The 144,179-nt window shown below is 42.9% G+C and overlaps 1 protein-coding gene across 2 annotated transcripts; it reads left to right on the forward strand.

Moving 5' to 3' along the window:
• Positions 1–54,121: 54,121 nt before the first annotated feature.
• LOC123375048 (zona pellucida sperm-binding protein 3-like) lies at positions 54,122–107,622 on the forward strand. 2 transcript variants are annotated; one of them, XM_045025623.1, is made up of 5 exons: positions 54,122–54,320; positions 75,947–76,049; positions 77,162–77,290; positions 77,462–77,592; positions 107,516–107,622. In XM_045025623.1, the coding sequence occupies exons 1-4, from the start codon at positions 54,255–54,257 to the stop codon at positions 77,563–77,565; spliced, it is 402 nt and encodes a 133-aa protein (XP_044881558.1). In that variant the 5' UTR covers positions 54,122–54,254; the 3' UTR covers positions 77,566–77,592; positions 107,516–107,622. The 2 variants fall into 2 exon arrangements, with proteins under 2 accessions (XP_044881558.1, XP_044881557.1); XM_045025622.1 differs by lacking the exon at positions 107,516–107,622 and adding an exon at positions 95,348–95,464.
• The last annotated feature ends 36,557 nt before the right edge of the window (positions 107,623–144,179 follow it).

Below are 144,179 nucleotides of genomic sequence, written 5' to 3' on the forward strand. Positions count from 1 at the left end.
CTTTAGGCCCCATTATAGGAGGTCAAAAGGCCAAATACCCCCAAAGGCCTGAGAACTCAGTTTATGCCAGGACAAATGCCCATCAGCTGATACTTTGAGAAACAGGAAGAAAAAAAGATAAAAGCATTTACTTGTTTTCTAGGTGCTAGAACATGCAATGATGATTATAAAGAGGACAGTGTTTAGTCTTCATTTCATTCTCTTTCCTCCTAAATCCACAGCTGTTCCTGAGGCTCACAGCCTTCTTCTCTTCAAAATTCATATGCCTCTCCCCTCCCAGGAAAAGAATGTACCTTAAATAGTACTTGTGAAGTCCTTGGCAAAAGGCTTCTTCCCAGAAGTCCCCTGCCTTTATAGTGTATCAGGACATTACCAAAATCCATATCTGCCAGAGCATTTCAGGATCGCTCCTACCTTCAGGAAAATAAAGCAAGAGGCTTAAGAATATTGTACTCGCATACTCAGAGGAGGCTGCCAATATAAAGAGAGAGAGGGAGAGATCTTCTGGGTGCTGTGCTGGTGCTGAAAAATGAGGCATTATCTCCAGTTTCTTCTCATGGATAACTGAATAGAAAGAAAGAAGCAGCATACATTAGTCAGTGGCAAAGCATAATTCCTTCAGACAAGGATGATTAAGAAATGAACCAACAGTTGGGCACTATAGTCTGTCTGATCTTTCCACAGCAACATACATGCTGCCAAGCGGGAAGTATATTAATAGCTTGAGTGCTAGGCTTTCTGAGGCATTGGCCACAGCTCATAAGAATCCTATATTGATTGGCATGTAGCTGGGAACTTTCTATGAAACATGGCTGTATGTCCCTTTTTATCCCCAGCAGACCCTTCTAAACTAGAGATGAAACAATATGGAGCACTGTTGCCCCATCCCTGCCACTCCAATGTAGCAGAACCACTCCGGTTGTGCTGCATAGGAGGTAAGGCCATTTCAGGGAAGGTACTCAAGGGGATTCTATACTTCCACATACAGCAGAACTGGAATTCACATGTAAATCTTAGCACAGAGCGGAGTTTGGAGAAGGGCCTGAATGGATTTTGACTATCGAGACAATAATTATGGAATCCAGCAGCTGCAAAGCCACAGGGTCAACTCATTGCATGAGTCAGCACAGAAACTTAGTCTGTTGCCCTGCATAGACACTGTCCATCTACTCTGGTTTATTTCCCAGATCGCAGTCCAGAACAGCTTCTGATTTGATTGCTTTTAAAAACAAGCAAACAAAAATATCTAATTTTCCATCTTTAGTGTTTTTTATTCCTTTACTAGTCAGTGTCAGAGCAAATTACCTCAAATCCCTGTGAATAATGTTCCTGACTTTGTAATGCCAGCTCTCATTTGCACAGACACTTCCTTATCTAATTTCTCATTTTGTGTTGGAGAAGTGGAACAATTTCTGTGTCTAGTTTATAATTGCCATCATTCAACTTAGTCTAAAACAACCTGTGTGACAATAATCATAAGTACAGGACCCGACTGGACTCTCACTGACACTGGTGCAAGTCAGGAATTCCACCAGTGAAGTCAACTGAGTTACACAGATATAAACATGGTCTGAAAAAAGAATCAGACACAGTGTCTCATTTGCTGCTGTCTATATATCACACCAGAAGGATGTCGTGTCACATAATAATGAAGAGAGGGTTGGGTCTGCAGAAGACCATTGTGATAAGAATTTGGATCTTGGCAAACACTAATGTATGTGTTGAGTGGGATCACATGTCTTGATACAAAGTCAAACAATCTGTTAGTCAAGAGGGGTAACCCCATTTCCCCCCCCCCCAAAACTATGCAGCAACTGAAAGGTTCTGGAAAATAGCTTCTGAACGGAAGCTGAAGAAATATTAGGCTAGAGCGTGCTGAGAAGAATGTGAGCACCTGTGAGGTCAGAATGATAGCGCCAGTCACATGACAGTGGCTATCCAATTGACAATTGTCACACTGTGTCTGCACCTACATTCTAATTTTAACAGATATGACCATATAGTTAAAATGGCCTCTGATTCTTAGAGAAGGGCATACAAGCACCTATGACTAGAAACTCTGTTATTCCTTACTGGCACTGGACACAGGAAAAGGAGGAGTGAAGATGGCTTTAAGTCACCTTTGTGACTTCTGAATTCTGTTCTGGGCTGGGGGAAGGCGGCCTCTCCACCCTGTGGTACAACTTTGAGCAGCTCCAAGGCTACTCTAAAATGCACACACGCATGCTGCAGTCAAAGACCTGCAGCACCAAGCCTCAGGGCCAGTTGACTCTGCCTCATGAGGGGGGGCAGGCTGTGGGGCTAAAAATAACAGTGTAGACATTCTAGTTCAGGCTGGAGCCTAGGCTCTGAAACCCAGCAAGGTGTGTGGGGGTAGGGGTGGCTTGGAGCCCAAGCTTAGCCCAAGTGGGAACAATCGACCCTGCTGTTTTAAGCACCCAGCCCGAGCCCTGGTCAATTGATTGGCGTTCTGAGACTTGGTGTTGTAGATTTTTCTTTGCAGTGTGGATATACCCAGAGAGCCTTTTTAGCAGTGCAGAATATTCAGGCACACTACTCCAGACACATAGCCTCTGGTTCCCTCCCTCTGGTCGTTTCCCCACACCCAGCACATTCACTAGTTTGGAGCTTGCATGGGGACTTGCATAAGCTATTACACTGGCAGGAGCATTGTGTAGTAGCTCCCTTATAATCTGTAGGTGGTATTTCCAGACTAGGGTTGTGGGATAATGTGCTGGGAAGTTTATACTGCACTTGCCAATGCGTTACCCATTCTGTGGAGGGGTTTTCCAGGTGTCAATCTGGCACATTGTCTATAGCTGAATTTTTTTGAGTGAAGTTATTTTGTGATCTTGTAGTGGGGTGCTTACCCCGCTCCTGCCCTGAAGGGCTTAAAACAGCCCTGGGAGAAGGCTGTGGCAGGGAAAGCAGCTACTAGGCTGATTGGGGAAGCAGCCGCAGCTGGGCCACGCCCCAATCAGGCCTCAGCTGGCCCTATATAAGAGGCTGGGAGCCAGGGGCTCAACAGTCTTTCTGTATTCAGAGAGAGAGAAGGGCTAGGCTGCAGGGAGGTTAACCAGATATCTGGAGTGGAGCAGGACTGGAGGAAGGCCAATGGAGTCAGGGAGCTCCGGCCTTGGAAAGCCCCAGGTGGCAGGCCTGATAAGGCCTATTAGGTACTGGGTCGCAGAGGAAAACCCCTTTGCCTTTGATGAGTGCCTTGCTTGCAGTCTGCCCCAGTGAATGGGGGCTAGATGGAGACTGTGCAGTAGCCAAGACTGAGGTGAAGTGGGGATAGTGGGTGAGGGTTCCCCTGGGAGGGGGAGACCCAGAACTGTGGTGGTACTGCCAGGGGCAGCACCCAGTTAAAGGGGCACCGGGGTCCTGGGAGGGACATGGTAGCCCAGCGGTAGCGGATCACTGGCTGGCAGAGGGCGCACCAGAGGGCTGGTGAGCTAATTCCCAAGGACAACCGGCAGGAGGCACCGCAGCGTGTGTCCACTCGCTGACAGATCTGAATACTGTGCTTTCAAGTGAGGTCCATAACTCAAAGAGTTTTCCCAGTATTTGCTCTGCAATAAAACTTATTTGCCCATTTCTACTATTAGGGCTCAAACAAACATGTCTGATGAGATGAAGCAGCATCAGGCTGAAAAACAGAAACAGAACAATAAACCTGTCACCTACAAAAAGTAATATGTGAATCCACTCATAAGATCGAATGCATACAAACAGAAAAGAACTCAGAGCCAGGGCCAGTAGTCAGTGGGGCACTGGCAAAAACAGATAAGGAGCTTGGATAAAAAAATGAGAAGTATGTGATTGACTGGATAAATAATACTGATACCAACACAGCAAAGAGTTATGAGAAATGCATAGAACAAAGCTGACCAGACTTGAATGGTGATGGATCTGTTGAGTAGCTGTATTATGAAGGGAAAGAGTTGCCAGGAACAAAGAAATCACACCTGCATCAAATCATCTTAAGATAGATTTAAATCACACATCAAAGCGGTTTCATTTGAGTGCAACATGCTTTCCTACATTCAGACTGATTTATGAGACAGCCAGGTACACACTGTAATAGCTAAAACAGCCGAGACACCACAACATAGTGAAGGATGCTTGAGGTAAATAGGAGATTGATGACAGGCTTATTGTTAACTAGCGCCAAAGTAACGCTACCAAGGAAGTAAATTACTGTTTTTCCCAGACTAATCAATGCTTTCCTGTCATCAGTAATTATGTACCCTGTACTTTAAAATATGCTGTAACGAGCAAACAGAAGCTAGAATAATAAGTTCATAGATGTGTACGATCAAAAGCATTAGCAGCGCTCTCCACAATTCATATGCATTTCAACAAATTCAGCATGTCTCATATGTCGAACTAGCACAAGACCCCTTTCTGCCATGCTATTTACCAAACATACTGCACCATCTCTGCAAATGTTTCCATAAATTAAACTCAGTTAAATTGGGCTGTTGGATAATGAACCAAATATCAGATATCAGCAATGTTTTGGTGTCAGAGGAGCTGGAATTATGATTTAATAGATCAAATAAATAATTTACATCATCTTACTCAGGTTTTCAGATTCCTGAGACTGAAACCTGACAAATGCCAATCTATTAATTTTACTGGAGCTGAAGGGAACAAATGGCAGATTCCCCTCACACTACTAAATTGAAGCTTTGAGCACATTAGCTGCATTGCAGGCCAGATTTGCCAGAAAGTTCAGCTCCAACAATGAAGGCCAGATTTCCAAAATAGCTCATTTCTAGAGCTGGTCCAAATGTTTTGATTAAACTTTTTTTCTGTAGAAAATTGTCATTTCAACAAAACCGAAAATGCTTGGATGAAATGCTTGCCAGGAAGGTTTCTCAGGTTCAGGGTGGAATTTCTGGTCTAAAAAAGAGACAGCGGCTCTACAGCCAGTGTCTACGGCAGTGGTTCTCAACCAAGGGTCCGGGGCTCCCTGGGGGAACCGTGAGCAGGTTTCAGGGGGGGGTCTGTCAAAATAAACTAGAGAGCGGGGCCAACGTTTGACTAGCTGGCCGCAGGGCAAAAAGCTGAAGCCTGAGCCCTGCCACCCAGGGCTAAAGCCGAAGCCTAAGCCCCTCTTCCCGGGGTTGAAGCTGAAGCCTGAGCAACTTAGTTTCATGGGGCTGCCTGTGGTGTCAGACCCCGGGCCATTGCCCTGATTGCTACTCCATAGTGTTGGTCCTGGCTTTTAATCTACTGGATATGCAGGAAAAACAGTTGTGGCAAAGATGAGCCGAGGAGCTTTTATAGCATGTTGTGGGAGGCCACAGAAAGAAAAAGGTTGAGAACCCCTGGTCTAGGGTGCTTAGCTGGGCTGTGAGAGACCCAGGTTCAAGGCCCTGTACCAAATCAGGCAGAGCAAGGACTTGAATCTGAGCATCCCACAGCCCAGGTGTGTGTCTTAACCAGCTGGGTGTTCTGGGGTTAGGGGTCACATTCTTCCTTTTGTTTTTCACAGAAGGGTTTTTTCATTTTGCATTGGAATGAAAACAAATTTTGAAACATGGACATTTTTTGCTACATGGAATCGTTGTTTTCCAGCCAGCCGTACTCATTTCTCATTTAAGCCCCTAAGTAGCCGGACAGTTTTTCAAAAGATCTCAGAACATTGGGTTCTGAGCTGTTTTGAAAATCTGACCATCGAGGTTACAATGGGATCTGCTGGGTGCTAAGCTCTTTTGAAAATCTGGACCCAACTGTAGCTTCTGAGAACAGGAAAATCTGGCCCAAGGGTTATTGCAATAGCTGAGATGAGTTGTAGCAGACACGTGAAACAGGCCTGAGATATTCTGAGGCATCGGCTGGGGCATGCAGTGCCATTTTTACCTGCAACTAATTTGACTTGAACCAAATGCAGTAACTTAACCTGAAATTTGGAAATTAAACCAAAAATACAGTAATAAAAGCATCAGGTGCACCCCCCGTGTATATACAATACCCAGTATATATAAAATACTGGAAATAGACTCGTTTGGGTCTCTTAGGACGAATCAGATTGCCACTTTAACTTGTAGACAGAGATCTGGTTTGCAACTCAACAGATCTTTTCCTTAACTGAGCAAATTACCTGCACTGGGAGCCAGATTTGCCAGAAAGTTCAGCTTCCACAATCAAGGCCAGATTTCCAAAATAGCTCATTTCTAGAGCTGGTCAAAACTTTTTGACCAGGAAAAGTTTTTGGGAGCATCCTGAAGATGCTAAGGAACCCTCTCATTATTGCTCTTCCATTTCTTCTTAGCAGAGGGTCTGAAATTATTACTGAGCCTTAGCACTGCTGTTCATGTCAGAAATAATGAGTGTCCTTTTGTTTTTAGTTTTAATCTCTAAAATTAGTCTATTCCATACTACTTTGATCTTTGTATAAATGACACGTCATTTTAGGTACAGGAACTGATATGATGATTCTTACCATTTAACTGGAAAATAAACAGCCTACTCTCTACAATGTTCTTTCGTGAGAAAGAAAATATCCCATGGGATACTTTGACTGCAACCAAGAAAGTTGCTTTAATATCTAATTTGTGACTTCTAGTTGTCCTACTTATATTCAATAGGTCAATTCCAAATAGTTTCACATTGCCTGGAATGCCACTCATGGAATATTATCAGGTCTGTAAGCTTCGCCATTTGCCTTCTCTCAGCACTTTTATTAACAATATTTCATTGTTTAGGAGAATGAAACACTTGTAATTTTCTTTTATTAGTATTTTCAATAAATACAACTCAGTGCATGGGTACAAAATCCACACATGACAAAATTGTGTTCTTGAGACAATTCTCTGTCTCCATTCATGGACTAGAGAAGCCCTTTGCTATTTAAATCCCTCTGAACTTTAAAGAACTTCTGCAGTAAAGTATCTCTCAGAAGAATTCTTCATTGCCCCTTCCCAGTGAATATTGCTCTAACTGACTGTGGGAGCCAGGAGTGCTGTATTACATGGTGGAGGGAGTTATAATTCTATGGCACTGACAATAACAATAAATTCCTGTAGAGGAGGAAGCACTGGCAGACCTGTAGCATAATGAGGAAAAAGCACACAAGCACAATCCTTCTACAGGCATCACAGATGGACAATGACTCCAGGAACCATTATGGCATTCTCGTTCCAAATCTGATCAGCTGCCTCAATCCTGAATCACAGCTAAATTAGGGCAGATGTCAGTTTAAGGGCTTGATCTGATAATGTGTTGAGCACCCATTGGTCAACCCTTATTCATATGAATAGCCCCCACTAACATCTATAGGTGCACTTGCCTAGGTAAACATTCACTTAATAAGGGTTCCACAACTGGATCCTGAGAGAAGTAATGATCAGCTAGATTTTTATTGGGAGTGGAAGGCTCCTCACCAGAGCTGTGGAGCCCCCTTGCAGGATCAGGTCCAGTGAAAATCTGTTCCGATACATCTTGGCATCTCAGATCAATAGTTCTTAATAGAGTAAATTGATAGCTTTGAGTCTACAGAAACTCAATAATTGAATGTGAAAATGTATAGGATGAGTATCAAAGTTATAATGTGAACTGCTGGAGTGGAATATTTATCTGAAGCCAAAATCCTAGGACTCAACATCAACAGAGTAACTTGATTGTTCCTGTTAAAAGAGAGACATGAATTCAAAAGCCCATTTTTAAATGTGAAAAGGACTAAATGGCTGTCTGAAGGATTTATTCTCCTGTTCCAGGAACTACTATGAAACATTAAGAGGAGGCACTCCAAACAACTGCCCATTCCAATGAAAAGGAGGAGTTATATCAGCACTTCCTAAAACTTTTTCAGTGTCTCAAATGAAGTGACACAAATAAAGGAGTGAGGGAAGCTGTCAGTTTGATCTGAGTATAAGTATTGTGGAAGACACTCTCCTTCTGACAAAGAGGTCTTTGCTTTACAGAGTTCAAAGATACTTTATAGTCTCTTTTTTATCTGTGACAACATTCATCTTTGATTTTGATCTCATGCTAGTTTTTTACCAGTATAACTCAGCCGAGAGCAATGAAGTTACTCTTGAATTATACCAGTATATGAGAGTGCAGAATCAGGCTCATCGACTCATTATTGGACATGCTCTGTGTACTTGAAAAGGAAGAATGTTGCTTAATCTGTATTTGTAGCTGTTGGACTCAAAATCCTGAACTTGGACATGAGCGAGAGAGAGGTTGGCAAAAAACAGCAATAAACAATGCAATTGCTGGGATGGGGAGGCAGAAAGTAGCAGAGGCAGCAGTGATGAAGTTTATTGGGTACTGAAGAATCCCTCCCAGTTTTTCAATAGCACAGACTTTCCCTAGTGTACAGAATGGCACTTGCCATAGTGCTGCACTCAATTCCTCCTCCTTACTCGCATGTAGGTCAGGCTGTCTGTTTCTGCTCAGGCTTTACTATGCTTCCTCTTGACAGCTGCACTAGCTAACTCACACTCCTCTCCTTCCTTCTCAGCTCTCATACATTGCTTGAGGGTTGTCTCAGGCAGCCTGTGGAGCACAACAGCAGAGGAGGTGGGAGAGAAGCACAGATATCAAGAGGGAGTTAGCTCTCAGCTAGTGCTGGATGAATACAAAATAGGTTTCCCCCTTTTGTTTTTGCTTTCCACAAAATAATTGAACAGTTGAGTTTTACTTGCGCAAGTGCTGGCAGAAAACCTAATTGAAGCTTACATGCTCACAATAGAAAAGAGAGATTTATATGCGAAGGGAACAGAGGTAGGGGAGAGGGTTCCCAGAACTCCGGGCCAGAGTCCTAGCAAGAGGCAGTCTCATGTAACCCTCATTTGGCAGGCTGCATCCTTCACAGATAAGGACGTGCATGGAATTATTTTGTATGAATGTGCTGAGAGAACATTTCATTTAAACTCTGCAACCTGTCACAGTTCAGGGCAACTGCACCTGTATTTCCCCTCAGCAGTCCAGCCAGGACACCTACTCTTAGACTTCCAGCTTCCTAGCCATTGTCCTGCTCAGGTCGAAACTGTATCTCTCTCCCTTCTGACTGGGGTACCTCTATGCTGAACAGTTCCCTGCTTTTTTAGCGTGTTGTTCCCAGCCTAAGCAGACCAGCTTGTTTTCTCTTCAGAGATTAATAACAGTGTAACTACCCACAGATAAGCTATTGCACAGTTCTTCCAAGCAAGCCTCTTTTATTCTTAAGGTAAAAGCATTACAAATGAAATACATTAAAAACAATAAGAGCCATCACACATGCTAATAATCTTACCAGATATCACCCCTCCAACATGGGGTCTGGCAGGATCAGTCCTTGAGCATCTGACCCTGGGGCTTCCCCATGGTTTCAAGTTCATCACGCTCTTTGCTCCAAACAAAAATACTCATTTATCCAGTTTGATTCTTTAAAGTGACCCCAAAAAGGTAATCACCCAGACAGTGGGTCCCTGCTCAAAGTGCAGCTTCAAAAAGATGGATTGGGGGTGGGTGCATTTCCGTCAGTCCCCCACCCACCAATTATTTCCTAGGAAATACACTTCACACATATGTCCCCCAAACATCCTTTGAAGTCCCTATTATCTTCAAAAGATTGCATTAATCATGTCCTTCCTCCTAAAGAAGTTCCATACAGTCCCACAATGGTACATAAACATTTACATGTTCAATACAATTGAATCCCAAACTGCTTAAACTTAATTCAATATGGTTTGTCCAGGATATTGCAGGATTGTCACCAGCCAATCAACACATCTTGGAATAGTTTAATTGTTATTGTAGTCATGCCTAAGAAGTCTCCACGGCCTAGAAAGGAAAGGTTTAACATCTTCTAAAATCTCAAATCTGGCTTCCATGTTCCCCTTCCCTAAACTGCTGCTTCGCCTTGAGAAAGTCAAGTGGTTTCTTCAAACCCAACTCCTAAATAGAAGAGTTATGCTTAGGTTTGGCAGAATTTTATTTTTTATATATCATTTTGACTGATAATATTGACGCTTATTTTTAAGCACTTATTCCCATTTGTATTGGTTTAAATTTTCACAGTTGTGCAAAATAATGGGTTTTAAGCATTTTTTTTTATTTTTCTGATTTAAATTTTCACAGTTGTGGGACATTATGTGGGACTCAAACACTAATTATGTAATTACTGTAGATGTTGAGATTCCAAAAGTTAAAGTTTTATAACTGTTAAAACATAAATTTTAAACATCACATGTCAAACTATACAAAGTAAACCTCCTTAAATCAAAATCTAAAGTTCTCAAGCAGCATTTTTCTTACTTTGTCTATCTGTAAATTTTGATTATTGATGGAAATATTTTTTCATCTGTTTGTGTCTGTACAGTTAAATCAAGGTTTACCAACATATACCCATAAAAATCTAATCCTTCCAAGACTAGTTATCCGCATCATATAAGAGAACAGACACTATCATGTGACTTATTTGACCAATCACAACTAACTAATAAATATCACATTTTAAATGTAGAGAATTAAATAGTTTCACGCAGCTGTTCACAATTGTCTGAATTAGCTGGGGGTTCGTTCAAGCTTGGTATTGAGTGAGGAAAAGACAGGCAGGACCAGGGTAACACTGAAAAGCCAAGTGGCTGCGTTTATTTAGGGGATAATTACAACTTGGGCTGGGGGAGTAGGCAACTTTGGCTGGGATGGTATCAAAAGTACAAACACACCCCAAAACACAGTAATAATACACTTTATACTGCTCACCACACCACACCAAATAGGCAGACACACCAATCACACAGATAGGAATCGGGTTCGTCAGGGCGGTGCCCAGTGCAAACACAGAAAAGAGACCCACGGGCCACTGCCTCAGCCACCCTTGCTTTCACACAGAGGGTAAACCCAGAGTGTGGTGCGGCTGCAGCTGGGCAGATTCCACTCACTCAGACCGCGGGGACTGGACCCCCTTGGTCACCTACCCTCTAAGTAGAGGCAGCTCCCAAGTTAAACACACACACACACTGGACACAGACAGAGCAGTGATTCAAACACATAAAGCAGTTGGCAATTAACAATTTAATAACAACTAGAACTATTATACAAGCTAGCTAAGCAATTGTGCAATTCTGAGCTCACTAATACAATCCTGATATCCTGAGTAGATATTTGGTACCAAGTTAGGGAGGGGAAAAGTAAGAGGCTAAATAAGCTAACTGTCAGATATCAAAAAGCAAATACCGCACTCCAGGCGCAGCTGACCAGCAGAACAGACACCAGAAGCATGACGAGCTGACAGGGATCGGGTCCAAACGACAACGAATCCAAACGATACGACACGAGTGCACTTTACCGGGAGGAGACCCTGGCCGAACGAGTGATCAGGTCCTTCAGCTAACACGCGGATGCTCCACACAAATTTTGGGGGGAAACCTAGTTTTATAGAAGGGTCTCACTCCCTCGTGTCAGCATCTGATTGGCTCCCTGGTCCCTCCTCCCTTCAGGTTTCGAGCTGTTGCCACCCCACGTCGGAAGGCTTTGCACACGGCACACTGGAGTTGACGAGTAAACAAACCTGACCCTTAGATGACTGGGTCCAAAAAAGAGCGGGAAAATGAGTCGCTGGGCAGAATTAAGTCTCTGTATACAGTACTCTGGAGTTGCTAGGCAGAACTAGCCTGACCTCCAGACGACCGACCCAAAAAAACAGGTTGCTGGGCAGAATCAGGCCTTCATACATAGAACTAGCCTGACCTTTAGATGGCCCAGCAACAGAAAAAGAAAAAAAACAAAAAACACAGGAGAGCACAACTGACTTGGTTGTGGATTCCACCTACTACAGCAGTTTTTACCAGAGGTTTTTGCCCTCTCATATACAACAAGAACCTGGTCCAAAATGGAGGCTGCCTTGTCCTTTTAGCAGGACAAGATGGCCGTGGACCGACAATTGGCCATACAGAGCCATAACTATGAATCGGATTGCGACAACAATCAACATATCAAGAGGAAAAAATCATGCCAAAAGTCTGAGTAAATTCAAGTGACAGATAAATTGAAGGACATTCCAATAGACTGAGACATTAAACAACCTGTTAAGGAGGCTGAATTCATCAAGTAAATTATTCATTGCACATTGTTCTCTCAGTTCTGTCAGCCTCCCCTGTCTTGTTACTGGTCTAGAAATTATAAAGGAAGACGACAAATGTTGGGGCCCCAAGAACCTCAGTCATGAGTCCTCCCAAGAAAGATCCCATTACAGTTTGGAGAAACACCCCTGGTTGGCTTCATATGGAAAACATCATGGTTCTGGTCACCAGTAAGAGAAGGTTAGAATGGCTTGCGGAAGGAGGAAAAATGTTACTACCTGCCTAACTGGTCTGGGCCCAGCATGAGTCCACTTGATCGAAAACCAGCAAGAAACTTTCTTCCTCCAACTACTTTGGAAATCCTTTCATACAGGTTGTACTCACTTGTTCAGGCTGGCCTCAAGTTACCCTTATCCCCAAAAGGGGAGAAGCTGTGCACTTTACAGGGAACCTTCTTTGACAAGGTTTTGTGTCTTGTCATGAATGAAAATAAGCTCCGGATTTGATATAACATAATCAAAAGTAATTACAGTGGATGAGCACTTTTTCCATATTAATGTCTAAGACATATTAGACTATTAATAGCACAGAGAAATCAATCTTGATTTCCCCACTAAATATTAACAGAGAGTCCTGTGGCACCTTATAGACTAACAGATGTATTGGAGCATAATCTTTTGTGGGTGAATACCCACTTCGTCAGACGCATGTCATGTGTCTGACGAAGTGAGTGTTCACTCACAAAAGCTTATGCTCCAATACATCTGTTAGTCTATAAGGTGCCACAGGACTCTTTGTTGCTTTTTACAGATCCAGACTAACACGGCTACCCCTCTGATACATGCCACTAAATATTTTTACTCTGGGAATCCCACAAGGTGTATTTTAGGCCCAATAATATTTTTCATGTATTTTATATTTCATATCTTTCATATCTATGATCAATAAACTGTACACTCAGTATAGGTAGCTGGAAACTTAAGTTTATCTTCATGCCGATAATACCTTTTCATATTCTGTAGAGATTTCTTGTCCTGTTATGAATAAATTGCAACACAATTTTAATAATATTCAAGACTTGTATCTGCTAATACATGCAAAGAAAGCAAATTGTACGTCCAAGTCCTCAAATATGGCCAAGCTCTGCCCAGTGCAGGAGAGGTGATGTAAAGCAAAAGTGTCTTTATGCCACTTTTGCGCTCCCCCAGCATCACCAGAGTTGCCATGGACCAATTCAACCCCTGCCTGGTATTAATCACTGCTGACAGATCTGAAAGAATCAGTGTGAACACTTGAACTTCGTGTATCACCAGAAGGAGATTATTAGACCTATCCATGACTGAAAGATTATTAATTGAGGTCAAGGGAAAGGTGTGTGTCACAGTTACAGGGCTAGCTGCACCTCCTACCCCTGGTTGCGCTCTCCTGACTGCACACCCTTATACCTTTCCTGGGGTGGAATCACACGATTGTGTCACTCTTAGACCAACCTTTAGTCTACTGTACCCTGTGGATCAGCCATGCTTACCCCCAGCAGATCTATCTGGGCTCAGTACTTATGGTTCTTCCTTTTGGAAGTCTCAGTGGATTACAATGATCCAGAACTGCCTTCTTAAAACAAAGTATTGTTTAATCATAACAGTAAGAATAAGGCATATGAGAAAAATGGTTTAAAAACAAAAAAGTCTACATGTGTCTATCTTACCTAGAATCTAACCGTGCTCTTAAAGGGGACCCCAGCAGTTCTAACTTTCCCCAGGCCTCTTGTAGCCAACTCTGAGTTCTCCGCCTCAGAAAAATTGTTTCTGTCCTTGCGGGAGTGTATGTCTCTTTAAACCCTTCTGGATTCTTTGATCCCCCCACCTCCCAACAGGGACTGAGTAATTTCTGGAGAAACCTGTCTGACAGGCCCAGCAGTGAACCAAGCTGGGCATCAAAGTAAACAGTGCTTACATTATCCCTCAAGTGTTTGCTGAGAATTGTACATTAGGATCCGACTCCACTTCCTGGGAGCATTTCCTGATAGCCGTGCTATTGAATTAACTCAATACATGCATGCTCCCATTTAATTAATTACTGTGTTTATTATGATGTGTAAAGATAAATGTTAATTGTTCAAACAATAGGCAACTGCCCTACACTATTGTTATCACACAGTTCAAACTGACACTCATATAAATATCATTTCATATAAATATCACATAGTAACATAATAGAGTGCTCTCGGTCCTCCACAAAGAAATAGGATCCAGAACAAATATCCCTATCCCAGATAAAATGCCCTAATCCTTCTGACACCATATTTCCCAGCAGCATGATCCAGTCATCGTTGAACTCAATGGAAAGATTTCAACTGACCAGTGAGAGTTGGATCAGGACCAAAATGCCTGGGAGGAGAGATGGGATTTGCAGTGTGTACTGTGTTACTATAATATTCATTTATCAGACTTGGTGTGTCAAAGCATCAACTTACCTTCAGAATTCACTCCAGTTCTTCTGATCCATGCTTCACTTATGATCGACTGTAGTTATTATCCTGGTTGTTCCAAAAGTCTCATTAGCAGATAAAGATCTTTGAATTTTCTGCACTGACATTCTAGACATAGATTGATCACGTTTTGATATAGACATGTTGCTATTATTAAAGACCTGTCTGGTAGTGTAATGAGTTTTTCTATCTTATGTCTGACTGATCTTATATAATTGGTTTTGTGAATAGTAAGATGTTGCGACTTAGAGGCCATTTCTCCCGTGCTGCCATTGTAAATTAGAAAGTGTTCTGAGTTTTTACTTGTCAAATTACTTTTTTTATTAATTATTTATTATTATGGAACACATTTCATTTCCTAGAGGTCACTTGCATTGGGGTGAATCAGAAAGCAATTAATGTGTTTTTAAAAATTAAAAAGAAATTAAATTACTATTACAATATTAGAAAAAAAATATCTAAAATGGCTGAGTTTGAGCCATTGGATGCCAGGTTTGAGCTTTGAAGGAATTTTTGAGCAATAAGGGCCTGATTTAAAACCTACGACTCCCCATTGGTTTATAATGGAAGACTTGACACAACCTTGAAGATTTAGTGCAATCATTACTTCAAGAATCCACACAGGACTACCCACATCAGACTAAGTGGGAAATAGATATCTTTCAAAATGCAGGCAACTAAGGTGACTAGACATTCCATTTTTGTTTGAAAGAGACACCATATTGTTTGTGGCAAGTGTTTTATGCCAAGGGCAATACTATTTTTAAGCATCTACTGCAGTTACTCTGACTTCTGTCCTCTTAATACTGCCATAATTTACAAGCTATAAATGATGTCTGGCTTACAGCTAGAATTGCTTTTTAAAATATTGTGGCATTCTACAACAATAGTCTGAAACACTGTCACTTACAGTAGTACCTATAATGAATCATAGAATATCAGGGTTGGAAGGGAACTCAGGAGGTCATCTAGTCCAACCCCCTGCTCAAAGCAGAACCAATCACCAACCAAATCATCCAAGACAGGGCTTTGTCAAGCCTGACCTTTAAAACCTCTAAGGATGGAGATTCCACCACCTCCTTAAGTAACCCATTCCAGTGCTTCACCACCCTCTTAGTGAAAAAGTTTTTCCTAATATCCAACCTAAACCTCTCCCACTGCAACTTGAGACCATTACTCCTTGTTCTGTCAGTGGTTTGGTTTGGATCATTACTGTAGAATATTGCTGTAATTTTTTCTCCATAAGAGGATGCCTTTCTGTTACATAGGTATTTATTGTTACTACTAAATGCAATCAAACAGCAATTTATTTGAATCTTCTTTTGAATCATGCCTTTTGGAACAGATTATTTGTATTCAGTAGATTTCATTCAGCCATTGTCGTCACTATGAAGATAAGAAAGTAAAGTAAAAAACAAAGAGAAGATGGTGAAGCTCTAAAGAATTCAACTCATTTGAACAAGAAATTCAGAGTAACAAATTGTGAGGTATGCGAGTGCACTAGGGAACTTTTAGTGCACTGTAGCCATGTCTACCCCAGATATTACTGTGCAGAAAGCTAGTGTGCTGTAGATTCACACCCTGGCTTGCCACACTCTGATGTCCAACGTAGACATGATCTTAATAGGAGAAGGATTTGAGAGAGCTAGAATGGGGCTTTGCCATAAGCCATGAGCAAAGGGAAGTACATAATTGTTCTACCCCAACCGCAAACCAGGAACTCACAGAATAACAGTCTGTTCCAGGTTCTCCCCTTGCTTGGACGGGGGGAAAATAATCTACACCAGTCCTGTCCCAGGGGTACATTACTCCCCCCCCCCCCCGCTATAGCTCAGCACATTGGAAGCAGAACCAAGGATTCATCCCTCTCTTGCCCTTGTCACCCATTTCCTGCCTATCTGCACAGGAGAGACAATAGTGGCCACAAAGGAAATTCTCACTCCCACACGCTTCACTCAGTACAGGTAATGCAAGATTGTAAAGATACATTTTTCACCTCCTTAAATCCACAGCATGGGCACAATATGTGCCCATGTTGATTTTTAAGTGTCCTAACCAGCACACCCATGCTGGGGGACCTGCTCCCTGAAAGGCAGTCATCTGGCATTTGAAACATTTACATTCCTTATTCACATGTGTTATTCTCAAGGCAGAATTAAAGAACCTTTTGAGTCCAATCTGAATATTTATTCCAAAAAACATGAGCTCTGAGAAACCTTGCAGCCAAATTTGCATATTTCATTTGAACAATAAGCTTAAGGGCAGCTTTTTAAAAATGTCAGGAGTTTATCTTGTGCAATCCTCTGCATTTTTTTTCCAAATCTGTTACATCCAGCAAGGCTTTATGGCTTTGTTTGTATCTTATTAAAAATAACCAACAACATCCAAATTCTTGGTGTTGTCCTGCAAGCATAGTGAGCCCTCTGAGAGAGGCTGAGTGACTTCGACTCCCATTGACTTTGCTGGGAGTTGAGGGTACTTAGGACTTGTTAGGAGCTGATGAGAACCTTGCAGGATTCAGCCCTCAGTAAATTTAAACTTAATTCTAAATTGGTGCATGGTGCATTTTGTTTAGCTCCCTGATATTGTTGCGGGGGTAGAAGTTGGGAAACTGAGTCACAACTCCACCCCGTTTGGGCTTAATCAATTTTCGCCTTTATTTACAGAATTTCAGACAGAAGTATTGTCACTTATAGTGGCTGGATGTACATTTATGCCAGACAACTAACAACAGACAAGACAGAATTGGTGAATAAGCCCAAGTCACCACATTCCAGGTCATTGGGAAGTCGTTTCACCTTCCAGGATAGTCACTGCTTTGTTTGATCCCCCCGTGGGGTCCTTAAGTCCAATCCTTCAGTTTCTGGTCCAGAGTTCCTCCATTTTGGGCCCATTTTCACTTGGGTCTTTTATACATTTCTACATTACAGATTACTTACTGTTTATCCAATTGGCTTTTAACACATTAATCTGTTGGGTTTAAGTAACCCAAACATTATGCATGTGCAAGCTTCTGCATTTCTTCTAGTTTTGCAGTTTCTGGTTTGTCTCATTTTATGTCACCTTGCCCTGGCTCTTCCCAGAAAAAGAGCTTTTTGTTGTTACAGGTTTGTGTGTTTTTTATCTCATAACTTCCAGCACAATGTTACCTTGGGTTCTGCCAGCATTAGCTTCGTTTTAAGCAGGCTGGCAATGCAATGGAAGAGGAATTAGCAAAACCTCACTTATGCCAGCAAGGCCTTGGCCTAAGTGTTACCTCATCTGTGCTCTTGCACTGTACATAATTACAAATCATTAAAACATAGCTAACAAAGATCTTAATCTTAACATTTAACAATTCCTCATTTTATATTTCAGTGTTATAAATCAGTTCGTTATTCCCTGAATCAATTTGGGAGTTAGGAGAGCACGCTATGATTCTTTAATGTCAATATTTCTTATCTTCTTTAAACATGGGTATTTCATTCAAAGTGCCATTTTGTTTGTGAATATTTACAAAGAAACTTCATTAGATATTTTCCTGTGAATGCATTTTGAGGAATGTCTCAGTTTTAGGACCTTAATATTTAGTTGGCAGCCCAACAGGTAGGGTGGGCTTTTTTAAAGTCAGAATGCAGTCTGTTGTGGCTGTCAAAGGCTGTACTTAGATCTTACATGGAAGGCCTGCCTTTCTCAAGTCCTTAGGGCATGTCCATACTGCCCTGCGTATTGGACTACGGGGGTGTGAATTGCAGGGTGCACTGAAGTGCTGGACTGGAATTCCCCCCAGGTGGCTGCTGCAGAAACAAAGTAAAAGGTGGGGCAGGGATTGTCTCTTCCTATGTGTTTATAGGATGCTTAGGACAATGGGGCACTGATATTAGTTAGGGCTTGTAGGTACTACCATAATAATAATTACATTCCAGTTTAAATGAGGGATAGCTCAGTGGTTTGAGCATTGGCCTGCTAAATCCAGGGTTGTGAGTTCAATCCTTGAAGAGGCCACTTAGGGATCTGGGGCAAAAATTGGTCCTGCTCGTGAAGGTAGGGGGCTGGACTAGATGACCTTTCAAGGTCCCTTCCAGTTCTAGGAGATTGATATATCTCCAATTATTACCTATCAGAAGGTATTAGATGATTTTCTTTAACCTGCCTTAAGAAATTTCATATTGCACTTAAACCCAGCTGAAGTTGTATAGCTGAAAAAAGCACCTTCAAAACAGACCCTGAAGCACTGTTTTAATAGCATCAGAAGACCGGGGTCAACCAAAAATGAGTCAGGACAGTAGCTGAATTCGTAGTATGGACAATTTCCCTAGGAAAATGCACAGAACCAGCCTCTAAACTCACAGTCCACTGAAGATATACAGCCTGAGCTAGCCAGGATCAGCTAGGCTAGTGGCTCATTGGGAAACACCGCACATATTCATTCAATTGACACAGACCCCTGAGTGGGGGCTCGAAGTGCTACTGATCGATAAATAGTAAAATGAAATGAGACTAATGATCTGTGCCTGACAAATGACATGTGCCAAATGCTGCATGAGTTCAAGCTATGTAATATTTCTCAGTGACCAAAGTATGACTGGATCTCCAAACCTCTTGACTCACCACCTATGGTTAAACCACTGGATCACATAGTGTTTCAGTTCCCCATAATCGCATGCACACACACACCACACCCCTTTCTAGCCCTCAAACAGCTTGTTTAAAATTCACAAGTTTGTATGTTTGTGCAGAAGTGATTTTTCACAAGCATTCAAAGACTCCGACAAAATTTCCATGCAACGTATTATAGAAAAAATGTCAAAATTTCATATAATTGCTCCAGTTTTGCAGAAGCTTCATGATCTCAGAAACAGGCATAGAACTTAGAAGAATTTACCAAATAGATGCTGGGCATGGATCATAAAATCAGAACAGTAAAAATAATACCCTGGGCTATGAATCCTAAACCACAGCTGAAATAGGCTTCATGTGATTAATTTGCCAGACAGTTGAGTTTGGGTTTACTGAAGTCTATCTAGGAAAGCTGAGGAAGAAAGCTGCAATGCTAGGGTCTGGGATATGGTAAAATTCAGAGTAAGATCAATCATAGCTTGAGGCTGAGAGAGGTCCCTGGAGAAATCATTTGCTTTTGTAATATTTTACTCTCCTGCAGATTTATACACCTAGCACATAGCCAAAATTAACCAAATACAGCAAATGCAGCTAAAAGACCCCACCACAGAGACCTCACTCTAAATGGTAGGTACTTTTGATATGTGACTCAAACCCGGTCCAGTTGAAATCAATGGTAGCTGAGGTACTCAAAGAGCTGTAAGTGCATCTGGTGTTTTGAAAACCTCAACTACATGCAAATAGCTGGACTCCGCCATCTTGAGATATCATCTGTGACAGAGTATCAAGACACTGGTAGCACCTAATAATTCCAACTGAGATCATGGCCTTGTGCTAGGCACTTTACAAACTCATAGTGGAAGAGAGACCCTGCTTCAAACAGCGGACAATCTTAAAGAGGTAGATGGACAAAGGGTCGGAGAAGGGAAGTAATAGAGCCCCATTTTACAGACAAGGAATTGTGGCACAGAGAGATTAAGTGCTTTGCCCGGGATCACACAAGTCGTCTATGGTAGGGCCAGGAATCAAACCTGTATTTCCTGTCTCCGTTCCTTAACCCCAAAACCCTCTCTGTCTTTCTCTCGCTCTCTCTTTAGAAGCACTATTGCTAGAGGTAACTAAAAGTATAAGGACCCTGGCCTACAGCTCAAGTAATAAAGGCAGTAAGAGGAAGATATTGCTAGATGGGTATTTTAATAACAGCCCTAGTTTGTAGTCTGAAGCAAACCAATTATGATGTAGGAATCCTGGAGGATTACAAGACTCCTTGTACTAATCTGGGGGAAAGAATCACTTTACTAATTAATTAAAACTTTGGTTTTTAATATAAAATGCTGCTTAAAAGATCCTTAGCATTGGGTAGCTGCGGTATAGGAAAATCAATGTACAGTTCTTGCACATGGTTCATTAAACCTGAGGCTGCACTCAAATTATTTTTTCAAATAAAATGTCCATTACAACACTACATGTTAACTTAGCCAGTGAAGTGATGTATTAAGACCTGTAATAACAGCTCTGCTGCAGAGTGACAGTAATTGCCTGTACTGCAATAAAAGTGCAGAAATAATCCCAGGCATAACACATTAAGGAAGTCTTTAGCATTGTGAAACAAAATTACTCTGTAATGTTTGCAAGCCTTATATATTTGGATGCATGTTCTTTGTGATGCACTAAGCCTTTTCCTCCACACACCAAGGAGACACTTTTTCATTCAGCAAAAAAGTGGGGAAAATTTTGTTCTTCAAAAGGTCCTCACATCTGCTCCATTAAGAGACAGGTGAAGCAGGGTGCCTGGTGTATTCTTGAGCATCCTGACCTCCAGAATGCCCTCCTAGTCTGTGCTTATTTCACAGCAGTGCAGGCCCAAACCCAGAGCACTGGATGTGCATAGGTTTACAGTGTGTTGTACTGTGCACTTTACAACAAAACAGGGTCGAACACTGGTTCCCATCTTCCCACAAAGCTCAACCAAACAATCTTTGTCTATAGTACCGATACTGAGAATCTTCCCCACATGCCTCATACGTGAGGCTTAAAGCTAGTGGATCTGTGTAATCTGAAAATACACTATCCCATCTTCATGCTACCTGCACTCCCTTTACAACTCCTACACCTGCCACAGAGCTCAGCTCCATGGCACATAAGGAGTGAAATGCAACCACTGCCTTGTGACTTCTTTCTGTGCAGTGGAATCTCTCCAGTTAAGCCATTTCAATCTTTCCACATGCCCATGGCCAGGGAAGCAGCATTTGTCCCACAAAACATTACTAGCTGTATTTCCAACAGGCCTTCCTAACAGTACCCACAATGCTTACAATTCTGCATTTGTATGTACAAAGGAGCATTTTCCTGTTGTCCACCTCTTATACCACAGTGCCCATCACCATGTGTCTTGCTGCCTTGGCTTTCTGCTTTTTCAGAATTCAGTCTATTAATTATCCAGCCCAGCTAGATAAATGCTATTCCTTAGCCACTCTCTGTTTGCATCATGCTTTGTTTGTTTCCTTCTTTGTTTTACACTATACAAATCTTTAATTTGCTGAAAAATCCTTTGATATCTGTAGCATCCATCTTCCCCTCAGGTTTCTGTAGGGTGTCATAAAGCTCTCAAGGAGCCACTCTCTGCTCATCTTAAATCAAATGAGTGAGCAGGGTGATCTGATGATGTCACCTGGTACAAAGTACCACCTTGGACACTGCTGTTATGTTTCCATTGGAAACCAAGAGTTCCTGCCTTATGTAAATCCTACTTAAGGCAAGGAAATAAGGCAAACAGGACTCTCCTCTGTTGCCTGCCCAGGAAGGAAGATTGCTAAAAACACCTGAAGGGAAAGGCAGGGTTGAGTCCAGGCTGACACAGGTGTAAAGAGAAATACAGAAATTCTGCAACTTGCCTAAAACAACATTTAGGGTGAGAAATTACATTCTGTAATCTGTTTCTTGAGTGTATTAGTTTAGTTTGCGTGTTTTATTTTAGTTGCTCAGTAATCCGCTTTGTTCTGTTTGTTATCCCTTATAATCACTTAAAATTTACCTTTGGTAGTTAATAAACTTACTTCTTGTTCATTTCAAAACCCAGTTTGTGCAATTCATATCGGAGGGGAGGGGGCAAAAAGCTGTAATGATCTCTTTACGCACTGAGGGAGAAGGCGATTTTTATGAGCTTGTGCTGTGTAGATTTTTCTATACCGCGCAAGACAATATTATTTTGGGTTTACTCCCCAAAGGGGTGTGAATCTCCAAGCTGATTCCTCCCACACAGAGCTGATCCCAGTGTCTCTGTGTCCATTTGCAGCTGGGTGGAATGGGCGGAACCAGTGGAACCCCAGCACATCAGGTGGCATCCCGGAGGGGTGGTCCAACCCGTCACAGATGAGCCAGTGTTACACGTGATTTAGCTGCAAACCCAAAAATTTACACTTATACATGTCCATCCACCTAGCTGTTGAATAACAATTCAAGTTGCATTTTCACATGTTTTCTTTGTTTGGGTGTTTTAAATGATGGAGTTTTCTCCACCCTTTTATGAAGATTGTTTAATTCTTTCTCAAGAATGAGTTGCTTACTTTAGAGAGGATTTTTATAATTTGACTCAAATGTAATATTAGTGTCCCTCATTTCTCTAATCCCCCATAGCAGGGGAGGATCAACTCTTAAATGTTCTGTATTACATCCTATACATTTTAGCTAAAATTTTAAAATCTTTTTATTACGCTAGATTTTCTAAAAATCATCACATTTCATAGATATTTTGAGTATTATTAACCAAATTATACTTCTTTGATTGTCTCTGACTGATCCATAGAAATAGCGGAGTCCTCTGTCTTAACTGTCGACCATGAAAATGTTACTTAGAATGAAACACATCAGTTCTGAAATTCATGTGATGCCTAGAGAAATAAGGTGAAAAACCCTCCTTTACCCATGTTGATTACAATAACGTGAGCAAATTTGGTGGAATAAAATAAGTAACCTGAAGATTTGTGCAAAATGCAAACTGAGCATTTTCTGAGGTTTGGAAAAATTGATGAAACACTTGCTTTCAATGTATGATTGCACTCAAAGAGTATGGTCAAAATCAAGCTTGCAACAGTGCCACTCAGAGCATCAGATAAAGACGCTGTATCAGAGGCAAAATAATAGCATCCTACATTGCTGTTTGTGAGGTGCACAAGTACTGGTACTACAGTGATAGGTGCTATAGAAAACCATGCCTTTTCCTATGGCAAAGATAGGGTCCAACTGCAGAACAGAGGTCTGATTCTGATTCCAGGACAGAAGAAGAATATTTGTGGAAAGGAGCTTTTGCAAAGGGGATTTGAGGTTCAAGCACATATCTAGTCTAGACAAGCCTTCAAACTTTGGAATGCATCAGAATTGAACCTTTTTAGCACTGCCCAGGACTGCTCACAGCCGGACAAATTAGGGCCACAGTCCAGTGCACACTTACTTTACGAATGGGAGTAGTCATTCTGATGCCAAAAAGGGGAATATAGGCTTAAGGCCTTGGTTTAACTGTTCATTTATTATCCTGATATCTGAAGAAATGTTCTATCTAAGCTTCTGTTTCAAAAGGGTGTTAATTAAAATCTTCATCACTTTTTCATTGAAAATGAGCAGCTACTTTGGATATGCTTGAGCTCAACCTGAACCTTCATTTAAAAAGGGATAATAACATGAGAGAGAATTCTGAACCAGTTGCCTATTTGAATATGGTGGGCAGGACAGAAATCAAGAGAACACATAATTGGAGTGGAATTGGAAAATGCTTGGAGACTGGCTTGGATACGACCTCAGTAAATTCTGAGCACTTCAGTTGTGGGAGGAGAGCTTGCATGGCAGCTTTTTCGCTGTGCCATAACTTTCATTTCAGATAAATGAGAATTCCTCATATCTGATTAAAAAACAATCCCTCCGCCATCACGGCCTGTTTGTGCTTTAATGAACAACCATCTGTTCTTCTTATTGTCTTTCCTCTTGACTATTTGTGACCCTTGCTTGTAAAGGGTCATGTCATATCAAAAATCCCTTGTGGCAAGGACCTTATCTTTACTTGTTTGCCTTACATGTTTCTGGTAGCTCAAAAATAGTTAAGAATGCCACCATATTATGGGGAGGAAGCAATCTCAAGGAATTGATAGACTGACCCCAATCCTCCAGCTGGATTGATTATTTATTCCTGTGACACAGCTCCTACATCAAGCCAAAGATTGGTATCGGGGTATGCCCAGGACTCCCTTACCCCCAGCTGATCCCTAGCTGATGGAATGACCCTTTGGCAAACAGGTATATGTTAGAACCGCCCCTTTGACTCTTCTAATTCACACCTGGAACCTGCCCAGCCGCAGGATGCCACTAAGATTGGGAGATATAAAGAAGTGTGTGAGTCTATGACCAGTAAACTAAGATGTGAGATGGTTTGTAAATGAAGGAGCAGTTTGCTAACTGCACACAGGCAGGGTTGAAGCAGGCATAAGTACCTTAATGATTTTAGTTAAGAAGAAAATATTTTATGAATCTACTGCCTCATATATTTGAAGCAAAAATCAGTAGGAAAAAATGGTGAGAGAAAGCAAAATTATGGGTAGGAATGTATTTGATCTGCAGGGGGTGGTAGAGATACTTTTACATCAACAAAAACTGAAGTGATCAGAAACATTAAGAGCCTCAGTACAGAAGTCTCACAAGGCAGACTTGTGATCTCTGGAGAAAGAACCTTCCTAGGACTATGGAACTCACTGCCTCATACAATAAGAATAATCATGCAGCTTGCTGCCTTCAGGCCAAATGCGCGCACGCACACACACACACACACACACACCCTCTCCCTGCTTCCTGCCAACAAAGAGGAAGAGAAACACATAACTGTTCCTGGAGCAAGAGTGAGATTAAAAGAGCAACAGTAAGTTTGGGGAAATCACTTGAGATAGAGAATTTTTGCCTGGGCAGTTCCAACCAAAAGGAAAAATAAAAATAGAAGAGTGTGCTACTGCTAATTCCTTTCTCGCTGTCAGGACCAAGCGAATACAGCTCAGAATTCATGCTCACATGAGATGTATTAGTGAAAGAAAATGTATGCAAAGATAATACACCGTTTGCACATTTCTCAGAAAAACAAGAGACCTGAGCAAGTAAAGGGGAAAAAAAACAAAACAGTGACATACTTCTCCTCATCCTAGCCCTAAATAAATTACACACATCACTAGATCAGCAACAAGAACGAGGTATGAGTGACATACCATCCTGCCTATTTGTGGAGCATTTCCATTCAGAGTTCACACCTAGATGTGGCCTGATCGTCATGATATATGAGCTCTTGGACAAAACTAGGTGCAAGAATGTGCAAAGATACAACCAAGTCTCCAGGAGACAAGCTCATTTTACCCCAACCCTTGCACAGGTGGTCAAGAGAAGGGCTACAGTGGAAAGCACTGAAAAATAAGCTCTTAATTAAATGAATGCTGCTCCTTAATTCAACTTGATACAAAGTGTAGAGATATGGATATAGATACCAGAAAGTCAAAGTCTCTTGGATCATTCACAAACTCTTTGGTGGATGTCTTCACAGATGAAGTGGGGAGATGCCAGCATTTACCCTGCCTGCTCTCGTTCCATGTAGGGAAGAGAGGCAGTGTCATACAACTTTGCACCTTTATTCATTCTTCTTCAGCCATCCAGTGCGTTAGAGGCTACTTTCTACCAAATTCATGAGACTCGCTTCTGTTGAAGTTAGTGCCCAACTCTGAACTAATTCTCCTGACCCTATGGTCACTTACACCACCACCACTACCACCCAAAAAAACCTTCACAGAATGCATATCTCAGTTGCCTTGGAGACAGTTGTAGAGATTCTACAGTGTACATCTGGAGACCACTTGCATCCAAGAATACCTGACGAGAAATAAGTAAAACTTTAATTTCATGCTGGGATGATACTGGAAGCCAGCACCAGGGATTCTAAGCAAGATACTACATGCTACAAAAAAATGAAAGAAATTAGCACACGAATAAGAAATGCAATGGCTAATTGGTTCAAGGACTTTCAATAATACATCTCCATTTTCTTCAGTCAATTTAAAAGAAATGTTCTAATTTATTCCTCATTCTTATGAAACAAGAGTTGTAACAGAGCTGTTTAAAAAAATCAATGCAATTATTATAACTAAAATTGCTATGTTCAATATAGATGTTTCTGTTAATCTGAAATTTGTCCTATATTTATATCTAGTGGGACTGTATGTACAGCACCATTTATATCATAATATCTGTTTTCATGTCAGTATTTTGCAGAGCAACAGAATTACAACTCGAAGAGCATTCGGAAGAACAGTAATAGTGTCTATTAACAACTTTGCTGTCAATGTTTGTGGAAAAGTTCATGATTTTTAACATAAATAATACAGTCAAAGAGAGTGATCTCCTCATACATTCCAAATCCAAACTATACACCAAATCATGGCCTTGGGTCAGCAAAGTACTTACACATAGGCCTAACTTTAAGCTGTCTGTCCCTTTGATTTTACTTATATGTTTAAGATTAGGCATATAGCTAAGTACTTTTCTGAAATGGGGCCTGTCATGAATAGTTAGTAAAGGGTTAAAGCATAGTACCTGGTGGGCATCTGACCTGAGGACCAATCAGGGAAGAGAATTTGAAACTCCTAGGAGGGAACTTTTCCCTCTGTTTGGGGGGGTCTTTGTCTTTGGCCGTTTGGAGTTCAAGAGACCAGACGAGTTAATCAAGTCCCTACAAGTTCCACCTTTCTGAACTAATTTCTTCTAGTCAAGATAGTGAGTATTAGAAAGATACTTTGTGTCCTTATCTAATAATCCTATGTTTGCAATTCTGTGTGTTTGTTATTGATTATTCTTAATTCTGCTTGTACTGGTTGTACGAGAAAGAGGGGATTCTCTCCAGAACTTAGCAAGGTTATACCCTATGAGTGCCCAGCTTGGATTCATAGAGATTCTGTATTTTCTTTTGTTCTCTTAATAAATTCTTTCTTTTCTTTGGACTTGGTTAATTCCTTCCCTTGGGGAAATTCAGGGGAAGGGGAGGGGGAAGTGGGCTGCTTCCCTGTGTGTAGAGATTCAAGGCGTTTGAATCCAGGCAACTCTGTCTCCAGAGCAGGCTGGAGAGAGGGAAGAGGGGGGGAGGTTCCTCCTCTGTGAATTGATCTGTGTTCCCAAGGGGGGAAACAGGGGTGTCCCGGCCCACGGAATTGACCGGGTGGTGGCAGCCGAAGGGGAGACCTACCCTAGGATTTTGGGGTGGGGGGAAGACATGCGGGTCCTCACTTTGAAACCGCCCAGTTTCAAGTGAGGGTAGACTCTGACATGGTGGCAGCGGAGTTTCGAACCCATTGTTACAAGGAGTTTTTTTCAGCTAGGCTACGCTGAAGGGAGCTATTCTCTTCTTCTATAGCAGGAAAGCAACCTGACAGAAGAGGGAGTTTACAGTTTCAGCCAGGTTGGCTGGAGGAAATTAAGTTTCCAGCAGGCTTTGTTGGGAAACAGATTTTCTTTCTTGAAGCAGTTTTCAGGGTTAGGAGTTTTTTTTTCTCTGCTGGCTATGCTGAGGAAAAACTCTTCCCTAGAGGTGTGTCCTTCCTTTGTGATATCAGGTATCACTCAGGATTCCTAAGGTGGGGGGAAGTGCTCGACAAAGTACATTCCCATCCAACAGGAAAAACAGGTTTGGGGGGGGAAGAGACAAACCCTCCAGCCAGGTTTTTTTTTTTTTTTTCTCTCCCTGTGTCTTTTGAAAGGATCAGAAGACAGGAGAACACAAATCCCTGAGGAATAGACCAGATTTTTCTCAGGGGTATTGTTAGCAGCAGCCTTTCAGCTGGGCTGCTGAGTACAGCAACTCAGAGCAGAGGGAGACAGAGGAATTTTTTTTTTACTCTTTCCCTCTTTCTCAGTACAAAGCAGTAACATTACACAAACCACAGTTTGCTATACAGAGGATTGCTTTATCTTTCTGTACTCAAGTTATCATAGCCAGGGTTAGGGACTGTCAAACACCACAAACAGTTCACGGACTGCAGAGGGGTGTGGCCAGCGCCAGGACACAGACACAATGAGTGCCAAGGCCGCATCTAAACTGGAAACAAGACACAAAGAACTGCAATTACAAGACATGGAATTACAATTAAAACTCAAGGAGATTGAAATGAAAGAAAAAGCCAAACAGGCTGATCACAAGAGAGAAATGGAGATAATACAAGCCAAAGAGGCTGAGCACAGAAGACAATTAGAGTTAAAAGACAAAGAACTGGAAATCCAGAGACAGGCTCTGGAATTAGAAAAAACTAAACAGCAAACTCCACCCAATCCAACCCCTCTTCAACCTAATGATCAACCTTCTCGGAGAAAATTTCCCGCCTACAGGGCAGGTGAAGATGTTGAGGCCTTCTTAGAAAACTTTGAAAGGGCCTGTCTGGGATACCGTCTTCCTGAAACAGAATACATGATAGAGCTGAGGCCACAGCTCTGCGGACAATTAGCCCTGGTGGCAGCTGAAATGCCTAAGGGCCAAATGAACGACTTTCAACTATTTCTAACCAAGGCCAGACTCAGAATGGGCATCACCCCTGATCACGCCCGTCAGCGTTTCAGAAACCAGAAATGGACACCGGAGGAGTCATTTCCAAAACACGCCTCCTACATTGAAAAGCATTTTTCTTCCTGGTTAGCAGGAGCCAATGTTCAAACCATGGACGAGCTAACCCTCCTGATGATGATGGAGCAGTTCTTGGATGGTGTTCCTGAGAACATTAGACGCTACATCCAAGATGGTAAACCAAAAACTCTCACTGAGGCAGGAGAGATTGGAGCCAGATGGATGGCATCGGTAGACAACACGACAGCTACTGCCAAGGGGAGCGAATCCAACAGGGTACACAGCGACACTAAACCCTACCGTCGCGGACCAATCAAACCCACACCTACAACCCACGGACAGTCACACTCTACCTCTTCTTCTACCTCACCAGTCTCCAGTAGACCAACACAAACGGTGACCCATCAAGTGGGCGATGTTTTCAATGCAATGAATTGGGGCATATCAGAGCCAAATGCCCAAAGAACCTAAACCGAGTGCAACTCCTTGCACCTTCACACAAGGAAAGCCGGACATAGATGTATCTCAAATACCCTTAGAACATAGGGAAACTTTGAGAGTGGACGAAAAGGAGATCATCGCATGGAGAGACACTGCAGCACATGTGTCAGCTATCCACCGAACCTTCGTGGACCCAAATTCATCAACCAGAAAACCAAAGTGACAATTCGACCCTTCATGTCAAAACCTGTAACATTACCTACAGTGCGTTTACCTGTCCAGTACAAGGGCTGGTCAGGGAAGTGGACTTTTGCTGTCTATGACAACCATCCGATTCCCATGCTACTGGGGAACGACTTGGCCCGACACATTGAACAGCAAAAACCAGAGGGAGTGGTTACACGCAGCCAAGCCAGACGAGCTGCCGGACCCATCCCTGTTCCTGAGCCATCCACCGGGACCCCGTCTGTGTTACCAGAGACCCAGACAGAGGTGGTGGAACCGGATCCCAGGCCAACACCGACAGCAGCCATAGTTCATCCAGTCCCAGAACCGGAACTGGAAGGGCACCCAGCGCCAGCACTGGCGCCAGCTATTACAACTCCACCGCCAGAGGGCGACAACGGGCCTGAACTGGAAAAACCAGCAGACAACCCTACCCAAGAGGCTCAGCCGGAGCCTGAAATGACGCCTTGTGCACCAGCGGAGAGCGGTTCACAGTCAACGGAAACAACCTCATCACCTACATCGCTCCCAGAGGAACTGGTGTCTCCCGCCTCAAGGGAACAGTTCCAAGCAGAGCAGGAAGCCGATGACAGCCTCAAGAAAGCATGGGCGGCGGCACGCAGCAACCACCGCCTCTCAGCTCTACTACCCGATCCCGGTTCGTTGTGGAGAAAGGACTGTTATACAAGGAATTTCTTTCTGGTGGACACCAGGAGGGCTGGCATCCTCAAAAACGGTTGCTCGTTCCGACCAAGTACCGGGAAAAGCTCTTAAGCTTAGCCCATGATCACCCTAGTGGCCATTCTGGGGTGAAACGAAGCAAAGACAGGTTGGGAAGGTCCTTTGACTGGGAGGGGATGGGCAAGGCGGTAGCCACTTACGTCCGGTCTTGTAAGGTATGCCAAACGGTAGGAAAACCCCAAGACCAGATCAAGGCCCTCTCCAACCACTTCCCATAATGGAGGTCCCATTTCAGCGAGTAGCTGTGGATATTATGGGTCCTTTCCCAAAAAAGACCCCCAGAGGAAAACAGTACATACTGACTTTTGTGGACTTTGCTACCAGATGGCCGGAAGCAGTAGCTCTAGGCAACACCAGGGCTAACACTGTGTGCCAGGCCTTAACTGACATTTTTACCAGGGTGGGTTGGCCCTCTGAAATTCTTACAGATTCGGGAACAAATTTCCTATCAGGGACCATGAAAGACCTGTGGGAAACTCATGGGTGCATCACTTGGTTGCCACCCCATCACAAACTAATGGCCTAGTGGAAAGGTTCAATGGAACTTTGGGGGCCATGATCCGCAAATTCGTCAATGAACACTCCAATAATTGGGATCTAGTGTTACAGCAGTTGCTGTTTGCCTACAGGGCTGTTCCACATCCCAGTTTAGGATTCTCACCATTCGAGCTGGTGTATGGCCATGAGGTTAAGGGGCCATTACAGCTGGTAAAGCAGCAATGGGAGGGGTTTACACCTCCTCCAGGGACTAACATTCTGGACTTTGTAAGCAACCTTCAAAACACCCTCCGAGACTCTTGGGCCCTTGCTCGAGAGAACTTAAGAGATGCTCAAGCGGAGCAAAAGGTCTGGTATGATCGACATGCCAAGGAGCGGTCCTTCAAGGTAGGAGACCAGGTCATGGTCTTGAAGGCGCAACAGGCCCATAAGATGGAGGCGTCCTGGGAAGGACCATACATGGTCCAGGAGCGCCTGGGAGCTGTTAACTACCTCATAACATTCCCTGATTCCTCTTTAAAGCCTAAAGTGTTTCATGTTAACTCTCTAAAGCCCTTTTATCCCAGAGAATTACAGGTCTGTCACTTTACAGTTCAGGAAGGAGATGACACCGAGTGGCCTGAAGGTGTCTACTACGAAGGTAAAAGAAATGGTGGTGTGGAAGAGGTGACCCTCTCCACAACCCTACAACGTCTACAGCGGCAACAGATCAAGGGACTGTGCACTGACTTCGACCCCTTGTTCTCAGCCATCCCAGGACGGACTGAGCAAACCTACCACTCCATTGACACAGGTAATGCTCACCCGATTAGAACACCACCCTACCGGGTGTCACCTCATGCCAAAGTTGCTATTAAACAGGAGATTGACAACATGTTGGAGATGGGTATCATCCGCCCTTCTACCAGTGCATGGGCATCTCCAGTGGTTCTGGTTCCCAAACCAGATGGGGAAATACGCTTTTGTGTGGACTACCGTAAGCTAAATGCTGTAACTCGTCCAGACAACTATCCGATGCCACGCACTGATGAGCTATTGGAAAAGTTGGGACGTGCCCAGTTCATCTCTACCATTGATTTAACCAAGGAATACTGGCAGGTACCACTAGATGAACCCGCCAGGGAAAAATCTGCCTTCATCACCCATGCAGGGGTGTATGAGTTTACTGTGCTTCCGTTCGGACTGCGGAATGCACCTGCCACCTTCCAAAGGCTGGTGGATGGTCTACTAGCAGGATTGGAAGACTGTGCAGTTGCATACCTCGATGATGTGGCCATTTTTTCTGATTCATGGCCCGAACACCTAGAACATTTGAAAATGGTTTTAGAGCGCATCAGGCAGGCAGGACTAACTGTTAAGGCCAAAAAGTGTCAAATAGGCCAAAACAGAGTGACTTACCTAGGACACCAGGTGGGTCAAGGAACCATCAACCCCCTACAGGCCAAGGTGGAGGCTATCCAACAGTGGCCTGTCCCAAGGTCAAAGAAACAGGTCCAATCCTTCTTAGGTTTGGCCGGATATTACAGGCGATTTGTACCACACTACAGCCAAATCGCTGCCCCACTAACTGATCTGACCAGGAAAACCCAGCCAAATGCAGTTAAGTGGACTGATGAGTGTCAGAAAGCCTTTACCCAGCTTAAGGCGATGCTCATGTCGGACCCTGTATTAAGGGCCCCAGACTTTGACAAACCCTTCCTAGTTACCACCGATGCATCTGAACGTGGGGTAGGAGCGGTACTAATGCAGGAAGGACCGGATCACAACTTCCATCCTGTCGTGTTTCTCAGCAAGAAACTGTCTGACAGGGAAAGCCACTGGTCCATCAGTGAAAAAGAATGTTACGCCATTGTGTATGCCCTGGAAAAGCTACGCCCATACATTTGGGGCCGGCAGTTCCAGCTACAAACTGACCATGCTGCGCTAAAGTGGCTTCACACCAACAAGGGAAACAACAAGAAACTTCTCCGCTGGAGCTTAGCTCTCCAAGACTTTGACTTTGACATTCAACACATTTCAGGAGCTTCCAACAAAGTTGCTGATGCACTCGCTCGTGAAAGTTTCCCAGAATCAAGTGGCTAAAAACTGTTCTTAATATGTTTTCATGCTTAGTAGTCGATGTAATAGTGCATGTGTTTTATTACTCTGGTTGTTTTACAGTTCTAGGAGGAAATCGCCGCCAGTGGATCCCACTGTGACGATTTGGGGGGCGTGTCATGAATAGTTAGTAAAGGGTTAAAGCATAGTACCTGGTGGGCATCTGACCTGAGGACCAATCAGGGAAGAGAATTTGAAACTCCTAGGAGGGAACTTTTCCCTCTGTTTGGGGGGGTCTTTGTCTTTGGCCGTTTGGAGTTCAAGAGACCAGACGAGTTAATCAAGTCCCTACAAGTTCCACCTTTCTGAACTAATTTCTTCTAGTCAAGATAGTGAGTATTAGAAAGATACTTTGTGTCCTTATCTAATAATCCTATGTTTGCAATTCTGTGTGTTTGTTATTGATTATTCTTAATTCTGCTTGTACTGGTTGTACCGAGAAAGAGAGAGGATTCTCTCCAGAACTTAGCAAGGTTATACCCTATGAGTGCCCAGCTTGGATTCATAGAGATTCTGTATTTTCTTTTGTTCTCTTAATAAATTCTTTCTTTTCTTTGGACTTGGTTAATTCCTTCCCTTGGGGAAATTCAGGGGAAGGGGAGGGGGAAGTGGGCTGCTTCCCTGTGTGTAGAGATTCAAGGCGTTTGAATCCAGGCAACTCTGTCTCCAGAGCAGGCTGGAGAGAGGGAAGAGGGGGGGAGGTTCCTCCTCTGTGAATTGATCTGTGTTCCCAAGGGGGGAAACAGGGGTGTCCCGGCCCACGGAATTGACCGGGTGGTGGCAGCCGAAGGGGAGACCTACCCTAGGATTTTGGGGTGGGGGGAAGACATGCGGGTCCTCACTTTGAAACCGCCCAGTTTCAAGTGAGGGTAGACTCTGACAGGGCCTGTAGCTGTAAACCCAATGGTTATACATCAGACTCCTGAGTGAATACCAAGGTGAATCAGGAGAGGTTCCATTGATATTTATAGGTACCTTCACTGGGTGAAAATATCTGTTACTGACTCACTCTTTAATCTAGCGGACAAAGCTCCAGTGGCTGGAAGTTGAAGCTAGACACACTCAAACTGCAAGTAAGGTGCCTATTTTTAATAACGAGGGAAGAAATTACCAAAGAAAGTGTCAGATTCACCATCACATGAACTCTTTAAATCAAGGCAGGAAGTCTTTCTAAAAGATCTGTTCCAGTTCAGCCACAAATTATTGGGCTTGATGCATGACTTTCTGAGTGAAATTCAATGGTTTTTGTTATGCAGGAAACCATAGAATCATAGACATGTAGAGTGGAAGGGACCTGGAGAGGTCATCTAGACCAACACCCTGAGCTGAGGCAGGACCAGGTAAACCAAGACTACCCCTGACAGATGTTTGTCTAGTCGGTTCTTAAAAACCTGCAGTGGGATGGGATGGGGGGGGGGGATTCCACAACCTCCCTTCTCCAGAAATTAACTATCCATATAGTTACAAAGTTTTCCCTAACCTAAATCTAACCTAAATCTCCCTTGCTGCAGATTAAGCAGATTACTTCCTGTCCTACCTTCAGAGAACATGGAGAGCAAATGATCGCCATCCTCTTTATAAAAACTGTTGTGAATTTCCACACTCAGTCTTGTTTTCGCAAGACTGAACATGCCCAGTTTTTTCTTTTAACCTTTCCTCATAGGTAAGATTTCCTAAGCCTTTTATCATTTTAGTTGCTCTCCTCCGGACTCTCTCCAATTTGTCCACATCCTTCCTAAAGTGTGGCGCCCAGAATTGGATACAGTACCCCAGATGAGGCCTCACCACTGCTGAGTACAGTGCGACAATTACATCCTGTGTCTTACCTGTGACTCTATTGTTAATACCCTCCAGAATATTAGTCTTTTTAGCAACTGAATCACATTGTTGACTCATATTCAATTTGTGATGCACTATAACCCCCAGAACCTTTTCAGCCCTACTACTTAAACAAAAATCTAGACCCCATTCCATTCCCAGAAATTACTAGACATTTTGTGTTTCGCCATATTAATTTTCCAACAGATGTCTGGGTAGTTAAAATCCCAGGTCTTGTGTTTTGGATATTTCTATTATTTATTCTAGAAATGCCTCATCCACCTTCTCCTCCTGAGTGGTGGTTTATAGTATTCCAGTCATGAGATCTATCCCACAAAGTCTTTCTGATGCCAATTAAGTCATAATTTAGCTTATGCACTAAACCTTCATATCAATCCTTTCTGGCCTTAAAAATCTATTAATCTATCAAATTATGGGGCAGTGGGAGGCACGGGAATGTGTCAAGGGAGGTGCAAGCTGTGCGTTTTTTTGTTTTTTGTTGTGTTTTTTTAAGGGCTCTGGCTGGGGCTCATGCAGAAAGGCTGCGCACACCTGAGTGGCAGGGATAAAAAAGACAACCGGAGCCCTGCTGCCCAGGCTCGCCTTTCTCCCCCGCTTCAATTCCTCACCATGAGGCAGCCCGGGCTCAGGCTCTCCTTCCCCCCCCCGCTCCACACCAATCCCTCACCCAGAGGTGGCGAGGCTCCAGCTGTCAGCCCCAGGGGGGCAGCGGCAGAATAGAAGTAAGGGTGGCAATGGGGCACTAAGGCCTGGTCTACACTGGGGGGGAGGTCGATCTAAGATATGCAACTTCAGCTACGAGAATAATGTAACTGAAGTCGATGTATCTTAAATCAACTTAGAGTGACTTACTTCGTGTCCTCATGGTGCAGGATCAAGGGCCGCCGCTCCCCCGTCGACTTTGCTTCTGCCTCTCACCGAGCTGCAGCTCAGCAGTCGACAGGAGAGGATTGGGGATCAATTTATCGTGGCTACACTACACACAATAAATCAATCCCCAATAGATTGATCGCTACCCGCACTGCATCCTACTCATATACTTACCATGCTTAGCAATTGATATTCCCTGTATAGAATAACTTGTGGGCTATTCGTTATAATGATACATTATAAGATATTTAATAAATGCTTTTTTCTAAACCTAAATATTTTAAGCTATGTATTGAAATGATTTACCTGTGAGTTATAATGGAGTTATCTTACTTAATGAAGCAGGTGTTTGTCTGGGCTTTACCAGCTGTTAAAGCAGCAAGGAGAAAGTAAATTTAATTTCTAAATGGATTTTAGCTCCCTTACCTCCTCCTAAAATACAGGAGTTAAAACACGTATCTTTAGACTGCAGGGTTAGTGACATCTTATTTATTCTCTACATGCTATATTTTTCCCAACTATATTTTTTCAGCACAACATTCCTTCTTTTAAATGGTATAAAATGTGTGCTCTTCAAGTGTGTATAATTAAACTGATCAACTGCTGATACATCTTTCAAGCTGACAGATGTATTGAGGGAGTTTGACTGGTCAAGGTGACTTGCTTCTTTCAAGTGAGTAATGTTTAAATTGATAAAGTAACCAAAAAGATCTAGTGAAAGGGAGAGACTATTATATAACATTCAAAGCAATACAGATAATAGTCCCTAAAATGTTTCCCTAGCAAACCCAGTCTTATCTATTACAAGCAATAGCATGTTTTTCACAGTGTAACGCACAAGGCTGTTCCCAATATGAGTACTTTCCAAGCAACTCATCCCAGACGAGGGTTGGTTTACAGGTTAGGATATTCACAAGTACTCAGATCGCTGTTGTGTATTCATGAAAAGGCTATACATCCAAACAGTTTCATATATGTTAGCACAAACAATCATTCGCACAAAAATTCATATGGAAATACATATTTTCAGTTCCCTAAATAAGGGGTAATGTTTGTTTGTAGACAAATACCCATTTTCCTTTGTTTCTTTTTCTCCAGGGTAGGCATTTGTGATACCTGTTTGTATCTTTCACTCTAGACTTCTATTATACAGAGTTGGATTATGGTCACCTTACTCATGAGCTGCTCTACCTTACACCATGAGCTGCTCTACTAAAAATCAGTGGAACTATTACAGAATAAGGTACTATTCAATGTCAGTAAGGCTTTCACAATCTTCCCCATAGCTTTTTTTAATGTTAATCTTTAAATTAATTAGAGCTGGATAATAAATTTCATACAAGAAGGTTTGGCCAAGTCGTGATGAAATTGCCATTAAAGTCATGAATTTGAGTGCAGATGGCAACTGTGGCCTTTTTAAGCTGGTGATAGAAACAAAAAATGCAGCATGTGAACAGCGACTATACAGTACAATGTTAGCTCATTTGTAAATGGATTGAAGTAGTGAAAAGATGATGAAAACTGATTTATCACTGAGAAGATAATCAGCACATCTAACTTTGCATAAGAAGAGATCACCAAAGTTCTCAGTTACAAGCATAGGAATTGCCTGACCAGTGATCCATCCATTCCAGTATCCTGCCTTCAACAAGGGCCTGTACTAGATGTTGCAGAAGAAGATGGAAGAAATTCCACAGTAGGATGTTATAACTGCCCCTAGGAAATGTTTCATCCTTACCCTCTAAGAATTAGTGATTGGCTTATGCCATGAAATATGAGGGTTTACATTCCTTCCAAAATTCTTGTTTAATTTTTTTTAATATTCAGTATTATAACTCTATTTCTGGAACCAACACAGCTACAGTATATTAGAGAGACAAGGTAATATCTTTTATTGGACCAACTTCAGTTGGTGTGTGTGTGTGAGAGAGAGAAAAGCTTTTGAACTCTGTGTAAACTGATTTACACTAGCTTAGCATCAGGCCCATGGAATTCCAGTTTAAGTCATATTTAAGGCAACAGGCTTACTGGCAGCTAGTATTATATAATATGTACATTCTGTTTATGAAAGGCCATACTGAGTGTTGGTGTAGAACGAAGTATGGTGCATCACATGTTTTGAAGCTTTACAGCATTTTAGGGTTTCATTTCTGTTCTGTTCTCAGTTTGTTAACCTCCAGCTTGCTAGTGATGACACACACAGCTCATCTTCCTCCTAGCATCCAAAGGAGAGGAATGCTGCAGCTCAGGTTGCCAGGTGTCTGGTTTTCAACTGGAACACCTGGTCAAAAAGGGACCCTAGCAGCTCCGTTCAGCGGAGCTGCGGGTCTAAGGCAGGCTAGTCTCTACCTGTCCTGTCACTGCTCTGCGCCCAGGAAGCAGCCAGCAGGTCCACCTCCTATGTGGAGGTCCCACAGGGCTCCGCGTGCTGCCCCCACCCTGAGCACCAGCTCCGCACTCCTATTGGCTGGCAACCATGGCCAATAGGAGCTGGGGAGGAGCGTGGTGCCTGTGGACAAGAGCAGCACGTGGAGTCTCCTGCCCCCTTCTCCCTTCCCTCACCTGGGAGCCGGACCTTCTGGCTGCTTCTGGGGCACAGCGTGGAGCCAGGACAGGCAGGGAACCTGCCTTAGCCCTGCTGCACCACTGACCAGGAGCTACCTGAGGTAAGTCTGAGCCCCAACCCAGAGCTCCTATCCCCTGCCCCAGCTCTGAGCCTCCCCAAACCTGGAGCCCTCTTCTGCACCCCAAACCCTCATCCCTAGCCCCACCCCAGAGCCCGCACTCCCAGCTGGAGCCCTCACCCCCTTCACCCCAACCCCCTTCCCCAGCCCCATCCTACATCCCAAACCCTTTATCCCTGGCCCCACCCTAGAGTCTGCACCCCCCACCCATACCCTGTCCCGCACCCCAGCACCCTGCCCCAGCCCAATGAAAGTGAGTGGAGGTGGGGAAGAGTGAGTGACAGAGAGCGGGGGGATGGAGCGAGTCGGGGCGAGTCAGAGAAGGGGTGGGGCATGGGCAGGGCCTTGGAGAAGGGGCGGGGCAGACAGCAGGGCAGGGGTGTTTGTTTTTGTGTGATTAGAAAGTTGGCAACCCTATCAATGTAGGCCATGGTGATGGAAACCAGCAACTTTCAGGTCTTGGTTACTCAGGGCCTAGATTTCTAACTACATGTAATGGTAATTGTAAATTTCTGGCAGCTCAGTAGATGCTTCCAAAGGAAAACTGTCCTCAGGCTGCACTGTGGGTGCCTTGGAAATCCTAGGGTAAAAGGAGCTATGAAAAGTGCAAAGAATTTAACTTCTAAATTTTACAAAATCTCTTACTTGGATGGGCAACAGGAACCTGCCTACTGCAGCCTGGCCCTTTGCACCTCAGGGGCATTCACTCCCTGAGGCAGGGTAAGCAATGTGTGCCACTTTGTCCTCATGCAAGGATTCCACTGTGGAAGGGGAGCTTTAGATCTCAATGGGAACTCCATTAGTAGAGACAAATGAGGGGACATGATGAAGCACAGCATCACCCAACCACCCTGGCCACACCTCCCCCCATGCCAGTACTTTTGGCATGCACTGGGCAGCTATAGGCCAGCTAGCAAGGGGATGGTGTGGGCACCTTGTACCACTATAATTTCTTCCTAAAGCCTACTTTCTGCACCCACTCCTCCTCCCCGCCCCCCAAAAGAATTTAGCACTGTGACTAAAACCTGCAAGTTGACCGTTTGCAATCACATGTTAATTGTGTTAGTTCTAAGGTAAGTGAACAGTACATTGCCCCTGTAAGATAAAGACTCTGTGCCATTGCCAGAGATCTGTCTGCTGGGTTGCAGTAAAGCATTTGGGTCTCTAGTGTGTGTGACAGTGAAGTTCCATGGACTTGAATATGTAGGCAGTAGAGTCGATCGGGAATTTTTTCTATTAAATAGGTTTACATCAGAAAACGCTGATTCCTCAAAACCAAAATGTTTCCTCGAAGTGTATTAGTGGGGTGACCGTATGTCCTGTGAGGGAGGCTCATGCAAGCATCTCGGGCCAGCCCCACACAGGGGTCGGGGGAGGGCTCAGGCTAGCCCCACGCAGTGTCCCATTTTCCTTTTGGGAAGCATGGTCACCCTATGTATTAGTTTTGATAAACTTCTGATGAACCAGAGGGAGGGTTCTGTCAGAAACCTGCCTGGTTTCCAGCCAGCTCACCTGGAGGGGTGCTGGGGAACCCTCACTTCCAGGGTCCATGGCATTTGGGCAGCCCTGCCATGCAATCTACCCCAGGGGTTCCAGGGAGCCTGGGAGCTCACAGGCACCAAGACTCCAGGCTCACTCATGGCTCCCAGGGCTGCTATTTTTTTCAGATTTTTCCTTCAAAATTTCTACTTTTCATTCTGAAACTAAACAATTTTTTTTCAGAATTTTGGAATTTCCTGGAGACCAGAAATTCTGACTTTCAACCTGCTCCTAACAGTAAGTAGCAATAACATCCCCCTATGAACTCATAATATGACCTCTAAATCTCCTGTGTGATGGTTCCCAAAAGTTTTATTTGCCTGTGTAGTCCCACTTTGTTAATTCAATTTGGATGCCCATGAATTGCTGAGCACTTGACATAACAGAGATGGACCTGAGTCATGATGTTCAGATCCAAACTTCCCAGTGTTTTGGGGAAATGAGGGACATTTGCATCTGAAGCTCTGGCACAAGTCCATCTGTAACCAGTCAGCACTGGACAGGGGTGGCGCCTAGTGGTTATGGGATAGTAGGGGAGCCCAGGTATTCCCGCTCCATCGGACCCCGACCCGGGGCCCTTTGGGGGTAGCCAAGGTCAGGCACCCAGGAGCACCTTAAGCCAGTCCTCTCACTTCCTACCCCTCCCCTCTCTAGTTCAAGCCTTTGCCGTCTTTGACCAATAGTCTTTGACCAGGTAATAAGTAACAACTACTGTCCCTTCTGTCAGTCTGGGTTCTAGCAGATTGGTTCTGCTCTTCTCAAAGCAGCAGCTTCCACGTCCTTCTCCCTGCATGGTCAGCCCCCTTCTGAGCTGTATAGGTGTCTTAAGCCCCGCCTCCATCTGGAGCATGCTCTGCAGGGCAGCTGGGTGGGGTTGTTCCTCAACCCTTTCACTCCCAGTGTAGGGTTTATACACCCCATCACAGCATCTTTAAGGCAGTCATGAAGGCTAGATCTGAGAAAACTTCCCCAAAACCACTTCAGCAATTCACTATAACCCCAATTTGCAATGCCCTGTTGTCCCAGTGATCCGAATGTACCACTCATACCAAATGATGTGGCAGTTTTAAGATCTGAGCAGATATATTGTAGGAAGGTATTGGAATGTCTGACCTATTTATACTGTTTAGAGATCAGTATGGAACCAGATGATACCTCTGAATTACAGGAAACCCTTCAATGTGACTTTATAAGCATCAACATTTATTTATCTACAATAGTACATATCAAGAATCTCTGGATTTTAAAAGCAAATTGACAGGCTGGGACAAGCATTATATTTCAGTGTCTCACTAGTATTAGATGAAGTGTCACACACAGACAAGCTCTCAAAGGTGCCTCTCTACAGACTCAGCACTTACATGTCTTGATGTGCAGATGGCAACTTAGTGAAAGCAGATGATTACATACACTGTCATCCATCTTTGTGATGCTGTTGGACAAAACTGTAGCGCTTGGTAAAGGTATTGACAATCTGTCCTCCAAGCGCAGCAGCTTGACCTTGCAAAGTGAAGAGCAGCAGTGGTGATCTCCAGACATTCCCTGAATGATTATAAAAATAGGCAAAAAGCTCTGAGGTCTATTTAGCCTCTGTGAAATTTGTATCTACCTATTATATACAGCTTTCAAAAAACTGAATGAGATTCATCTTCTCTACAGGGTCTCTAAAATATTAACTGATGGTGCAAGGCTGATTGTCGTGGGGTGGAAAAAGGATGGAAATGAAACGGCTGCCTCCTTCCATAACAATACATATTACCCAGCACTTAGCTGCATGGGTCTGGAAATGGAACATAGCTCTTCAGCCAAATACAATCCTGCTGATGAAAAGGAGAGTGGTAACTTGTATACCTTTGAAGGTCAGGCTTCCCCCTGTGATCCAGACCTACAGCCATTTTTATATATATTTTTTTATATATATATAAAATACACACACACACACTGAATCAGGTGTCACAATTACTTCGAATTAAGTAATGTTAAATGTATGCAGCAGAAGATGATCAAAGAGATTATATATATATATACACACACACACACACACTGTGGAACAGCTTTCTTTCTTTTGAACATCTCACAATATTATACATTACCCAGGATTTCTATCAAGTATTTGTCCACAGCTGGTTTTGTTGCTTAGGATGTGCACAGAGACTGGATACCACAGAAAGCTTCATTTTTGCAAATTAATTCATATCTTCATTTTTATTTTAAATTTTTCCTATACCACCCCACTTTCTCTGACTCTGTCAGAAACCAGTCCTAAGTATTCCATGTAATCATCTAACATATTGCAATATCATTATTGTACATGGTCACATTGGGCACTTTATCTGCAGAATATTGTGGTACTTTCTTATAAGTGACCCTTACATCACTATTATCAGTGTTTTATATAACAGGAGTGCCTAAAACTACCAACTAAGATCAGGGCCTCATTGCGCTAACAGCTCTATGCACACATAGTAAGAGATAGATCCTGCCCTGAAGAGCTTATAAATACAACCAACATGGACAAGCGAAAAGGGGTGGGGGAAATGAAGTATCATTATGTACTACTTATGGAAAATTGAAGTTATGTGTCTCATGCAAGGTCACACAGGAAGTCTATGGCAAAGCCAAGAATAAAACCAGTGCCTTAACCATAGTGCCATCATTCTCCTTTACCCTCGTCTCTTTTTGCCCCAGCTCAACAGAAATGTTTCATTTAAAATTACTAAGGCCAACCTGTCCTCGTCTCTTCCAAGATTTTCCTTTGCACTGATTTCTGTTGATTTTCCTGGTACGTGGTCAGACCAGAGTATTTAATGATCCACGTTCAAAACACCCAATGGGAGTTTCACATGGCAGAATCAGGTGTCACAATTACTTCGAATTAAGTAATGTTAAATGTATGCAGCAGAAGATGATCAAAGAGATTGTATTGTTGTCAAAACCTCCAAAAGTTTTGGATAGTCTTCTTCTTATTCTAAGTCTGGGTTTCTACATCTCCAGCCTGTGCTTTTCAGCTCCTTCAGTGCCTCACTGGACCCCAATCACATGCAACTATATCCTAGAGGTGAGAAGATTGAAAACTGACTCTGAGTTTCTGCAGGTCCCTTAGAGCTGACAGAACCAATGCACTGTAATAGAGATGTTCAAAAGATTCTGCAAACCTTTTCCTGCAACATTCCACAGAAAAACATCTCTTGCAAAACATCTCTTCAGTGTACACTTGTTTAGGTATATTCTAATTTAAAAATCTTATCTCGGGGTGAATGCTTAACTCCTTTCAATGAGACACAAATACTTGAAACCAAAAGGGCAATGATTGAAAACAGAGTATTAGCATTCCTACAGAACTCCAGTTCTTATAGAAATACAGCTAAGAAAGCATAAACAGAGATGTGGGTCATGAAATATGACTTTGCTACTGAAACCATAATCTAATGGCAGTTCTGCCAAAGTAGCAAAAGCCTGCTGATAAGGAGGCACAAATACTCAGGGCCAGCAAACTTTTTATCAGATAGTTTCTATACCTTTCAGTGGGAAAGAAATGAAGAGCTAATCTTGAAATCAATAAATAAAGTCAATGCCAGTTCTCTTGCCTGATCCGACAGACATTAATTCAAGCCAGTTCCTAAAGAAATAAATCCAGTCGCTAAGGTGATGAGTAGAAACTCAAAATAGATTAGGCAAATTTAAATCTATTTGCTGTTTGGAAGTACACAGCAGATAGAGTAAGCTGTAAATAACAGAAGGTACCATGATAGAACCTAAAGAGAAACAAGGAATCTTGTTTTATTATATTTGTGTCTGTCTTCTAGATTCTTGGGTCAGGCTTGTCTTCATTTTCATCCTGTACAGTGCTCAGCACATCCTCAGTGTTTAAGAAATAATAAATAGTGACAGTATTCCCAAAATATATGTCAGGTAGTTGATACCAGGATCTAATAAGCACCAGCAAAAAGCTCCCACTGAAAATGGTCAGTGTGTGACTGTGAGAAAGATAATTCCTAGCCTTCAGCAGTGCTCTTAGTGCATTTATGTGCATCCTCCAATAAACTTTTCTTACTCATTCCACATAGTATACACAATAATTTTACACAAAGATAAAAATCCTCTAGAAAGCCAACTATGGACAATGGCATAGAAATCTAATTACAACTGGTCAAAATCTAGCACTGTGACCTAAACCCCATTGTCATGAATGGAAAGACTCCACTGATTTCAATGAAGGACAGACAGACATTTATTTTTTTAGAGAAACCTTTTGAAAGGTCATGCATCATAATTTCCTCACGTGAAAGAAATGTGATGTCTGCAAAGTGTGTTTGTGGAGTTTTTGCCCCATTCTATAGAAGCCTGTGTCACCTTCTCAGTGATATAAACAACATCTCAAATATATTACCATGTGCTGAATACAAATACCTGTCTGTCATGTCAGATGAGGGTGTCAAAATGTTGTTTGGAGGGTAAGTCCAAGACTCAAGAATCTCCAAGTTTACTAACAACCTACTTAGAAACATAGAATGTTGGGGTTGGAAGGGACCTCAGGAGATCATTGAGTCCAACCTGCTGCTCAAAGCAGGACCAATCCCCAGGCAGATTTTTGCCCCTGATCCCTAAATGGTCCCCTCAAGGATTGAGTTCACAACCCTGGGTTTGGCAAACCAATGCTCAAACCACTGAGCTATCCCTCACCTCCCTCTTCCTACTCTGTTCCATCCTGGCCTTCAAACTCACACTTCCACCTCCATTGTTATGGTGGCAGGTTAATGTTCATGTCTGGGTTATAAGACAAAACATGCTAGAAATCTGGTTGGCCGAAGCTCAAGGTTTTTCTCTTTTCACTTTCAATATTTTCTTTCTTAATTTTTAGGTGAGGTTATTTCTGATGAGAGATGGTGGCTCGACAGCTCTGAAGAATGGGTTCCTCTTTTTTTCCAGCCAACAGGAACAATAAAAGCAACTGAAGGACAAGTTTCCCCATAGTGCCCTGCCAATTTGCATTAACTCTGCTTTAAAGGGACCCTTTTGGGGTGAAAGGATAGTTAAGTCTCTGTGTTGGTTATTTTATTGAGACGATCAACAAGGGGATGAGTTATTGCCAACTAAGAAAGTGGTTTTTATGGCTGTCAGGAATTGTACTGGGCCCATCTACCCATTTCACACAAACAATTTAAACTCATCAAACAGTAACAGCTTTCAGTCATTACTAACTTAGCATTGATTCAGTTCAATCAGCAAACAGAAAATGTACTACCACTTATCTCTAGAGGCATTTTATCTTCTTCCAAATGAAGTATATTTAAAATAAACACAATCAGATTTACAAGTATGTTGCATTTTGGAATTTCCCATGCTGTAAGTGCATTACTAAGTATACCGCCTGAAGACATGAAAAATATGATTGCGAGCAGCATAAATGATTGTTCTACACCCATGCAACACAAGATCAGGCCTGCCGAAACTGCAAGAAACTGCTGATCACTACCAGCTACTCAGGGTTGACAAGGTTTCTTTCACATATCTGTACCTTTAATCAGGAACGAAACGAAGAGCCAATCTAGAAATCAATAAATATATAAAGTCAATGCTAAAACCATCAACCAGTCCTGCAATCAGTAATTCACTTCCTAATATGAATGCTGGATATTAAAGACAAGAAAGTAAACAGAGGGGAAGGAGACATGTATTAATGAATGAACAGGGCAGCATGCTCAGTGGCTCTCAGCAGTGGAACAACAGGTAAATACTTTGTTTCAAAAAATTAATAAATAAATTTCATTCCTGAAAAACCTCATGAAAGAAAGTCTGATCTTCTGATGTTTCCAGCATGATATTCAAAATAAAGAAGCTTTGATAAACTATGAAAAGCACAAACTTTTGAATGCTTATCCAACCTGAAACAAATGGCCAGAACATTTGAACTTACCCATCACTGTGGTAAGTTACTCATATAGTTATCAGTAAAAAGAACAGGAGTACTTGTGGCACCTTAAAGACTAACAAATTTATTTTAGCATGAGCTTTCGTGAGCTGCAGCTCACTTCTTCGGAGTTATCAGTGTTTCATTACAAATGCCAAAGGTCTAATTCTACATCTCTCACACATATTGAGTAGTAATCTGTATGCACACCTTTTTGTATTATCATTAGAGATATAGTCTATTTATTAATGATTATTTTATTACTTTTCCAGTACTATACACATGAATAGCCACAATTAATTTTGTATGCGGTGTTGTTGTACCCATGTTGGTCCCAGGATATTAGAGAGCCAATGTGGGTGAGGCACTAGATTGTATTGGACCAAAATCTATTGATGAGAGAGAGAGAGCAGCTTTTGAGCATACACAGAGCTCTTCTTCAGGTCTGAGAAAATAGCTCAGAGTGCCACTGCTAAATACACATTTTCTCTACCTTGTATTTAGCAGTGACACTATGAGTTAGTTTCCTAGACCTGAAGAAAAGCTCTGTGTAAGCTCAGCTATTCGCGTAGCTGAAGTCGAAGTATCTTAGTTTGACTTACCTGTCCATCCTCACGACGGCAAGTCGACTGCCACAGCTCCCCATCGACTCCGCTTACTTCTGTCGAGGTGGAGTATGGGCGTCGATTCAGGGATTGATTTATCGCATCTAGATGAGACGCGATAAATCGATCCCTGATAGATCGATTACTACCCACCGATCCAGCAGGTATCACCTCAACAAGGGAAGAACTTGAGAACATGCTTACTGCCCTGAGCAATGCCAGAAAGAAATATGGAATGACGATTAACATTAGAAAGACAAAAAGTATGATAATAAGTAAACAAAGTAATGCACAAGATAGGTAACACCTATTTCTTGACAGTCAAATGGTGAAACAAGTGAATAGTTTCCCCCTATTTAGGGACTCTAATAATATCAGACAGATGATGCAACGAAGAAATCAAGAGAAGAATACAGCTTGCAAAAAATGCATTCGACAACTTCCAAAGACTTCTGTGTTGTCAAAAGATAAAACTACACATCCTCATTAGATTGCTGAAGTGATACATATGGTCACCCCTCCTGTACATGTGTGAGAGCTGAACGCTTAGAAATGAAACAGATGATTCAGATGCTGTTCACGTTTTGTTGTTATGGAAGAATGTTAAAAATTAGCTGGATAACCAAAACTATGAATGATGAGGTGATATGAAGTATTATTAAAGAGCACAATTATTTTAGGCTCTAGATAAGAGAATAGCATCTTTCTGTGGTTGCTGATCGCAGAGTAACTTGATTCCAGCACTCATACTATCAGGCAAAATCACAGGCAACCCAGGAAGGGAAAGGAAGAGAGCCAGCTACACCAGATACACTGCCAGATGGACTGGTATCCAAAAGAAAGTGGCAGTTTTATACCTCTTTCATGATTGTGAAAGATGAAAGGTGGTTGTTGACAGCCTTTACATTGTATCACTTGAAAGACGTCCCATTAAAGGCAATAGCACTAATCACATGAGTAATAATTATAGCGTGTGAGTAAGGCCTGCAGAATTAAGTCTTCAGTTATTTCGGCCGTGATTCATGCAAAACTTTAAGCAATGTGATCAATTGTTTTGATAGACAGAGATGTATTTAAGCACACATGTAAGTACTTTGTTGAATAAGGACCTTAATGCAGTATCCTGGAATCTGGAAGCCTGAGATGAAATTTGAGTTAGGACATTAGACAAAATTCACAAAAGACGCAAAATTCAGTGGTACACAAATTGTTGTAACCTAGGTATCTGGACTATAGTCATCTGACAAGACATTAACCCAGTGAGAACTCAGATCTGCACATTATCACCCCTTTCCCATTAACAGTAGAGGGAGAATGATAATTCAATCTAATTATACATACAAAAGATAGTAATTAATAGCACAAATTAGCTATTAAATGATTCAGAAATTCTTAAGTGGGGAAATGACCTTTTCATTTTTTATCTGGAAGTGATACATTGGCTGCTGATTTGGGGAAGAAACAAAGAGCAATATAACTTGATACAGATCTTCCTTAGTCTTAGGCAGGCTCAGTGCCAACCTAATTAAAAATCTGGTAGAAACACTTTATTTCATGATGTACCTTGGCATCTCACTGTTACACAACCAGTTCTGAGGGTCACCTTTCTTCATCTACTGAACCATGAAGCTTTCCTAATACTCCCAGTGGAAAAATAAAAATGAAGTTTTAATACTTAATATCGACTATAATTAACTTAGAATCATTAGAAATTTCTATATTCTGATTAAGTATTACCTACTGTAGATCAAACTATATATTATTCATTACTTGGTTTAACAAATAATTACATTACAGAGTTCCGCATTTCCACTCTTGATGGCTTCAATTTACAAAATGCTACAAGTTTATTCACACGTATTTAATATTGTGCCTGCCTTCTGAGGCGCGTAATATACAGAACATAATATCTAATGTTACTTATGTTGTAATATTAGCTCTTACTCTTATTGTTAAATTAATTTTAGTACCATGATAAAGATTTTTAACACTGAATTTCTCCTTTCTCAGGAAAAGAACTTCAGATTTTTTATTTGTAAATAAGTTTTATAATTAATTTCTGACCTGGTATGATAGCGGATAGTCAGATAATAATTCTTTTATGCATAATATTTATATATATAGGGCAGATCGTCAGTTGGTTTAAAGCAGCAAAGCACCACTGAAGTCAGTGCAGCTAAACCTATTTACACCAGCTGAGGGGCTGGCCTACAAATTCTCCTTAATAAATAAAGTAAAATAATAATGGCAATGAGCTTGAATAGCAATTTACATTTGCCATCTCATACTTTTTCATGAACATAAACTAAGTGCTTTTCTGGATGGGGATTAAACATAGTTCATCAGTTTTATTGTGATAGCTGCAGCTGTTACCTCTTGGTTTTTTTTTTCTTTGATCTTCCTGACTTAGAAGCTACCCATGAACACCTCTGAACCTTCTGATAGTCAGGTAATTAAGCATACAACTTTGCACTTTTCTAATACTAGTTATCTTCAAAGGCGCTTTACAAATATGAGCTACCCCTCACGATAAGCCCTTTGAGCTAGGTGAAAGAGAATGATGTTCCTCATTTTAAAGATAAAGAAAGTGAGACACGCTTGTTACCTCCCTGATTCAGCAGTCCATCCCTACTGAGCATGTGCTTAACTTTAGGCACATGCTTAAGCTCCACTGAAGTCAAAGGGACAGATCCCCTGCAGGTGTAATTTGTCATAGCGCCGCACTGGAGCTGTGGCAATTTACACCAGCTGAGGGTCTGCCACATACTGCCTAACTATGCTACCTTTGAAGTCAATGGGACCTAAGCATAAAGAGAAGCGCATATGCAAGTGCTTTTGCTCACTGGGGATGGCGTTAAGTATGTTCTTAAATTCTTTGGTGACTTGCGCAAGGCAATAGAGAGAGAGGCAATCTCAGAGCTGATAATAATGTGAGCACCAGAGCCAGAAGCTTAGAGGATGGAACGCTCTTACTCTCTCTAGAGTAGGAAAGCCAGCTCTGGACAGCTTCATTTCCATGAAATAAAATGTTGCTTACCCTTGTGGTTTCACATACTATGTTTTATTGCTTCAGCCGGAATTTATAGTCGGATTCTGTAAGTAGTAATAGATTGTTCCTGTGACTGTACTCATGAAAGAGCACAGAGATTGTGCAGGATATTGTTAGGGGATCTCCCGAACTTCGCAGAGAACTAGGAACAGGATGGAAGGTGGTAGAGGGCTTGCTCCAAGAGACCAGCAGCTCTCTCCTAGGGAGCAGGAACTCTGTCCAAAGACTCTGTTCTGCTCCAGGTTCTCCACCTGGAGACTCTGAATGCCCTGAGTGGACTGATTCTTTGGAACTGGACTGGACCAGACCAAATGAACCAGTAGCAGCACCAAGCTGACTTCATAGTGACAGCCAGCTTCACTGGTGACAGTCGTACCCCCAAAAGGTGACGGCTGCACAAAGGTCACCTCGAAGAGAGCCCCTACCAGACCAGTAGTGGCAGAGCTGATGTCCCATAACTACCAGAAAGCTGCACATCAGAGCAGGTCTTGGTGATGCAGACTTCTCCATACTGGACCATCCAGGTAGAGGAGATCCATCCCCTTACAGCTCTCCTAGTACCACTGCATGCAATTGGACCAGTTGGTATGTATCTAGGTGGGTGGGGATTGCTTTGAGACTGAGTCATACTCCCGACTCAGCAGGTGAGTTTTGCTCATCTTATTATAGATATAGATACAAACACACATACACAGAGAGAGAGAGCGTTATCTTGTTTCTAGTGTTTGGTTTTCCTTTTCCCCAAACAAAAGGTATTTATGGTTCCATATTCCAAAGACTTCTGGGTGCTGATAAGTAGGGAGGAACAACGTAGAAAGGTGACCAGGGAGTTTATATTTTAATTTCCCAGAGCCAGAAATAAGAGTACAGCTCGGGGGGTGGGGGAGGGTGCTCGAGCCATAGTTTTATTTATTCTAGAAAAGGACCCTGAGACAGACTGAACCCAGCCCTTGTTGCTGCCATTGGCAACTGGCAGAATTGTCATTAGAATTCAGGAGATCCTGACTCAGAATCCTGTGCTCAGACCACTTTTCTATCTATACCCATCACTCTAGTGCAGGGTTTCTCAAACAGGGGTTGCCGCTTGTGTGGGGAAAGCCCCTGGCAGGCCGGGCCAGTGTGTTTACCTGCCCCGTCCGCAGGTCCGGCCAATCGTGGCTCCCACTCCCTGCTCTAGTGGACAATGTCTCTCTTTTCTCCTCCCTGTTCCTCTGGGGATGGTAGGAAGAAAGGAAGGAAAAGTTATCTAATATATTACTATACAGTACTTTTTGTGCTCAAAAGTATTTCAAAATACCTGAGAGTTACTGTAAATATAGTTCAGCAATTTAAAAATTAGCAGTGGGGGGTAGATATTAAGAGGCAAAGAAAGGAAATAGATATATATATATAATTATGGCAGAGGTTTGAACTGAAATGGAGAATATCAAGGTTGTAAGGGACTTCAGGAGGTCATCTAGTCCAACCTGTTGCTCAAAGCAAGACCAATCCCCAGACAGATTTTTACCCCAGTTCCCTAAATGGGCCCCTGAAAGATTAAACTCACAACCCAGGGTTTAGTAGGCCAATGTTTAAACCACTGAGCTATCTCTCCTCCCTCTAGCTGAAAAGGTTGAAAGATGCCAGAAGACAGTTCTAGATGGCAAGACCAGAGGAGGACAACGGCAAAATTCTGTGAATGGACAGAGCCTCTAGCCAGTGTTAGCTTAGCAGAGGAAACAAGGAGAGGAGAAGAGAGATTCAGAAAATGAAGGGCAATTTTGAATAGTATCTTGAACTGGATAAGGCGGCAATGAAGTTATCTGAGGTTGGGCCAACGGGGTTGTACTTTGTATTCTTGAGAAGGCAGGGTACAGCTTCCCACAATTGCTTGACCTCTGGAGAGTTGCTATTTTAGGATGTAATCACAAAGGGAATTGCAATAACCTAGATAGCAGACAATGAAGGCACAGGTAAAGACTGTGAGAGTGGTGGGGGTATGCCAGGCACTGATAACCACTTGGTGATATGGAGATTTACAAACGCGGTCAATTTGGGAGAAAAAGCTTTCAGCATTAAGGTTATCACTGCAGCTTCACATTGTGGAGGTAAGTGGAAGGCCTGTGTCACGCAGGAGATAGAAGAGGGCATTCCCACTTGAGAGGATCACTACGACATGTAAGATATTTAATAGAAGAAGTTTGAGATAAAGCCAGAAGTTCGCAAACTTAAGGCAGGCAGAGAAAGGCAATAGTAAAGAAGTCATCAAATAGGGACAAGTTAGGATAACCCACATAACTCCAGTAGCTATGGCAAAAAATCACCCAATCCTCTGGTTCCCTCTTGTAGCACAAAGAAACTGTAACCCCAATTTAAATGGCCCTGGGAGTATCCATCTCCCTTGTGCAGGGAGCATGCAGGATCTTTCCCGCCTCAACACAAGCTAGCAGAAATGAAGGGGAAGCATGCTGCACCTCCTTAAAGCCTTGGGCATACCCCACTGGAGACCTCTATGGGTGCTGGAGCACAACCCATCCCAGAGCTCCTCCTGAGGCAGCTCTGCCCACCCCTTGCTCAACTCTGTGCCTACCGGACCCAGCTGAAAGGGATTCAGTATTTGCGCCAATGGAATATACCCCACAAGTTGTTTCCCAAAGTCAGATTTTGGTGAATTAAACACTGGCCTTTAACAAAGCGACTATTGAGCCATATGATTCATCCATGTGCTTGATCACACATTAAAACCAGAGACAGCTTTTCTGTCCCCCCAGTGCCAGAATTATAGGTTTCTGCTCCAATGTATTCCACCTGAGACAATAACTACTGCAACTGAGGATGCTTTAAATTGTGCATCATCAATCCTTACCTCCTCTGCAACAAGAAAGTCCCGAACAGAGATTTGCCACCAGAATAAGCATCAGAAGCTTGGAGGGAAAACACTAGTTTAAAGAAAAGAAAAGAAAAGAAAAGAAGAGAGAAAAGTAAACACAAGCTCTTTGGTCTCACAAGTCTAACGCTTAGTTAAATGTAATAGAGGATTGTGGTATCCAGAATCAGGCTGAGTAGTGCCTCACGCTGAGAGTAATCTCATAGATTTACATGAGACTATTCACTGAATAAATTGCTACACTCTGAAACTGCAGCACAATCTAGCCATGGATGCAATTACCAGCAGCTTTTGGACTTTATTTTTCAACACAATCCAAGGACTGAACTGTACCTCTTAAGCACTATATGGGGCAGTGTGAAGACGCATTGTTCCATGGGGAGCACTCATTGGCAATGTGTTTCAGAAAGGAATGTCTAGCTGCGCGACCTGATTGCAAACTGGCCGGCGGAGAGCAAGGAGTGAAGCCACAGCTCCATCTACTCTTCACCCTCTTTCCATCATGGTAGCCATGCCTACTCCACCCACTGGCAGAGGCTTTGATTCTTGGCTGCCTTCGAACAGGCCAAGCAAAGGTTATGAAGGCTTCTTCCTCTCTGCTTCTCTACTATATGCAGCTGTGTGAGGAAACCACAATCTAATTTGACATGAAACAGACGGCAGTTTTACTGAGAGTCGTGAGTACAGCTGACTAAAATTTTTTTGACTGAAACATTTTCCCATTGAAAAATGTAGTTTCATTGACATTTTCCACAGAAAAATATCAATTTTGATTTTTAAAAATGTTCAATAGAAAAATTCAAAAACAAATTTTTAGTATAATTTCGGCTTAAACTGTAATTGTGTTTTAGTTTCTCACAATTCTTGCCTTTCACCCTGGAAAAAAAGGGAAGAAAATTTTAGAAAGAGAAGAGTGGGGCGGGGGAATCCTGAAAAATCCAAAACTGACGATGATTTAAGAATGGTTAAAAGTTTCCATCTCAGCTGGCACCATGCTAATATCTACTCTGTGAGCTTGATTCTGTGGTAGCTTACTCCATGAATCATCCTTTTGCTTTCAGTTGATCAGAAAGCAAGAGTCCTGTACATTTTGATAGCCTGTCTCACCACAAGAACAGAGCAAACAGGCAGAGATGCAGACTACATGCCCTGAAGTCACATGCACACACAGATCTGTGAACCAAACCAAAACTGGCTGATCTAATTTTATACCTCCTACCCTTCCCCCCCCCTCCCAATTCCTCTCATTACAAAAACTGAAGGGACACACGACTTTCTCACAAACTGCTGAGTTGTATTTTGCCAGTTAAGTGTGATTACAAATTCAGACTTTAGATAAATTATTTCTTCCAATGCATCTGTCAGGTAGGACATGTACAGCACAGTATATTTTAAATTAACAGATGTTCCTCAGCAAAGCATAGGAAAAGAGGGTAAATTATAAAATGTGTGATGATTTGCTGCTGTATGTTCAGGGCTAGATTGTGACTTTAAACACAGCCCCAAGGAAGGGGTGTGCATAAGCTCCACTAACGCAGGCGAGCTCCAGGAGGTGTTATGACTCTGAGACACCCCTCTGAGTCACAATACACCACCTGCTACCCCTTGCTCCTGGGAGCTAGCGATTTACTGCTGACACAGACTAGCAGAAATCATCACCCACCCTGCACTGGCTCAGTTAATCTACCCAGTGAGTACGGGAGGAGGTTGAGGCCAGGGCTTTGCCCATTCCCTAACTTTCCCTGCCCACCTGCTCCAAGGGGAATAGCCCCACTTACACTGAGATGCCTGGACCCAAGATCTAGGTCGCTCACATTTGGGAAGGGGAATTCTTACTCTTACTCCTTTCTTCAGGCACATAGCCTGAGTCATAGCCATTCCCTCAATAATTAGTTGCACCGACAGCTTCAAGCTTCTCTGGAATGTGGTTCTCTGACACTGCTACAAAAAACAGGATCAGAGAATTGTATTCAAGAGAATCTAACTGAAACTCTGTAGAATTCCCAGACCAACCAACTGAAGGCAGGGTTCTGCCTGGCCCTATCACACGTGCTCAAAGAGAGGGTGGAGGGAAATCAAAAGGGACAAGCAGCTTCCTCAGCCAATTGCAAGGCCTGCATAAGGGCCAGGCAGAATTTCTGTCAAGGTGCAATGTCTGCTGTCCTCCATACTCATCCAGGAGCAGCGCCTCCAAAGGGAGCAGGAAGAGATGGGGAGGTAAGAAACCCCAGATGGCTTCCCCCTGCTCCTGGTGGGGAATGGGGGGGGGAAGAAGCTCCAGGCAGCTTCCCCCGCCCCTGTGGGGAATGGGGAGTAAAGGGAGGGAAGCCTGGCAGGAATCTGGGAGCCTGTTGGGTGGTGCTGCCAGCAGAGCTGATAGGCCAGGCCCTCAGCTCCCCACACTGCCCCTCTTAGGTCGGTGCAAGTGCTCGTGGTGACCACACTAATTACTGCGTTGGTTGTAAATCGACCTAATATCGGTTGACTTAAGTTTGGAGTGTAGACATACCCATAGTTTGTAATTCCAGACAGTGGCAGTGATGTCCCTAAACTGACAATTTCCCAACAGTCCTTTCAGGGTTCCCAGATTGAATTTGGGGATCTGCGCTATGCATCTGGTACACTTCCTTGTAAGAGTCCAAACAGTCCAGAGATGCAGGATCTTTCCTTGAATCCATACTTACAGCTTCTGCTCACAGAAAACAAGCTGACAGTGTCACTGCCCACATGGGCTTTTCCTTTGCTGACGGAGAATGAGGATTGCATGTTGAGTCTTTGAGCTCCGAACGTCACACACAATGACCACTCGCTTTGAAATTAGCACTTTTCTGTTAAAGTTCTTCATTTGCGGTTCCACAAGGCTTCTTTCTTGTTTGATGGATTATTTTGTTACCGGGGTACACACAATGTAAATGTTTGATACTACATTATAATGGGATACAGATAAGTGAAAACAATGCAAGTAACATCCCACTAATTTTCATGAAGTTTAAACACCAAATACAGTCTCATACATTTAACAATCACTTTGATCTGTACTAATACACAAATGAATTGGCCTGGGGCTCTGGCATGAGCTGGCACCTGGTCTGCCAGCATCACACACCCCATCTAGTATTTACTAGATGTGTTAACTTCCTACAGCTTTCTACAACATGAAGGTTAACGCTTCTTCACACTGTAGCATTTCCACATAATACATTTAGTTTGCTGTACTTAGGGACAGATCATCAATAGTACATAAAAATAACAGGACAGGAATCTCAACCAATTCTCACTTGCTGTGTATCTTCCATATGTTTCCATCAAGAGAGCATAGAGCACCTGAACCTGTGGTTCCTGCCAGATTTGCATGGATGTTGGGAGATTTGCAATGGTCAGGGCCATGGAGAGCACTTTTCTTCCACCAGATCTATTCCCTTGGCCTCCTTAGCAGCATGTCTCCTGCAGGGACAGGTCTCCTTTGGGCTGGACACCAGCAGGTAGATGAGATCATTACAGTACTTGTCTGTCTCTTGTAACCATTCTGAAAGTAAAGAGTCTAGAGACTGTTTTAAATAAAGTAGCTCACAAATTTCTTGCTCTGGCAAACAGTATCTTCCCCAGTTAAACAGTGTATGATGTCAAGTGGCTGTCCTGTGTGCCTTCACAGTCATTGCACTACAGGCATTTAACTCATAACTATGCTTTGTAAAGCACTCCTGTATTCCAAGAGCATGAAAAGCCCTGTGTAAATGCGAGTCCATCCGTTGTGTGACTATCACTCACAGATTATCTCATTTGTGACAGGATCTATTGCTTTTTTTCTTTGATTTTTCTTTGATTTTCCTAATCAAACCTATTAGGTAAACAAATAAATAAAACCCATACTCATTAGAACACATTAACTTTCCCACTAGACCACAGATCAAAAAAGCCTGTGTATGGAGACACAGCAGGAGGAGGAAAAAAACAAGACAGGAGCTACAGTAGATGTCTAAAGAAGGGCAGGGGGAGGACTGAAAGCTTTAAAAAAAGGGAAACATTAAAGATACTTAAAGATGTGTGTACAAATACTAAATTAAACCTGACAGCACCCAGCAAATTTGAAATGGAGAAATACTAAAGTTGATTTCAGGTTGGCAACTTCAAAGGGCAGGGAGAGGGCAAAAGCAATCACCTTTTAAATAAGAGATGTCTGGGAGGAAGCAATAAGCAATCAAATTTCAAACAGAGGCCTGGGAGGAAGACAGTACAAAGCGTTGAGTGTATAATGGAAAGTGAAGGGTGAGGGAGGGAAGTTGAAGAAATAACATGCCATGCTGAAGCATATGTGGAAGCCCAGGCACAAAGATGCATATTATTGGTGTTTCTAGGCATTGCTGCAGTGTTGCAGAAAGTAAGTGAATTTGGGGGTTTTATGGTGGAAATCCATATTGTTATAAATACAGTGTAGTTGTATTGGATTGTTGATATCTGAGGGCTTTTGAAATTACATTGCTATCCCCTAGATACATCAGTGGAAGGTCAGTTGTGGATTACTGTGCCGTAGTATGCTCGCACTTGAGCCATGCACACAAAATTGCTATTGAACTAAATCAGTCCAGGAGGACCATCAGAGGGACTTTGAAACCGACTTCCACACTGTCACTATACTGCCTCATAGGGATTGCACAACCATTAGTAAGGTAGGATGCCTTCAGTAAAAGAGAGAGACAAAAGCAGGTGCAGGATCCAAGACATCGACTGCATGGACACATGCAAAGCACATTGTCAACATCCGGTACTCCCAAGGAACTATTCAAGATAAATGATAACACCAGGTCTTGGCTGCCTTTTTTTAATGACAAGCTGTGGTGGTGATGATGATGATCAATGATGGAAGGTCCATGGCCCCAAGACAGCAAAGTTCTTCACAAATACTTAATCTTAAGCATGTGAATAATATCACTGAAGTCTGAGAACTGCCACTCTAAGGGCCTGATCCAAAGCCCACTGACTTACACAGATGTTAATCAAGAGTAACTCTACTGAAGCCAATGGAATTGCCCAAGTGCTTAATTCTAAGCACACCTGTATAACACCACTGAATTCAGTAGAGTTGCTCTGGATTTACACCAGTGTTAGTCATTGGGAGGCTTTCCGCTGATTTCAATGGGCTTTGGATCAGGTTCTGAGGACACAAAATGAGGATTTTCAAAGTTGCCTAAAGCATTTGTTTATCCAGTTCCTATTAAATTTACTTGGAACTGGGCACCCAAACTCCTCTAGGTGTTTTTCCAAGACTCAGCCTATGGCTGCTTCATTTCTTACTGCTATTGGAATTTTCAACCCAAAACATGAAACCTGAAGAGAAAGAATTTGATTTGTGGACACCTAATCTGGCACAATGGTCACATCAGTGTAACACCGGTGTAAGCGAGATGAGAACTGTTGCTTTTGCAGTTCTATAGCTTTCCAAGTTGCTGTAGCACTATATTAAATAACAAAGGTCCCGAACACCACTCACTCATGAAACCTTATAATCCTTCAGAGGAATAAATTTATGGCTTTAGTATATTCAGTGCGGCATCCAAATGACATTGTAAAATAGAAGGGGCTTGATTCTCTCACAGCATTTTTCCATAACTTCACTGGTGTAACAGTGGAATTACTTCTGATTTACTGCAGTGCAATAAGAGATTTAGGCATACGATGTCAAAAAAGCATGTTTCTCCCAATAAAGTATGGAAATAAACTTATGCTCATTTGGGTTAGAAGATCTGCTTTTAAAGAATTTTAGCATTAAAAAGAGAGTTGCCAATTTCAAAAGGATATATGATCTCAAAAAGAGGCTATTATGGAGCATTTTCACAACACTGCTGCTTTCTGACACTGTTATAAAGAATTTGCAAGAACTGTGCTGCATTTCTTACACTGCTATAAAGCTAACATGGGCTCTTAATTCATACTGTGATAACCCGAGAGCTTGCAAAATAAATGTTTTTAGCCACATGATGTCCGCGAAGCTTCCAGCAATTTGTAATTAAGTGTTCACTAATGAAAACTGAATTTGACATACAAATGCCATGTATTCAAGATTACTTACCTTAATTAGTGAGTCTATTTACTAATTAGCAATTAATAACGACTAACAAATGCTAATTAGTAGTAAATTAGTGATTGCTAATACCTTCACTATTAAATTAATATGATTGTGTTAAAATTATAGTTTCAAATAATTCTTTACTGGCAACAACACTTTCGATGTTTTCAAGATCAAGAATTTTAATAAGGAATTTAAGCACACACTTAATGTAGAGTGTGTGCTTATGTGCTTTTCTGTATCAGTGCCCAACACATTGCAGGACTGAACTCTAATTGCACAAATTATCTGCTGGGTTTGTTTTGTGGACAAATACTCCCTCCAGGCAAGGTTAAGACCACAGAAACGACCTGCAAACCTAGATCTCCAGAGGTGAAAGACTATTTCATTACTACACCTACTATCTCTGTGTTGTTTCTGTCTGGCTATTTGAAGGAGCCTCGGTAAATGTATATTTTAGGGGACTTTCTGAGCAGCATATGTAGAGCGATAACAATTTGCCTGCTGCATTGCACCATACGAATCTGGCTCAGTGCACAAGGTCTTCTTAGGCTGTATCAAATGAAATAAGTGTTGTATTGATCTCACTTACAGAGCAGTGACATTTATTCTATTATGCAAAGCACTTTAGAGAGATTTTAGCTTCCTTCTACTTACTTAACTTTTGATTTAGTTGGGTTTGGTCCTGCTTTGAGCAGGGGGTTGGACTAGATGACCTCCTGAGGTCCCTTCCAACCCTGAGATTCTATGATTCTATGATTCTATGTTTGGGAAACAGAGCCTGGCATCATTCTCTGGATAGTAACAGATAGGGGTCTTAGAGTGTCTTTAGACTGTAGAGGAAGTAAACCTACTACAGCCAAAGAGAATTTATTCATGTATCAGGCACTGAAACCAGCCTGTATTTTTGATTACAAGGAATTAAGATAATCACAAACTAAATCCTATATTCTTATTAGACCATTGGCATTAAGAGTAGGGATTTAATAATGCTAACCTCTGGGGTAATAGCACTGGGTAGTCTGCATTATTGGGTAGCTCAAGGGCTAATTTTCTAGTGCCAATGAGTTAATTATTTCAATGAAACATCTTTTACTTCTCCCTATGCATGCACAGTATGTGTCTTGGCCAAATAAGTATCAGCCAGGCAAAATAACTACTGATATCCTACAACACAGAATCAAATGAAGAGAACCTTCCACAGCAGCACATATTTTCTGAAAGAGAATCATTTGCAGCAACAAAAACAGAAGCCACATCATTTAGTTCTTATCCCTAAAACCTGCTGTCTTGTTGGAAAAAAATCAAGTCAACACAGAAATCAAATAAATTAAATAATGTTTAAAAAATCTCCTCTTCTGTGTCATAAACCCTGTGTTCAGATATTGACTGCTTAGATTATTAATTCTTAGGCAGTAAACTCTCTAAGTCCCTGATTCTGCAAACTTATGAATGTACTTAACTTTAGACTGGTGAGTCATCCCATGGAATTCAAGGGGCCTGCACATGGCAGTAAATTAATCGTGAGCATATTTCCAGGATCAGGGCCTTAGAATGCAAACAATTTAGGGCAGGGACCATCATGTCTTTATATGTGTTTACAGCACTTAGCCCCACAGAGCCCCAGTCCCTCACCAGGACCTTTAGGTGCTATACATAAAATATTAATACTCAGAAAATTCAGTCAGTACTCAAACAGTAAATGCTGTAATTTTAGGACGGAGACACACTATTTTTAAGTACCAAACTCAGCTTTAATTATGGAGCTGCTACCAGTACTTCCATAATACTTATAATAACACTAACTCTAATACTAATGACGTTCAGAATGAGATCTTACTTATTCCAAAGTTCTATGAAATTCCCAGTATATGTTTTTATTTAGTTTGGTCACATTATCCAAAAATCAAATCATTCCAATTCCAGAACATAGCTCTGCTATACCTTATGTGTCAAACAGGATTAAGTGTGCTTGTTTTTAAAGTCTGCAGTTCCAGGCCAATGGGGGCGGCGGGAAGCAGCTGCGGCCAGCCCATCCCTCAGCCCACGCCGCTTCCTGCAGCTCCCATTGGCAGAGAACGGCGAACCGTGGCCACTGGGAGCTGTGATCAGCCGAACTTGCGGACGTGGCAAGTAAACAAATTGGCCCGGCCTGCAAGGGGCTTAACCTGAATGAACCACATGCCCCTAGTTTGGGAACCACTGATTTAAAAGTTGAAAAAATACTTAAAACTTACCATGTGAACCTTCAAAGAAAAAAGTTTGCTGCTTAAATTAGAGAACAAATTGGGGGCAAATTGGGTACTCCTTGCCCTGTTTTTTAACAGAAGACTGACCACTTTGTATTAGCAAAAGCCACTGAGCATATCCCAGTTTAATTGGCTCCATCAAGTGAAGTTTTACTTCATTAAACCTCTAGCTTAGAGATGGTAATATTCCATTCACATCCTGCCATGATCCTTCCTCACTCCACCATGCACACGAGACATGCAACTGTGTAACCTTTAGGTTTCTTAAATTCATAGTCTTTAGCAAATATTTTTCCATGCAGTTGAAGAAGGTGAAGTCAAGTCCTGCTCATTTTAAACGTGGAAAATAACTTCAGTGGGACTAGTCAAGGCAAGCAGGATTTGGCCATTGTTCTGCTTCAGCTTTGCATCCAAGTTCATAAACAAGATTACATTTCAATATTACATCTGTTGCATCAAATAAAAGCAACCATTGGGGACTACCTATGTAGGTAGGATTACTTGTGTAAGCAACCTTTTCTTTTTAGTCCAACTCTTTAGCAAGCTGCCAGTCTGACTCTGGCATTTAGAGTAACTTTAGCCATGTCTCATCTTCCAAGCTTTAGAGTGTACAAATATTTGATTTAAATATGTCGAGCCTTGCAGCTGTCTTTATAACAGTCAATTCCTGGTCTCACTGAAGTCACTACAAGATTTGCTGTTACCGTCAATAGGATCAGGATTTGATATATATAAGCATTGCTTGGTAATACAAGTATGGCTAATCTGCTGTACTATCATGCCTACCTACTTGTAATATTCTTACATAAAAGTTACCTTTTCTTGGAAGTGCATACTATATTTTGGGCACTAATTAACTTTTTTTAATCTAAATGGACCAAATTCTAAGTAGAGTTACTCCAGTTTAACCCAACTGAAGTCAATGAGGTTACACTGATATCACTGGGAGAAGAAATTTGCCCACTGAGACTTAAATCCTTGTAAATAACCACATTGTAAATAAATTGGATTTTTAAAATTCTTCACATTGTAACAATCAGAAAAGTTAAACCCATGACCCTGGTCCTCAGGCCCATCTGAACTGCATTCAGGAGTGGATGTCTTTCTGAAAGACAGACTCTAGTTTGACTACACGTATTTGGGCTTGAAAAACAGAACCCAAGGTCATCTTACCAACTAACTGAGTTAGTATAGCTTTTCTAGCACTACCTGCACATTCTCTGGGGATAGAGAATAGACTAGGAATGGCTCTGAATTACCTGCAAATAAGCTCAAGTCATTTTTTTATAAATGAGCTGCTTTAGTTTTTGTTTTTATAGGTACATTTTCGGGTTTTTTTATTTTTGTCTTCGCGTGTCACAGTTGTTGCATCCTAGAACGTGTTGCTGGGGACAGATGGTTGTCAGGGAAATGTTGCAAAGCTTGCACATAACTTTCATAAAGGTTTATTCATGAGAAAATCTTTAGCTTTCCTTTTATTATACCACTTCTGACTCAAGTCCTACATGGATTAACCCATGTGAATGATGCATTTCTTTGCATGTGTGGGAGAGTTTACTGAAAAAGAAAAGGTCAGAAAACTTTTTTTAGGAGATTACATGCAGAAATATTGACCTCTTTGCTATCCACCACTCCCAAAGAGAGCAGAGGCAGCTTGGAAGAGGGTTACAGTCTGGGGCCAAGTTTTTCAGAAGTGATTAGTGATTTGGGGGACCTCCATTTTTAGGTGTCCAACTTGAGACACCTTAAAGAACCCCCATATTCAGAAGGCACTGAGCCCCTCCCTCTGAAAATTAGGCCCCTTTTTTATAATGATTGTTACTTAGTCAGAGCAGAAGCACCTTTATCTCTTAAAGGTTGAACTTTTCTGTGTCAATCAGATCACAATCTAAATGTCCCTGTTGTAGGGATAACAGCATAATTGTATGGCTTGATAGCAAATACCACTTGCAGTACAGCCTAGTTTCTCCCGCAATGAGTTGGTTTTATGAGTCTGCAATGCACTAAACATAATTGTCAGCTAATTTTCCTAAATGAACACTATGAATTCAACCTACTGAAGCACAGCGAAATGTCATCTGCATCCCAACTTGCAAAAGCTGACCTCACCATATACACCAAATAGCGTTCTAATTGCACCTTAAGTAATGATGATAAAGCAACATGTGACTCCACATAACTATCAAATGACCACATTCTAATCAGTGTCTATGAATATAAATTATAGTTTAAAAGATTATTACATACATTAAACAGCCGCTGTCAGGTCAAGTCTGGCTCCAAATGCATGTTTTGTAGAAATAAGCTTCTACAAAAGTTAAGCCATTAGAAGTGGTTTCATAGTGTTTGTTTGTTTTTTATTTCCACTGGAAACAGGTTTTTAAACAAATAAGCATTCACTGGGAGTGTTTGCCACGTAGGGCTTCATCCTCTGAACATGCACCTGCTTAATTTTGCTAATGATGCAATGCCTGAGATTGCATCTAGCTAGGAGGGAGGCAGAGATAGCTCAGTGGTTTGAGCAGTGGCCTGCTTAAACCCAGAGTTGTGAGTTCAATCCTTGAGGGGGCCATCTGGGGCAAAAATTGGTCCTGCTAGTGAAGGCAGGGGGCTGGACTCAATGACCTTTTTAGGTCCCTTCCAGTTCTAGGAGATTAGTATATCTCCAATTATTACCTTTAATTACTCTGTATTTGCACCCATATAACTGAGATCAGCAGTTGGGGCCAGTGAAAGTCCATTGAAGTAAAACTGATCAGACTTGGTGGACCATATCCACAGCTGATAGATCATTAATAAAGTTCATAGATGCCAAAATGGGCCACATTCTCCTCTCTTACACACAGGTGTAAATCAGGTGTAATTATGTTGCCATTGACAGATTTGCAGCAGCGTAAAACTGGTGTAACTGGGGGCAAATCAGGCTTACTAGTCTACATAATGTATCAATCTTCAGTAAGTATAAATACTCTTAACTTATTCTGTGCATTTCCCTGAAGCAGCATGTATCAGTTCAACAGATGAGTCTATGATGTATTTCATTTCATAGAGTGTGTGATTTGGTAAAGTACTGTATGCATTTGTAACTTTAGCTTTTAAAAAGTGGGAGAGTTACTATATACATACTGCTTAGCTACTTTAATTGGGTTTTTATTTAATTATGCTCGCTCAAAGCAAGCACACTCCCATAGCAGCAGCAAGAAATTTTCTTACAAGTTAAGAAATAGAATTAAAATCTTCTCTTCACAAGTAGGTGAGTTATCTGGCAATCAGGCTGTTGGGGCTAATGGCAAGGGAATCACTGAAAATGCATAGGGAGTTCACTGACATCCTAATAGGAAGGATGGGGTGTTCTCATTCAGTGGACCATGAATCAGTTGAAACAGAAGCTTAAAAGAACCATGAGGAACTAGGTACCAGGGGGTCCATGCCTGAGAGGAACCATCCAGTGGGTTGTGACCCAAAATCTGAAATAAAGCTATAAATGATTAGGAATGAAGAGATCTTACTATAGCAGTCCTCAGAATCTGGCAGACCCAGCAGCACTCTGAAGATACAAAAGCCAGGAGCCCTCAGCCCCAGTTCCCAAAGTCACTAGTTCTTTAAAGAAACAAAACAAAACTTAGTTCATAGGGTGGGACCTTACAGCCAAACTGCTCTGGCCCCACTAGGCTGTTCTTACAACCTCTTCAATTAAAATAATATCACTTTGACCTTATATATGTGAAATATGGAGTTCCTGTCCCTCAGCATTAAACCTTAGGTACACATTGACTTGTCCAAAAGGTTCCTAGCATCTAATTTGTTGTGAAGAGTTCTAAGCGTGGTCTACCCTTAAAATTTATATTGTCATAGTTATGTCGGTCGGGGGGTGTGAAAAGCCACACCTCTGAGTGACACAGCTATGCTGACAAAAACTCCAGTGTCAACACAGCTATGTTGATGGAAGAGTGCTTCTGTCAGCATCACTAACATCATTCATATATCAGCATTTCTATATCAGCAGAAAATCGCCTTCTGTCAGTATATACTGTGTCGCTACTCAGTGGCGATGCCAGCATAGTTATGCCAACATAGCCCTAGTCACTCACCTTCCATTAAAACAAGTGGAAGTCCCAAAGCAAAAGCCATGCGTAAGTCTTTGAAAGTTTACCAGCAAGTATTCAACTCAAATATTAACTCTAAAGAGAGGGAACATTTGTAACTCTTTTGTTAATGAAAAATCAGCAGAAATTGCTTTTTTCCCAGTAAGTTAATCTGACATGTTATAACGTGCTGTAGAGACAGGAAAGCATCATTTAATGCATTGGCATTTGTACTACGTTTTGTTACAGATTCTATCACAGGAACTGCTCAGTATATTAAAGTCACTGTGCCTGATCCCTACAATGTGTTAGGCAATACAACTCCTAATAAGTTATTGAAAACAAAAGCAATTACTATTTGTCATTTATTATTGTTAAACTATTTATAGACTTGGAAGTATTGCCACCATCTTGTTTTTGGCTTTGAGAGCAATGTGTATTGTATGTTGCGATGCATCATGGTAGCTTCCGGAAACAATTCAACATGACAAATCATACATTAGAGTGAGGCTGCAATGGAAAGCTGGAGTGTGCACATTAACACATCACTTTTCTGGTTATGGGAATCTAAGCAAAAATGAAACTACCTAAAAGTTAAGCTGCCAGAACTTATTCAGAAAGTAGCAGTACGAAAGGCTGGGTGAAGAAAAAAGGATACAAACCCACTGGAAAGTAGCTATGGAAGTATCGATCCTGGCTTGCCACACAGTAACTCCCCACATAGACAAATCTTAAAGGTCTGGAAAAGGATCATGAAGAAACCCCTGGGAAAAATCCTATACCCACTGAAGTCAATGGCAAAACTCCTGTTGATTACAGTGGGATCAGGATTTCACCTCCTATGTTTTAAATATTTGTGCTCAATGGGTTAAATTAAAAATTAATGGATGATGGAAACAAAAGGACAGATTGTGTGTGTTTGCTTTTGGGGTAGGCAATGAGTTTGCACAGAAATCCTCTTCCCCTTCTACCTTCTGCCAATGCCAGAATTCTCTATGAGAAATTATTTCTAATTTTCCAAGATAGTAACATAATTACTATCAACAGTGACCTTAATTCCAGTTTTGTACTGCTTCAGACTAGATTGCGAGGCATAATACACCAGCCAGATACTAATAGTTATCTACAAACATGGAAACCACTGTTACACAATGTTCAACTTATTTCCCTGACAGACATCCCTTGTTTTTCAAACATTCAAAGTAGCTTCTCCATCATTTTTAAATGTGATTAATCCCACCTTTTATCTCATGCCCTCAGCAGAATCCATTTGCTTTGGACACAGCCTTTCGTTGGGACGTATTTGTCCCTTTCTTCTGACTGTTGCATTATTTAGGTCAAGTTCCAAATACCTATAGCGTTTTCTGGTTTATTAAGTTGTTGCTGCTGGCAGCCTTTCAAGAACTAGCTAAAGGAAGTAGTTATACAATGGCGATATAGATTTCCTTATCTTGATTATTTAATTTTAATTACTGCCAGAAAGAGCTCTCCTTTGAACTCATTTTATACCAACCTTAAAGTTAAATCACCTATCGCCTTAGTCTCTACTGTCACAAACTTTAAATTCAAAACAGATTTCCTGCTGCTTTCTCTGAAATAAACAATGGAAATGAGACATTAAAAGAAAAGAAATGTCAAGCTGCTACACTTTGATGGCTAGTTTATTTGTTCCGTAGGAAGCTGATGGCTTCTCCTAATAATATTCAAAAGCAGTTGTAGCTTCTTGTTTCCTTACAGGCAATTTCTAATTTGTAGAGTAAGAATTGAGTTTGCCGTAAAAAAGAAAGATGCAGTTTTCACAGTGATTTTCAACCATAGAGAAAATTGTAGTGATCTTTCTGGAGGCTTTACACAATCCTCATTTTATCAGCACACCATATGAATTACCCAGTGGCTCCATCCTAACCCTACACAATACCTGTGCGTGGTCACCCAGTTTGATACATTTTACTTTTCTTCTGGGTTAAAAAAGAACTATCCAATCATAATTATTTATTCTTTTGAACTTGCCTGCACTGGTCCTCAACACATTGCCCTGCTGTCCAGGGCAGGATGAATGCCTCAGTGCAGCACCATCCAAATGTAACTGACTTAGCCAAAATGCAGTCATGAAAGTCACACAAAGTTACCGCTTGATTTTCATCTCTTTGGCATAGCTGCTGTTTATTGATATCCATTCTCTTATAAGAGTTGTCAATATTTTCTCTTTTCCTGCCAATCCATAGCTATTATCATTCCTCCAGTGTTCAGTATCTCCTTCACCATGATTTACTCTATTTTTGAGTTGTCCGCCCCACTGGGCCAGATCTTTCATCTATTTCCTGGAATGATTTAGCCCTCCATGTGTTATTCACCATATTATCCTTCAGCCCATGGGTTCTCCAACTGTAGATCCAACAGCATCACAAACACTGGCCCTTTTTATGGCTAGAGCAGAGAAAAGTCCTGAAACTATGGGGGTCCGTCCCCAAACACAGTTTTTATTGTTGTTGTTGCTGCAAAATGGGGTCCTGGCATGGCAAAGGTTTAGAATTGCATTAGTTCATACTTGGCTGGCCAGCCATTAGCTTCTATCCCATCTTCTCTCAATGTCCATTTTCTTTCCCATATAGTCTGTACAATGTGTTAAAGCATCGGCAGTAGATCATTTGTGTTTCAGTATGAGATGTGGTCATCAATTCATTCAGCTGCTTTTGTTTTATTCACACACTAAATGAAATCATGCACTATTTTTCTTTAAGTTCAGTTTTGTAAAAATAAAAAACCTGCATGCTCATAGTCTAGCCAGCATTTCTGACTCAAAGACATCTTTGCATCTACTCTCTGAGAACCCACCAGGCAAGCTGTACATTTTAAACATTAGGGAAACATAACAGACCGCTCACAGAGTAAGGTACCATTCGATGTAAGCAAAGGTGGCAGAATCTGGCTCTTAGAGAGAATGTTTGCTTTGGTATTGTCCTGATTCTAACTGGTAGACACTGAGAATTATGTAAGTACAGAAAAGAAATGCCACTATTTTGGGATTCATATTTCAGAAACCTCTTTCTGTGTTGCACAGTTTGTGTGGTTAAAACTAAAATATCCCAATAGGAAAGAGATCTATAATGTTACTAAGACATAATTTCTGTTGACTTCGTGGAAAGTGTAATTTGCTTTTTGTTTTTTTAAGTGAAGTAGTATATACCCTTCTTACAAACCATGGCTAGATTCTCAGTTAGTATAAACCCCTGTAGCTTTCCCAAAGGCAGTGACGCTAAGCTGATTTACACTGGTGGAGAATACAGCTCCCTTTCTATAGAAGACAATAGCTATGGTATGAATATACAGAAAAACAAACAAGTAGCTCTAGACTCACACAATTTTATTATAATAGAATTTAGCACCAGGCTAGATACAACATGAATTCCAATAAAAAGTCTCATTTTGGAAGCATGGGTTGGCTGATTTTCATTAGTAAGTTATAGATTTGCAACTTTGCTCTGATTGGGCAATAAAATGAGGAATAAATTATAATGGTATGAAACTCAGCCAGCCTCAGTTGATATGCGCTCTGAATAATTATTATAAATGAAGCAGCCATGGTAAGTAGTTAGTTTCTCTCTAAGACTTGATTCACTCATGTTGTACCAACTAAGTCCCTCTTTTGCACTTTCTTTTACACTTTACTTGTATTTATTTATTTATTATTGCTTTGCAGCATGAAGGAAAGTATTTTAAAACATTAAGTACTATGTTTATTATCCCGTACTAGGATAGCACATTATTCTTCTGACAATCAGGTTGGAGTTCCTGTAATGACAGTATGGAAAAGCTCCAAGTTTTCTTATGCAGGGTCAGGCCCCAGTCCTACATCAGGATCCATTAGCATAGATCAGGGGTATCCAATAGGCAGACCACAGGCCAAATCTGGACTGGCAAATGGTTTTGAATGGACCTCAAAATCTTTTTATTTACTTATTATTATCAGAGAATCATAGAAGATCAGGGTTGGAAGGGAACCTCAGGAGGTCATCTAGTCCAACCCCCTGCTCAAATGACCAATCCCCAACTAAATCATCCGATAAATCATTATAAATTAATCATATACATCATCCGATAAATAAATCATTTATTGTTGTTGTTGTTTTTCTATTATGTATTAATACCTGGGGGAGCAAACAACTGTGCATCTCTCTCTATCAGTATTATAGAGGGTGAACAATTTATGAGTTTACCCTGTATAAGCTTTATACAGAGTAAAACGGATTTATTTGGGTTTAGACCCCATTGGGAGTTGGGCATCTGAGTGTTAAAGACAGGAACACTTCTGTTAGCTGCTTTCAGGTAAACCTGCAGCTTTGGGGCAAGTAATTCAGACCCTGGGTCTTTGTTGGAGCAGACGGGAGTGTCTGGCTCAGCAAGACAGGGTGCTGGGGTCCTGAGCTGGCAGGGAAAGCAGGGGTAGAAGTCTCAGGACATCGGGTGGCAGCTCCCAAGGGGGTTCTGTGATCCAACCCGTCACAGCAGCATATAGGCTCAGTCTCTGGCTCTAGTTACACCTTCTTGTATGCTCTGAAACATTTACTCAAGTGATTAACATTACACACTTCAATAGTATGTAAGGGCCTAACGGTTTGCAGTATTAGGGTCATGTGAGTATGCACCAAAGAGGATGGATCTAGACTGTTCTCAGTGGTAGAAGATGACAGAACAAGGAGTAATGGTCTCAAGTTGCAGAGGGGGAGGTTTAGGTTGGATATTAGGAAAAACTTTTTCACTAGTAGGGTGGTGAAGAACTGGAATGGGTTACCTAGGGAGGTGGTGGAATCTCCTTCCTTAGAGGTTTTTAAGGTCAGGCTTGACAAAGCCCTGGCTGGGATGACTTAGTTGGGTTTGGTCCTGCTTTGAGCAGGGGGTTGGACTAGATGACCTCCTGAGGTCCCTTCCAACCCTGAGATTCTATGATTCTATGATTCTATGAAAATGCATCTTCCAGCTTGTGAGGATTAAAAAAGTCATGCAGGGCAAAATGGGAGCAGCTGTCCATTATGTTTGCTAAAAAAAAAAAAGGATAAATTCAGTTAGAATCTTACCACTACAATTAATGACATTTATTCTCCTAATTAACCACCAACCTTTAAGGTGTTAATTTACTACTGAATGTACACTGCATAAAATATAGGAAAAAGCCCTTCTGATATTTAGCAGCATCACAGACTAACTACAACTGATACTTCCCATCCAAATTAAAAACGTTTAGCAGTACGTTCCAAGAACCCTTCAGGAATTTCCCGCCACACAGCTCAAGATAGGGACAAGTGGGACAAGTTCTCATTACTCCCCCATTCCAAATTCTGCGCTGGCCACTGGAAAGGGCTCTGCTTGCCTGCAGATTACTTACTACAGGCTGAGAGAAGGTCAATTAACTGACGCAGCTGTGAATGGGCATGGGGTATAAAGGGATTCGGAGCAACAACCTTTGTGTATGGTGCAATTGCTCGGGTGAAATAGTCAGAATGGGTGAAAGTAGGAAGCGGATGTTTCTGCTCCTGATAATTAATACAGTACCGTACATTGTTCTAACCTCTGGGATTTGTCTCAGAGTGTTTTAGCAGGGTTGAAGACTCTCAAACAGAGTTAATATTTCCCCAAGACGGTCCTATGTGCCATCACCTGCTCCATCCCTTCCGTGGGCTCTAGCTAGAGCTGTGCCCTCATGGCAATCTGTTACCTTGCAATGCCAAAAGTCTCGGATGGTAACAACTGTGCACCAGGGCCTCTTTGGAACAGGCCACCTGGTCAAAACTACTGATCTGAGCCTTGGCCCAGCTGCTTGCCAGCAGTCTGCTTTGAATGCTGCAGCCAACAGGGTTATCTTTCAGATGGGGCTGCATGAATGTGGCAGTGTTCTGCAGGTAAGGACTGGATTTGCTCTCTCAAAATTAAACTGTTCAATTCTAGTCCGCTTGCATGGTCAGTATCTAATGACTCCCCCGTTAGCTCTGTCTAGCTGTGGATAACCAGAAAACTCTTCTGGCTTGCGTAATGCTGAAATCTCTAAAACAACAGAACCTGGAGGTATTATTGGCAGGGGCGGCTCTAGACATTTCACCGCCCCAAGCAGGGCAGCATGCCGCAGGGGGCACTCTGCTGGTCGCCAGTCCCGCGGCTCCGGTGGACCTCCCGCAGGCGTGCTTGCAGAGGGTCCTCTGGTCCCGCGGCTTCGGTGGAGCCGCGGGACCAGAGGACCCTCTGCAAGCACGCCTGCGGGAGGTCCACCGGAGCCCTGCCTGCCGCCCTCCCGGGGACCAGCAGAGCGCCCCCCGCACCATGCCACCCCAAGCACGCGCTTGGCGTGCTGGGGTCTGGAGCCGCCCCTGATTATTGGTGTGGCAGGGTTCTCAGCTCAAGTGCAGTCACAGCGCTAGCTGACCCTGCAAGGTGGAACAGGAAGCACAGTACAGACAGTCTGTGCCCTTTGTTTACTCCTCCTGTGAAGGTGAGAGAAGCTGCTGGGATTCAGCTTCTCCCTACAGCCAGCTGTAAGAAGCCAGCACTGCAGGGAGTCAAGCTGTTGTGCCACCGCGTTCTGACTAGGGTGACTGTACGTCCCATTTTGGCTGGGAGAGTCCCTTTTTTGAGCTCTGTCCCAGCCATCCTGATTTTTTTTCCCAAAAGTGGGCATTTGTCCTATTTGCTCTTGCCAACTTGATCAGTGCCCACTTTTGCCAAAAAGCTGGAGTCCAGAGGAATATGGGGGTGAGTGGCAAACTCAGCCCTGCACAGAGAGGGAGGCAGGGTTTGAGCGAGCAGCGACGCCAACCTCGTGCAGGGAGGGGGAGATGTGGCTTAGGCCTGTTTTACCTTTGGGAAATATGGTCACCCTAGTTCTGAGAGTGCACTGCATTGTGATGTGACTTCAGTACGTGACACTGGAGTGAGATAGACACTTTAATGGGTATTAGGGGTGGGATCCTCAAAGGGACTTAGGGATTGCAACGTTGGGTGTTGTGGCACGTAACTTTTAGGCACCTTGAAAATCACGGGAACATCACTGCAATCCACAAAGCTGCACTGGGTATCTAGGCTCACTGTACTCTGCACGGGGAGGGACAGGTGCCTTACAATGTGATCCAAAGAAGCCAGCATGCTAGTTGGGGAGGCTTTTTAGCTAATCAATGGGAGATGCCCAATGACTATTCCACTGTGGATAAATCATTAAATGGTGGTTGGGCCAGCGAGAGTCAGGGACTAATTCTGTAGTCTGGTGGTTACGGCATCCACCTGGGAAGTGGGAGACTCCAGGTCCACTTCCTCTGCTCCAGTCCCTCCTTCATTATTTATCCACATTGGAACAGCTTCTACAGAAGAGATGGGAGCCCCATACCAGAATATCCCATAGCTCAGTGGGTAGAGCACTCTCCTGCAAGGTGGAAGCCGTCTGTCCAAATACTTTCATGCCCTCAGGTGGAGTGGGGAGAACTGCACCTCCCAGCTGAGTGCTTTAACCACTGAGCTAAAAGTTATAAGGCGAGAACCACCAACACTGTCTCCTCCAGCCAGATTTTGAATGGGACCCAACCCAGTAGGCATAGTCAGAGGCCACCTGCTGGATCATCCCTCCCCTCCCCCTCCCCCCCATGAAATAATAGCTAAATGCTTATCTTCCCCTGGTTTTGCAATTTGCTCTGAGACTTAGGCTGGAAAGAGGCATCCAGACACCTAGAGGGAGGCAGCAGTGCACATGCTAGAGGCAGAAATGTAGGTGCTGCAGCTGAGGGAACCTTTACCTTGAAAACTTAGGTGCCAAGCGAGTCTAGGTGGCTACAATGTTCAGTGGAGGGTTGGCAGATCACAGTGGAGCCAAAACTGGGACTTGGGTACCTAAACCAAAGCCTTAGGTACCTAAGTACCTCTGTGGATCCCACCCTCAGTCTGCATCACATCTACCTTTTGGTTCTCAAACTAATTAAAATACTCTGTTACTTCTATAACATTCCTAAAGACTACAACTTTATACAAACCAATCTGCTTAGGGAAATGAATAGGGGTCTCATTTATCTAATTCCTACTAACTGGTGCCTGTCCTTGTTAAAGCAGGTTAGGTGTGAATTCATGTAAAGCTGCTGGGATGAAGTCCTCATCCACTTCACACGGCCATCCAAAATCCAGATCAGAGTTTACTAGGGACTTTCTCAAGTGTGTCATGCTTGAGAATGAAGAGGCCTCCCATATCTGAGATGGGGATCAATTGACTAACAAATTCACTTAAAATGAAATTGTGCCACCCTATACTGGCTCAGGTACATCTCTGAAAAGAAGTCTTGGTGTCCACAAACATGTGGACAAGGGGGATCCGGTGGACATAGTGTACTTGGATTTCTAGAAAGCCTTTGACAAGGTCCCTCACCAAAGGCTCTTACGTAAATTAAGCTGTCATGGGATAAAAGGGAAGGTCCTTTCATGGATTGAGAACTGGTTAAAGGACAGGGAACAAAGGGTAGGAATTAATGGTAAATTCTCAGAATGGAGAGGGGTAACTAGTGGTGTTCCCCAAGGGTCAGTCCTCGGACCAATCCTATTCAATTTATTCATAAATGATCTGGAAAAAGGGGTAAACAGTGAGGTGGCCAAGTTTGCAGATGATACTAAACTTCTCAAGATAGTTAAGACCAAAGCAGATTGTGAAGAACTTCAAAAAGATCTCACAAAACTAAGTGATTGGGCAACAAAATGGCAAATGAAATTTAATGTGGATAAATGTAAAGTAATGCACATTGGAAAAAATAACCCCAACTATACATACAACATGATGGGGGCTAATTTAGCTACAACGAGTCAGGAAAAAGATCTTGGCGTCATCGTGGATAGTTCTCTGAAGATGTCCACGCAGTGTGCAGAGGCGGTCAAAAAGCAAACAGGATGTTAGGAATCATTAAAAAGGGGATAGAGAATAAGACTGAGAATATATTATTGCCCTTATATAAATCCATGGTACGCCCACATCTCGAATACTGTGTACAGATGTGGTCTCCTCACCTCAAAAAAGATATTCTAGCACTAGAAAAGATTCAGAAAAGGGCAACTAAAATGATTAGGGGTTTAGAGAGGGTCCCATACGAGGAAAGATTAAAGAGGCTAGGACTCTTCAGCTTGGAAAAGAGAAGACTAAGGGGGGACATGATAGAGGTATATAAAATCATGAGTGATGTTGAGAAAGTGGATAAGGAAAAGTTATTTACTTATTCCCATAATACAAGAACTAGGGGTCACCAAATGAAATTAATAGGCAGCAGGTTTAAAACAAATAAAAGGAAGTTCTTCTTCACGCAGCGCACAGTCAACTTGTGGAACTCCTTACCTGAGGAGGTTGTGAAGGCTAGGACTATAACAATGTTTAAAAGGGGACTGAATAAATTCATGGTGGCTAAGTCCATAAATGGCTATTAGCCAGAATGGGTAAGAATGGTGTCCCTAGCCTCTGTTCGTCAGAGGATGGAGATGGATGGCAGGAGAGAGATCACTTGATCATTGCCTGTTAGATTCACTCCCTCTGGGGCACCTGGCATTGGCCACTGTCGGTAGACAGATACTGGGCTAGATGGACCTTTGGTCTGACCCGGTACGGCCTTTCTTATGGTCTTATGTTATGTTCTTATGTAGTTGCATGCCTATTCTCCCACTTGCAATCCAGAGTATTAAAGTAACTTCTTCCCACAACTGAAAACTGGAGTAACTAGTAAATGGGACCTTTAAAACTGCCAAAGGAGCATTTACTACATTGGTGACTACCTGGGCACCTTTCCTTTGCTTTGGGGTAAAAAGGCAATCTCTGAGGGTGATCTGATTCCAAACAGTTGTGGGTCTACAATTTGGGGAAAAGAACCTGACTATCACTATTTCTAATACTTCCATAGAAGGCAGAAGAAACTACTGAATGCAGTTTATAATCTCCTCAGGGAGCTTCAGATTTCCATGGCATATTGTGACAAATGTTTCTGCAGGAGTTACCCTGCCATGGAGCTAACACTTAAGGCCGAAACATAGCCTGAGTGCTAGATGCCTTGCTGATTTGATAGTCTTTAAATGAAGGATTAATTATACTAGATTCTCTCCCTTCAATATGTGAATCTTTCCAGATGACACCAGACAGCACAAACCTTTTTTACAACCCATCCCCTGAAAACAACTCTATTATCTTAAGAACAAATCCAGCTGTGATTCCTATTGAGTGTTGTTATCTAAGGTGAGTCAGGCACTTTAATCTCATCTTTCACATTTCACTTGCCAGTCTTGGTTCTGCTTTAGCAACTGGCGAGGGGAGCGGATCTAGACGTGGGCATTGCAACATTGAGTGTCTTGGTGTCTAACTTTTATGGCTAGAAAGTCACAGGAACAAAATTTCAATCAACAACCCAAGTTAGGGAGCCTAGGCGCCTAGACAATTACCCTGCCGCCTCTTGGGGAGCTGGAGTATGTCAACGGGAAAAGCCCTTTTGTCAACATAGTTCTGTCTGCACACGAGGCTGTCAGTATAACTGTAACTTGAGGGTGTGGATTTTCCACACCCCCGAGTGACGTAGTTATACTGACATAGGTTGGTAGCATAGACCAAGCCTCATAAGTCTGGGCTGCAGGAAGGTGCCTATCTCTGCTAGTGTTCCACAAACAGGAACCCGCTGCCTGGAGTCAGGCAGCTTAAGCACCTAAAGTGTTCCTTGCAGGAACAAGTTCAGCACCTGCCTTGCTCCACACACAACCTTCAGAGGAGGAGATGGTAGTGCTGGTGCTGTTCTGGGCCAGAGAGAGAGAGTGTCTATAGTCCAGTTGCTAGGGCTCCCACCTGGGAGGTGGGAGACCCTAGGTCCCATCCCTCTGCTCCAATCACTCTTTCATTACTTAACCAGCTTCAGCAGGACAGATTGAGGGAGCCCCACATCAGACTATCACATGGCTCAGTGGTTAGAGTCCTCACCTGGGATATGGGAGACCAGATTCAATTTCCCCTTCCCTGCCTGAGGTGGGGGAGGATTTGAATAGAGACTCTATCTCTTTTCTTCCAGTCAGGCAGAGAGGGGGAAATTGAACCAGGGTTTCCCACATCCCAAGTGAGTGCTCTAACCACTGGGCTAAAAGTTAAGGTTGGCATCACCATCTCCTCCAATCAAATTTTGAATGGGATCTCTGAGCTCATCTACTGGATTTGCCCCTGCATGCATCTTAGGTGGCTACATGCCTATCTGCCCCCTGTTTGTGAATTGCTCTGTAGCTTAGGCGGGAGATAGGTGTCCAGATGCCCAGAGGGAGGCAGAAGTATGCATGCCCCAGAATTTCCTAGGCAAATTTTGCAGTGGCAAGTTAGGTCCTGAGTTTAGTGCCTACAGGGTTAGGCGACAGCCATGCAGGAGCCTAATAGATCCCAATGGTGATGCACATGGGGGACTCTGGGTTTCTATATTTCAGGAGAAACAATGTGAGCAGAAAGCAATCAAGCCAACATGGATTCCCTTCAGGTCTATGCTATCTGCAGAAGAGAGGCTGGGTTTTTCCTTGCATCTGATGAATGGTAGGTGGTATGAAAAATGTGGGGATGTCCTTGGCAGTAGCCAAAATCATAGCAGCATGAGGCAGATGACATGCTAAAAAGACTCCTTACTGGGTGTCTTGAAGGCAGAGGAGTCTAGTATGTGTGTGTACACATTTGGGTTTCCAGTTCAAGTTACTTTCTATGTGGGGAAGTGATGAAAGCTTCCTGGGGGTGTAGCTCAGTAGGGACCAGCACTTATCCTGGAGCATGCACTGCTTCTTGCTCCTGATATGTCTGGCTAGAATGCATGGGCTTTCTTCTGGAAAGAGAAGATGCTGCATCTTGTAATGATCACTGTAGTAAATACCCCCACTCTCCTCCTCCAACACAATAATAGCTGGAAACACTTTCCCTTGATTCACCTTTGTTAAATCTAAGCACACAGCTTGTCGGGCTTTTGCAGATGACTGGGCAGCTGAGAGGACCTCCAGTGGATTCCACCTGGGGATATGATTCACATTCAAGCTGATGTCAGTACTGGAAGTCATGTTGTGCTAAGGTGCTTTACTGACAGTTGTGTAGCTATGCTAATTCCACAGCGGGACTCCACTCTCCAATATGTGATCAACTTCAATGGGTAGGATCTCGGCGGGAGGGGCTTTCGTGGCCTGGCATACCTTGTAAAGAGCTAGTGAGTAGAGGATTGCTCTAACCAGGATCTTTTCAACCTAGCTATCTAGTAGATGGGAGATCAGATGATACATCCTCAACTTTCCTATCCCCATGGTCTCAGCAAGATACCCTTCAGTTCACAGTTGACATTTTCAGGTTTGCTGGAGATACTAGAAGATCTATTTCCTTTACTCCAGACTAGAGGCCTAAGTTCCACAACATTGTAGTGTTACCTTGTCCCACTCTGACAGTTTTAATCCCTCTATTCACAATTGCCCTTAGATCTATATTACATGCCATATAAAGGTCACTACAGCCGACCAAGCTCCAGATTCTCTGAACAAGGCTTGTTACTTCAACAAAGGAAACAATACATGAGTAAACTTTTTGGGGGTGGATGGGGATGGGAGAGGGAAATGGAAGAGCAGTTGAAAAGCCAAGGTTTCTCCCTGTTAATGTTGCCATCTCTCCCCCTGCAGCTGGTCACCTGTGGAAGGCTCCAGGAATATCTGTAGCTGCTGTGAGACTGGGAACTGTGGGTCACCTGGAGGACAGAAGACTTACCCATCTGCATAGACCCTGGAAGAGAGATGTGCCTTCTAGTCATGGTAGGTGTGTTGCATGCATCTAATCAACAAACAGGGAGCATGTTTATCTTCAGGCAGAGCCTGTAAAGCTTTCACTTGGTCTGACTAAGTGAACTATCAGGTCTCGCAAACATGTTTGATGCATGAGTGGACTAACTCATAACAAGCTCCCTAATACTGTACCTCTTTCAGTGAAGCAGCACCTACTTTCAGGGATGCTGAGGCTGATAGTGTGGTGGGACCTCTTTCCATCCTTGATGCAGATCAACACTCCAGGAATTTTCCAGAAAACATAACCAGAATGGCAAAGATGGGATCACAAGGTATGAATTTGACTGTGTGACATGGCTGCCAAACTCATGACTCAAGTCCTAAACCTGTGTTTTCTCCTACAAGTCTAGCAGAGAAGCCTCTGATGGTGCTATGGTTATCATTGCTTGTTGAAGCCATTCACTTGCCTTCACTTTCTTGGGAATCTTTCATGTGTACAAGAAATACAGAAATTATTGGCCTGTCTTTCCCAGTCTGTACAATAAACAGGAAACTATATTTCAATCTCTCTGGTCAATCCAGATCTTCTAATGGGGCAGAAGTGTCTCTGTGTGATCTAGTGGGCACTATGATTCAGTAGTTATCTCTTGGTTGAAGACTGTGGGTAAGAAACACCTAGACTGAAAGAGGGATGGAAACAATCACCTTAATGATTAATTGGCACTAGCCTGGATCTTAAAGCCCAGCTGTTGCCTTCTTTGGGTAGAAAAATTCAAATAGTCTCTAGTGAATAAGTCCTTTCACCAGAACAGCTTAGCACTACAAAGCTGTTCTCCTGGACAGTATTTCCTTTCATATGGGATTCCCTAGTACCCAAGAGTAGGTATGAATGGTGGCTGTGTACATAGGAATAGAGCTGGTTGCAACACTTACAATTCAATGAAATGTCAAAATGGGCTGGTTTGTCTACAAGTTGGGGGAGGGCAGGGAGGTTGAGAGTCTGAGCCTGGTCATTAGCACATGGGCCTAGGCTGTGGGAGACCCAAGTTCAAGTCCCTGCTCTTCCTGATTCAGAGTGATCTGGGATCTACTGGATGCCAGCAGAAAGCCAAGCACTTAGTTGATATATTCAACAGAAATCAGAAGATGGCCCTCCCCAAGGATTCCTGAGATCAGAGTATATAGAACCAAGGCCACCCTGTGGAACCCTAGAGTTGACTGAACCCAGTAAGACGTTGGAGAATCCAAAGTGCACCAGTCTCTTAGAGCAGCTGTGCAGAAAGGACTCTTTCTCCATCCCAGAGTTAAAAGGATAAATGCTGAGATCTCATTTGAAAGATAGTATTTCCCCTAATGTTCTTTAATATAAGTAACTGTAGGTTATCTTGCTAAGGCCTTGTCTACACTACAAGACTATTTCGAATCTACTTAAGTCGAATTTGTGGATTCGACCTTATGAAGTCAAATTTGTGGATCCAGTAAATACACTAATTCGAATTTCTGAGTCCACAGTAACGGGGCTGGCGTCGACTTTGGAAGCGGTGCACTGTGGGAAGCTATCCCACAGTTCCCGCAGTCCCCGCTGCCCATTGGAATGCTGGGTAGAGCCCCCAATGCCTGCTGGGGGGAAAAATGTGTCGAGGGTGGTTTTGGGTAACTGTCATCATAGAACCGTCAATCACGCCCTCCCTCCCTGAAAGCTCCGACGGGAAATCTGTTCGCGCCCTTCTCTGGTCGGTTACAGCTCGGACGCCACAGCACTGCGAGCATGGAGCCCGCTGCGATCATCGCTGCACTTATGGTCGTTGTCAACTCCTCGCACCTTATCGTCCACCTCTTCCACAGTCAGCTGCTGAGAAATCGGGCGAGGAGGCTCCGGCAGCGCGGTGAGGACAGGAATTCACAGAGTGGTGCAGACCTCTCACAAAGCAGGGTATGCCGCGCCGTGGAGATTATGGTGGCAATGGGTCAAGTTCATGGTGTGGAACGGCGATTCTGGGCCCGGGAAACAAGCACGGACTGGTGGGACCGCATAGTGCTGCAGGTCTGGGATGAATCACAGTGGCTGCGAAACTTCAGGATGCATAAGGGCACTTTCCTTGAACTCTGTGACTTGCTGTCCCCTGCCCTGAAGCGCCAGGACACCCGGATGCGAGCAGCCCTGAGTGTGCAGAAGCGAGTGGCCATAGCCCTCTGGAAACTTGCAACGCCAGACAGCTACCGGTCAGTAGCGAACCACTTTGGCGTGGGCAAATCTACCGTGGGGGTTGCTGTGATTGAAGTAGCCCACGCAATCGTTGAGCAACTGCTCTCAAAGGTAGTGACTCTCGGAAACATCCAGGACATCATAGATGGCTTCGCCGCGATGGGATTCCCAAACTGCGGTGGGGCTATAGATGGGACTCACATCCCTATCCTGGCACCGGCCCACCAGGCCAGCGAGTACATTAACCGAAAGGGCTACTTTTCTATGGTGCTGCAAGCACTGGTGGACCATAGGGGACGTTTTACCAACATCTTCGTTGGGTGGGCGGGCAAGGTTCATGACGCACGTGTGTTCAGGAACTCTGGTCTGTTTAGACGCCTCCAGGCAGGAACTTTCTTCCCGGACCACAAAGTAACGGTTGGGGATGTGCAGATGCCTACAGTGATCCTCGGGGACCCAGCCTACCCGCTAATGCCCTGGCTCATGAAGCCCTATACAGGCGCCTTGGACAGAGAGAAGGAACTCTTCAACTACCGGCTGAGCAAGTGCAGAATGGTGGTGGAGTGTGCTTTCGGACGTCTCAAGGGGAGATGGCGGAGCTTACTGACTCGCTCGGACATCAGCGAAAAGAATATCCCCATAGTTATTGCTGCTTGCTGTGTGCTCCACAATCTCTGTGAGAGCAATGGCGAGACCTTTTTGTCCGGATGGGAGGTTGAGGCAAATCGCCTGGCTGCAGTTTATGCTCAGCCAGACACCCGTGCTGAGAGAATATCCCAGCGGGAAGCGCTGTGTATCCGGGAGGCTTTGAAAGCTAGTTTCCTCGGAGAGCAGGGTAACCTTTGACTCTCCACTTGCTTTCAATAGAAACTGACCCTGGGCCTGTGTCTGTATGTGTCGATTTCGATCTGCGGTTACATACCCCGTTCTCCAAGTTTCCCCCACTTCCAAAGCACGTTTTAAATACAATTAATTGTTACACTCATTATTAATAAATCTTTGTTTTACTTTGCATTTCTGTTCAGTTGTTGAAACATGGATGCATACTGTGCTGGGCACGGTGTGCACTGATGTACAGACCGCTTGTTCCATAGAGGAATGACATCCTCCTGCTCCTACATAGGTCTCTGGGGTGGGGGACGGTTGCAAGTGGTTGTGCATCAAGGGGAGGGATTGCAGGAAGGGGTGGGTTTGCAGGAAGGGGCGAGTGGTGCCTTCTTTGGATAGGGGTTTGGATGACGGCAGTGGGCTGCGGGTTTGGGCGTAGGAAGGGGTGAGGGGTGTGGTGGAAGGGTGAGTATCTGTCCGTGGATGAGGGCTCTTGCTGGGGCTCAGGGCACCGGAGAGGCTCGTTGCTACGGTGGAAGTGCATGGTAAGGGCAGCGTGCCTTAACATTAAGGGGGTGGCAGGTGCTAGGACCCTGGACAAGCATACACATCACAGAATGACACGGGGCAGCATACACCACACAGAGTGACCCTGGTGCCTACTGACTGCAGTGTGTGTGTGCCCTGCAGTTGATCATGCCCCCAAGTCTGTACCCTGGTAATGTAGGCTATATCGTGCAATTATAAATCCCCTCCCCCCCCCATACACAAAGAAATCCTCTGACACGAAAGACGTGACCTAAACAGTGAATAACAGCAAACAGCTTTTAATAATCTAATACACAGTGGGGGGATGAAACTTGGATTTGGGACTGGGTGAGCCTGTAAGGGAAGCACTTCTACAAATGTATAGCGTGAGAGTGTGTGGTACATTAGCGCTATGCAGTGGTGCAGTGACAGTTCTCACGGCCCCTACCGCCCCTCCGTCTTGTACTTTTGGGTGGGGGGGGGCAGGACTTCTTGGCGGGGGAGGGCGGTTGCAGATACACTGCAGGGGGGCTCTCTCCTCCTGCCTGCGGTCCTGCAGAACATCAACAAGGCGCCGGAGCGTGTCTGTTTGCTCCCTCATTAGCCCAAGCAGCGTTTGAGTCGCCTGCTGGTCTTCCTGCCGCCACCTATCCTCCCGTTCGATGTGTGTGCGATGCTGTTGACATAGGGTCTCCCTCCACTGTGTCTGCTCTGCCGCCTCGGCTCTGGAGGAAGCCATCAGTTCCGCGAACATCTCGTCCCTAGTCTTTTTCTTTCGCCGCCTAATCTGCGCCAGCCTCTGCGAGGGGGATGCCGGGGCAGTCCGGGAAAGAGCCGAAGCTGTGTGATGGGAAAAGTAACTGATTTCCTTGAACAGATACATGTTTGCGAACAGTGAACACAGTCTAGTCAGTTTCTCTGAACAAGACCATACAGGGCAACAAGTCTCATGAGATCTCGGGCCAAGTTCGAGATTTCGGAATACGCTCTCATTGGCTGCGGCATTGCACAGGAGAGCGGACAAGTGGGGAGAGACAGCTGAATCCATCTAGCAGACAGTCCTGGTAAGCCTTACAGTACATTCTGCTTATCAGTTAATGGATAGCTGTGCCCTCCCGCTAAAAGCAATCTGGAAATCATATACTCTGACCCTTTTCCAGCCACTCCCGCCAGTGCACGGGAAAGATCAATGTATGCTTTTCCTATGTGGCCTACAACACGTGGCTGTTAAGCGAGGGTCATTGTTATGCAAAGTAAAAGTCAACCATTCACAACAGTAACAATACACTAATTGCCCTAATTAGATGCAGCATTTCATGAACGAGATCACCCTGATGCGGGTCCCTCGGAGTCACAAAGAGCGGATGCTAAGGGAAGCCCTGCAGAGACCAGGACCATATGCGGCCATGCTTGTAGAGGCGATGATTCCCATCTACATAAGGATGTCCTGGCGCGGAAGAGTGTGCTTCCACGGAGCACCCAACAAGGCACCTCTCCCCAGGAACCTCCTGCGGAGGCTTTTCGAGGACCTAAATGAGACCTTTCTTGAATTGTCCCTGGAGGATTATTGTTCAATCCCTATATGTGTGGACCTACTTTTCATATAGTTTTTCATTGAAAATTTTATATATAGTATTTCTATTTTTTATACCTGTTTTATAAAAAATAAATGTTTACATGTTTCTAGCACTTACCGCCTGATCCTTCCCCTGATTCAGAGTCCGGGTTAACGGCCGGGGAGGGTTGGTAGGGGATCTCTGTGAGGGTGATGAAGAGATCCTGGCTGTCAGGGAAAGCGGTTTTGTGTTCGCTGTCGCCTGCGCCGTCCTCCACAGACCCTTCCTCATCTTCCACATCGGCGAACATCGAGGAGGAACTGTCCAGGTTCACTATGCCATCCACTGAGTCCACGGTCACTGGTGGGGCAGTGGTGGCAGACCCACCTAGAATGGCATGCAGTGCCTCGTAGAAGCGGCATGTCTGGGGCTGGGCTCCGGAGCGTCCGTTTGCTGCTCTGACTTTTTGGTAGCCTTGTCTCAGGTCCTTGATTTTCACGTGGCACTGCATTGCATCCCGGCTGTATCCTTTCTCTATCATTGCTTTGGAGACCTTCTCGAAGGTCTTTGCATTCCGCTTGCTGGAGCGCAGCTCCGACAGCACAGACTCCTCGCCCCACACACCGATCAGATCCAGGACTTCCCGGTCTGTCCATGCTGGGGACCTCTTTCTATTCTTGGATTGGCCAGACTCCTCTGCTGGAGAGCTCTGCATCGTTGCAGGTGCTGCTGAGCTCGCCCCGATGTCCAGCCAGGACGTCAGATTCAAAGTGCCCAGTCAGGAAAATGAATTCAAATTTTCCCGGGTCATTTCCTGTGTGGCTGGTCAGAGAATCCAAGCTCGGACTGCTGTCCAGAGCGTCAACAGAGTGGTGCACTGTGGGATAGCTCCCGGAGCTACTAAGTTCGATTTGCATCCACACCTAGCCTAATTCGAGCTAGCCATGTCGAATTTAGCGTTACTCCACCTGCCGGGGTGGAGTACCAAATTCGAACTAAAGAGCCCTTTAGTTCGAATTAAATGGCTTCCTGGTGTGGACGGTTGAGCGGTTAGTTCGAATTAACGCTGCTAAATTCGAATTAAAGTCCTAGTGTAGACCAGGCCTAAGTCTATGCTCTCTAGTCTGACCTCAAGTAACCATATTCTAGATTTTAACTCCTTATTAAGTCCAAGCAAATTGGCCTAAGCGATTTGAATCATAACTTTAAGCAAATGCTTTGGATATTCTAAAAACTTGTCCCTTTTTGACCAATCCATTCAAACAGAAGGGACCAAACACTCAAAAGTGCCTTAAAAAACATTTTGGCTTCCTTTGCTTTTATTTTGCTAGTACATCCTTCCTCCCTGGAAAAATTCTGCAAGGGTGATAAATGTGTTAGGTATTAAAGAATTGATTAGCATAAATAAATTTAACAAGAAATCTTGGTGATTGGCATTGTTCTGAGGTGTAACTGCTGAGCCTCAAAGTTAGTTATGGACAAGTGCTCACGCTGGTTTGTTCTAGCACCTAGAATATTGGTTGCATGAATTTTTAATTTTCCATTTAAAAACCCAACCAATGGCATTTGCTATGTTTCTTTTTCCCTCTCTTCCTTTCTCTCTAGCCCCTCTTCAAGGGCAAAATGGAAAAGGGAGGGGAAAACTAATTTTTTTGTGGAATAAATGAAAAAAATCACTTTTATAAAAGCTGGAGAACAAAAAAAATTCAAAATTTTGTGAAAAATCTTTTCAATGTAGGGCTGCCCAGAGGATTCAGGGGGGCTGAGGCAAAGCAATTTTGGGGGCCCCTTTCATAAAAAAGAGTTGCAATACTATAGAATACTGTATTCTCGTGGGAACCCCTGTGGGGCCCGGGGCCTGGGACAAATTGCCTCACTTGCCGCCCCCCCCGGGCAGCCCTGTTTCAATGTTTTGAGTAGCTCTAATAGAAACCCTACTAATCTAAGGATATGTCTACACTCTAATCAGAGGTGTGACTGCAACTCATGTAGTCAAACCTTCATAGCCATGAAGACATGGTGGCACAGATCCTGGCACAGGCAATCAATGTGAGTACATACCCAGAGTCCTGGATGGACTTATACAATCCATGCTGGAGCTCATGCCACAAGCTAGATTAAAGCCATGGGTATGCCTACCTAAACTGCAATCATATCACCAATTGCAGTGTAGACATAACATAAGTGAGCCTGATCTAAATAGCCTTTTAAAGCACAAAATATCCCCCAGATGTATCCATATCATAGCAGGATATTCCTCTATAATGTGCTGCATTAAGCGCTACAAAAAACAGATTGCCAATTGTGAATGTCCATTGAGGTGTGTCTGTAAAGGCCCTGAAAAGAACAGCATGAACACGTGGCTGCTAAAATAAAAATCAACGTTGCTACACAGAGCACTCTGCATTGCAGTCTGTGCTTGTGAAAAGCTCAGAGCTAGACTGAAAGTGTATGGCAGAGGAGGCCAGAGGACTGGAGGGTGCCTGTCCATGTTATGCCTGGCTGAAGCTTCACATTTTCATGAACAGTGAGGGTGGGGCTTTCAAAAGTGTCTGTGATTTAGGAGTATAAATCCTATTGAAAGTGCTTTTGAAAATCCCACCCTCAATCCAGCCAAAAGCATTTAAAGAAAGAAAACCTAGCAAATCCTTGATTTTTTTTCTCCCATCTTTTCATCATAATGTTTGAGCTAAAGGACTTTTAAAATTAGATATATAAAAGCCATTCCTTATAGCTCACTGTAGTAAACTATGTTGAAGGCAGTTGCAGGAAATGTATTTAGTCTCCCAAAGTATTTGTCTTTCTCAAGACTTTCCATTTGTTTTCTTCTGGGGGGCAAAAAACCCCAGATAAAATGACGCTGACTTATTTTTATAAATACAGGGAGTTGTATATAATGCGATGGAAAACCTGAAAGCTATCTGGTGTATTTATCTATCATCTCACTGCAGTTCTCCAAGACTTCGCTGAAGCACAGAAAATTATTGCCCTAAAGCAAAACTAGATCTGTGCAGCAATGACAAATGATATAGGGACCCGGGACTCTCCTGAATCGAGTTTTTCCAAAGATTAAAAAGACAAACAAAAAACCAAACACTTAGCAAAGACAATGCTGCTCCATAAGGAAAAACAATTATCTCCCAGATTGATAGGAAACTCTCTTGGTGAGGGCAATGATCCTTCTGAACAGGAGTCTTTTCTGCAGCTATGAAGATCCTTATAGGTTGTCCTTTTCCTAACGGGCACACAATGCCATGCGTCAGTAGTAATTTATCTTATAATAAAAAGGATTTGTTATTATTTCCAACCAAAGTGCTGAGCATTAATTAATTATGTTGAGATGAAAGTATTTGCTGTATTTGGGAAAAAAAATCTTCTGTGCAATGTTTAAAAGATCATCTGAAAAAGGAAGCGAATCAGTTTGTATAATCAGTTTTGGACATTGTTTTGTAGCTAACATCATATTAATTAAAGCATAAATCACACAGAAATTAGAAAAAGGGTTCTTGGCTTATAAAGGATAGAGTATTTTAGAGCTTTGAGCAAATTTATTTTGGGCTGTTTCATTAATGCGTTGATTTTTCTTCCAAAAGTCATGAACACTGCCCTTATGTCTGCTTTTGCCTTCCTTTGTCTCTGTCCGTGACCATTCCTGGGGCCAACCGATAACAGTAATGACTTTATAAAGGCCAGTAGTCCTGGCTACATTTCTTGCACTTTTCATTATCATCATTATTATTCAGGCCCCGAAGTTACATAAAAAATAATTCCTAATCCCATCTCCTGCAAATAGTCTTCCCGGCACCCAATGTAAAACTAATGGAGCACAAAATAGCACTTTTTAGACACCATGCCAATGTTGAGTTTTGGCTGAACGACGTGAGGCTGCGACAATGGATTAAAACAGCAAGCATCCAAAAAGTTTAATTGTTAGGAGCTAGGGAAAGTGTACAAGATTCACATTTTAATTTAGTTGCAAAGACTTTCATTATTGACATTAATGGAAGTTCAGCAATTTACACGGCTTGAGGATCTGGCCAAGGTAGGGTGACCAGACAGCAAATGTGAAAAATGGAGGGGGGGGGGGGTAATAGGAGCCTATACAAGAAAAGGACCCAAAAATCAGGACTGTCCCTATAAAATCGGGACATCTGGTCACCCTAGGCCAAGGAAGACCAAGAAGCCTTTATTATGAAGAGAAACATTGGGCTTGATACTCTTTTTGGAAAACACATATGCATACACTTAACTTTAAGCATGTGCTTAAAACTCAGTGAACTCAAAAGGGGCTTGCATCAGAATGTTTTCCTGAATTGGAGCCTAAATCAGGAGTAACTTTATTGAGTCCAATAGCTACACCACTGTAAAACCAGTGTAAGTGAGAGAAGATGCAAGTCCAGTATTCATAAATAAGGCTGTGAGCCTTTCACAGAGGTCACGGAAGTCACGGATTTTGTGACTTTTGGGGACCTCCAGGACTTCTGCAGCGGCTGATGCGACTGACCCCAGAGCCGCCCACACAGCTGGGGTGGCCCTGGGGCCAGCTGCACTGGCTGCTGCTCAGGCAGCTCCAGGAAGCTGGCTCCAGGTGCTGCCCCAGAGCAGTGGTCTGGGAGCAGCAGTGGTGGCCTGGGCCACTACCCCCTGCCTGGAGCAGCAACAGCAGTGGCATCAGGGGGGAACCTGGGCTGCCACCCCCTGCCTGGACCAGCAGCGGGGGGACCTTGGGTTGCCGCCTTCTGCCCCCCACCCAAAGCAGCAGCAGCGGGGCCCCAGGCCGCCCCCCCCAGCACAGTTTCGGGGCCCTGGGCTGCCCACTCCCAGAAGCAGCAGCAGGGCCCCAGGATGCCCTCCTCCCCAGCAGCAGCAGTGGTGGGACCCTGGGCTGCCACCCCCAGGAGCGGTGGTGGTGGGTCCCCAGGACCATCTCCCTCCGCAGCAGCAGCAGCGTCCCCTGGAACCACCCCCAGAACAGCAGCGTACATGGGAGCGCGCCCCCCCACCCTCAGAACCGAAGATTTAGTTAGGGGTATTTTTAATAAAAGTCATGGACAGGTCACAGGTCATGACTTTTTGGTTATTGCCCGTGTCCTGTCTATGATTTTTACTAAAAATACTCGTGACTATAAATACCCGTAGAAGGAACAGAAAGCTGATTACGTCATGTGAATCCAGAGGGTACCAGAGAGAGTTGCATGCCCAAAACCTCACTTGTGATCTCAAGCAATAATGTGCCTTTTACAGTTAAACTACTCTCTGAATCAGGGCAGCATAGCATCCCATAAAATGCTGATGAACTGTTCCTTAAGGCTGCTTGATTGCAAGTGACTAGCAGCAGAAGGTATAATGCATGCTAATGAATAGATTGTTGCTTTTTTTAAAAAGCTACTGTATACATATAAGTACCTATTCTGAAGCCAACTGCTGATGTGGAAGCTAATTATTTTATGTGCAAGAAGATTGACATTTATTTTATATTTGGATTTGATTAAGTTATATATTGTCTACAGTAAAACAGAAGTCCAATAAAGCGCAACTAGGGAAGGCCTAAAGGACTAGATTAAAAAAACTAATTAATCAGAGACAAATTATTGTGGTCAGATTATATGCAAAGTTTGCAAAGGTGACCAGAGTTGTCAATGTGGGGCATTATGGGACAGCTCCTGGAGGCAAATGACAGTTGCCGGAGGTAACACAGTGTCTACACTATCACTGCATTGACCTAACTACCTCGACCTTGACTTTATGCCTCATGTGGAGGTGATGTTATTAAGTTGGCGTAGTGGGCAGCAATGAAATTTAAGCATGGTAGACACATACACAGCTAGGTTGACATAGGCTGCCTTTCTTTGACCTAACCATGTAGTGTAGACCAGGCCTTAGACAAGTTAGATGTCTTCAAGCTGGCAGGGCCTCACAAAATACAACCTAGAATATTTAAGGAACTGGCTGAAGATATCTCTGAGCCATTGAGAGAACTCATGGAGGAAGGGAGAGATCAAGACTATTGGAAAAGGGCAAATATAGTACCGAGTTATAAAAAGGGGAATAAGGACAACCAGGGCATTATAGGCCAGTCTGTTTAACTTCAGTACCCAGAAAGATAACGGAGCAAATAAAATCAATGTATAAGTTCCTAGAAGATAATAAGCCTATAAGTAACAGTCAACATGGATTTGTCAAGAACTAATCATGTCAAACTGAGCTAATCATCTTCTTTGAAAGGATAACAAGGCTTGTGGATGGGAGAAGCAACAGACATGAAATATCTCAACCTTGGTATCAAAAACCTTACTGTCTCATGTGACCTTCTCATAAGCAAACTAGGGAACTATACCCTAGACAAACCTACTCAAAGGTGGGTGCACAACTAGTTGGAAAACTGTACTCAGAATAGTTATCAATGGTTGATAGTCAAGCTGGAAGGGCATGTCAAGTAGGGTTCTGCAGGGATCTGTCCTGGGTTCAGTTCTAATCAATAACCTCATAAGTGATTTGGATAATGGCATAGAGAGTACACGCAGCTGATACCAAGCTGGGTGGGGTTGCAAGTGCTTTATAGGATTAGAATTCAAAATGATCTTGACAAACTAGAGAGGTGGCTTTGTGTTCCTGTGAAAATCTGCTGAAATTTGGGGTTTGTGATTGAAGGTGTGAGAAAAAGAAGTATGGGCCCAGGTACTAAGCCCCTTTGAGCTAGGACCCTCTTTTTGTTCTGTGTGTACAGTGCCATCCAGAATGGGGTCCTGCTGCATGACTGGGGCTCCTAGAGGGCTACTACAGTAGAAATAATAAACAAATAATATTGTGCCATTATTTTTAAGTGAAACTGTACTATATGAGCCATAGTTAAGGTTGTGTTCTGTTATTTAAGAAGTTTCAGCTATAGTTTTTGCTCTTTGCGGAAGAGTGTATCTCCTTGTGGTTAATATTTCCATGCTTAGATTCAGAAAAATCATTTTCGTTATATATTTACCTAAACTTGTTCCTCTGGGTGGCCTGTAATGAGAAGTGTTATCGTATTCTCATGTATATTAATTTTTCTTCCAAGGATGTGTTTTCTGATATTCCTCATCAGTGGATACCCTGTAGGCATTTTAACATTTAAACTGAGGGACTTTGAAATGCCCCTGCTAAAAGTTGATACATTTTGTATGAAGTCTAACTATTCTTAGTCATAGGAATGAGAACCAACAGCTGGAGGAAGCAACCTATAGATAATCTAGAATGCAGTGGTTCATCTGTTCATTTATACAGTTTACTGGGACCACATTACCACCTAATCACGGCTCCTATGGTGGCTCCATCTGAATAGAGAGTCCAGTTCAAGGTCACTATACAAAACCTCTGAATCGGATTGGCCCTAGATACCTGAGAAATCATCTCTCCTTCCATGATGATGACCTCACATGGCAGCTGCACTACACAACAAAATGATGCTGTCAACAGACAAGGAAAAACTCTCATTCACAGGAGGTAGGCCAAGATTATGAAACTCACTGCCAAATGAAAGGAGAATGACCATGTGCAAAACTCACATCTTCAATTCAGTCTTTTCCCCCCAAAAAGCCCTCACCAGCTGAGAAACTGGCACTATATATTTTTTAAAAAATCGTAACAATAAACTTTACATTTTCTCTTGCCAGCAGAGCTGAACGTGGGAGTTTGTGTTCACTTCCTGTGCCAGGAGCTGAGATACCTTATCAAACCTAGATATATGCTCAGTGTTTTTTAATTCATCTAAATGTGCCTGGTCAGAAATGGAAATTGCAAACAAAAACATTTATAGAAAAATATTACATTTAAATAGCCATGTTCTTAGAACTCTAACTCTCTCCCACTTCCAAGGAGTACAGAACAAGTCAAGCACATATATGTAGTCTGAGTTTAAATCTATCACGCACAATATATTGGACAGCCAAGTGTGCACACAGCCACCTAGGGTTTTGTTTTGTTTTGTTTTTAAACATATGCATGGCAGCAGGCAACTTTTTGAAAACCTAATCCACAATTGTCATGCTGAGACTAAATCTCTGAACCTAATTACAGGAAACGCAGCTCAGGATTGTTTTAAAACATTCAGATTACCCTATTCTTCTAGGACATTGCCTATAGGATTTTAAATAGCATCATACAGTATGAAGATGACTCACTTACACTGTGCATAACTTTTCCTAAACATGTCACAAAGACCAAGTAATTCCTAAGTGAGCACTCCAATGGTCTCCTGTTCTTCAAAAATACTTCAAATCACACTTTACTTTTTAAAAAAGCCAAAGCCATTAAAATAACATATAATCTGGGAATGACTGACAGGGAATGGATCACTTGATGGACCACCTGCTCTGTTCATTCCTTCTGGGGCACTTGGCATTGGCCACTGGTGGAAGACAGGATATGGGGCTAGATGGCCCTTTGGTCTGACCCCGTATGGCTATTCTTATTTTCTTAATAATTTAAATTGATTTAACCATTTTAAAAATTAACATGTTAAAAGATGTAAAAAGAAAAACCTTCTGGGGCCAAATCTTCAGCTAGTAAAATCTATGTAGCTCCATGTGGGGCTACATCTGTTTACACCAGTGAGGATCTGCCATGTGGTGTACAATAAATTGAAGCAAAACTTTCGGGTTACAAAAATCTGTGGAAGAGACTGACCAATCTTGCACTTTACAACAGATAAGCCAGATATCTTTTTCCACCTCTACTGTAATTAATTACAATGCACAATGTTGAAACTAGCACAGTACTAGTTATAATTATAGTATAGCATAGTACTAGTTATAATTATTGTGTAGAGTCAGTCCGTCTCTTCTACAGATTTCTGCATCTAGAAAGGCCAGCAAGAGATGTTTGTGGGTGTGTGCGAGACCCATCCGTTGGGTAGGGCGAATTGGGGCAACCGCTCCAGGCCCCGTGCTTTGGAGGGCCCTATAGGCCAGAGCAATTGGCTAGCGCAGTCGGTCCCGGAAGACATAGGCACGGAAACTATGGGTGTGGGGGGTGCTGCAGCATCCCCCAGGCTCCTGGCTGCCACCCCACACACCCGGGGCTCTGCCCAGCTGCCGATGCAGAGCAGGGGCCCCAAGCTGGCAGAAGCTGATTTGTCCCAAGCCCCGCACCCTCCAGAGGACAGCCCTGGCATGTGCATACGTGTGTGTGAGAACTCATGAAGAAACATGCAGATCATGTCTAGGACAGGGGTTCTCAATCTTTTTTCTTTCTGAGCACTCCCCTCCCCAACATGCTATAAAAAAACTCCACAGCCCACCTGTGCCACAAGTGTTTTTCTGCATATCCAGTAAGAAAAACAGCAGTGCAGTAGCAGGAGAGACAGGCACAACTGGACAGTGGTAGTAGTACAAGGAGCATTAAATTGTCTCGTAGTTCTGGAGTTTTAGATTGGAGAGACTGGCTAGGCCCATGTAGAAAAATAAAAGGGGCCATCTGCAAACTTTAGATTTAAATCCAGACCTCCTCAGTGTTGCATGGTGTACAGATCTAGGGTCTTAGTGCAGGGCCAGCTGTGTTTGGGAGGCATATGAATAGCTGTTTTCAAGCAGCACACATCAGATCATGGTCTAGAGATGAAGGTGCGGTAGGCCAGAAGAAAGAGCAACTAGAGTAATAGGGGGTCTGAAATCCAAGCAACGCAAAACAGAGCAAATGTTGACACAGCCTGAGAAATACATTGTCATTATGTATGTGACACAGATGGAAATAAACTTTAACTTAATGTCAGTTCAGTCAAATATGCTCAACTATAAAATCTCTGGAGTTGGTGCTGAACAGAGACCTAAAAAGTTAAGGAAGCAATTTGTGAAAGGGTTAAAGGAAAACTCCAGTCATCTATCACCAACCATTTAATAGATATTTCCTAAATACATCAATCAAATGCCTCAATACGAAATAATATGTAAAGGATACCTGCAGAAGAGTGAGGATCCCCATGGCTGTGGCCTTAGAGCATGAAGGATGTTGTCAGAGTGTCTGACGATACACTAAATTAGAATATGACGAAACACAGCGTCTGCTAGAAGCAGAGAAGTGAAAGAGAATCTTGGGTCCTGTTCTGAGGAAATCTGGTATCTGTATTAAATTTGTATAATATTTTTAGGACTAAATTCTGCTCAAACTAACACAGATTATATAAGGGACTTAGATAGCCTCCATTACCATCGCACTGAGCACCTCACAATCGTTAATGTATTTACCCTCACAAACACCCCTGTGAGACAGAGGAGTGCTATTATCCTGACTTTAGAAATGGGCAATAGAGAAGCTAAGTCATTTACACAAGGTCACAGAGAAAGTTTTTGCAAAGCCCAGATTTGAGCCCAGGCCTCCCCAATGTAGTCTAGTGATTTATCCACCAGACCATCCATTCTCTCACAAACCTTGCCAAATCTGGGGCAGCACCATTGAAATCAGCAGATTTACTGCGGATTGGTACCTGGTTAGGCAAAAACAAACGCTTCTCTATGAAGTTTTGTTTTCCCTTTCTAGTGAGGTAAATGCTATGCAAAATCCAGCTATCATCATCTTGTCAATCTTTTATAAGGGAGTGGGCTAGGGTGTGTACAACCTTCTGACGCATTTTATTTCTGTATGCACCTGTTCATCATCCCAAAGCTCCCTTCATAGGCTACTATTCTGAGCAGCAGTTCAAAACATCCATGCCCCCCCTGTGCTGGTTGCAGTTCCCACAATCACTGGTGGGTGGAAGGTATTCTGGCCTTATAACCATTAACTTTATGATACTGTTCTTCTCCCCACGTCATCTTCCCCCTTAATTTCTATTGCAATGAAGAATGATTTTTGACATCCTGCCTCATGTGTCCTGGAGTTGATTTATGGGTTTAAGATTCAGGAGAGAAGGCAGGCTTTCAAAATCAGATGAACAAGAAGAAGAGGGGACATTTTTAACATCCTGACAAAAATAATTAGGTGCCATCAAGCCGTTCCGTTCAAAGCCAGCATTGTCTCAGTCAAACCAGCATGTCCAGCCTCCCAACGGGCTATACGAGGGGTGGCCAGACTGTGGCTCTCAAGCCACATGAAGCTCTTTTACAGTTCAAGTGCGGCTTGCGGAGCCCCTTTGATGCCTCCCCCCCCATTCTCCACCTATCAGACTGCAGTGTGGGGAGCTTGGGACATCTGCCTTCCAGCGGGGTGGTGGGGTAGGGGTTTCTGCCCAGCAGGGAGGGGGTTCTCGAGGCTTCAGCCCGGCCCCTGCAGACAGGTGAAAGTAAGCCGGTACGCCCCAGTGCGCCCTACTGGGGCAGCCCAGCTTCCTCAGGCGGCAATTTGAAGGGCCTGGGGCTCCCAGCAGCAGCTGGAGCCCCAGGCCTTTTAAATTGCCACCAGAGCCCCACTGCTGGAGCCCTGGGGTAGCGGCAGTGGGGCTCTGGGGGCTATTTAAAGGGCCAGGGTGGTTGAAGCAGGGGAGTCCTGGGCCCTTTAAATAGCCCCTGGAGCCAGAGCCCTGGGGTAGCAGCAGCAGCAGCCGGGAGCTCCGGCAGTGGTTTAAAGAGCCCAGGGTGGTAGCGGCAGCTGAGCCCTGGGCCCTTTAACCTGCTGCCAGAGCCCCCGGTTGCTGCTGCTACCCTGGCAGGGGAGAGCACTTACCAGTACAGGGCAGGCCAGGACTGGCTCTGAACCCCACATCCCATCTGCCCGAGGCCCTGCCCCTTCCAGGGGCCAAAGCCGGCCCCAACCCAGCCCCGTACCGGTAAGTCCCTATTTCTACTTTCACCCCTGCCTGCGGAGCGCGCCTGCCAGGGCTTGAGGTCCTGCTGAAACCCTGAGCCCCAGCAAGTGCCTCAGAGCACCTGGCAGGTGTGCCCCGGCTCTCGAACTTCTGAAGATTGTTGTAGGTGGCTTTGTGGGTCAGCAAGTTTGGCCACCCTTGAACTATACACTGGTTATTTTCAAAAGACCCATTACTGCAAGAGTAGAAAAAGCTCCATGTTATCATCTCCTAGCTTTGCAAACATTCCAGTAACATCTGGTATTTCATAATAACTGCTGTAGTCAGAGCCTATTGCAGGGACATCTAGTGGTTATTGAGGAAGACCTGGTCTTTGTTCTACAGTGATAGTACTTCTGCTCTAATTTTGTGGCACAACAGTGCTGGAGAGAAGAGTATAACAGAGCAATAAAGCAAAATGAGCCTATTATCCCAAGAAGAACAGTTATTTCACATATGTTTGTTTAATTCTGAAAGATGGCAGGTGAGTAGGGAGCCATCTTCTACACTCTTATCGCCTTCATCAGAACACTGAGCACTTACAGTGTTTTTCATCTTCCAAGCACTTCAGACACATTAACCAATTAATCCTCACAGCATGGGTGTGAGGTAAGTGACTACTACAGTCATCAGCATGGTTCTTAAGTAATATGCCAGAACACAGAAGCCTCTTTTAAGGAGTTATCTGGAGACTAAGGATTTAATGTTGATCTCACTTATTCTGATATAATTCTGCTGACAGGAATATTCCTGATTGACCCTGGTGTAATAATTTTCCATCAGAAAATGCAGACTTCAAATCTAAATGTTTTGCAGAACTACGTTCATTTCATTAAAAAAAAAGTATATTTTATTAAAGTCAAAATGAAGCTCTTCATCCTTATGGAAATGAAATGTTTTGGCTTTGTGCTTATGGAAATGAAATGTTTTGATAAAATGATTTTGATATTTCCACAATGACATTTTTCAGTAAGTTTGTTTTATGGGAAATTTTGAAATTTGACTTTTGAGCCAATTTGGGATTAAAGTAAAATTTCAAAATATCTGAATTTCCCATGAAACAGAAATTCCAAATTTCAGCCTCCCACTTAAGAGCAACTGAGCTAACATATCACCTCAGAAATTATTCAATGAGTCACATTAAGATGTACATAACTGTCTCTTACACACTGGTAACTGGTAACCACCAATTTTGAGGACGTCTGCTCTATTTCTTGCAGTCTGCCATGAGTGAGCAAGTCACAGCATACCCCTGTGTTACTGGAGGATTTCAGCAGGACACTGCAGGAAGAGGGTGTTTCCACACACAGATTGCTTTACAGAGAAGGATCAGGCTGCTTCCTAGAATTTATGGGGATTGATCCTAACCCAGCAGATCCTCAAGTGTCTATTATTACTAAAACAAGGGCTTTATATTTTGTCTTTTGAATAGCCATAGTATCATTTCAATTGTGGTTTAACTTACGTGGCCTTATCATATTGATGACTAGATGATCGAATAAAAAATGATCAGTATTGTTTATTTAGTATTTTGCAGGAAGCATAAAGTCAGGGATTCTTTTTTGCGCTGTTCATTTACAATCACCTACACCTTCATCAACTTTAAGTTTTACTCATCATACACTTTTTAGCAGGACACAATTTCTCTGAGGATGAAAGAACTGGAAAAGCAACGTCAGTTGATTCAAACAACTAACTTCTGTTTGCCTCTGCACTATAGAGAAGGCAAACATGGGCTCTTTGTTATAGTGTTTATCTCTCCCACTGGCTTTCAATGGGATTTGGGTGCTTAACTCACAAGGGTTCATTTGAAGATCTCAGACGTAGCTATGTTGTGAAATCTATGATCTCTCATTACTTTGGTCTGAAGCAGGGCCAGCTCCAGGCACCAGCGAAGGAAGCAGGTGCTTGGGGTGGCCAATACAAAGGGGCGGCACTCCAGCTCCTATCGGGGAGGCACGTCCGGGTCTTTGGCAGGAATTCGGCCGCGGGTCCCTCAATCCCTCTCATCCTCTGCCAAAGTGCCACCAAAGAGGAAGAAAGGGAGTGAAGGACTCGCCGCCAAGCTGCCACCAAAGTGCCACCAATTAGCTTTTTTTTTTCCGCCGTTTGGGGCGGCTGAAAACCTGGAGCCGGCCCTGGTCTGAAGTGAAAAATAAAGCAGCCAGTATGCTGCACAATTTTGTAGTTGGTTTTTATTATCCTCCTTAGTTCCTTGGGGCCTGATACAGTGACATGCTGTGAAACTTGCAGTTTCCACTGAAATCAGCGGGAGCTAAGGATGATCATATTGTGAATTTGGGCCATTAAGGCAAAGATAACAAGGTCCAATATATATGGGGCACTGGACTGGCACCCATGAGTGGCATTCCTGGCTCTGCCACTGGCTTGGTGTATGATCTGGTGCAGGACATAAAGGCCTGGTCTACACTACAGAGTTCGGTCATCATAAAGCAGCTTACCAAACTCTCTAAGCATCTACACTGAAATGTAGCTCTCACCAACATAACTCGCCCACTAAACCGACTTAATAACTCCACCTCTGTGTAATGCTTAGTTAGGTCAATGTGGTGTCAATGTAGACAGTGCATTGCTTATATTGACTATTGCTGCCTTTCAGAAACTTCCCCATACTGGCAGTTAAATCAGTGCAAGTGCTACTGGTGAGGATGCACTCCACTGACTCAAGGAGTATAGTGTGGACATGTAAAACCAATTCAGTTACTGTGGTGGCTGTACGTCGACTTAATTTTGTCGTGTAGACTTGCCCTTAATCTCTCTGGGTGAAATCCTAGTCCCATTGACATCTATGGGGTTTAAAAGGAACTTTCTCCAGAAGCAAGTTCTCATTACTATCTCCTGCAGAGTTTCTTGTGCCTTTCTCAGAAGCTTCTGGAACTGGACATTATTAGTGAATAAATATGAGTAGCTGGACCACCGATTTGATATAGAATGGCAATTGCTATCGTCAGAATCAAAATTCCCTGTTGCCTCCTATCTTCATAGCAGGCTAAACCAAGGAATCCCCATCCCTGGAGGTTTTTAAGAATAGATTAAACAAACATCTGTCAGGGACAGTCCTGCCTCAGCATAGGGGGCTGGAATAGATGACCTTCTGAGGTCTCTTCCAGCCATACAGTTCTATGATTCTAAAACCCCTAATACAAACACTTCCCAAATTTACCACACAGGGGTTCGACAGCAGGATCTAAGTGGTCCTGAGTCCATCTCTAATTGACCATCATTAGGAAAAAGCTTTACTCGTTACGTTAAAGCAGCAAATAACTTGAAACCTAAAACCTAACATAAGAAGTCCAATATTTGAACAAAACATCCAAACTGCATGTGTGAATAATTCTGCATAAGCACATTTCATTGCTTCTCATATTCAGATCTAAGACGATTTCTCTTCTTGTGAATGCAGACAGCCAGACCAGTGTGTTGAGATGTAAAATATTCATAAAATATACAGGCTATTTAGAGACCCAAAAAAACCCTCATAACCATAAAGAATTATACATTATCTTCATTTCATTCCCATGGAATCACTACAGCCCATTCATAGAGACAGCCTGTTTCTTCTTCTTACTCTGAATGCCGTGAAAGCATGTTTGAGAAGGAAGAACTCTGTGTGTTTATGAAAGAAGACAGGCAAGGGGGCATGTGCATATGCATATTGGAGCTGTCTTACTCACAGGAAAACATCTGAGATCTCACTAGCATGGTAGGAAATCTGTTTATAGGATAACTTAAGCTTCCTAAGATTTTACTCATCTCAAATAAGAAAGGAAATTATCACTGCAGCAAAGTATTAGAGCACCAAAAAGAAATTCTAGACAAAATCATTTTGGTGCGTAAAGTACTACACTGCAGTTAGAGCTTTTCAAATAATAATCACCCAGTAATGTATTTAGCAAGTGTCATGATATTTTTCAAATAAATTATTATTTTATTTTTTCAAGTTATTCTCACAGTTAAGATCTGGGCTGATATTTTGATGAGCAGATTCACAAATAGGCCTTTGACCAGTCATGCTGTTTTTCCAGTCATTTTTATACACTTTTTTAAAATTAGTCACCCGGGTCTAGTTGTAGTACAGATTAAAACAAAAAACAAATTTGCCTGTATTTTTTTAGTGAAAGTGCTAATTGCTTTTTCTGCATAGCAAATATACGCCTGTATAATGACACATATACTGTCTTTTATCTAATGCCTCCCAGTTTACTTACCTTTCTATAAAATTTTGTAAGCCTAAATATACACTAGTAAAAATATCAGTTAAATTGGGCAAAATGTGTCAATGGTGTATCCATCATTGATATCGATGGTGTTACATCAGAGAATAATTTGCCTCAAGGAGCTGTCCTTTGCAGAGACAAAACATCTAAAACTATATTCTTGAAAACTTTTATGGAGGAAGTGAATTTGCTTTTTATGGCTGCATATAAGGAGCTGTGATACATTTTATATTGTCTGACCTTCTGGAGCAGACAGTACAACATTTATCCTAGATCCTGGGAGTGCGGGAGCAAGGATCAGCGTTGACATCGCACTCCCCATCAATACCCAGACCGAGCCGGGGAAGCTGATGATCCAACCAGTGGACCAAGTTCAGTGACGAATCCTGGTCATGTGCCACCTGAAGCACATTATGTATATGCTAAGAAGAAGATGACCTTCTGGAGCAATAAAAATAGATGAATCAGATAGCATTTTGCATACTGTTCTCACTCTAAACCACAAAGCAGCAGACTTAGTTGGACTTATTTCCCTGGAGCATATTGACTGCTGGGTGACACTAGGTACAAACTAGTTGTGAGTGCACTACAAAAGCAATGATTTTATAAGGATAACCATTTGCAGAATTGGTGTATTAGCGGTTGGATTCAGTACAATCTTGTCCTTCTTTTCCTTGAATGCAGAGGGCCAATCTCAGTGCAGTTGGCCAAAGACAGCGGACTTACTTCTCACTCCAGCACTGCACTTGGCACATGGGACACAAAATAATACTGGCACATCCTTATACAGAGCCTTACAAATTGTCAATGTTTCTAACAAAGAAATAGGGACACATTTTCTTTTGGTGTGAATCTATTAATGACAGTGGGATCAGCTGGTGAATAATAGAGCCCTATTTTTTGATTAATTGTGGTGTCATTTATAACAACTTCTTGGACCTTAGTAATTTTGTTATATCTCACACCAAGTTTATCATGCTTACTAAACATGGGCTACAGTAATATCCACTACTGAGTTACTGCAGTATCAGTGTGTTGATATCAATGGAGTTACTGCTGTACAAAAGTGGAAAAACAGTAGTAAATCAAGCCCATAGTTTCACAGGGGAAAACTAAGCAGCATTATATTTTGGAATTAAAAAGTTGGTATAAAAGGCATTAGGTTCCTAAATATGGAGATCTGAAAACCTGCAAACAGTTCAGAAACCATAATAAGTTTTGGCTTATAGTACAATTCCTATGGACTCACATCTTGCAGTGTTATTTATTTAATCGTTAGATGTACCATGATTCCCTCATTATCTAAGAAATGAAGATATACAGGATATGTCTGAATTGTTTCACTGATTAGAAAAACAGACCAATGTTATGAACGACAGGATGGGCTAGGTCCGTCACAGTATCAAGTTTGAAATGGCCTGTTATTTGAAAATAGGGAATTACCAAGGAAATACGATCCCAGTAATTTTAAGCCTATGACTGAAAGAGACACACCTACTGTCATAGGTCTCACCCCCACTTAGAGCTGTTGGGTTCCAATATGGGGACCTGCACTGGTTTCCCTCTAAACTAAAAATCCTAGTTTAGATCTCGTAAAAACTGCCACCACCCAATCAGGTATGTGGATTGGGACACAGTCCTTCCCCAAAATCATTGGGGATCCCAAGAGCCCCAAATCCATGGAGTTCTTACACCTAGGAGAAATAAATCATTCCCCCCTGCTTCCTCCCCCCTCCCTTTTCTTAGAAGAGATACCGGGATCCACTACAGAGGGATGCTTCCCTCCTCCCCTTGTCCCTTTCCCTGAGAATCCACCCAAGGAAAGATCAACCAAGTTCTTAACAGAAAAGATTTATTAAAGAATAAAAAGAAAGTAACTTGTCTCTGTAATCCAAGATGCCAAATTACAGGGTCTAAACTTATCAATCTCTGGAGAGAATCCCCCTCCTTTCTTTCTCAGTAAAAGCAAAGTAACAGCAAACAGAAATACAGAATTTCCTTCAGCAAACACCCAATTGCAAATGTAGAAATCAAATTATAAGACTAATCCGCCTTTCTAATTAATACTCACTATTGAATAGTAGGAACTACTCCAGGAGAACTTGGAGACATGTCTGGCCTCTCTTAGATCCAAAAAGAGAACACAGAGCTAACAAGGAACACAGACAAAGGCTTCCCTCCACAGAGATTTGAAATTATCTTGTCTCTGATTGGTCCTCTGGTCAGGTGGTCATCAGGTACTGCATGTTAACCCTTTACAGGTAAAAGAGACCTTAACCCTGATCTGTTTATTTATGACACCTACAGTCTCAGAATTAAGCAAGGGATGAAGAGGAGGACATCACTATGCAAACAAAGCTGAATCTGACCAGCAATAAGCTAAGGAAGGCTATGCATAATTAACCGACGCTTCCAGCTTTGGAATTATTTGAGCTGGTCCAAAAAGTCGGGGGGAGATAATTTTTTTCCACAGAAGTGTCCTTTTTATCAAAAACATTTGAATTTTGAAAATATCTGATCAATTCTAGAAATTAATCTGAGAGGACTCAGAACGTGAATGATGCCCAGTTTACTCTGGGAAACAGGTGCCATAGGTATTGCTTGAAACTAGGCAACAATAGATGTTGGAGCCCACAATCTTTTTAGACATGTGCACAAATATCTTTGTCAGCATGCTAACTACAGAGGCTCCCTGCACGATACTGAGGTACAAAAAGAGAGAAGGAGGGTAGGGGATGATTGCAGAGGAAATGGGTTTTAAACCCCTTCTCCATGATGCATAAGTATCTAACACATGGTGAAAGTTTCACAGACAAGAAATGAGTGTGAAAGGCCGAGGTAATAACAATATTCAGACTCTGTAAAGACATCGACCAGCCAGTGAGAGAAGATGGCAACCGAATGTACTGTCGGTAAAAATCTAAGAAAGTGTGTTATTGACATATTTTGTGCATCTCATTATATAGCCTGGCTCACAGAATGATGGCATGTGCATCTGAAATGCTGCACTGAAAGTTGCTCTGACTTGTTCCAAACACTGGTTATTTACAAGCTTTGCAGAGTTTATTTTGGTTATTGACATCTATTCATATGAAACAGTGATAAAGATTAAAAAACAAATTACAATTAGTGTTGCTTCAGCAAGCAGAAACACAAAGTCTTAACAGCAAAGTCTGACTGTTGCTAATTAACGATGGCTTCTGAACTTTTTTCACTGTGACGCATTAAGGAGCTGCTGATGCTTCACTGAAATTTTGAAAAACATTCTACTTTAAACAGCTAGGAATGAAGCCAACTCTAGAGAGTTTATAGTTTCCAAAACCTTAATAACAATTTCCTTGGACAGAGCTCCCATCTGAGTAAAAACTGAGTAAAGAATTCAGGATTGTCAAGTGCAAATAAGTTTATTTTATATACATCTCTACCCACCGATCATCACTGCTAGGAGTATTACTAAATCTAACTACGATGCATAGATTAGATGTGGTAGTATCCCCAGCAATGATTATACAGCCTGAGACTATACTATCTTTTCCATTAAGCTTCTACCTGGGTGTCCCAAAGGCAGCTGTGGCCAGGGAGCTAAGGGAGTCATGAAGGGTCAGAGCAGGTGGCCTTTGCCTCCCAGAGATCCCCCAAGATCCATATAACTTTCCAAAGATCTGCCATGTTTTGGGTTTAAGCCCATCAAAACAGGCCTTCAGTGGGATTTAAGTGGTGCTTGGGCCTTCTGCTGAGAATCTTCATGCCAGGTTCTGATGGCAAAATTTAATAAGGTTAGAGAAAGTAATGGAGGGAGTTTACATGGCCCAGTTACTCTTTGCTGTTTATATATGCCAGGTAAGCAATACCACACCACAGAGAATGCATTGTAATCTGATCATGGCCCATGTGAATTTAATATGAACCAGCTCAATAGCTAATTATACCTTTCTCTTTGACCCTGATGGGCGATATCTATCTCCAGTAATATACTGGCTGGTATACTTTTCTATTACAATTTGACAGATCATAACCTGTAGTTAGTTCCACTGAGCCAACAAATAACCAATTTGTGCTGTATATAATGACACAATTTGTCTTATACAAGAAAATGTGATGACAAGCAGGAAGACTTCTTTTCACACATTACACTACAATAATTCTTTTAAAGCCCTAACGTGAAAAACTAACAAATGCACTAAAACTGAACTTGGGATGTCTGCAGATTGCAGTACAATATTAATTGGTGTCCTTGTGCAAATCCATTTACAGCCCGACTGACTCATCACAAGAGGCACCCGTGTTCCTTTTTATACAATTAAAAGACAGTCCATTTCTGGGGTAAAAGTACACTCAGGAATGTTGATGACTTGCCCCAAAACAACAAACCACTCAATCTTACAACATTAAAATTTATAACAGCTCAAGAGTCTTCCACTCAAAAATCCTTAAAAGACATCAGCATTCTATTACAAGCCAGCAAAGTGTAAATCAGATCTGACCACCAACTTTATGGCTCAAAGGTACCTGGAGAGCAGAACCCACAGATAACAGAGTTGAGAATAGAAATAAAAAAGCCACTGACTGTCAGTAGGAAAACAAAAGGAAAGCCTGTTGGTACTTGCATAAAAGTAATAAGGCAGTAACTAGCAGTCTCCTGTGGCTGAAGACACACATCCACAAGTGGTCAATTCAGTCGGCAGTATAGAAGTACTCAGATTCCTCGCTGATCAGTAGTGAAAGTAGGATGGTACTCTCCAGTATGCAGTACCAGCAAGTGATTTTTAGGGGGTACCGCAAAGACTTGCGGCTTGCCACCCGCCACCCAGGGGTAGGGTGGGGCTGCGCTCTGGAGCTTAAAGGAGCAGAACACGGCTAGGGAGAGCATTCATTCTTTTATATGGCTTTAATAGCACAATGCATATGCTAACACACTTAAACAAAGGCTTTGTTTAGTTTTGTTAGCATAATGTATTGTGCTGTTAAATTGGTCAGGAGTCCTCAAGAGGGAAAGGGTGGGTTGAGGGGACGGAAGGTGTTTAAACATGTTTTTGATTCAGTTTCTCCCTATTGGTCTGAATTATCCAAGACATTCATACTGCATCACATCAAGTCCAAATCATTAGAGGAATGCCTCTGCTTGCACCGACCAGAAGATGTTTGGATTCTGATGTCAGCCCAGTTCTGCAGCCTGACAGGAATCAGATGTTGTCCCCAGTGTACACAGAATTCTTCTTTGCAGCCAAACTAGTCTAACATGCACTTTGCTAACTGGAATTGGAGCAGCAAAACAAAGAAAACATATGCCTCATTTTCCAGCTTTGTGGGTGAGAGAACTACAAGTGAAGATTATAATGCCAGACACTGATGACCTTAAACCAGCTGCCTCAGGAATCTGCCAGGAACTTTGCTGAAAATATGTTCCTCATCTTAGCAAAGGAGCTAAGACTTATCACACATCTGCCCACCTTTATTTGAATGCCCTTCCTTCTGATCTGACAGCTCAAGCATTGTCAGTTTCATCTAGAACAATTTACAAACTTGGAACCTAATCCTGTAAACCCTTCATCATTTGATCAATATCATTGAAGACAATGGGACTATTTGCATGTCTATAGACCACTTTTGTGGTAAGAGTTTCAGGAGTCTATTCTGTTCCTATAAAGGAAGTTGAATCTCCCATTGAAATGCAATGTTTGGATATGATACCATAATGCAGTTTAGGATACGGTTCTACTTAAAATTTGTCTTTTAATAAGTCATACATATGCTGAAATGGCTCCTCACCAAACTCCCAAATTCCATATAAACAGACTGAAATACTTCATATTTTGGGGGAAAGTGAGTAGTTAAGTATGTTGATGTTTGTATATACAAACATCCATTTCATCAGTGTACTGGAAAATATAGCTGAATTTAATCTATGGACTCAGCCCTCCAGCCAAGTCACACCCACAGTCTGTATGTGAAACAAAACAGACCTCTTCCAGAGTATACACTACACTGGGGTCATTTCCCAGTACCCCTCCACTGGCAACGTCACTGTAGCCCTCCCCAGGCTCAGTCTTTAAATAGTGCTGGCCCTGGCATGGAGCCATACCCTCAGGGCTTCATTCCTGGAGATTCTTCACCTTTTCTGGGCCTTTCAGGCCACATGTTTCCAGTTCAGTTCTATATCCCAGTTCAATATTCAGGCCACTTCCCCGGTAGCTAATGGGGGGAGGACATGGGCCCACACTACTCCAGGTTCCAGCCCAAGGACCCTACAGATAGCAGCCACCCATTGTATCCCTTTAACTATATAGTGTTTCTGTTGGTTGGGCCACTTTCCCATGGTTCCAGCACCTTTTCAAAACCTTTACCCTTACCACAGGGCTGAAGTCCCAGGAGCCAGCCAAGAGCTCCTTCTTGCTCCCCCAGTCTTGCTCTGTCTGAGGTCCTGCGAGTCCTTCAGCCAGCCAGGGGCACCACTTCCACTCCTTTGGCTCCAGGCAGCAACTGACTATCCTCAGGTAATGCAGCTCCTTGTATATGGCCTTCTGGGCCCTGACTGACTGCTCCTTGCAGCCTCTCTCCAATTGGTTGCTTCCCACATAGCCTCTCTAGGCCATTTGGAGAACTCAGCTCCTCTGCTCCTTTCTGGGATGGGTTATGGTAGGACAACAAGGCCTCCAGCAGGGAGCCTCAGGGACTGCAACACCCCATCACATATGGTCATTCTGAAAATCAATATAAGCAAGTTAATTAATAAATGCCTTCTTTCTTTCTGCTTGTTGTAATGTCATGTTGACTTACTGTATTATGGTACCTAATAGAAAACAGTAATTTGCAATTCCTTTTTCTGCAGTGGTTGCAAAGACTGACAAAATTATTTATATGGACTTATTACATTTTCACTTTATTTTTAAAATAGTTGTGATTCTACCATGCAGAGATCTGAGCACTAACCCACACAAGTCCACCATTTGATGGGAAGGAAATCCTGTCTCATTCAGACGACAGCTAGTATTGTCTTTCCAGTCTATTTTTGAATGGTAATAAATCCTAAGATTCTTGCTGGGTCAGTCATAAGTGGAACAAAAGGAATAAAATCCACATTCCAGATGCACGCCATCAAGGGGTAAAGGAATTATTATGAAGATGTAGACTAGCAAGGCAAGACATGACTGTACAGCTTGCCACTTAGGGCACTCTCTTACCTAGGGGTGCGGTAGATGCGCTCACGTATCAGAGGGGGTAGCCGTGTTAGTCTGGATCTGTAAAAAGCGACAAAGAGTCCTGTGGCACCTTATAGACTAACAGACGTATTGGAGCATGAGCTTTCGTGGGTGAATACCCACTTCGTCAGATGCATGTCAGATGTAGACGCTTGTAGATGCTCTGTAACTTGAAGTCTTTATGTCAAGATTGGGTGTCTTTTTAAAACTACATGGTCTAGCTCAAGATATGGGCTTGAAGCAGGAACCCATTAGTTAAACCAGTGCCCAGGGAACTACTTGTATTTTAGCAGCTTTATCATTTTGTTAGTTTGTACGAATGGTGACCTTTCCAAGTCAGAGGACTGCTGTGACACTTATTATACTGCTGTGAAGCTAATTTAACAGGAAGAAGTCTGAAATGACACTTTGATTAGAGTTTTTCTATAACAATCATGCTTTTTTTTTGGAGGTGGTTTATTTAGTTACTCTTATTAATTTGAATTCTATGTTATGTGAATTAAAACTCTGTACTCCTTTTATTATCACTAGCTCTGGAATTTATGGTTTAATCACAGTAGTTTCATGGAAGACGCTTCATATGCTTCCAATAAGGATTTTCAAGTACAAAATTAATCTCCTAGTCTTTTCTCTTGAGTTTAACTCATCTTTCCAGAGATTGGAGTGGATACCATCAAAAAGGACATATGTGCATATAGGTGTAAGATTACTGCATGCCAATCTGATGGAAACTTCTATTAAGATATTGAACTAAGACCAATGATTGAATAGTATTTGAGTTTAATGGGGAGACTAAAAAAAAAATAGAAGCCCTGATTTAAAACTAGTTTGCTAATGGGCTTTTTGAAGTTTTGATCATATGGTCATAGGGTGCTATTATAAGCATATATTAAAACCTGTTAAGAAATTCATGCATGTAACGAAGTGTATACATCACATAGAGTAAAATGATTGCACAGGATTGCTTATCAATAGCCTGATTCGCTGCTATCCTGAGCCTCATATATTCATTTACACCTTTGCAAAGTGGGTGTAAAACACTACTGTGACAGGCTTTGCTTCTGGGAAGCATTGCCTAGTGGTCAGGGGCGTAGTCTCTTGACCTGCAGACAGGGCCAGATTATGACATTCTGAGGGCCTAAGCTATGTCACGTGTAAGAGGCCCCATATCATAAAAAACATTAATTTATTATTTTCACAGAAAGGCCATTGAATATATAAACACAAAAGCTCTGCATATATACAAAGGCAAAGTTGTAAAAATAGAATAATAATTTAACTAAAACACGTCTTGCAATATGCCTATTTGCATTATGAAATAGTTTCAAATTAACATATTTTCATCTATGATTTCTTAATTAGTAGATATGAAAACTTTATATCTACAGCAACACAAAAGAAGTTACAGGTACACAGACCAGCTTACTTAATGGAAGCTGTACAACCTGCAGTATGTCTGTTTGCACATCACATTAATTTTAACACTGAAATTTAAAACATTTTCTTTTGTGATTTTTGGAGAGCAGTCATTGATGTCCTCAAATGATAAGCTACAGTGTTCGTCACTTTCGATGCACAGAATGCTTAGGGCAGATAGCTTTTCTTGCAGCATTTTCTAGGCAGACATCTCTCTTTGTGTTCGCTTCTCTATCATGTGTGCACCCCAGAACCACAAATTAATCTCAAGTAAACACCTCGGACACACAAGGTATATGCGTGAAAGAAATAATTTACCAGAAAAAAGACTAGTAATCTCTAGGCAGGCAATGAGCAAGTGAGAAAAAATAGCCTATAGTCAAGCAAATACATGAATATTATAGGCTTTAATAGCCTATAAATCACATATGCACATAGTTTGAAATTACTTGCTCACCAAGTACTCAGAATATTTTGATATATATGTATATCTTCCTTCACTTCTCTCAAAACCCTCTATTTATCCTTTCATCAGCACTCTCTGATATTTACCATGAAGGTTCCCGAAACTGATGGAGGGAAGTCAACACAGATTTATCCTTCTCAAGATCCATTCAACCCAAGTCCATAAGATGATCACCTGCAAACTCAGTCATGTGAAGCATGGACGGCACATGAAGCAGAAAGCGGCATGTGCACTAAAATACAGAATTGTACATATGTACAGATCAAAAGAAGAAAGAACACATTAACACTTAAGAAAACGAATAAAAACAGGAGCAAAGGCACTATACACTGAGCGTGCTGGATTGTAAACAAAGGATGGTGGCCTTCTGGCTATTACATGATGTCACTCTTAGGACGAATTCCATACGAGTATGAGCTTGTCAGGATTCCTTCACAACACTGCCATCTCTGACCTCACATTTTCCCCCGATTTTATCAGCAGTGAGATTATTTAAATTTAAGTTATAAAGGCACGGTCAGAATTTTACCAGTAGCAGCTGGCCAACAAAACGCTGCCTTAGGAGACCGATAGACTTATTCGTAGAAATACTAATTTTACAAGTGCAATTATCGGGTTTTTTCTCAGCCCTGGCCTCCCATCTGTCCATAATGAACAGTTAGTGAAGGGTAAGAACAGGGTAAGGGGATTTGTGTAGCCCAGATGTGTATATTTGTAATATTTGAACGAAAATGTCTATATTTAGAGAGAATCTTCTTTTTCTCATATACCTTTATTTATCAACCAGTTTTGATAACATTTGAAATGGAGTCCGTTTTTTTCCTTTTTAGATGACCCTCATATTGCAAGGCCCTTAGCTGTAGTTTAGTTCGTTTATATCTTAATCTGGCACTGGGGCCATAAACAACTTGGGGTCTAGCCTGCAACCGGTAGTAGTTATGAAGGCCGGGGCCCATTCAGAACCACCAATTCCCCCTTTGTTTTTTAATTCCTTTGGGAGAATACTCTAGCAGACCAAACTACAAGGAGGCATGACAGTGTCAGTAAATCCACATTGCCCAGTGAGAGATTTGTATACCCCATTACAGCTCCATTTGACTGCAATGGCAGCCACAGAGCAGCAACACACCCATCTGCACCCATCCTGAGGATTTTAGCCCGAATGAATGGAGGGCAAATCCACTCCAATTTCCCCCAAAACCGCTCTCCGCTCAGCAGAAGGGATGGCAATATGTTCCATTTTGATAGAGAACTGAGGATAATCTGAAGTAGGTTATTGGAAGTATTCCCAATCAGTTCATTTGATTTAGGACCCAAGATCTACAATCTGGGGACACCTTGCCAATAGTACATTTGAAACACAGCCCTTATAAGAATCCCATAGTACTGATTAAAGTTTGTGCAAAGAAACAAAGTTTTGCATAATTTAAGGAAAATTAGCCATATATGCCATAGAGATTACAGCAATATGTTGCTGTTTCCTTGTGTACTTTAAATATTCTTTGTGAACCAAGGATCTACCAGGCAGAACAATGTAATATATACCAGTGAAGGTGCAAACCCGTCAGCAATTAATGGTTTTTTTAATAGTCATTATGCCTTTTCTGCAACAATAAAACCTTTTGAATATTATGTCTCACAGCAGATTGCAGTGCATCTCATCTGTAAATTCCCCAACGTGTCAGTTTGAATCTGTGCATGGTATTGCAATTATAATGAGGAATGTTCTGAATTTATAAGCATCTACCTTCAACCATCTGGACTGGATCCTTTATTAAATTTGTTTTCTGTATTTATATAGTCTCATGGTAATTAATTTAAGATATAAAAGAAATTTATCACTGTGTGCAGAAGCCTGTCATTCTTCCATTTAATGGCAGTGTGAAAAATTAAGGACTAAGCAGGATGTATCATTACCAGACACACTGCTGCAGATAGATGCCAAAGCTTTTACCTAGAAGAACTGACACTGCGAGAAACTCCTGATGCCTGATACACAGAAAAGAGACATAATATAATTTATCCTTGTTAGCAAGGAGCTTTGAATCAGATCTCAGCACCAAGTGAGGTCATTCAGAAACTAGCACTACTGCCACATTGTGAGGATTATGATTTGTGGGCATAATGTAGGAACATTGGACACGCCATAATGGAATAGACAAGTGGTTCATCTAGTCTAGGTTCATATTTCCAGCCGAAGCTGATGCCATTAGGTGAAACTCACCCCTGTGTAGAGGCCCAATACCAGGCCTATGCAACACTGATTCCCACTTAACTCCACAAAGTAGGGCTTGCATTACTATTAGGTATTTGTATAGTGTAGTGACTAGAGGCCCCAAACAAGCTCCAGGGCCCCATTATGCTAGGCACTGTGCACACAAACAGAAAGATGGTCCCTGCTGCAAAGATCTTGCAGAGCCTGAATAAGGAAGAGTTAAGCAGTGTATAGGCTCAGGCAGGTCTTCTGCCTAAGAGTGAATTGTATCTATCCAAAAAAAGGTGTAAAAACCCACAACATGCATGGAATTACTCAATAATACGCACTGTCTGTGTGGGGCAGGTTTCTTTTATAATCCTGGCTAGTGATTACTGAAGTATTAATAGCTTTGGTAATTTTAGTCATTTGCATTAGTTTGTCTTTGCATTCTTGCCTACAAGCAGGGGCGGCTCTAGGATTTGCGCCACCCCAAGCAGGGCGGCACGCCGCGGGGGGCGCTCTGGCGGTCGCCGGTCCTGCGGCTCTCGTGGACCTCCTGCAGACGTGCCTGCGGAGGGTTCGCTGGTCCCGCGGCTGCGGTGGACCACCCGCAGGCACGCCTGCGGATGCTCCACCGGAGCTGCGGGACCAGCGGACCCTCTGCAGGCATGCCTGCGGGAGGTCCACCGGAGCTGCCTGCCACCCTCCCGCGGGACGCTGCCCCAAGCGTGCGCTTGGCGCGCTGGGGTCTGGAGCCGGCCCTGCCTACAAGAGTCTAAATAAATTTCACTAAACTCCTTCATCTAGATACTAGAATTGATCCATCTAGCTGTAAGGAATACTATTCACTTTGAATGTAGTCCCTACTTTGGTTAATGAATCCTTCCTGAACCCATACCAGATTAAGTGAATGTAAGTGCTCACCAAGTAGGCTGGGTGAATAGTTTTCAGACTATGTTTTGTTCTCTATTCCTTGTTTGGATTGTAGGCTTAGTCAGTTGAGTCGCAAGGTATTGTTTCTGCTTCTTAATCCTATCTGAAACATCTTAAACCAGAGAATAACAAAGAGCAAATACTGAATAATGCCATTTCCATTACACATTTTCAGACAATTGTTGGGTTAAAATTAAGGAAATTTACTAGATTTGCATGAGTTTTCATGAATAAATATTTATAACTAACATGATCCCTAGATCACAGTAAAATGAACTGGGGACTTCAAGGTCACAAAAATGTTGATGTTGGCCAGCTGTACTAGATAGCCAGGACTAGATCTTCAGCTAATTTAAAATCAACATACAATCCGGCATGCTGGGGGAATAGGTGTTGCGGGTTAGTCAAAAATTCCGGTTAACTAAGAGTTGTACTCACTAATGGAGGAAGTTTGGCTGCAGGAGGGGGCTCAGGACTGAGGTTTTGGGTGTGGGAGAGGTCTTGGGGAAAGAGGTTGGGGAGCGGGAGGGGTTTCGGGGTGCTGGATCTGGGCAGCACTCACCTCAGGTGGCTCCTCGTAAACAGCGACATGTCCCTGCTGCTCCTAGGTGGAGGAGCGGCCAGGCGGCTCTGTGCGCTGCCTCCGCCCACAGGTGCAGGCACCGCAGCTCCCATTGGCTGCAGTTCCTGACCAATGGGATCTGCACCCATCCTGAGGTAATTTTAGTCATTTGCATTAGTTTGTCTTTGCATTCTTGCCTACAAGCAGGGGCGGCTCTAGGATTTGCGCCACCCCAAGCAGGGCGGCACGCAGAGCCCCCATGGCTGTTCCTCTGCCTAGGAGTAGCAGGGACATGTCGTTGCTTCCAGGGAGCCATGCAGAGTCAGGTAGGGAGCCTACCAGCCCCGTACCAACCAGACTTTTAATGGATATCAGAAATGCTGATTTCTAGAGCTTTCTGGTTGGTCAAGGGCCGGATAACACAGCTTTTAGTGTAGTACCCTCTGGAGCAATGCTGATTTATGGGAACTGAGTATGGCCTCCACTGAATATGAAGAGTAGACAAGATAGAATCCAGATTGTTTCTTGTTGGAAAAACTCACTTATTGAGCTCAAGGGAGAGGGATAGCTCAGTGGTTTGAGCATTGTCCTCCTAAACCCTGTGTTGTGAGTTCAATCTTTGAGGGGGCCATTTAGGGATCTGGGGCAAAAACCTGTCTGGGGATTGGTCCTGCTTTGAGCAGGGGGTTGGACTAGATGACCTCCTAAGGTCCCTTCCAGCCCTGATATTCTATGATCAAGTTATTTCCCTTTGAGGCTCAGATAAAAGCTGGGTTTGGCATGTTTGTCCTGACTGGGGGAATTTAGAAGCATTGCCCAACCCCTTCTCTAGTGCACCTCCTACCCTTTCTATACTCCCACTTCCTATAGCAGCTAGGTGAGATAATGAGGAGAAAGGCAAGAGGAGCAGCTTCCTCTGAAGTCAGCATCAGTGCTGTGTACTGGATCAGTGAGCAGGGTGCCATGCCCACTCAGAACCAGTCCAATGAGCAAGAACGATGGTCAGCAGTAAAGTCTTACAAAGAACAAATCCATTTCAGTCATGATTACATTAGCAAGTAACTAACCTTGCATGAAAGCAGAACACACACTGTTGTGATATAAGGATGTGTGTCATCACACCAGAAATCCTGCTCTTTACAAGGGGAGCACCATCCTTCATAGGCATTTTCACACCTCTGGAATATTGTTCAGTCATGAGGAGCCCAATCCTGCAAACCTCTGAGCATCCTCATCCACAATTAACTTTTATGGGAGTTGAAAGCACTCTGCCTTCCACAATCAAATCCCAATGTGTCCTGCCACATCTCCACATTTTCAGGATAGTTCAGGTCATGTATTCTGCCATTACATTTTTGTTTCATCCTTCTGTAGCAAAGAGTAGCTCACTGACGGCTGTTATCTGAGATCGGAAGGTACTGAGGACACACAGCACCTCACAGGATCAGGCCTTTAATAGTTTCTTTTTAACGTATCTGCAAACACCGTTTGTGAGAAGCTGACTTCACTGAATAGAGTTTCTATTCAGTACTCTCTTTTCAATAGAAGATTTGAAACTATAAGCACTATATAAAAACATTCATAAAAAATAACCTCAGATTTCAGCTGCTTTGTTCTCAACCATGTTTCAAAAAACACAAATACTTTTGTTTATCCTGTGGCTGCCTCTTAGCTAGACCAATACAGCAGCTGTAAGTAAAGTAATTATACCGACTCTTCATTACAATAGAGTGAAATGAAGATTTTAAAAAATTCCCAGCAGAATACCTAGGCCAGAAATCTCCTGAAAACTTTGAGTGTGTTAACTTGCAAAGAGAGATCCGTCATTTGGTCTTTTTTTATGAGTGGTATAAAGCTGTAGAAGTGTTTCTCTATGCTACAGGGTGCTAGCTGAAGTGTTGTTATAATAATATATAGAGATGTGCCTATCTGATAGAACTGGAAGGGACCTTGAAAGGTCATTGAGTCCAGTCCCCTACCTTCACTAGCAGGACCAAAGCTCAAACCACTGAGCTATCCCTCCTGCCCGTTCTCTCAGAGCTGACGGATTTAAAATCCATTTACTTTTCTTTTTTTTTACTTTGTCTTAGCAGCCAGTCTTTGCTATTGGCCCAGAACCTTGGAAAGGAATTCATTGCCATCTGAAATCAGACTGTGCTTATTTAACACTATGAGAGACATCAGTATGCTATGGAGTTGCTCAGGTGAACTCTGTATGCCACATAGAGTTTATGTAACTCACAAAATGTCGTGCATTATTAAAACATTTCCATCAGACTGGATTGTATTGGAATTTCCATCAGACTGGAATGCACTCAAAAGTATACTCCAAGTAACCCACATTCGCTGAGGTTATGTCTACACTGCAGTTGGGAGTACGCCACCCAGCACGGATAGACAGACTCATGCTAGCACTCTAAAAATAGCTGCGTGCACATTGTGGCATTGGTAGCAGCTCAGGCCAGCAGGCTGAGCTCAGGCCTGTCCTACCCCTGACTCCAAGCTCAGGTAGCTAGCCCAATCCTCCACCAGTGCTGCAACATACACAGTTATTTTTAGGGCAACCCCACTAGTGCCAGTCTGTTTACCTGCACTGGACAGCTCACTCCCAACTGTGGAGTAGAGCTAACGTGAGGCACAATCCTGCTTCCAGGAACGTCAGAGGCAAAACCCTTCTTAACTTCAGTGGGAGCATGACTGAGGGACTATGTACACTGCAGACGGAGACATGGTTGAGCTAGTTTTAACCTAGCTAAGATACTGATAACGATGAAGCTGCAGCAGCAAGGTCTTCAGTCCCTGAATAAGTATCCAGCCTGCGCTGCCACAACTTCACTGCTCTTGGTACCTGCACTAGCTAGATCAAAGCTAGCCCCGGTATGTCTACATGTGCCCTAATCACACCCCGCATCTGCAGTAAGGACCCACCCTGAACCTATAATGGCTGCTGTCTGCTTTACAAACAGAGGGGACAGATTCCAAATTGAAACTGCAGGCTATTAAGTCCATGGGAGAAGAGGGCACTCATCGCTTTTCAAGATCAAGCCTTCTATGACCATGACTTTCATACACAAAACGTACAAAATGAGCCTTTAAATCATAGTATCTTTTTAACATGAAGAAAAGAGGAAATGCAGTGTGAGACATTGTGCTATTTAAAATTAAAGACATTCCCATCCATCAGACTGACTTGCATAGACTGTTCATTAGATATTTTAAAAGTAACGAGTCATAACAATGTAAGGGAAAAGCTGCCCAAGCCAGCAATCAAGGAAGATGCAGCAAGAAATATCAAATCTGTAGACTGGAGTGTGTCATCTCATGCTCTAGAAGATTTGTGTTGATTACAGCACATTTGATATTTGCCAGAAAAGTACCACATATTTTGAATATTTAATATTATACTCAATAGGGCCTGGGTTGGTTTGTGTGGGGATTTTATTTTGCTTTGCTTTTGTACAGTTGTAAATGAACATCATGGCCCTAAATGATATGAAGAGAGAGACATGGATAATTATTTGACTCTTAGATTTAAGTGTTGTGTAATTGAGCTTTTCCCCATTAACCAAACCCCTGAAAGGAGAAATACAGTGTAAATAGGTGTGTAGTTCCATTAAAGATGATAGAATCTTGTCCCTATGTTTTGTTTCGATTAATTATTAGTATTGTTTCAGGGTAGCAACTATATGCCTCAGTCAGGAATTGGGGCCAAAGAGTTCTAGGCACTCTACATATGTATGACAAAAAGACAGTCCCATCCTCCAAGGAGCTTACTCTTCAGGTTCAACTTACTTTGAGCATATGCGTGTAGTCTGTCTATACGTAAAATTGCCATCTTCTCATACAGTTGCGTGGAAGATAAATCAACTGTCAACTAATTTCATTTTTTCTATTGAAAATAAAATTACTCTGACTACAGCAGTAGCATCAGGATGAAATCCAGCCCCATACAGCGGGCCAATGCAAGGACTATTCATCACTTAAGGCGTATTTTGGTGAGCATTCATGTGAGTAAAATGTGACCCCTTAAATATCTGAAGAGAGCAACCAAAAGGTGGGGAGCAAACATTTCTTTATGCCACCAGAGAGGCTCAAAGGGGCCATACCTCAGCTTCTGAATCTGCTCCATAATGCTTACTTCCTTTTCCTTTCGTTTATACTTTTTGATCAGCTTAAGCTCACTCATCAACAAAAGCAATCTATTTCTTTAGGTGCTTGATAATATTTTCCACAAACTCTCAGATTTCTAAATTATCCTGCAATTTAGAATCTGATCTATTAGAGGGGAAATCCACATTTTTTTATTACTGCTGGCCAAGCAGCCTTCATTATGCTTTTTGGTTACTCATGGTGCTAATAATGCGGCACTGATATGTTTTAGATTTACTGGTTTGGGGAAATAATGCACTGTTCATTTAGGATCTGATCCAAAACCTAATGAAATCAGTGAGAGTTTTCCCGTTGACTTCAGTGGGCTTCGGATCAGGCCCTTAAGCTATTTATTAGTACCAGTCGATGGATGGAACAGAAATTGTGAAATTAGTTAACTGATGCTTGCTAGATGCCTCCAGCCAGGGGAGCTACAAGGAGTGCAAGTATAAGTATGTTCCTACAACCCTTTCATGCAGTTTTAGTATGCACTCCCAAGTACTAAGCCAGGTATCACAGCCGCATAAAAGGCAAGGATATTGCCCCATCCTTTTTTGGGACATCTAGTGCTGCAGGTAGCAATGGAGCATCTCGGGTGCTTGGGTTCAGCGAATGCAAGCACCAGTGTTCTAGCTGCCCTCAGCCTGGGTATGCACATAGCCAGAGATGACTCCCTCTGCTCCCTCCCATTTTGGGCACCCGTGTAATCTGAACCTTAGTCTGATGATAGGGAATGTGTAGCTTTGATACCACTTTCCCACAAGTGTGAAATACAAGGCACTTCCATGAAGACAATGGAGTAAAATTCATGAAAATGAAAGGAGAATCAGGCTAAGTATGTGTTTGTCACATCATAGAAAATAAAATAGAATTCAGAGTTTGAGTAGAAATACACTGGTTTTAAAAACACATAAATATAGTGATCTGCATGGAACCTGGAGGGAGGAACACAGAATGTGTGTGGGGGGATGGGGGTTGGAGTCAGCTGTGTGTATATGGCTAAAATGCTCAACTGCAGTAGCTCTGTAAATAGTTGCTTTAACAAAGAGACAGTTTAGTTTAGGAAGAGTGGAGTACTCTCATGTGATCACTGAGCATGCAGTATATGAAACAATAAGGACAAATTCTGTTCTTTACACATGTAACTAAAGAGGATGAAGATGTGCAAATTAGAGCAGACTGCTGTCCATTAACCTTACCTTATGGCAATTTGTGTACATTTTTGTGACTGAAACAGCCCAGTAGAATATAATTGAGAATAATAATCCTTCTCTAGATTTTTCAATCCCAGCTCTAGAATTCCATAGCACAGATCTCATTCTCTGTTAAATTATCTGTGTTTTACAGTAATTTCCATAGAACCTCATTTACTTTCTGTAGAACCTCATTTGTTTCATCCCTGTTCAACTCTAAAGACTCTTTTTCTAATAAGGAAAGTCTGAGGAACTCTCACTCATATTGATGAGCACATAATGAGCATATTGATGACCACATGAAAGTGCTCACCATCGGTAGCTACACTTGTAGTGGCTACACCAAGCACAACAGAGTCCAGCCCCTAATTGAGGTTCTGGATGCTGTTGAAATACAAATATTAAATAATTTTCTCCTGCCATTCTGGGCCACATCTTGTAAAATGCTGAGTGCCATCAAGTCTCATTGACATCAGTGAGAGATGAGGTACTTAGCACCTTGTAGGATTTGGTGATATAAAGACACCTTATGGAAAAGTCCCATTGCACTGAATAAGGATGAAACCAACAGGATTCTATAAAAATTACCCTGAAAACCTACAGAATTTGATAGAGAATGGTAATCTGTAGAAATCTATAGGATTTTTTTAAAATAAAATAGCAGAGACATAATTCTCTTCTTTTAATGCTATGAGATAGTCCAAAATACTATAGAAATGTTACCATTTTCTATTAAAAGCTATCAGAGTTTTCCATAAGGGTAATTCTCCACAAGACTCTCTATAAAAATGTCTTTCTGCAAGTTTTCCTTTGGTTTTTAGCTTATCATGTATTTAGCAGGCAGCCTCAAAAGGAAAACTATTTTCAGTGCTATTGATAGTTCTAAGATGATTCATTTCCAAATCACCTGCAATTTTTCCAATATGTAGTTCTGCATTAGAAAGCTAAAATTACAGCAGTTTCTCAATAGTGTTGTTGTGGGGGTAATGCAGTCAAACAACCACTGAAAGTTATCTGTTGATAAAAAAAAAGGAAGGCATGACATCAGGCCATCTGGTAGTCTATGAACACTCCCCACAAAAAATTGTATTACTTGTTTAGGTGCAAACGAACAGCTGTTTATTTCACTGAAAATCTAAACACCGTCTGCACCAAAAGACTGCAGCCCTACAAAATGAGAGGTGTATATAAAACACATAAGAAAAGAAATCACTAGCAAAGTGGAGATAACAATAGAAGAACTTTAGAATAAGTTGAAAAGGCCCCCCCAGCTTTATCGGCACTGCTCGGAAGAGGTTCAGCTTGCCATCTCTCCCGTTCTTGTTCTCTTCACTCTATGAAGATTGAGTGGTCTCCTGTTCTCCTCACCCCTCATCTTACCTTGACACAGATAGTCTATTATGGATGGTAGCCCTGTTTGGGGCCTATATTTTCCAGCCTGCCTTGTCACAGGAGGGCCTACCAAGAGGATAGTCATGCCGGACTACTCTTCCCAGCCTCTCTTGCTTAAGGAAGAGGCCATTTCCTCAACCACGAAGGAAGAGAGGAGTTCCAACACATGCTACTTCCAAAATGCTGGTCTTTGCTGCTAAAAGCAGGAACAGGATAGATTTCTATTCTACACACACTCTACTGCTTACCTGAGACCACTTCCAACCCCTCAGTGGCAATGCCTTCCTGTCACAGAGCAACTTTCTCTCATTGCTGTAATTGGAATTGAAATTGCTTCTGCCAGCCCTTGCCACCATGCTATCTTTGGCTCATATCCTCCAGCCCCTGGATGAAATTCTCAGAAATTGCAATGGGAGTTGCAACTGAGAATAGATTGTACGCTTTGGCCCTTTGGACAATAATATAACTTTATTTTGTATTGCATTAACAGAGCTAGATAAACAATATATAAAGTTGTAAAAAAAAAATCAGGTTACTTCCTCCTCTAGCCCCCGCCAAAAAAAAATAATCCTAGGAATAGCTTCCATCTTTGGTTATTTGAGGAAAGTCCTACAGAATTCAGGTGCCCATGGCAAGGGATCTTAAAATTCTTTTGTCATGTGGATCACATCTTAAACAGACAGATTATTTTGATCACCAGCTCCCCACCTATTCAAACTGTATGGACCACTTGTTCTCCCATTCCTGATCAATCTAACATTGCTGTGGCAACAACAGATGTTACTTACATGAAAAAGTGATAAGAGGAAAGTGCAGATGTATTTTTGCTGTCTTTTAAGGTAATTTAGCAAATGGAACCAAGGAAGAGGAACCAGCATTCCACAAAGGTCAAGATGTGTTACTTCCTAGCCTGCTTTTCATCTACCATCACTGCCTTGCTTATCTCACCTCTACTTTAGCTGTTACTTTACAGTATCTATCTTCTGACACCTTTGAAGACGCCTCCTTGAGCACCCACTCTCTATCCCTTGACCAAGTACATTTGTAGCTTCTTCTCAACTTGGTTCAAATAAATGTATCAAAGCAGGGCCAGCTCCAGGGTTTTTGCTGCCCCAAGCAGCAAAACAAAAACAAAAAAAACCATGATCACAATCTGCTTTACCACCACTGCTTCAGTGTTTGGCGTCAATTCAGCGGGGGGTCCTTCCCTCCAAGAGGGACTGAGGGACCCGCCGCTGAAGAGCCGGACGTGCTGCCCCTCTCCATTGGCTGCCCCAAGCACCTGCTTGCTGGGCTGGTGCCTGCAGCTGGCCCTGTCTCAAGGACAGGAGTTCTCCCCTTTGACAAGAGGACTATCTTAAAAACACAATTCCATCGTATTCCTCTCCTTGAATCCAGTCTCTCATTTGCCAGCATTGCCTATAACCATGGTGTCCTTCTTGAACCATAATTTCCTTTTCCTCACATATCTGTTGCCTCTATACACCACTGCCTTGGTGACGCCAGTTTTGAACCCTCGTCCATACGTTTATCTCCTCTTACCTTTACTATTCTAATGGTTGTTAAAATTACAAGCATTTATTGGGTGCCCATCACTGCATTATGAGACTATTGCTGTGCTCTTTAACATGGGCAGCCCCAATCCCCCAGCTCTCCAGGCTTCAGTACATGCTGAATGATGCTGCTTGTCTCATTATACATACAAAAATCCACATCATCCCTTCCTCAAAATATTCTACTGACTCCTGAATTCAGTTCAGATCCAGTTCAAAATGACCATCCTTATTCAAAAATAAAATACCCCACCAGTGATAATTTCCAGTTATCTCAGAGACTTAGTCTCTTTCCCCTCTTCTCCACTGACCTCATCTGTCTCTGCTCACTACTTTTTCCTCCTCTGCTTCTGCTATCTGGAACAGCCTTCTCAAATCTCTCTGCATCATTCACTTTCCATCTATTTTTTAAATCTCTCCTGAAAGAACCTTCCCACCTTCCTTATGGCTCTTCATTTTGCTCTCCCTTCTGTTATTGCCATCTTTGCAACTCCACAAGGTGCTTTGGGATTCGGTGTGTATAAAATGTGTACAAAATAAAGCTTCATTGTACTTTTGTCATTTAGTAAAAGGGGCTGTGTTTGAACGAAAGGGATCGCTCACCTCCTTATTATGACCTACTGCATGAAAAACACATTTCAAAATTAATATATGGACTTAACATAAATCTTATTCTGCTTTTATTGCTTTGATTTAATATCAGTGTAGACAGACTAAGCAGCACATGATTAGTTATACGGGTTATATAATTCTACTTCCCCATGAACTCAAAGACACAAGGAATTGCTGTCTCAAGAAAGGCTGATTTTTACTAAAATGTTCTTGGAAAAGACTATAATTTACTCTTTAGACTAACATAAATAAGTATTTGGGATTGATGTAAAGATTACTCCAAAAAAAGAGGCCTGATTTTGCAGAATCCCCTGCTGTGTAGGTACTACAGGTACACATCAAAGCTGCATTTGAGAATCAATGTTCCTTCTCCCTGCTTATTCATGCCCTTTTGAACCTACATACCTTCTACAGTATGCAACAGGAGCATCATGTTAAGCGGTGATCAATCCACCCCAGTGGATACTGCTTTCTAATCTATTAGGCACAGGGCGGGCTTCTTCAGCATTAGCTATGCTTCTCCTCCTCCTATTCCAACCCTTTCCCCTCCCTTAGATTAATTCACTCACTCTGGCACATACAGGGAAATGTTCATTCTTTTTTGTAGCTCAGCTGCCCTGTGTCTCTATTACAGTGCCCCAGGTTATTACAAAAGAACGTCCAACACACTTGGATCTTTAGTTAGACTTCAGTGCAATGGAACAACTTGTGCTTAGCAAACCTTTGTAACAGTGCCAGCATGGGAAAATTTAAACTGATTTGACTACTTGTCTAATGTGCACATCGGGAGTGATTTCTGTCATACTTTTGCCAACGCAGGTTCAACTTTTCCAGCCGCGGAGGAGACAGCCGCTCTTCACAAGCTTCAGCAAAGGAACCATCAAGTGTAAGTGAATTGTGCTACAGCAGTTCTACAAGTGTATGTTATGCACCTGTTTCTATGAACCATCAAGTATAAGTGAATTGTGCTACAGCAGTTCTACAAGTGTTTCTTGTAGAACTGCTGTAGCACCTGTTTCTATGCACCACATATTGATAGCCTCTGCCTCTTTTCTCTGCCATCATATTGCTGACAACTATACTCAGCTGAGCAGTAAGCTTTCACTGATCACGGTATCAAGGAAAGTTGGGGCTAAGGGCAGATTGCTCATTAAGAGGGAGTCTTGTCTGCTGGGTAAAGTAGGGAGTCACGTTTCCCTTTCTGGCTCAGTCACAGACTTGCTCTTGAATCATTTAACAGCTCAGTGCCTCAGTTTCCCCTTCTGTAAATTATAACATGTCTAAAAATAGCTAATTATACTTATCTACCTCACAGGACAGTTGTGAGACTTAATGAATGTTTGCAAAGCACGGACAGATCTTCACATGGAAGGCACTGTATCAAGAAGAACCTGGAATGAGAGTAGATTTGAACAATAACTCCAGCATGTATATAACAGGCTGTTGGGATGTCTACTAGAGAGCACCAATTAAGGGATACGAACAGTCCTCTGTCCTACTCCCCTTAGTATTTTTAAATGTAATTCACGAAGAAAAGGCAGAAAAGAAGGTGCACCGATAAATGTTTTCTTTGCAAGCCCTGATAACACTAAGGAAATCTATCAGATTTCTCATAAGCACCATTACTTGCCAACTGTTCTAGAAGCTAACTGCCTTCTTGTAATTCAGGTAGAATTGCAGAGCAGCTGGTAATTACCTAGAGTGTGTATTTTTAATAGAAACATGCACAACAGGAAGGCATCAAACCATCATATTGATCTCAAAGGCCACCTGCTTTCCTCAGCTGAGCAGGGCAGAGGAGAGCAAAGGAACGGGAAAATTATAGATTCACAGACGGCAGAAGGAGCCAGTCTGACCTCCTGCACATTGCAAGCCACAAACTTTCCCCATCCTGTAATAGACCCATAACCTCTGGCTGAGTTCTGAAGCCCTCAGGACATGATTTAAAGACTTCAAGTTACAGAGAATCCACCATTTACTCTAAACCATCATTTACAATTTAAACCAGCAACTGACCCATGCCCCATCCTGTAGAGAAAGGCAAAAAAAACCCAAAAACCACCAGGGTCTCTGCCAATCTGACCTATGGGGAAATTCCTTCCTGACCCAAAATATGACAGTCAGTTGAACCCTGAGATGTTGGCAAGACCCACCGGCCAGACACTTGGGAAAGAGTTCAATATGGTAACTCTGAGCCCTACCCATCTAGTGCCCTATATCTGGCTGTTGGGGCTTTTTGCTACTAGCAGCCACAGATGGGCCACATGCCATTGTAGGCGATCTCATCACATGCCATTGTAGGCGATCTCATCATACATCAGGGGCGGCCCCTTCATAAACTTATCAAGCTCAGTCTTGAAGTCAGTTAGGGATTTTTTTGCCCTCACTGCTCCCATTGGAAGGCTATTCCAGAACTTTACTCCTCTTATGGTTAGAAATCTTTGTCTAATTTTAAGCCTAAACTTGTTGATGGCCAGTCTATATCCATGTGTTCTTGTGTCAACATTGGCACATACTTTAAATAACTCCTCTCCCTCCATGGCATTTATCCCTCTAATGTATTTATAGGGAGCAATCATATCTCCCCTGAGCCTTCATTTGGTTAGGCTAAACAAGCCAAGCTCCTCAATACCTCTCATAGGGCAAGTTTTCCATCCCTCTGATCACCCTAGTAGCCTAGTAGCTCGTCTCTGCACCTGTTCCAGTTTGAATTCATCTTTCTTAAACATGGGAGACCAGAATTGTTCCAGATGAGTTCTCACCTCCGCCTTGTATGATTGCAAGAACACTTCCCTATCTCTACTGGAAATACTTCACTCAATGTATTCTAGGACTGCATTAGTCTTTTTTCATGGCCACATCAAATTGGCAGCTCATCGTCATCCTGTGATCAACCAATACACCCAGGCCTTTCTCCTCCTCTGTCACTTATTATGATTACCTGAGTGTGCTAGGAGCTTTATAGGTGGGAATGGAAGGTATGCGCCCTGAAGAGCTTACAGTCTGAACAGGCAAAGTACAAAAATAGTCAAAATGGGGCCATGGAGGCTGAAGGTCATGGAACAAGGACATGGAGTCTCCACACCATCCCTCCCCCTGCCACCAAGCCCACAGAATCTCTCTGCACAATCACCACCATAGTTGTAGGGGGCTATGCTGGATCAGGAAGCAGAGGCAGAAACCAGCCACCCTTTGTGGTATGCTCCATTAGCCACACAAAGGAAATTAATTCTGCTCCTCACAGCATTTAATACTCCCTGACGCCCATGCCCTCCAGAAAGAGGGGGCGGGTTGTGCAGCCCTGATGTGGCGCCTGGCTTCTAAGTGAGCATTGCTCTCTGACAGGAAGAAGCCACCAGTGGACAGAATATGGGAGCAAGATCTGTGGGGCTGGAACTAGATATACTTACAGACCCTCACACGCCACAGCCTGCCCTCTCAGCCTTTCTTCCTGACGGGAGAATCCAGCTGCAACTCAGTGTGTTTATAATTGGAGTCTTTTTTCCTCCACTTCCCAAGAGAATAGCACGTTTGACCATAAAACATGTTCAGAGATGGAGCTCATTTCATAGATCTAAGGCAAGAGGGATCATTATACTCATGTAGTCTGCCCACCTGCATCAGAGGCTGTGGAATTTCACCCGGTGACATCCAATCCTGATTTAAAGACTCCACGTAATGGAGAATTTGCCACGTCCCTTGGTAATCCATTCCAATAGCTAATCACCCTCACTGTTTAAAATGTGCAACTTATTTCCAACTTGAACTTTCCTGGCTTCCACTTCCAGACATGTAGCCTTTGTCTGCTAGATTAAATAAGCCTGTGGAATCAGATATCGTCTCCCTGCCTAGGAGGTACTTATTGATCGTGATCAAGTCACCTTTTAACCTACTTTTCAAAACCATTTGTTTTCCATCCCCCTGGGCGGTAGCTCCGCTAGTGAACTAAAGGAGTGATTCTAGGTTATCAAGGCAGCAACAGCCATAAATTTGATGCAATGTGAAGAGCTCCCCTTTATTTCTGCCAGTGACTAAAAACAGCTAATTCCTTTAAAACCACAGGAATTGGGAATGTTATTGATGAAATCTGACTACTGCTTTTAGAAGCACAGGTCCTCTGAAAGCAAAGAAGAAAGATATCAATAGAACTAGCAGCATTAGAAAAATAGATTAAAAGGGATTTAATTGATGCTTCTCGCCTGTTTGACATTGAAGACACGCTGCTTCTTAAATCTGATTCTGACATCTGTTCAAAGGAGTTTGTTGATAAATGAATCAGAATGGAGTGATTCTGTGTTTTGTTTTGTTTTGTTTGTTAAATAAAAATGTAACAAAAACAGCCCTCAAGTTACGATTTATTTCGTCATGCTATTAGCTGTCAGCTTTCTATGGTGTCAATCATTTGGAAATTGAAATAATTTGGACCAAATTCTATTGGATAGAATCAATTGGCTTGCACAGATGTAACTGAGGGCGGAAACTGATCTATAGCAAACAATAATTGCATGAAATCACTCAAAATTTAAAGCATCATATTTCTGTAGTTGGTCAAAATAAACCAGAAAATGATTCTAAGAAAAAATTCAACATTTCAAAGTTTTTTGTATTTTTCAAAGTTGAGATGGATCCATTTTCCATTGTTGCTGATTTCTTTAACCAACATTTTCATTGAAATAGCTTTAAAAATTTTGTTTACCAAAACCTAGTAAGAAAACACATTTTATTGTAAATGAAAATGTTTAAAATGATTTTGTGTTATCACAGAAAATTGCATGAAAAACAAAACATATTGATAATGTTGACAATTTTGAAAAGCCACATTTTTTAAAATAGGCCATTAAAAAAAGTTTTCTGATGATCTACTTGCACCACCACAGTAACTGACTGCCATGTAAACAGTGATGAATTTATCCTCATAAAAGCATTGTTGGATAGAGAAGTATTTACCTCCGTTACAGATAGAGAATGGAAGGTCAAAGAGATAAAATGACGTGCCCATAGTCCACAAAACTTCCAGCAGAGCTGGGAAAGGAACCGAGGTCTGTGGCATTCCACTCCTATAGCTTAACCACAAGCCTATCCTAAGCGTGGCCACAGCTATATGCTGAATGAAAAGAGTCGGTCTTTTAACAGCACCAAGTACCTAATGAACCGTGCTGTGAGTTCTTCTCTGCCCAGTTGCCTTTATACCCTTTGCAAATGCACTGAGTAATTCTGGTGATCTTCTGCATGCTTTCCATGCTGTATGCTTACAACTATTTTGACATCTTTTCTTTCTGATCTTGCTCTTTACTATTTTCCCAGTTTCCCAAAGATACTTAAACATACTAGAATGGTTTAATTAATGACCAAGAAAGGTTAGCTTTTGGCCTTTTGTTTTAATATTGGCAGATAGTCACAATTATCCTGAATTTATGGGAGTTAATTTACATTTTTATTTGCAGTTAAAAAAAAAAGATTCATTTATCCTCTCTGCATTAACATACCAGATAGGGATGACAACAAGAAAAGAAAATTACAACCATTGGGTCTTCTGCTCTAGACAGTTTCATTGGCACCAACAAGATGTATCTTATGTGGCAGCAGCATGGTTGGCAAGAGGTTCCAATCCATGTGTGGAGTGGAAGTCTCTCCAACCATGATAATGAAATGAGCAAGATCATAAGAGCTCTTCTAGGATTGTTTTAATCTCTGATTCCCCCATATTTTTTTAAACCTACAATATATCCAAAATGCCATTAAATTCCTACATAAGAATTTATGTTCTGTCTTAAACCTTTAATATAAACCTTGAGAGCAAGTCCTAGGTCCTTTCTAAGTTCCCTTTGCACTGCGACAGCAACTCAAAAGACACTTAAAACTACCTTATAGCAACTCTTCGGGATTTCTCTAGTTCAGAGGCAGATCCAACTGCCAAAAGCTGGGCCTGGACGACCAGAGAAGGATCACTCGATAATCGCCCTGTTCTATTCATTCTCACTGAAGCATCTGGCACCGGCCACAGTGAGAAGACAGATGATCAGGCTACATGGACCATTAGTCTGACCCATTATGGGCATTCTTATGTTCTTAAACTCTAGGGCTGGTGGAAGGACAGGAAGGGTGCATGTCAGGCTCAGGAGGGGCTGGGGCCACAGCAGCTCCAGTCTTGGCTGGCAGATCAGCTACTGTTTAAATCCCAGCAACCTTTTGGACTGGGGAAGAGGGACCAGCAAGGTGGAAGCACCTGCATGCACCAATCACTGGCATTGAGACTTTTGATCATCAGAGAGGGACATTCATCATGTGGAGATTTTTAAAAGAGTTTTATTATAATGGTAACCAAATCCATATTTTTAGGTATATCTAGACACACTTCATTCCTCCCCAACCTGTAGGCTAAGAGTAAAAAAATTCTAGTGCTGCAAGAAAAATTTTCTTCATTTTGAATCTGTTTCATTCTTTTCCCTGGACAAACTATATCTTGTTAAGGATGCTAAAAAAAAAGTATCTCATGATTATGATGAAGCACTGAATTTCTTGAATAGCCAAATTAAGGAAGAAGTGGTATGATAATTAGGCCTACAAAATTACCCTAATTGTGAGCTCAACTGTAAAAAGTATGTGAAGGTTTATGAAGTGTCACAATAACCAATATCAATTTTGATGGAAAAAGTGCAAAAGGGAGACAGATTAATACAATCAAAAAGGCCTACATGATATCACTCAAGCACTGTGTTAAGATACAGTACACAAGAAAAGTGTGGAACCAGAAATCAGTCAAAATTGGTATGTTGGATATTAAGCCTAATTAGCAGACAAAATAATGAGGGATTGGGCTGTTCAACCAATCATTCCCTTTTGGGTTCTTAAAGACACTTTGGGAGAAAAATTGTTTACTGGAGCAAGTTTCATCATCATGGTTGCCACACCTATCGCCTCTTGGGACCCTAGATTTTCTTCATCCCAATCTTGAAGATATCCTGACCATAGCGAGCCAGACAGAGAGAGAGAGAGAGACAGAGGACATCGCCGCCTGTGTAATGCCCAGGGTACAATCCAGACTACTGAGTAGCTGTGTCATCCATGTCCTCTAACCAGGGGTGCCTTTACACTGCCTTGCTTCTGTAGCCTCCAGTCTGGATTGCTCACAGTCTCCAGTGTGCAAGTCACTCCCAGCTATGTCTATGTGTGCGCTGCAGCCAGCCACACCTTAGCTGTTACCTGCCTTGGTTATACTGCATGGAGGGTGACCCAGCCACACCCCAGTCTTAGATTTCCCCCCAAAAATGTATATTGTGTATTGCCCGGCCCTCTCCTAGGCAATATGAATGCATATAAAATCCATATTTATTTAATAGGAATAATATGCACATACATTTTTACCTCAAATGGAATTTCACAGGCAGTTCAATTTAAGCAAACTGGATTAAATAAAAAGAAAATCTCTTTGCAGACAGTTAACAAACTTGTTTTATTGTGAGACCCATTCTGTGCTAGCAACATTCACCAGACTATTTTTAGCTACAAAAATGAAGCCTGGGAACGACTTACATCTCTGAACTGTTTGGACTAACAGGAGGAACGGTAAGCGATTGGACAGAGGTCCTCAAAGCCATTTTGGGAAATCCTGAGGGACTTATGGGAAACTAGCAGATATTACATCTCTGCATCACTTGGACTACAAACTCTGATCCACCTGTAATGTATTTTATCTGCTTTAACCTCTCAATAACTCTCACTTCCTTTCTTAGCTAATAAATCTTTAGCTAGTTTACTAGAGAAACTGACTTCAGCGTTGTCTTTGGTGAGATCTGAAACGTATCTTGACCGGGGGTAAGTGACTAGCCCTTTGGGGCTGGAAGAATCAAATGTGTGGTGAATATTGATTTTAATAACCTTTCACCATTAAGTCCAGTTTGCCTGGGTGGCAAGTTTGGCTGGTGTTCCTAAGGGGACTGCCTGTGTTCCCTGATGAGACTGATATAGTAATCCAGGAGCACACATTTGTTACTTGGTGAAATCTAATTATAGAATATACCACCAGTTTGGGGTGTCTGCCCTGTTTTCTGACAGTCTGACCTGAGATTGGCTTCTCAGTTGTGAGCCACATACCAGGCAGCATGACACTGTTAAAACGAAAGCCAGCCTTACTTAATACTTTACATTTCAAATGTTTTTCCTTCTCTTCTATATGTTTACTAAAAAGATTTAAAGGATTTTTAATGGTGTATTTGCCACAGTACTAAGCAGACTGAGGTCTCTGTATACCAAACCCCAAGTCTTGTTTAAAACTGTTTAATGTTGGACAGTGACTGGGTCACGGTATCACTTTGAGCCATATATTCCATCTAAATGAATACAACGGAAGATAGGGTGGGGTAGACCTGAAGCTAGGGATGAAGAACTGCATGGTTTAGATGAGGATCATTTACTGGATTCACTTTTGCCAAAATATGAATAAAATATTTGCTACTTAGTTTAATTATTTTTTCTCTGAAACTCTGATCTGGAAAGTGACGTACTCATATTTACGTACCAACACATCAGTAGGGGCCTACATTTGTGGGCTTTCTTTTTGAACAATCTGCTTTGATTTAGTTGGAATTTGCCTGAAATAAAAACCAACTTTGACTTCATTTTCTGCAGTATTAAAGTATTGCAGTCTGGAAAATAATAGTTTAATTACTTACCATCTCAATTCCACCTCTGAATAACCCAGTGAATATAAAAAACAGTTTTGAATTACTGAATTTTTATGTTTAAAGTCTATGGGTCATATTCGGGGCCATGAGAGAGCCTGTTGGTGCCCCTTCACCAGCACAAAGGAGTTGTGAAGCTTCCCTCATGGGTAGAAGAAGATTACTCTGGCATGGCAAAATCTCTGGTTGGCACAGAGACAGCCACATTGGCTCTATGTGATCCCATCCTAGCATCTCTTGCAGAGGAGGATCAGGGTGGGGTTGTTTTCTTCCAGATGAAATACTGCAAAATCAGTTATTGCTTTAAATGTAAAAATATTATTAGAACTATTTGAAAGTTTTTAGGATAAACCAGATAGAGCTTGTGAAGTTTATGCTAGACATTAAATTAGGTACAAATGCAAGTGTAACCCATAAATGAACAAATGAAAATCAGGCAAACCCATTTTAGACAGTAAATGAAATTCAATTACATATGCAGATGTCCTTTCCTCAGTCATTTTTATTAGGCAGACCACATTCATCGTACTGTTTGAAATAAACAATATCTATGATTGTTTTTTGCTTGAGATAGATGGGGAATGGCACAACATGTTTGTAACCTACATACAAACAATATTTACTCATTTCCCATGACAGAACAAGCAAAATTTTAATCTATAGCAAATTAGTCATAGAATTGTAGGACTGGAAGGGACCTTGAGAGGTCATCTAGTCCAGTCCCCTGTGCCTGGGGAGCTGAGAGGCTCCCGCCGCCCTGCAGGGCTGGGGAGCTGACGGGGGTCCCAACGCCCCGCAGGGCTGGAGAGCTGAGAGGGACTGCCAACCGCAGCAGCGGGGAAATCTTCCATTACCCTAGCCACTGGCCTACTGTGGGAGGGTCCCCCACTGCCAGCAGTGGCTGGGCTGCTATGGGGCCCCAATCTCATGGAGGTCTCTGGAAGCCATAGACTCCGTGACTTCCGTGACATACTCGTAGCCTTAACTATGACCCCCAGATCCCTTTCCACAGTACTGCTTCTGAGGCAGTCATTTCTCATCTTGTATGTGTGAAACTGATTGTTCCCTCCTAAGTGGAGTACTCATAGACCTGTATAATTGTTTTTCCATAGGAAAAGCAATGTTTCCAATCTGCCAGTACAAGTTCATTTCCATTTGAATTGTCGTCTAGCACAACTTTGCTTTGTTAAGCAATATGGTATTTATTAGCCATCATGCAGGAGTAACAACAGTTAGGGCTGACAAGGTTAAGATGATGACAAGTTAGGAACTGTAACAGTTAAGGTTCTCACCCAGGATAACCCAGGAACCTATCCCCTCTGCCATGTACTTTGGCCAAACTGGACAGTCTCTACGTAAAAGAATAAATGGACACAAATCAGATGTCAAGAATTATAACATTCAAAAACCAGTTGGAGAACACTTCAGTCTCCCTGGCCACTTGATTACAGACCTAAAAGTCGCAATATTACAACAAAAAAACTTCAAAAACAGACTCCAATGAGAGACTGCTGAATTGCAGATTGGACACCATTAAATTAGGCTTGAATAAAGACTGGGAGTGGATGAACTATTTCCCCATGCTTATTTCCCCTTTTTCCGGTTTTGCGGATACAGACTTACATGGCTGCTACTCTGAAACAAAGAAGTATGTTTGAGTGCCCTAACTGGATAATATTAATTTTGATGCCCCTTCAGGTGTCAGGGCTCAGTAGCCTTCTAAACAAAATATGCCTTTGCGGTGCAAATGAAGTGGAACCTTGAACATTACATATTTCAATGTAGCTTTTACTCATTGAAAAATGAGATTTCTTAAATCTTTTCAAGATCATTGATTTGTGTATCAAAGAGCAAACAACTGGTTGCTGCTTTCAGACTGAAGTAACATTCTCAGTTTGCATATCTACAGTCTCATCCGATTTACATACATGTAAATGAGGAGTAACTTTCCGGAGGCCAATGGAGCTACCCCAGTGTAAATGAGATCAGAATCAGGCCCTTTGGAACTCAGCATTTGTGCTGAACTACAAAGTTTTTCTATTTACTTTGACTCAGATCTATTAATAGGTCTATTTTATTTTTCATGTTATTATTTTAACTTGACCTCCCGTAGCAAAAGGAGCTGAAAAGCTGGTGGATCTCCCCAGCTGGGCATTCCCTGAGTGTAGTAGAATTCCTGGTTGTCACAGAGCCAATGTAGGGGGCATTCTGGGGAAAGGGTAAGCATGGCCATAGCACACTATGATCCCTAGCTGGTGAATCTGCCCCTGCATGCCGTGGCCAGCTGTGTGTAGTTTAGAGCAGCCTCAAGGAGTGAAACAAATCCTCATTGAGTGCCAGGATCAGGAAGTTGCACATGGATCCAAATAAGCAGCTAAAACTAGTAGATAATGGCTGCAGCTGAGGATGAGGTGAAGATGTTTATTTGGTATGTGCTAAAAATGATAATGTACTTGTTAACTGAAATGTCTAATAAATAAATAGAACTTTGCACTTCTATATTTCTTTGCATTCAAAGATCTCAAAGCACTTTACTGATATTAAACTTTAAACACCCACAATGTGCACATATTACTAACAATCAGTACAGATCAAATGCTCTGAACCTACTTCCAGATATCTCATATGCACTGAAGAGAGTTGACAATAGATCCCTAAAATCAAGTAGGCCTCAGAATCATTAAATACAAAATAGCAAGGTGCACCCTTTGTCCTAGGTACTATTGAATGGTGTAAGCGGCTTGCAATGAAACCTGAAGCCAACTATTATTATTCATCTGCTTTCTGGTTTTGTTATAAACTCAAAAGGCAGCTGAGACTCATCTAAAGGAAAGCAAAGGCTCTCAAACCTTTTGGATGAATGTGACCCAGGTTCAAGGAAGTTCAGCTTTGCATCAATTCATGAGATGCAGAGATATTCTCATGCTTTTCCATGTAACACAGTTCAAAATGCAGAGTTTTGCAGTAAGATTTTGGGGATCAGTCGAACCCAAAATTCATAGTGAAACAAGAGGAGCTATAGAATCAGAGAAAAGGAAATGGAGTGAGGCGGGATTTGATAGCCGCCCTCAACTATCTGAAGGGGGGTTCCAAAGAGCTGTTCTCAGTGGTGGCAGATGACAGAATAAGGAGCAATAGTCTCAAGTTGCAGTGGGGGAGGTCTAGGTTGGATATTAGGAAAAACTATTTCACTAGGAGGGTGGTGAAGCACTGGAATCAGGGCTGGCTCCAGACCCCAGCGCGCCAAGCAGGCGCGTGGGGCGGCATTTTACCGGCAGGGCGGCATTTGGCTCCGGCGGACCTCCCGCAGTCATGCCTGTGGGAGGTCCCCTCTTCCCGCGGCTCCGCTCGAGCTCCCGCAGGCATGACTGCGGCGGGTGCGCTGGTCCCGCAGCTCGGACGGAGCTCCCGCAGGCATGCCTGCGGATGCTCCACCGGAGCCGCGGGACCACTGGACGGTCCGCAGACACTTCTGCCCCGGCCCCGGGACCGGGGAAGGGCGACGCGAGCAGCGCAGCATGCCGCGCTGCTTGGGGCGGCGGATTTTCTAGAGCCGCCCCTGACTGGAATGGGTTACCTAGGGAAGTGGTGGAATCTCCATCCTTAGAGGTTTCTAAGGCCTGGCTTGACAAAGCCCTGACTGGTGTGATTTAGCTGGGGTTGGTCCTGCTTTGAGCAGGGAGTTGGACTAGATGACTTCCTGAGGTCTCTTCCAACCCTAATCTTCTATGATTCTATGAAATGTTTGCATGTGGAGTGACTCTGCCAAGCTTTGCACAGATCTCATTCTAAAAGGGGCACATTAGAAATCAGTCAGTAGAAAGAAACAAGAACCAAAAAAAAGGCTCTCATATGTCATGAGAAGATATTGGGGGTAGTTTAATTGGATCACTTCTTCCAACTTTTGTCTAGGGTAGTGGTCCTCAACCATAATCCTGAAGGCTCCTGAAAGTATTTTTTAGTGTATTGGACAGACGATACAAGATAACATATGTCCATTTGTTATCCTTGTTGTGCTAAGCTCAGAGAACTACGTATTTGTCTTGTCTCACAGCAACAACAATTTTTAAATGACCTGGTTAGAGATTCTCATCAGTCCAGTTATAGTTTGTAGTATCAATGTACAACTAATCTGTTTGGAGGATACAAGAACCTTGTGCATCAAACCTCCTTGAACTTAATGTACAAGTCCCTTCCGTATGCACAGGACATAGTGCTTTGAGCTTAATGACATTTAAAACCTGGGACTCCCCAGGCTTCCTTTATAAATAAAGGCTATAAAAATTAAACTGTTTTATATGCCAATAAAACAGCTTCAGATCCATACAAATTTATGCAATGAAAAGTGAAATGTGTCTGTTTATAAGCGCTCCAGGCCTATGACCGAGAACAAAGGTCTGGGGAAAGAAAAATACAGCAGGTGATTTTGTATCTCTTTGCTAAGTGAAAATCCTCATATAAGATTTAATAGAATCTGTTTTATAAGCACACAAATGTGACCAACCTCAGTGGCAATGTAATGGACTGACTTTGCATGCATGAATGAAATGTGGGTCTGGTTCAGAGAGTAGTTATTGGACCTACTAGAAGGCATTTCCTTAGCATAGGTGGAGAACTCTGTTTCTTGAGCGAAAGCACCTGGGTTCTAGTCTGTGCGCCTCACGTGTGTGTGATTTATATAGTGATTTTATCTGTGTGCAGCACATGAATTAATTATAGTAGTTCTCTTCCCAGAAGGAGATCCAGGATTCAGTTTTCCCTTCCCGACACCAGCACGAGTATCATCCATTGCTCAGGAAGTATTACTTTAAGTTGCTAAGCAGTGAGCCCCTTGTCTGATACCCTCCCAAGCAGCTCTGTTCAGTCATTCTCAACCAAGGGAGATGGCAGCTGTCATGTGGGAACTTAAGCTGGAGGAAAATGGTAATCTTAGCACTCTCTTGGTAATACAGTTGCCAACCCAGAGAGGAAGGAAGGATAGCCATGTAGTGATGAATGTCTCCTTTCTATTTCTTTAGCTCCTTTTGTGGAAGCCACATACGGAGAAAATCATTACAATGATGCTGAGTGAAAAAACTAGATACTTACAACCACAGAGTAGCATAAAATAACCTCCAGTGTCCTTCCTGAATATTTCCACAAAGTGTCTTAACTAAATTGTTTATTGATAGATTATTCTTTCCAATATAGTGCCTGTTGATAACCCAGATGAGACTGGTTTGTCAGCCCCTCCCCTGCACAAACACTCTAGGAGATTCCTTGCTATTTAGAATAGCAGCACAAGTTCCACTATTGATTACAAAGTCATATCAAGTGAGGTATGAAATACTCCCAGAGGTTACCCACCTAGAAAACATTGACACCACATAGAAAAGCTTTCTGTCATACTGCTAAAAGAAAAAGCTAAATTAACTGAAATCAGTCGCTGAGTTTAAAGAGGAAATATATAATCTATAGAATTTAATACATATGTATAGAACCATGTCCTGTATGTGTGTGTAATAAAAAACATATCAGAAAATAAATTTATACGGCAAAGTCCTTCTAGTACAAATGTTGAACCCTAAAAGTTCACCACCAGATGATCCAAAGTTTGCTATTTCGAATGCATAACACCACAATGGTTTTTAGGGTCTGATCCAAAGACAGCTGAAGTTAATTAGAATCTGCACTGACTTTAAAGGACTTGGAATCATCCCCTTTAAACATGATTACCAAGTTGGTTTAGTTTCATGAATGACACACTACAGTCACAAACACTCTGTGATTATATTAATGTATGCAACTTCCACTCACAGCTCAGTGGGGTGCATGTACATGTGAAAGTGATGGAGAGAGAGAAAGACATTTCCTTGTGGTTACATGGTGTAGTGATTATTAATGTAAATTGCTGTTATCGCCACATAAGAAGATGCAAGACAGTTTCCAGGCTTTCCATGCACAAGAGCAGTCAAACATGAGGGGATATTAACAAAGCCTTTTATCTCCTGCATATATCAGGCACTCACCATGTGTTTTTCCTTTATTAGCATACTCCTAACAACGGTACCAGAATGTGGAACGAATTAAATACTTTTTTCAGTCTGTGTGTTTATTGAGCTTTGGTAAACTGGAAGGTTTTATACACAAAAGACCTAATCCCTCAAATGCAAGCTATGAATGAGCTTTGAAGTTTTCAAAAGGCTCAGATTCTCTATTGAGCTGTTTTTCTCTATATATTCAAAAATAAAATATTATAGTTAGTCGCTAACCGACAGCACCTACTGTGCTGTGTTAATTGCTGAACCTCAAGAGTGATTTAGAACAAATCATATGAAAATAAGTTATATACATAACATTACATGTCATTCTACAAGACAGTCAATGTGGCAAGAAATATGATGTAAAAAGTTGTTAAAGTGTTGACATTCATTATTTAAAACTCTGAAAAGTTTCTCACAGAGAAAACAAATTTTTAAATATTGAAACTATGTGGAAAACACACAGATGGGAGATGTAAAAAAAGCAAACGGAACCATGGATGAGCAAACCTAAAATCTGCAATAAAATTGAAAGTGAAACTCCTAACTGCATCACTGCAGCTGAATTGAATTTCTATATATGTCTCCCTTAAAACAGTTTCCCATTGTTTCCTCATTTCTCTTCATCTGTTGTCATTGTTTGTTTATGAATACAGATGAGTATGAACCAAAACTCTACAGCTATGTGCACCCAAAGTTGGGAAATCTGGATCCAGGTTTGAATTTAGGACTTGGACCCAAATCAGGTTCTGGTCATCTACCTGGGTCCACAGCTACCTTTCCCCTTCTAAAAGCAGGAGAGAGGACCCAGTCCCCTCCCTCATGAATACCACCCCCGAATTGCTCCCCATTCTTCTTGGCCAATCCACCTCCTGCATCAGTCTACTTTAACCACTGATCTGCCTAATGCAGGCTGCAATCCTTCAGTGGGATCTTAAATAAGCATCCTGTTGAAACTGATCCCTGTGTAAGACGGGTCCTCAGACTGCAAGCTCCTTAGGTTTGAGACAGTTTGTTCTCAATTACATGGCTGTAAATCCAGAGTAACTACTTTAACTTCAATGGAAGAGGTGTAGCCAAGAAAAAAGAGTAGATAAGAAAGGAGAGTGGCAGAGATGAGCCATAGGTACCATAGTGTCCCAAGGTGGGAGCACAGCACAGGTGGCAGCATGAAGAAAAGAGAAGGAAGGGGAGGGAAATGTGACACAGCAGGTAGAGAAGGAGAATGTAAATTCTGAGCAGCTGCTGTTTCTACTGCACCCCACCTAAAAGAGATAAAGCAGTGAGGGGCAAGAGTATGAATTCCAACAATGATGATAAGTTCAATGCCTCCTTATGTGTATTTCCTTAGAAATAAGAAATTTCTACAGTGATCCTATAAAACACAACATTGATCCAGTGGTAACTAAAGAATCAGACCATGTAATGTATACATCAAGAAAAAAAAGGGAACCTAGTACAAATAACTAAATAAAGCTAAATAAAAAAAATTCATAGGCCAAAACCCCTTAAACATGACATGAAAGGGTTAAATTATGATGAAAAGTCAGATGTGTGTGAGCTGGCACAGAGGTTTGTGAATGGGATACTAGCTTTTTATCTCCAAGGACCAAATCCTGGCCTATCCTTCTGTGCAACAGGGTGTCAGTCAGAATCATGTAACTCGGTCAGGGTCTGGCACCACACAGCCTGTTTGAAGTCTGTGGAAGGGGAGAAATCTCTGGGGAGTGGAGGCCATAATTTGGCCCCTCACACATACACACTTCTACAGGCCATATATGGCTGTGAGGATGCTGGAGAACATCATGCCAAGCAGAGAGGTAGGGTACTGCTTGGTTAATTGACATAGAGGACCATGGGAACCAAAGCTAATGTCTCATTGGAGCTGTCCACCAGAAAGAAGAATGGGTTCCCTGGGACAGAGATCAACCACCTCCCATCATGGCAATGGCGAACAGAAATAGACAGCCTCCCACATGGCCCTGCTACCCTCTGCCCAAAAGACACATTTTTAAAAATATGCCGTGGGCCCCAGTCCTGACTCCTCTTGTTCCCCTCCTGTCAGTGACATTCGGGAGAGAGGGGAGACAGAATGTGCAAACAAGGAGAACCTCTGTGGGACGAAGCCCTGCTTAGGAGCAGGTGCTGAGCCTCTCTCTGCTGCTTTCTGATAAGGGTCCAAGTGCCCTCTGGATAAGGAGAGCCAGGCTGCAGCCTGTGGACCTGGTGTCCCACGCTCCTTAGGGTCTCAGTAGCAGCCCTCCTGGTTTGGTCCTAAGGAACCAGTTCAAATCTGGCTCAGTTTAGTAGTGGCTGGAAGTCATTGACCTCTTATGAGTGTTAGGTGGCCTCTGTCAGATAAACTAATTTCTTAGTCTAGTGGGCCTATGTACAGCTGGGACCTAGGACGGGAGTCTTAGTTGTGAGGCCATAGACACAGAAATGATGACAAGGTTATTGCTTTTCATTTACAGGGCTCCTCTATGTTCGGATCAACTTCCATTGAAATCAATAGTTGTCTTCCTATTGAGTTGACTAAGAGGTCTTAGGGTGAAAGGCCATTGATACAGCAATGTGGGCAGCTTTCACGGCCGTTGCTTGTGCCCTCCCCATTCTGTGAATATATAAAAGACCTCACTCTCCAAAGCTGTCAGATTTGAGCCTTACTCTTTCAAAAAGTAACATAAGTTTGTGCAATACTTAGGCTAAGTTATGGTGCATGACTGGAATGAAATTGCAACCTTTATTTGAACATCCTCAATGTTATATTGGAGTGGTTTTTTGCTTTTGAACTGCCAATTACTTCTCTTCCCACACCCAAGACTAGAACACTTGCATCTGGAATCCATTATATCCAGAGTACCTTGAAAATTTTGTTTCTCTAAGTAGTGACTGAAGTAAGCTCAGTTTGTCTTGGCTCTCAAGTGCTCCTGAGCTCAGTCAGCTATGCAAAACTGCTATAAGCTGCAAGGTGTTTTATTAATCAAAAACTGAAAGATAAAATATGAACAGAACAATTTATGTGCAGAACATAGTTTGTTTCCCTAGCCTCTCTTCCTTTATTTATATTAGTTCCAAGTCTAACCTTTCCTCCTGGTGAAAAATTCCAATTACACCTATAAAAAACATAATCCTTTTAAGTTTAATTGAATTGAAATAAACTGAATTATTTTAACATGTTCCCAAAAATAATTTTAATATGACCTTGACATGACATCTTTGCCTTAAATTGCATTAACATCAAACTGCAAACTGCAGCAGAACACTTATCTCAGACAAGTAATTCAAGGCAGGAGTGGCAAGCAGCACTGCTGTGTTCAAAGAACTTATTTCAGTGCTGGCTTTGCTCCAGTGTGAATTTAACTCTATGGACTCGATTCTTAAATGAATGCTGCATCCACTAGGAGGTTTCTTTCCCCAAAATTGAACTCATAAGTACTGCAAGGGTCAAATTTTGTTCTCAGTTACATCAGTGTTAATCTGGACTAATTTTTCTGAAGTGACTCCAGATTTATACCTGTGCAAAAGAGATCAGAATTTTGCCCAATATCTGACTGTGTTCACAAGTGAAGTGCGTTTGGTGGTCTGTTTCCAACCCCCATGTGGACATTCATTCACAAAAGATCTACTCCCGCTCTTCATTTTTAGAAAAGTCATCAAAATAAGCAATCTCGGCTCAGTATAAAGTCAGCATTGGAAAAATAAGAATGCCCAAGCACATCAGCACATGTACTGGCAAAACTGTCTGGGGATCACTATAGTCAGTGTCAGCGTTCTCTTCTTTCATGAGATGAGTCAGAGAATAAAAAGTTACAATGCAAATTTACCCAATGTTCTCCTTGTGCACGGTGGATGAAATTCACCCAGCACAGGGCTTACATGCTATTTAGACCTATGTTCTGTATAGGGGTGAATTCTCCCTGCACATGTAAGCTGTGCAGAGTTTGGGTAGGATAGAATCTAAGGAATCTGGGTGTATCTCACAGCTTCTGCTGCATCCTTGCCACCAGAAATCTCCCCCACATCCGTACACATGGATGTGCCTCCATGAGAGGTCTTCTACCCTCATCCCCAACACTTCCCCCCACTAGGACAAAGGAAACCACAATGGAACAATGTCCCACATCGCACATGGGTACCCTGCATGGGCTCCCCATACTTTGCCCCCATCCTGTGCAGTAGGGACCTACAACTGTTCTGTTTCACTTAGAGCCTTACATCGTCCTTAGTAGGATTAGGCCCTAACTCCCAAGTTTTCTCCCAAGCATGAGTTGTAATTGGTTCTAGGTGTGTCCATCCCCAAGGAGGGCAAGGGTAAATTACTGCCTCAGATAAATAAAAGACACCTATACAATAGAAACTCCTGCCTAGCTGTGCGATGGAGGCTTATATGGCAAATGGACCCAGAGGCTGCTCCCATGTCTACTACAGCCACTTCCATGCGTTTTACATCCACTAGTCGTTCCTGTGTTCAATACACAAGAAACTTACATAGCAAACCTGAAGGCTACCCTTGCAAGATCTAGACTTTCGTGGATCACATGAACTCTTATGGCTTTTACCTTGCTCTAAAGAAAAGCATTTCCCAGTTTCCTTGATTGTTCAGGGGCTAGCACATTGTATGATCAGTTGTTTAATTTGTCCTTGATTAACCAGGACAGATCTTTGCTACAAGAAACTGGAGCCAGACATCCTACAAGCAGATACCATGCAAGTGTTCTGATCTACTTTGGCTCTCGTTTCTGATCTGTCTCTTCGTTCTCTCTTCTCAGACTACCTAGTATTTCCTCTTCAGAGAATTCAAGCTGTGCTAAACTACATGGCAGCTTGCATGGCATGCATTCACTGGAGTCTACGCAAAGACCAGAAATATATTTCACTTACCACCTAGTTCTAATTTGAACCCAGATTTCCACAGACCAGATCATTACCTCACGGAGATACAGAACCAGGCCCCCAGATCTGATTATTTTTAATTGTTCTTTCCTGTCTTTCAGCCAGGCCCGCTGACAGCAACTCCAGGCCCCAGTGCAGAACAGTCAATGGGCCCCCACGCACACAGAAGCCGCACCCACGCAGATGTGGTCCGCCTGACATTTGGGCGGTGCTGTGGCTGTGCTGCTGATGGCCAGCGAGCTGCTGGCTGCACTGATAGGCATGCTCCTCTGGCACGGCCAGGACTTTCACATGCCCGCTCGGAAATATTGCCAACTGTCTAATCACTCAAACCCTTGCCCTGCCCCTTCCCTGAGACCACGCCCCTGTCCCACCCTTTCTATGACGCCCCACCCCCTGCTCACTTCATCCCCCCCTCCCGCTGTCACTCACTCTCCCCCACCCTCACTCACTTTCACCAGTCTGGGGCAGGGGGTTGGGGTGCAGGAGGGGGTGCAGGATGCAGGATCTGGGAGGGAGTTTGGGTGCAGGGTGCGGGCTCTGGGAGGGAGTTTGGGCATGGCTCTGGGCTGGCACATACAGGAGGGCATCAGGGGGCTGGCACATACTTTGGGCGGCTCCTGAAAGCAACCAGAACACCCCCTCTTACGACAGCTCCTAAGCAGCGGACCCAGGGGGTCTCCACGCGCCGCTGCCCACAAGCACTGCCTCCACAGCTCCCATTGACCGCAGTTCCCAGCCAAGGAGAGCATTGGAGTCAGCACTCGGGGCGGGGGCAGCACACAGAAACCCCCTCCTCAGGGGCAGCAGCAACATACCAGCTGCTTGCAGGAGCAGTGCGGAGCGAGGGCGGCCAGGAAGCCTGCCTTAGCCCCGTTGCGCCGCCAGTGACGGCACCGGCCGGGGGCCCCTGGGCAACTGTCCCCTCCCCACATCAGCAAGCCTGCTTTCAGCAATGGGGGCTGGCTGGGACACAGGAAGATGCAAAGTACTGCAGAAGTGCATTTATACAATGGCATTCAGCTATTTATTTATCTGCAGGATCTCTGACGAATCTAACAAGTTGGGTAGCGCAGCCTAAATGCCCAAACTGAACTTGAAGTAATAGCACAAATATCTTTTGTGAAGACCCTCCCTTGCCTTGTAACTTTGTCAAACCCTATTTAAAATCACTATAAAACCTGAGAGCAGTCAGTTTGGATAATCTGTAAATTAAATGGACAACTGTGGGAGTTCAGCACCTAGGTGTTTTTGAAAATCTGCATCTTTAGGCACCAAAATACCTTTGAATACATTTCCCCTAAGTGCCTAAGCCACTTTTGAAAATAGGACTTAGCTGTCTAAGGGTATGTCTACACTACAAGAGTAGTTCGATTTAACTTAGGTTGAATTTGTGGATTCGACCTGATGAATTCGAATTTGTGTATCCACACTAAGGACACTAATTCGACTTTGTGAGTCCACACTAACGGGGCAAGCGTTGACATTGGAAGCGGTGCATTCTGGGCAGCTATCCCACAGTTCCCGCAGTCCCCGCTTCCCATTGGAATGCTGGGTAGAGCCCCCAATGCCTTCTGGGGGAAAAATGTGTCGAGGGTGGTCTTGGGTAACTGTTGTCATTCAACCGTCACTCCTGCCCTCTCTCCTTGAAAGCGCCGGCGGGAACTCTGTTCGCGCACTTTTCTGGTCAGTGACAGCGCGGACGCCACAGCACTGCGAGCATGGAGCCCGCTGCGATCATCGCTGCACTTATGGCCGTTGTCAACTCCTCGCACCTTATCGAACACCTCTTCCACAGTCAGCTGCTGAGAAATCGGGCGAGGAGGCTCCGGCAGCGCGGTGAGGACATGAAGTGTGAGAGTGGCACAGACCTCTCAGAAAGCACGGGATCCCGCGCTGCGGAGATCATGGTGGCAATGGGTCACGTTCATGCTATGGGACGGCGATTCTGGGCCCGGGAAACAAGCACAGACTGGTGGGACCGCATAGTGCTGCAGGTCTGGGATGAATCACAGTGGCTGCGAAACTTCAGGATGTGTAAGGGCACTTTCCTTGAATTGTGTGACTTGCTGGCCCCTGCCCTGAAGCGCCAGGACACCCAGATGCGAGCAGCCCTGAGTGTGCAGAAGCGAGTGGCCATAGCCCTCTGGAAACTTGCAACGCCAGACAGCTACCGGTCAGTAGCGAACCACTTTGGCGTGGGCAAATCTACCGTGGGGGTTGCTGTGATTCAAGTAGCCCACGCAATCGTTGACCTACTGCTCTCAAAGGTGGTGACCCTGGGAAACGTCCAGGTCGTCATAGATGGCTTCGCCGCGATGGGATTCCCAAACTGCGGTGGGGCTATAGATGGCACTCACATCCCTATCCTGGGACCGGCCCACCAGGCCAGCCAGTATATTAACCGAAAGGGCTACTTTTCAATGGTGCTGCAAGCACTGGTGGACCATAGGGGACGTTTTACCAACATCTACGTCGGGTGGCCGGGCAAGGTTCATGACACGCGTGTGTTCAGGAACTCTGGTCTGTTTAGACGCCTCCAGGCAGGTAGTTTCTTCCCGGACCACAAAGTAAGTGTTGGGGATGTGGAGATGCCTACAGTGATCCTCGGGGACCCAGCCTACCCGCTAATGCCCTGGCTCATGAAGCCCTATACAGGCGCCCTGGACAGTGACAAGGAGCTCTTCAACTACCGGCTGAGCAAGTGCAGAATGGTGGTGGAGTGTGCTTTCGGACGTCTCAAGGGGAGATGGAGGAGCTTACTCACTCGCTCGGATCTCAGCGAAACCAATATCCCCATTGTTATTGCAGCTTGCTGTGTGCTCCACAATCTCTGTGAGAGCAAGGGGGAGACCTTTATGGCGGGATGGGAGGTTGAGGCAAATCGCCTGGCTGCTGATTATGCTCAGCCAGACACCCGTGCGATTAGAAGAGCCCAGCGGGAAGCGCTGTGCATCCGGGAGGCTTTGAAAGCTAGGTTCCTCAGAGAGCAGGGTAACCTATGACTGTCCAGTCTCTTTACGGAGAAGCTGAACCTGCCCCTGTTTCAGTTACTATTGACTTTTTTCAGCAGTTACGTACCCCGTTCACCAGGTTTCCCCCCTTCCAACAGACATTTAAAAATAAAGTTATTGGAACATTTTTAATTAACAAAGTTTTCTTTACTAACGAATTCTCGTTCAAGGGTTCCAACAGGGACGCAGACTGTGGTGGGTACGGTGTGCAGTGATGTACAGACCGCTTCTACACTCGAGGACTGACAGGCTCCTGCTCCTACAGCGGTCTCTGGGGGGAGGACGGTTACAGGAGGGTGTGCAGGAAGGGGTGGGTTTGCAGGAAGGGGTGAGGGGTGTGTGGGAAGGGTGAGTAGGTGTGGGGGGAAGATGGCTCTGGCTGGGGCTCAGGGCATCGGAGAGGTTCATGGCTAGGGTGGAAGGGCATGGTAAGGGCAGCCTGCCTTGCCATTTGTGGATGCCAGGCGCTCGGACCCTGGGGCAACATACACCTCCCAGACTGACCTGTGGCAGCAGACACCTCGCAGAGTGACCCGGGTGCCTAGTGACTGCACTCTGTGTGTGACCTGCTGTTGATCCTGCCCCCATGTCTGTACCCTGTTAATGGTGGCTGTCCTATGCAATTAACAAACCCCTCCCGCCCCCTTCACACAAAGTCTTCTGCAAAGAAACATGACGGAAACAGTAATGAACAGCAAACTATTTTTAATACTCAACTACACAGTTGGGGGATGAAACTGGGATTTGGGATCGGGTGAGCCAGGAAGGCAAGCAATTCTCATACTTTAGGGAATGAGAGCTGTTTGGTACATGAGCGCTCTGCTGGGGTGGAGTGACAGTTTTCACGGCCCCTAGCGCCCCTCCTTCTTGTGATTTTGGGTGAGGGGGGGACAGGACTTTGTGGCGGGGGAGGGCGGTTGCAGATACAGTTCAGGGGGGCTCTCTGCTCCTGCCTGCGGTCCTGCAGAACATCCACAAGGCGCCGGAGCGTGTCCGTTTGCTCCCTCATTAGTCCAAGCAGCGTTTGAGTCGCCTGCTGGTCTTCCTGCCGCCACCTGTCCTCCCGTTCGCTGTGTGAGCGCTGCTGCTGAGAGAGGGTCTCCCTCCACTGGCTCTGCTGGGCCGCCTCGGCTCTGGAGCAGGCCATCAGTTCAGCGAACATCTCGTCCCGAGTCTTTTTCTTTCGCCGCCTAATCTGCGCCAGCCTCTGTGAGGGGGATGCCAGGGCAGTTCGGGAAAGAGCTGCGGCTGTGTGATGGGAAAAAGGAAGTGATTTCCTTCCAAAGATACATGTTTGCGAACACTGAACACAGTCTACTCAGTTTCTGTGAACAAGACCATACAGGGCACCTAATCTCATGTGCTCTCAGGACAAGTTCGAATTTTCGGCATTCGCTTTCATTGCCTGGGGTCTTGCACTGGAGATCGGACAAGCGGGGCAGGACAGCAGAATCCGTGTAGCAGCCAGGCCTGGTAAGCCGTAAACTTTAGGCTGCTTAACAGTTAATGGATAGCAGTGCCCTCCTGCTGC

Source organism: Mauremys mutica, chromosome 7 (assembly GCF_020497125.1).
Source record: "Mauremys mutica isolate MM-2020 ecotype Southern chromosome 7, ASM2049712v1, whole genome shotgun sequence".
Lineage (NCBI taxonomy): Eukaryota > Metazoa > Chordata > Testudines > Geoemydidae > Mauremys > Mauremys mutica.

What these genes read in the sequence shown, in the direction of transcription:
- LOC123375048 (XM_045025623.1), top strand. Translation starts at nt 54,255, where the DNA reads ATGTCTGCTGTCCTCCATACTCATCCAGGAGCAGCGCCTCCAAAGGGA. An exon ending in GAGCAGGAAGAGATGGGGAG is followed by an intron (nt 54,321 to 75,946) that starts GTAAGAAACCCC and finishes TCTATATTTCAG; the next exon opens with GAGAAACAATGTGAGCAGAA. An exon ending in TTCCTTGCATCTGATGAATG is followed by an intron (nt 76,050 to 77,161) that starts GTAGGTGGTATG and finishes CTCCCCCTGCAG; the next exon opens with CTGGTCACCTGTGGAAGGCT.